General features: G+C 41.6%; 2 protein-coding genes across 2 annotated transcripts in view; both read left to right on the top strand.

Annotated features, from left to right (window-relative positions):
• cacna1g (calcium channel, voltage-dependent, T type, alpha 1G subunit) overlaps nucleotides 1-3,677 on the top strand; it is a 207,000-nt gene extending 203,323 nt beyond the window's left edge. Inside the window, 1 exon segment of the mRNA XM_070445033.1 lies at nucleotides 1-3,677. This exon segment is cut by the window's left edge and continues 1,152 nt beyond it. The gene's annotated coding sequence lies outside the window, so the exon portion shown is untranslated.
• Nucleotides 3,678-49,764: 46,087 nt separating this feature from the next.
• On the top strand, nucleotides 49,765-117,173 carry LOC111967836 (urotensin-2 receptor-like). Its single transcript, XM_023993239.1, has 4 exons — nucleotides 49,765-50,356; nucleotides 57,452-58,179; nucleotides 58,355-58,736; nucleotides 113,723-117,173. The coding sequence occupies exons 1-3, from the start codon at nucleotides 50,305-50,307 to the stop codon at nucleotides 58,733-58,735; spliced, it is 1,161 nt and encodes a 386-aa protein (XP_023849007.1). The 5' UTR covers nucleotides 49,765-50,304; the 3' UTR covers nucleotide 58,736; nucleotides 113,723-117,173.
• Nucleotides 117,174-144,179: the final 27,006 nt, after the last annotated feature.

A 144,179-nucleotide genomic window follows, 5' to 3' on the forward strand; every position in this document is an offset into this window, starting at 1 on the left:
CACACACACACACACACACACACACACACACACACACACACACAGAGACGAACCATTAAGCACATAGGCACACAGACACACACATGCAAACACACGATACACTTGGTGTATCCGTGATGGTGATAGTCGTAGTAATAATACCGTAGAGAGTAATTATGGTAAAACTACAACAAAACGGTCAAATCATCCTTGGTTTTATTGAGGATCAGTGCAGTACTGTCGTAGTGTGACCATCCCTTGTCTTTGTATTGTTGTACTGCCAAAACCACAAGAACGCGAAAAGAACACAGCATAAGCAGAGATGAAACAAGAATACAAACATGACTGTTTCCATTCTACCACACCTGCACGCCGCCATTGGCTGCAGGTCGACCCCATGACCTCTGGAGTGAAGTCAGCACCAATAACTTTGGATAGCGCCTGCCTGTGGCCACTATTGGGAATGCTCAGTGTTAGACAGTGGGACTTCACCCTCACACGGGCAACAGTGGAGGTACAAAGCAATATGAACGATTTAGAGACACTATTTTCTTAAATTATTGGGCCATAGTGTTTGTACAGGATGTAGATTTTTTTATTATTTCATTATATATTTTTTGGGGGTGATCTTTTTTGTGTTGGGTTTCAATTTTTCTCTGTTTGTTTCAATGTTCGAAAAAATGTTTAGCTAGTCGGTTTTGTTTAATTTTAGGGATATTTTCTAGCTTTCTTGATTTGCTGAGGAAAGTGATTTTTTTTCAAAGTGCTGAGAATCATGTATTTGTAGGATTAATATATATATATATATATATAAAAACAACTCATTAAACTGAGCTTGGATTTTTAAGCACAAGAAGGGGACTTTGGTGGTTTGAAGGTAGGTAACAGAATGGGATAAGTCAATGTGTTGTTATTTACTTCATAACAAACATGACAAACATTAAGACTTTAGAGCAGTGTTTGAAGATTTTTATTGACAGGATAAAATCTAACGAGATGCATTATCATATTTTCAAGGCTGTCCTGATTTCACAAAAACACACATACAGTAATATTCAATCCAACAAACTCTGATTTCTTCAACACAATCCTGGGAATTCGTTATTACGTCTTGAAAGAACTTGATGTAGTATGTCTGAATCTACAGTGCCTTCAGAAAGTATTCATACCCTTTGACCTATTCCACATTTTGTTGTGTTATAGTCTGAATTAAAAATGGATTTAAAAAATGCTCACGCATCTACACACAATACCCCATATTGACAAAGTGACAACATGTTTTTAGAAAAAGAAATATGCATAAATATCTAATTTACATACAGTACCAGTCAAAAGTTTGGACACATCTACTCGTTCAAGAGTTTTTCTTTATTTTTACTATTTTCAACATTGTAGAATAATATTGAAGACATCAAAACTATGAAATAACACATATGGAATCATGTAGTAACCAAAAAAGTGTGAAACATCAAAATATATTTTAGATTTTAGATTCTTCAAAGTAGCCACCCTTTGCCTTGAGGATAGCTTTGCACTCTCAACCAGCTTCACCTGGAATGCTTTTCCAACAGTCTTGAAGGAGTTCCCACATATCCTGAGCACTTGTTGGCTGCTTTCCCAAACCATCTCAATTGGGTTGATGTCAGGTGATTGTGGAGGCCAGGTCATCTGATGCAGCACTCCATCACTCTCCTTCTTGGTCAAATAGCCCTTACACAGCCTGTAGGTGTGTTGGGTCATTGTCCTGTTGAAAAAAGAAATGATAGTCCACTAAGAGCAAACTAGATGGGATGGCGAATCGCTGCAGAATGCTGTGGTAGCCATGCTGGTTAAGTGAGCCTTGAATTCTAAATATATCACTGACAGTGTCACCAGCAAAGTACCCCCACACCTCCTCCTCCATGCTTCATGGTGGGCCACACATGCAGAGATCATCCATTCACCTACTCTGCGTCTAACAAAGACACGGTGGTTGGAATCAAAAATCTTACAGTTGGACTCATCAGTCCAAGGGACAGATTTCCACTGGGCTAATGTCCATTGCTCATGTTTCTTGACTCAAGTAAGTCTCTTCTTCTTATTGGTGTCCTTTAGTAGTGGTTTCTTTTCAGCAATAAGACCATGAAGGCCGGATTGCTGCAATCTCCTCTGAACAGTTGAGATGTGTCTGTTACTTGAACTCTGTGATGCATTTATTTGGGCTGAAATTTCTGAGGCTGGTAACTCTAATAAACTTATCCTCTAAAGCAGAGGTCACTCTGAGTCTTCCTTTCCTGTGGCGCTCCTCATGAGAGCCAGTTTCATCATAGCGCTTGATGGTTTTTGCAACTGCACTTAAAAGAAACTTTAGTTCTTCACATTTTCTGGATTGACTGACCTTCATGTCTTAAAAGTAATGATTGACTGTCATTTCTCTATGCTTATTTGAGCTGTTCTTGCCATAATATGGAATTGGTCTTTTACCAAATAGGGTTATCTTCTGTACACCACCCCTACCTTGTCACAAAACAACTGATTGGCTCAAACGCATTAAGAAGGAAATAAATTCCACAAATTAACTTTTAACAAGGCACACCTGTTAATTGAAAAGCATTCCAGGTGACCACCTCATGAAGCTGTTTGAGAGAAATGGGTTTGATCCTCTTTTTTTAAATTTTCGCCTAAAATGACATACCCAAATCTAACTGCCTGTAGCTCAGGACCTGAAGCAAGGATATGCATATTCTTGATACCATTTGAAAGGAAACACTTTGAAGTTTGTGGAAAATGAAATTAATATAGGAGAATGTAACACATTAGATCTGGTAAAAGATAATACAAAGAAGAAAAAAAAAAGTTTTTTTTTTCATCATCTTTGTAATGCAAGAGAAAGGCCATATTGTATTTTTCCAGTTTAGGCTGAATTTAGATTTTGGCCACTAGATAGCAGCAGTGTATGTGCAGTTTTAGACTGACCCAATGAACCATTGCATTTCTGTTCAAAATGTTGTATCAAGACTGCCCAAATGTGCCTAATTGGTTTATTGATACATTTTCAAGTTCATAACTGTGCACTCTCCACAAACAATAGCATGGTATTATTTCACTGTAATAGCTACTGTAAATTGGACAGTTCAGTTAGATTAACAAGAATTTAAGCTTTCTGCCCATATCAGATATGTCTTTGTCCTGGGAAATGTTGTTGTTASTTACAACATCATGCTAATCACATTTGCGCACGTTAGCTCAACCGTCCCGAGGGGGGTCACCGATCCCGTAGTTAAAGTAATGATGGACTGTTGTTTCTCTTTGCTTATTTGAGTTGTTCTTGCCACAATATGGACTTGGTCTTTTACTAAATAGAGCTATCTTCTGTGTACCACCCCTATCTTGTCACAACACAACTGATTGGCTCAAATGCATTAAGAAGGAAAGAAATTCCATTATTTAACTTTTAACAAGGCACACCTGTTATTTTAAATGCATTCCAGATGAGTACCTCACGAAGCTGGTTGGGAGAATGCCAAGATTGTGCAAAGCTGTCATCAAGGCAAAGGGTGGCTACTTTGAAGAATCTCAAATATAAAATATATTTTGATTTGTTTAACACTTTTTTGGTTACTACATGATTCCATATGTGTTATGTCATAGTTTTGATGTCTTCACTATTATTCTACAATGTAGAAAATAGTCAAAATAAAGAACAATCCTTGAATGAGTCGGTGTGTCCAAACGTTTGACTAGTACTGTATATAAACATTATTTTAATAGCAGGACATTGTAAAGTCCATTATTCCGCTGAAGATGATGAATTAGGCTGTTTGAGAAGGTTTGAATCCTAAGCAACCTGCATACACATTGTTTGAAGTACAATATACCAACATAGTTACTGTATTAGGTCAAATCTGGAAAACCTTTATAGAGCATGGGTGGAGTAGGCGTTGTGGTGCTCATGTGAATTTGCTTTATGTTTCGGCTTCAGGCCAATGATTACTTCTCACTTAAAACATAGTTTTTTGTTTTTAATTTCCATGGTTTTTACACCGGYAGGTGATCATACAAAATTGTTTTATCTCACATAATTTATWGTCCAGGGCCAGGTTTCCCAAAAGCACCTTAAGGCTAAATTCTTCGTTAGAACCTTTGTAGGTGCATCGTTAAATCTCATAGTGGTTTCCCAAAACCATCGTTACTAATGTTGCACTGAAAAACACTAGTTATTTACCGACTGTCTCAGACCACTCGTAGAACAGCTAACTTCTATTTTGCTAATTGTAGGCTCTGTCTGTAATTGTTGCCTCAATTTCATGATGTGTAGGTCTAACAGCATGTGCACAATATTGTGTCAAATATTAGATTTAGTGCATAGCCTAAGCATTTACATTAAGCTGCCTCAATATTGCATCCATAGGTCATAATTTCATTCTAGGAGCTGAATGCAGCACGCTGATCTACAAGCAGCGCTGCCTTTCTTTCAATCCTATCAGTATCGCCACATGCTCTAACGATGCACTTCTTGAATGTTCTCCCCACGTGGTGTTTTGGGAAATGTATGTGAGTTCTTCGGCCGTTTATCTACTCCAGAGCTAGCACACCTGATTCAACTTGTCAACTAATTCTCAAACTCTTGAGGAGCTACAGCAAAATTGTAAAAAGTCTGGGGGTCCCTGAGGTCAGGTTTGAGAACCACTGTAGCAGAACACCGCAGAATGCAGTACATTACCGCACAGTAAAACAAAAGTAAAGCAAGTATTTCCAACATTCTTTCAGAATAAAAAATTAACCTGACTTCAACGTCTGGAAAAGACAACTTTTAAACGTAATTTTGCTTAATGGGTTCAGATTTCTGGGAACACACTGAAAAATAACTTGACACTGTTGAACAGTCGGCACAAATTTAGATTAGAATGGCTTAAAGAAAATTGCATTGATAAGGGAGGGTGTACTGAATTAATCCTGATGAGTCGTACGTCAATCTAAGTAACATAATAAAAAAATCACTATCAAAATCTGTCAGTTTAAACTAGAGATTGTTTTTTTGCGCCTCATTCCACCGCATCCGCCTATGTTGGCCTTTCTCATCTGCGGGGGAAGGTGGCCGAGCTACAGCGTTGTTTGTCAGACCATAAAACATCCTGAAAATCGGTCTTCTTAGAAAATGTCTGTAGCGTTCAAACGGGTTGGCCTACAAATTCCCACTCGTCTGAAGTCCGTAACGCTGATGTGCCAACTTCTGTCTGTAGCGTCCGAACCGTTTGACACCAAGTGTCACGGAGGTAGTTTGTGCCAATTAAAATACGGGGTTAAATATGTGTGAATTTTATTACAAATATTTCCTGAGCTTTCTTATATCTCTTAGATAAAGGACAGACAGTTCAAAACCGTATTCGTTATGATTTATTTTTTGACATTATTTTGACATTTATGAATGTGTTATTCAATGTGTTTCTATGGACTATAGTAGTAAAGGTATATATTTTATTAAACTTTTTTTTTTATACAGTACCAGTCAGACACACATACTCATTCAAGGGATTTTCTTTATTTTTACTATTTTCTACATTGTAGAATAATAGTGAAGACATCAAAACTATGAAATAACACATATGGAATCATGTAGTAACCAAAAAAGTGTTAAACATATCAAAATATATTTCATATTCTTCAAAGTAGCCACCCTTTGCCTTGATTTGCACACTCTTGGCATTCTCTCAACCAGCTATACCAAGGAACTGTCTGTAGATCTCCGAGATTTGTAATGAGAATTGTGATGAGGCATACACTGAGTGTACAAAACAATATGGACACCTGCTCTTTCCATTACATATACTGACCAGGTGAAAGCTATGATCCCTTATTGATGTCACTTGTTAAATCCACTTCAATCAGTGTAGATGAAGGGGAGGAGACAGGTTAATTAAGGATTTTTAAGCCTTGAGACAATTGAGACGTGTGCCCTTTAGATGGTGAATGGGCAAGGCAAAATATTTAAGTTCCTTTGAAAGGGCTATAGGTGCCAGACGCACTGGTTTGTGTCAAGAACTGTAACGCTGCTGAGTTTCCAGTGTGTATCAAGATGGTCCACCACCCAAAGAACATCCAGCTTACTTGACACAACTGTGAGACGCATTGGAGTCAACATGGGCCAGCATCCCTATGGAATGCTTTCGACACCATGTAGAGTCCATGTCCCAACGAATTGAGGATGTTCTGATGGCAAGAGGGGGGTTGGAACTCAATATTAGGAAGGTGTCCTTAATGTTTTTTACAGTGTATATCTGGGGAAGGGTATGAAACAATTTGTAGAGTGTTGAAAGTTTCTAAGAGCACAGTGGTCTCCATTATTGGGAAATGGAAAAAATATGGAACTACCCAGACTGCCTAGAACTGGCCATCCGACCAAACTCAGCAACCGGGCAAAAAGGACCTTGGTCAGGGAGGTGATCAAGAACCCAATGACCACTCTGATAAAACTACAGAGTTCCTTGGCTGAAATTCGAGAACCAGACAGAAGGACAACAGTCTTTACAGCACTTCACCAATCTGGGCTTTATAAGATAGTGGCCAGATGAATGCCAAAAAGGCACACGAAAGACTCAAGAGCATAAGGCAAACAATTCTGTGACCTGATGAGACAAATATGAAACTCTTTTGCCTGAATGCAAACTGCTATGTCTGGAGGAAACTAGGCACAGCTCATCAACAATCTCAAATCAAATATTAMTCGTCACATGAGCCAAATAGAATAGTGAAACGCTTACATACAAGCCCTTAACCAACAATGCAGTTTTAAGAAAAATATGTGTTAAGTAAAAAATAAATAAGTAAAAAAACAATAAATAAAATGAACAAATTAWTAAAGAGCAGCAGTAAAATAACAATAGCGAGTACCGGTACCCCTCTGTACCGGTACAGGGGGTACCGGTACAGAGTCTATGTGCGGGGGCACCSGTTAGTCGAGGTAATTAAGGTAATATGTACAGTCGTGGCCAAAAGTTTTGAGAATGACACAAATATTAATTCCCACAATGTTTGCTGCTTCAGTATCTTTAGATGTTTTTGTCAGATGTTACTATGGAAATGACGAGGTATAAATTACAAGCCATTTCATAAGTGTCAAAGGCTTTTATTGACAATTACATGAAGTTGATGCAAAGAGTCAATATTTGCAGTGTTGACCCTTCTTTTTCAAGACCTCTGCAATCTGCCCTGGCATGCTGTCAATTAACTTCTGGGCACATCCTGACTGATGGCAGCCCATTCTTGCATAATCAATGCTTGAAGTTTGTCAGAATTTGTGGGGTTTTGTTTGTCAACCCGCCTCTTGAGGATTGACCACAAGTTCTCAATGGATTAACCTCTAACGAGCCTCTACCCCGGGTCCGGGATCACCCCCCACCCCCCCACACACTGATTAGCATAGCTAGCATAGCTTCACAAGTAGATAGTAGCATCAAATATCATTAAATCACAAGTCCAAGACACCAGATGAAAGATACAGATCTTGTGAATAAAGCCACCATTTCAGATTTTTAAAATGTTTTACAGGGAAGACAAAATATGTAAATCTATTAGCTAAACACGTTAGCAAAATACACCACTTTTCTAACTCCATCAGTTTCTTACTACTTCAGGTGCTATCACCAATTCGGCTAAACTAAGATATTGATAGCCACTAACCAAGAAAAAACCTCTTCAGATGACAGTCTGATAACATATTCATGGTATAGGATAGTTTTTGTTAGAAAAAAGTGCATATTTCAGGTAGAAATCACAGTTCTACATTGCAGCTGCAATCTGAAATAGCGTTGGAAGCAGCCGGAATAATTACTGAGACCGACGTCAATTACCAAAAGAATCATCCTAAAACACTTCAGAAAAATAGACAGCCTACAGCAATCGAAAGACACAGATCTTGTGAATCCAGAGAATATTTCAGATTTTCTAAGTGTTTTTACAGCGAAAACACAATATAGCATTATATGAGCGTACCACAATAGCCAGAATCACAACCGCATTTACCAGCTGTAAATGTTGCGATCGAAACAACCCAACAAAAGATATATAATTTGACTAACCTTGGCTCAGTTGGTCCCGTGTGGCCTCAGTTGGTAGAGCATGGCGCTTGCAACGCCAGGGTTGTGGGTTCATTCCCCACGGGGGAACCAGGATGAATATGTATGAACTTTCCAATTTGTAAGTCGCTCTGGATAAGAGCGTCCTGCTAAATGACTTAAATGTAAATGTAAATATACTTCATCAGATGACAGACCTGTAACATCATATTACACAATGCATATAGCTTTTGTTCGAAAATGTGCATATTTAGCAGCACAAATCGTGGTTATACTATGTAATCACTAAAACATTGCATGTATTCTGGCGGCGCCATTTTGGATTAGCGCCTATTCTTATAAAAATACTATTCATAAACTTGACTAAAAAATATAAGTTGGCCAACAATCGAAAGATAAATTAGTTCTTAATGCAATCGCTATGTTAGATTTTTAAAATTAACGTTACTAGACATATAGTGTGCGTTGCAGCCAGACCAGTGCCTGCAAAAGTGGCGCGCAAACACTATGACATTTTTCCACATAAATACATAATAACATCATAAATAGTTCCTACTTTTGGACGAGCTTCCATCAGTATCTTGGGCAATGTGTCTTTTCTTCAAAAGAATAGTTGCTTTGTTGTAAAACGTCCTCTTCACCTTTGAACTAGCTGCTACCATTAGCTATGTCGCACACACATGTCCAAATCCTCAAACTAGATACAAAGGAAATTCAGAAAAATAGCACTATACTCGCATAAACTGATATAAATCGGTTTCAAATAACATCGTTATGATGTTTCTAACACCTATATTTAATTAAATTAGAGCGGATACATCTCTGGTCGATAACTGGAGCGTTCCAAAATTTCATCCTGACTTCTTGCCAGGCGCCATGACGAACGAGACAAAGAAAGGTACCCTCGTTCCATCCGGCTTTATAACCTCGGACAGCTACGCAACAGACCATTCCACTTCTCATTGGTTACTGACATCCAGGGGAAGGCGGGTGCAGTTCAATTCCAGCCATAGGATATACACAGGCTTTAAAACTGAACCCAGATCAGAGGATAATTCTCAGACCTTCGCAAGTCATGTCAGGTTTTTGCTGTAGAGGAGTTCTGGGTCACCCACAGACATAATTAAAACGGTTTTAGAAACTAGACAGTGTTTTCTATCCAATATTAGTAAGGATATGCATATTGTACGATCAAGAATTGAGGCAATAGGCCGTTTAATTTGGAGACCAAAATATGCTAATGCGGAACAGACCCGCTATAGTTGCAAGAAGTTAAGGTCTGGGGAGTTTCCAGGCCATGGACCCAAAATATCTATGTTTTGTTCCCGAGCCACTTAGTTATCACTTTTGCCTTATGGCAAGGTGCTCCATCATGCTGGAAAAGGCATTGTTCGTCACCAAACTGTTCCTGGGTGGTTGGAGAAGTTGCTCTGGAGGATGTGTTGGTACCATTCTTTATTCATGGCTGTGTTCTTAGGCACAATTGTGAGTGAGCCCACTCCTTGGCTGAGAAGCAACCCCACACATGAATGGTCTCAGGATGCTTTACTGTTGGCATGACACAGGACTGATGGTAGCGCTCACCTTGTCTTCTCCGGACAAGCTTTTTTCCAGATGCCCCAAACAATCGGAAAGGGGATTATCAGCAGTCCAATCCCTGTACCTTTTGAGAATATCAGTCTGTCCCTGATGTTTTTCATGGAGAGAAGTGGCTTCTTTGCTGCCCTTCTTGACACCAGGCCATCCTCCAAAAAGTCTTGCCTCACTGTGCATGCAGATGCACTCACACCTGCCTGCTGCCATTCCTGAGCAAGCTCTGTACTGGTGATGCCCCAATCCCGCAGCTGAATCAACTTTAGGAGACGGTCCTGGCGCTTGCTGGACTTTCTTGGCGCCCTGAAGCCTTCTTCAACAATTGAAGCGCTCTCCTTGAAGTTCTTGATGATCCGATAAATGGTTGATTTAGTGCAATCTTACAGGCAGCAATATCCTTGCCTGTGAAGCCCTTTTTGTGCAAACAATGATGAGGGCACATGTTTCCTTGCAGGTAACCATGGTTGACAGAGGAAGAACAATTATTCCAAGCACACCTCCTTTTGAAGCTTCCAGTCTGTTATTTGAACTCAATCAGCATGACAGAGTGATCTCCAGCCTTGTCCTCGTCACACTCACACCTGTGTTAACGAGAGAATCACTGACATGATGTCAGCTGGTCCTTTTGTGGCAGGGCTGAAATGCAGTGGAAATGTTTTTGGGGATTCATTCATATTGGATGGCAAAGAGGGACTTTGCAATTAATTGCAATTCATCTGATCACTCTTCATAACATTCTGGAGTATATGCAAATTGCCACCATACAAACTGAGYKAGCAGGCTTTGTGAAAATGTATATTTGTGTAATTCTCAAAACTTTTGGCCATGACTGTACATGTAGGTAGAGTTAAAGGGACTATGCATAGATAATAAACAGAGAATAGTAGCAGCGTAAAGGGGGGGGGCAATGGAAATAGTCTGGGTAGCCATTTGATTAGCTGTTCAGGAGTCTTATGGATTGGGGGTAGAAGCTGTTGAGAAGCCTTTTGGACCCAGACTTGGCGCTCCGGTACTGCTAGCCGTGCGGTAGCAGAGAGGATAGTCTATGACTAGGGTGGCTGGAGTCTTTGACAATTTTTAGGGCATTCCTCAGACATCACCTGGTATAGCGGTCCTGGATTGCAGGAAACTTGGCCCCAGTGATGTACTGGGCCGTACGTACTACCCTCTGTAGTMRCTTACAGTCGGAGGCCGAGCAGTTGCCATACCAGGCAGTAATGCAACCAGTCAGGATGCTCTCGATGGTGCAGCTGTATAACTTTTTGAGGATCTGTGTACCCATGCCAAATCTTTTCAGTCTCCTGAGGGGGAATAGGTTTTGTCATGCCCTCTTCACAACTGTCTTGGTGTTCTTGGACCATGATAGTTTGTTGGTGATGTGGACACCAAGGAACTTGAACCTCTCAACCTGCTCCACTGCAGCCCCGTCGATGAGAATGGGGGCATGCTCAGTCCTCCTTTTCCTGTAGTCCACAATTCTCCTCCTTTGTCTTGATCACGTTGAGGGAGAGGTTGTTGTCCTGGCACCACACGGCCAGGTCTCTGACCTTCTCCCTATAGGCTGTCTCATCGTTGTCGATGATCAGGCCAACCACTGTTGTGTCATCAGCAAATGTAATGATGGTGTTGGAGTTGTGCCTGGCCATGCAGTCATGAGTGAACAGGGAGTACATGAGGGGACTGAGCATGCACCCCTGAGGGGCCCCGGTGTTGAGGATCAGCGTGGCGGATGTGTTGTTACCTACCCTTACCACCTGGGGGCGGCCCGTCAGGAAATCCAGGATCCAGTTGCAAAGYGAGGTGTTTAGTCCCAGMGTCCTTAGCTTAGGGATGAGCTTTGAGGCCACTATGGTGTTGAACGCTGATCTGTAGTTAGTGAATAGCATTCTCACATACAGTGCCTTGCAAAAGTTATTTTGTTGCATTACAACCTGTAATTTAAATATATTTTATTTGGATWTCATGTAATGGACATACATAAAATATTCCAAATTGGTGAAGGGAAATTAAGATCTTGTTGAAAAAAKWAWWAKWAATTAAAAACGGAAAAGTGGTGCGTGCATATATATTCACCCCCTTGGCTATGAAGCCCCTAAATAAGATCTGATGCAGCCAATTGCCTTCAGCTGTCACATAATTAGTTAAATAAAGTCCACCTATGTGCAATCTAAGTGTCACATGATCTGTCACATGATCTCAGTATATATACACCTGAACGGCCCCAGAGTCTGAAAGGCCCCAGAGTCTGTAACACCACTAAGCAAAGGGCACCACCAAGCAAGCGGCACCATGAAGACCAAGGAGCTTTCCAAACAGGTCAGGGACAAAGTAGTGGAGGAGTACAGATCAGGGTTGGGTTATAATTTTTTTTTTTAACTTTAACATCCCACGGAGCACCATTAAATCCATTATTGAAAAATTGAAAGAATATGGCACCACAACAAACCTGCAAAGAGAGGGCTGCCCACCAAAACTCATGGACCAGGCAAAGAGGGCATTAATCAGAGAGGCAACAAAGAGACCAAAGATAAATCTGAAGGAGCTGCAAATCTCCACAGCAGAGATTGGAGTATCTGTCCATAGGACCACTTTAAGCTGTACACTCCACAGAGCTGGGCTTTACGGAAGAGTGGCCAGAAAAAAGKKATTGCCTAAATTAAAAACAAGGAAACACGTTTGGTGTTCGCCAAAAGGCGAGTGGGAGACTCCCCAAACATATGYAAGAAGGTACTCAAACCCAACACCTCMCATCACCCCGAGAACAKCATCCCCACAGTGAAGCATGGTGGTGGCAGCATCATGCTGTGGGGATGTTTTCCATCGGCAGGGACTGGGGAACTGGTCAGAATTTAAYGAATGATGGTGGTGCTAAATACAGGGAAATTCTTGAGGGAAACCTGTTTCAGTCTTCCAGAGATTTGAGACTGGGACAGAGGTTCACCTTCCAGCAGGACAATGACCCTAAGCATACTACTAAAGCAACACTCGAGTGGTTTAAGGGAAAACATTTAAATGGCTTGGAATGGCCTAGTCAAAGCCCAGACCTCAATCCAATTGAGAATCTGTGGTAMGACATCAGCAGAACCCATCCTAATTGAAGGAGCTGGAGCAGTTTTGCCTTGAAGAATGGGCAAAAKAATMMATGTGCCAAGCTTATAGAGACATACCCCAAGAGACTTGCAGCTGTAATTGTTGCAAAAGGTGGCTCTACAAAGTATTGACTTTGGGGGGGTGAATAGTTATGCACACTCAAGATTTCTGTTTTCTTGTCTTATTTCTTGTTTGTTTCACAAAAAAAAATATTTTGCATCTTCACAGTGGTAGGCATGTTGTTTAAATCAAATTATACAGCCCCCCCCACCCCCTGAAATCCATTTTAATTCCAGGTTGTAAGAAAACAAAATAGGAAAAATGCCAAGGGGCGAATACTTTCGCAAGACACTGTAGGTGTTCCTTCTGTCCAGGTGGGAAAGGGAAGTATGGAGTGCAATAGAGATTACATCATCTGTGGATCTGTTGGGGCGGTATGCAAATTGGAGTGGGTCTAGGGTTTCTGGGATAATGGTGCTGGTAAATAAAGGTGAAATAAAAATAAATAAAAAAAATGGTGGGCCATTACCAGCCTTTAGGTAGGTTACATTAGTGTTATTGGGCACGGGGGCTATGGTGTTCTGCTTGAAACATGTTGGTATTACAGACTCAGACAGGGAGAGTTTGAAAATGTCAGTGAAGACACTTGCCAGTTGGTCAGCGCATGTTTGGAGTACATGGCCTTGTGCATGTTACAGGTCTTACTCACATTGGCTACGGAGGGCGTGATCCCACAGTCTTCCGGAACAGCTGATGCTCTCATGCATGTTTCAGTGTTACTTGCCTCGAAGTGAGCATAGAAGTAATTTAGCTCGTCTGGTAGGCTCGTGTCACTGGGCAGCTCGACGACTGTGCTTCCCTTTGTAGTTTGAAATAGTTTGCAAGCCCTGGCAAGCCGACAAGCCGGTGTAGTACGATTTGATCTAAGTCCTGTATTGACGCTTTGCCGGTTTGATGGTTTGTCAGAAGGCATAGCGGGATTGAAAGTGGCAGCTCCACCCTTTAGCTCAGTGAGGATGTTGCCTGTKATCCATGGGTTCTGGTTGGGGTATGTACACACAGTCACTGTGCGGACGACGTCATTGATGCACTTATTGATGAAGCCAGTAACTGATGTGGTGTACTACTCAATGCCATCGGAAGAATCACCATCCCTACCTTTAAGCATGGTGGTGGCAGCATCATTCTATGGGGATGTTTTTCAGCGGCAGGGACTGGGAGACTGGTAAGGATAGAGGGAACAATGAATGGCAAATCCTCGATGAGAACCTGCTTCCGATTGCAAATTACATTCCAACAGGATAATGACCCCAAGCGTACATCCAAAGTGTAGATTGGTGGAAATCCCAATCAATTGAGGATGAGGGGTCAGTCACCACTATGTAGTTGGATGGAAATTATCCAACCATTATGTAGAAATTACATTGAATATAATAAATTACATTCATCAATCTGACTCCATCATTATGTGAATAAATGCAACAGGCTCTGTACGTTTCTAGAGGATCTGGTCAAAATGGCGAGCCTTGCGTCGCTACTTAGTATGACTATACTAAACGTGTCTAACTTGCACTGTTATGCAATTGTTAAGAGACTAGATAAAAAAAGCCAATGTTCTAGCATTCATTTATTGAGGCAAGCAGATCAGGGATGTCAAGGTAGTACCCAAGCATATGCTATGTGTATATAACAACTACCAATCAGCTCCGCATTCAAATGTATTAGTCACTAAATAATTAACAGTCTTGATACATTACATTACATTCAGAGTAAATGACTTTCACCAATAGGCTAAGACCTAACGTGGTAACACATGTCTTCAGTTCAGAATAATCTCTAACATGCTGAGCACAAAATAAATATACACATACATGTTATTCAATCATTGCACCCACACTGCTCGTGCACGTCAACGAGCGTCTGCGTAGCCAGGCGCTGAAATAGAACTTGGTTCTATTTGTGACGCTTGATGCGCTGCAAGTCCCTCCTCTCCCATCTCCTCATTGGTTTTTAGGAGCATATACCCATGTGGGTGATTAAAAGATGAGATCCACACTCCAATCCAGTTGTTGGTGGGAATGCACCTTAAAGTTAGTTGTCAACCGCCATTTAAAGTCTGTTTACCCTTTTATCTGTGATTTAATTGTCGGAGTAGAGGACCTTGTGCATTTCAGGTAAAATAACAACCCAATGTTTATATCCCAGGACAAATTAGCTAGCAAAAGCAAGCTAGCTAGCTAAATTGCCATAAATGGTAAATTATTTTTTGACCTGTCCCCAAATAGTTGGTTCAGAGTTCGTTTTGATATTTCAACCTGCGTGTCCTGATCACGTCTGGTGTGGATGGACAAAATCAACATGCGCGTGTGGTCTGGTCAGCGTGTAAGAGAAAAACTGTGTGTGTGAATACACACAGGAGCTTGCTAACAAGTTTTTAAACTATGAACAAATTCAGTGTCCTTTTAACCAAATTCAATCAGAAACTCACACCCAACCTGAATGAACATTTATTTGCCCTTTGCTAGTAAAAACAATAGACAGGAACAACACACCCAGATTTGAATCTAATCAAATAAATGTAAGTGATAGGAGCACACCCCTGTGTTGCTCTTCTTTGAACTATCCATCGTCAGACTAACAAAATAACCCACTTTCCCTGTAACAATAAATCCATAGCACTTAAAGTACAATACAACATATCAAAATGCGTAGCTCTTTATGAACTATTGAAACAATCCAAGCACGACAATTTAATTCACAGGAACATTAATTTCGTCATTCACGTTTTCATCTGTCTTCAGACCTCCAACAGGGTCCGTGCTCCCAGGGTTCTYTGGGAACGTCCCTTCCTGGAGAAAGCCAATCATAAGGTGTGTTTGACGCCTGTGTTGTATTTGACCCCATAGATGCTCAGCCACTCAAACAATGTCATAAATCGTGGTTTAGTCATCACGCTGGACCTCGGCTCCTGCAAGTCACCAGTCACGAGTATCACTTTCTCTCATTCTTCCACTAGAATTTCCCCCTCTGTGGATACTCTGAATTGTAGAAGACAATCAGAGGAACCAGAGAAATATGTGTATAGAGGTGATTAGACTTCAATAACTGCATTGAGTCCATGTAATAGCTACAACCCAATGGCGTGCCAGAACACAGTGGAGACACTCAACAAGAATAAAAACCGTAAACGTTCCCATCTGTAGCCTCCCTGAGAGAAAGAACCACTCATATCACTTTCTAGTTCCGTGCCACTGTAGTTGTATAGTCGTGTGGTAACCTTGGCATTATGTGATCCACCCAGGCTTGCCCATCTCTTAGTGATCCAGCCCCAGGCCTGTGGTGTCTGCCTTCAGCCCTGCTGCTGCTGCTGCTTCAAAGCCCTGGGAGAAGTCCAGGAGAGACAACTCACGTCTGATAACCCCCTCTGGCTAAGTATTGTACTTTATTCTCCTAAATCACAGGGAGAAAGGCAAATGTTCTGGTTTTTTATTGAATGGTGGAGGTAGGCGTCCCAGTTAGTGATCTCGCCTCCTCTCTCTCCCCTCTCACTCTCTCTCTTTACCGCTTTTCTTTCTTTACTCTCCTCCCTTCGCTCAGAGSAGATCCTGGAAAACCGCAGGAGGGCCCAGATAGAAAGATAAACCATTTATTTATTGATAAACAACCATGACAGTGGACTTGACATTTGTCTTTGCACTGCATGAGGAAAACAAAACACAAAAACACTGCCTCTGTCTTCCCAAAAATATAGAGCCTCCCTTGGAGGGGAGCTGGAGAGGATTAGGTGACCGAAAGTAACATTAGAAACCAACGTGTGTTAAAACATCAACATCACAGTTGAGATGTGTCTTGACAGAGTGACAATTATTTAAAAGTCTTGTTTACCAATTTGGGTCGGTATCCGAGAAGCACAGTGGCCTTCTGGGAGGTCAGCTCTGATTGGCCAGTTGCCTGCTAGATAGAGTGTGTGACCGGGGCTAGCGTAGCTCTCCGTGGGGTCGAGATTGACGCGGTGCTGGGAAGAGATCAAAAAATATATATCCTGATGTTCCCATCACTGACCAGGATAGGGATCCATGACCTGAGCGCTCACCTAACAATGGACAACCAGAATAACAACAACAACATGGGGCTGGAGGAGAAGGAAACCAACCCTCACCTCTAATCTGGATACAGGATATTTTTGGATATGTTATATGATTAGGTTTTATAACCTGTTTACAAACCATTTTATAAACAGATGTGATTAAAAAATAAATAATATCTGCTCCTAAACCTTTATTGAATAGTTTGTTCATTTGTTTATGATATTCACAATAAACTGAAGGACAGTTCAGGAGGAGATGCTGGGCACATTTCCCGTAAGACAACTTCATTGGTTTCATAAGCCACTTCTCATCATAAAAGGATGGCTTTAAAAAATATTACTCTTTCAAGTTGTTTTTGGGGTTAGCAAAGGAACTTCAATGATGCATTAACTTAATGGGTTTTCAGATTAGAAAAAAAGCAATTTCTTTCTTTGTTATGCCTGATATAATTGACCTATGGTTTTATAATTGACTTATTTACGTTGAGAGGAGAGAGAGATTGTTTCCTATTGCATTTGTGTGTCTGCAGAGAGAGGTTTGCAAACTTAATCACAATCACCCAAGTGTGTGCTTTTAGATATCCAATATTATTGAGCAAACAGTAACAAATCTGAAATGATTACGGTGTTTTGACATCCTGAATGAACAATCTTTATAAGTTGACTGAAAACAAAAGTTTCATTAAGGGAGTCAAAGGTCATGTTTCTTGCCAGGCCCAAATAAAAATTGAGAATAACTTTTTCATTATCTTAAACTAATGAAGAAAAAAAAAGATTAGGCATGATCTTGGACAAGACACTTGGACAAGTTCCAGTATGATGTCTAAAATGATTATTAGCTACGATGTTGACAGCTAGAAGCTAGCTTGAGGTTAGCAAAACACATGCATGCTTTCCGAGTGGAGTTCCTTACAGAGAGACCAAACCTGAGTTAAAGGGCTTTATTCTAATCTGTGCTGCGGAAGTTCAGCGCTACAGCGTGATTGAAATTTAAGGGCAATGTTCCCGCATTAGAGATTACATTCACGGTAAACGCCGCCTATGTCGGCTCAATTGCGAATTACTTTTACATTTCTATCACACAATCTGTAACGCTTCAGCGATACAAATTGAATAGAGGGAGCCCAAAGTTTTTCAAACCACAGGATCGCCAAACAACGCTGAGAAAACCAATCTAAGAACTTCCCAGTACAATATCTAAAACTGATCATACCAGGGTTCTTAAATAGTGGCATTTGGACAAACCAGTGCCATAAACAGTAGCATAGCTAACTAATACTTCAGGTACACCTGATTTAGCTTGCCTGGCAACAATGGTATTATCCAAATGCAGCAGAGGCATCATGCAGCAGAGGCATCATGCAGCAGAGGTGTCAAGACCATGTGCCCCCTCGAATTTGTCCTGTTTAAAAATATATATATTTTTCAATGTTAAATGAATTACTAAACTTAATTTGTAAGCCCACGTTTTATCATAATTACTTATTAAAATATCTGTCATTTATAAATGTAATCTGTCACTTTATGATAATATAATTTGTGTATTAATTATAATGCCATGATATGTGCCTGTATTGATGATGTGTGTTATGATCCCATGTAATGCATTGTAATTTGGATGTAATATCCTAGGCATAAAATTACAATTGAACAGGTAAAGAGGTATACTTAAATAACCTATGCACTAATATAGACTTTTTATTTTTACATAGACTTACAGTAGGCATAACGATTATGGCTCTAGATTGCAGGAAAAACCTGTTTTAGTTGTTTGAAAAATTATATATTCTCCAACCTATGACACAGTGTTACGTTTAGCTAAATCAAGAGCACCTAAAACATTTGAAAAGAAAACMAATCCATTTTGGATTTTTTACCTAAGTCTGATCCTTACATACTGTAACAACTATAGGCTAATTAGTGTCAGGTTAGCTAAGAGCAGACAGGCTTCCACAGAAAGGAATCCTAGAGGAAGAGAAAGAAAGCCAGCCAAAGGCAAAAAACCTTCCGGAGGCTTCTAGGCCACAGGAAGCCCACATAACAAATTAAACTGTCTGGAGTGTTTTAGAAAAATAACCTAATAATGTCTCTCTTAATGGAATTAGAGCAGTGGTTCCCAAACATTTTATAGTCCCGTACCCCTTCAAACATTCAACCTCCAGCTGCGTACCCCCTCTAGCACCAGGGTCAGCACACTCTCAAATGTTGTTTTTTGCCATCGTTGTAAGCCTGCCATACACACACAATACGACACATTRATTAAACATAAGAATGAGTGTGGATTTTTGTATATAATAATAATCAATAATTTCGCTCTTTATTTTTTGTTCATCAAAAYATGTGAATAACTCACCACAGATGAATGAGAAGGTGTTTGAAAGGATGCTCATAACTCTGCAATGTTAGGTTGTATTGGAGAGAGTCTCAGTCTTAAATCATGTTCCACACACAGTCTGTGCCTGTATTTAGTTTTCATGCTAGTGAGGGCCGAGAATCCACTCTCATATAGGTACGTGGTTGCAAAGGGCATCAGTGTCTTAACAGCGCGATTTGCCAAGGTAAGAAACTCTGAGCGGAGCCCTATCCAGAAATCAGTGGCTTCTGATTAAATTAAATTTTCACAGAACCGCTTGTTGCAATTTCGATGAGGTTCTCTTGTTCAGATATCGGTATGTGAACTGGAGGCATGGCATGAAAGGGATAATGAATCCAGCTGTTTGTGTCATCCGTTTCGGGAAAGTACCTGCGTAATTGCGCGCCCAGCTCATTCAGGTGCTTTGCTATATCACATTTGACATTGTTCGTAAGCTTGAGTTCATTTGCACACAAACAATCATACAATAAAGGAAAGACCTGTGTGTTGTCCTTGTTAATGCAGACAGAAAAGAGCTCCAACTTCTTAATCATAGCCTCAATTTTGTCCCGCACATTGAATATAGTGGTGGAGAGTCCCTGTAATCCTAGATCCAAATCATTCAGGCGAGGAAACTCGTCATCATACAAGCAGTCAGACAAGTGAAAATGATGGTCAGTAAAGAAAACTTTAAGCTCGTCTCTCAATTTAAAACAACGTGTCAATACTTTGCCCCTTGATAACCAGCGCACTTCTGTATGTTGTAAAAGTGTTACAAGGTCGCTGCCCATATCATTGCAAAGTGCAGAACATTTATGAGAGTTCAGGGGCCTTGCTTTAACAAAGTTAACAATTTTCACTGTAGTGCCCAAAACATATTACAAGCTGTCAGGCATTCCCTTGGCCACAAGAGCCTCTTGGTGGATGCTGCAYTGTACCAAAGTGGCGTGTGGTGGCATATTTCTGCTTTACCAAATGAGGAGAGTTACAAACTACACACCAGTCAGATTTACACTTAAACTACATCTTTAATAATAATAAGCTTTGCAATAGCATTCGACTTTCAACAATTCACTATTTCTAATGAACCGTTGAGAAGTACCACCAGAAAAGTACAAAGATCTTTTAAAGCCAAGATACACCCCTCTCAACTTACACTGACGAATCACAGATCTTAGGAACAGTTCACAAATAAATACTTTTTCTTGAGAAAGGAGTATCCCTTAGCCAGATAACATTCGCTATAAATTATCGTTCAGTTTGGTCCCTCAGACGAGGTTCTAATCTCGTTCCTGGTACCTCATAGTACAAAACCACCAACTCATCCAATGGCATATATCAATTATCAACTCTAGATACACCCATCTCAAGTAAACCCCCTCTTGACCCCACTCCTGGACAAGCTCACTGAGGGGAGTGAGCCTCTAGGTCTTACACTATCCCAGGATAAGTGTAAGACCAGAGAGGACATACAATGTTTCCAGACACTGTCATACACCTCCCCCCGATGGGAAAAGGAGGGAGTGACTGGCGCACGGACATTGTGGAGACAAGTAATTGGTTCCCCATTAATCACGCCATCCCGTCACATGGTTTAAGAATAGGTAAAGACACATTCACATATGAAGACAATGTTCCATTCTGTCCTCTTCCCTTTCTGATATTCTGCATAGCACCAGGGACATGTGAAAGACAAGCCTGACCTCTCCCCTCTCTGGGCCCCAAGTGACTGAGCCCCAGCTTAGGGAAAAGTGCAACTGCCAACACTATAGTCCAAAAGGATACATTCTGATGACAAGTATCTCACATAAGCATATTATGCAAATAAAACATCTTAATTATCTATGTTARCCAACTAATTCTGATTCATCCGCCACAGGCGTCGGGAGCAACTGCTTGCACGCGCGTTACCAGTCCACTATATCTCCCTGTCATGGCTTTTGTGCCATCAGTACAGATACCAACACATCTTGACCACCAAAGTCCATTTGATGTCACAAAGCTGTCCAGTACTTAAAAAAGGTCCTCTCCTGTTGTCCTGGTTTCCAGTGGTTTGCGGAAYAGGATGTCTTCCTTAATTGACCCCCCATAAACGTAACGGACATATACCACGAGCTGTGCCAAACCCGCCACGTCTGTTGACTCATCCAGCTGTAACGCATTGAATTCACTGGCTTGTATGCGAAGCAGTAATTGTTTCAAAACATCTCCTGCCATGTCACTGAAGCATTGTGAAACAGTGTTGTTTGTTGAAGTCATTGTCTGTATAGTTTTTTGGACATTCTGCCACCTGCCACCTAAATATGATTCCCAATCAGAGACAACACAAAACACCTGCATCTGATTGAGAACCATATTAGGCCAAACATAGAAACAGACAAACTAGACACACAACATAGAATGCCCACCCAGCTCACGTCCTGACCAACACTAAAACAAGTAAAACACACAAGAACTATGGTCAGAACGTGACACTAATCCAATACCAGGTGTATCAAACTCTATTCTTTGAATCACGCCGTGTCTGCATGTATTTATTACAATTATACACTTTAACCCTTCTGGGATATGTGGGACGCTAGCGTCCCTAAACTTTCATGAAATCACACATGCAATACACCAAATTAAAGCTACACTTGTTGTGAATCCAGCCAATGTGTCAGAATTCAAAAAGGCTTTACGACGAAAGCACACCAAACGATTATGTTAGGTCAGTACATAGCCACAGAAAAACACAGCCATTTTTCCAGCCAAAGCGAGGAGTCACAAAAAGCATAAATAGAGATAAAATGAATCACTAACCTTTGATGATCTTCGACACTCATAGGACTTCATGTTACACAATACATGTATGTTTTGTTCGACAAAGTTCATATTTATATCCAAAAATCTCAGTTTACATTGGCGCGTTACGTTCAGTAATGTTTTGCTTCCAAAACATCCGGTGATTTTGCAGAGAGCCACATCAATTTACAGAAATACTCATTATAAATGTTGATGATAATACTTGTCTTATGCATGGAACTTTAGATAAACTTCTCCTTAATACAACCGCTGTGTCAGATTTCAAAAAAGCAGTTCCACAATAAATGTTTGATTTGTTCGATAAAGTCCATCATTTATGTCCAAACACCTCCTTTTGTTCGCGCGTTTAGTACACAATCCWAACTGACGACGCGCTGGCAGGTCCAGGCGAAAGTTCAGACGAAAAGTAATATTACAGTCCGTAGAAACATGTCAAACTAAGTTTAGAATCAATCTTTAGGATGTTTTTATCATAAATCTTCAATAATGTTCAAACCGGAGAATTCCTTTGTCTTCAGAAATGCGATGGAACGCAAGCTACCTCTCATGTGAATGGGCGTGACCAGCTCGTGACCAGCTCGTGGAACTCTGCCAGACCTCTGACTCAATCCCCTCTCATTCCCCCCTCCTTTATAGTAGAAGCATCAAACAAGGTTCTATAGACTGTTGACATCTAGTGGAAGCCTTAGGAAGTGCAACATGACCCCATTTCCACTGTATCTTGGATAGGTAAAGAGTTGAAACACTACAAACCTCAGATTTCCCACTTCCTTGTTGGATTTTTCTCAGGTTTTTGCATGCCATATGAGTTCTGTTACTCACAGACATCATTCAAACAGTTTTAGAAACTTCAGAGTGTTTTCTATTTGAATCTACTAATTATATGCATATTCTAGCTTTTAGGACAGAGTAGCACGCAGTTTACTCTGGGRACCTTTTTATCCAAGCTACTCAATACTGCCCCCCTGTCCCAAAGAAGTTAACAGTGTTTACCACTCCTGCTCCTGGGACATCAATGATTACACATTGTAACCATGAAATAGACAAGAAACATGGTTTAAGTAAAGGCTGATTTGCAATTCATATAAACTCAACAAAAAAAGAAACTCTCACTGTCAACTGCGTTTATTTTCAGCAAACTTAACTTCTTTGCGCTACGGATCCCTTTAGCGGGATAATTTTCCTACACAACCGCTGAATTGCAGGGCGCTAAATATTACAAAAAATATTTATAATCATGCAATCACAAGTGAAATATACCAAAACACAGTTTAGCTTGTTGTTAATCCACCTATCGTGTCAGATTTTGAAAATATGCTTTACAGAGAAAGCAATCCAAGCTTTTGTGAGTGTATCAATCAATGCTAGAACAGCTAGCCCCAAATTAGCATGGTCACGGAAGTCAGAAAAGCAATAAAATTAATCGCTTACCTTTGATAATCTTCAGATGTTTGCACTCACGAGACTCCCAGTTACACAATAAATGTTATTTTTGTTCGATAAATATTACTTTTATAACAAAAAAACGCCATTTGGGTTGCGCGTTATGTTCAGAAAACCACAGCCTCGTTCCGTTCGACGTAAATTCCAAAAAGTATCCGTAATGTTCGTAGAAACATGTCAAATGTTTTTATAATCAATCCTCTGTGGATTGATTATACATAATCGATAATATTTACATAATCGATAATATTTCAACCGGACCGTAACCTATTCAATAAAAGAGAGAAAGAAAATGGAGAGCTACCCCTCTCGCGCGCAGGAACTAATCAAAGAACACCTGACTKGTTTTGAAAAATCMCGCTCATTTTTCAAAATAAAAGCCTGAAACTATGTCTAAAGCCTGGTCACAGCCTGAGGAAGCCATTGGAAAAGGAATCTGGTCGATACCCCTTTAAATGGAAGAAAGACAGGCAATGAAACACAGATTTAAAATAAAATAAAATCACTTTTGGGTTAGATTTCCTCAGGTTTTCGCCTGCAAAATCAGTTTTGTTATACTCACAGACAATATTTTGACAGTTTTGGAAACMTTGGAGTGTTTTCTATCCTAATCTGTAAATTATATGCATATTCTACGATCTGGACCCGATCTGGTCTGTTTACCTTGGGAACGTTATTTAAAAAAATAACGCACAGCATTGAGATTGCCTGCAATGACACCGCCCCAGACAATGATGGACCCTCCACCTCCAAATCGATCCTGCTCCAGAGTACAGGCCTCGATGTAACGCTCATTTCTTCGACGATAAACGCGAATCCGACCATCACCCGTGGTGAGACAAAACCGCGACTCGTCAGTGAAGAGCACTTTTTGCCAGTCCTGTCTGGTCCAGCAACGGTGGGTTTGTGCCCATAGGCGACGTTGTTGCCGGTGATGTCTGGTGAGGACCTGCCTTAAAACAGGCCTACAAGCCTTCAGTCCAGCCTCTCTCAGCCTATTGTGGACAGTCTGAGCACTGATGGAGGGATTGTGCATTCCTGGTGTAACTCAGGCAGTTGTTGTTGCCATCCTGTACCTGTCCCGCAGGTGTGATGTTCGGATGTACCGATCCTGTGCAGGTGTTGTTACACGTGGTCTGCCACTGTGAGGACGATCAGCTGTCCGTCTGTCTTCCTGTAGTGCTGTCTTAGGCGTCTCACAGTACGGACATTGCAATTTATTGCTCTGGCCACATCTGCAGTACACATGCCTCCTTGTAGAATGCCTAAGGCATTGGATGTTAATTATTTTACTAGGCTACCTGTATTTGACATTGTGTTGTTATTCTACTGAACACTAGATGGTTTAATACCATTTTGGGCAGTGAAATAAGGTTACTCAGGCGAGGAAAAAACCCTCACCCAAATGTATAGCCCCGTTGGAAAATATAAATGGACTATTTGAAAATGTGAATAATTATTTATTTATTTGACATTTTTTCAAAAATGTGAATCACATTTTTATTTGGCGTACCACCGATGGCARTGCGTGTACGCCAGTTTGGGAATACCTGAATTAGAGGACACAGCAGATCAGGAACAGACTGGACCTGGCTGAGAAGAAGTAATCACAGGCAATGAAGTGAAACTCCCAAACTCAAATTCAAACACCTCTAGTAATGGATGGGGTGGATTACATAATGCTCTACATTAGTCTTCAAAGCCTTTCTCCCCCTGTGAGGAGGGTGGTTGATGTCCTGGTGAGAAAACTAGCAAGGGCCAACCAGGTCACACCAGATCCACTTCAGTATTCAACGTTTGTCCAGGTACCCAGGACGTCGGGAGATGCCTTCAATACTGGCCACTAGGGGCAACGTGAGCACCTATTACCATCAAGTAGGCTTATGGCTTGCTACGGTGTTGTGGATGTGGATTGTGGAAGGGTTACACAGCTAGCTACAGCTCCTAGGATCACAGCGTCAATCCCAGTGCTTGGCAATCATATTTTCTTTCTTTAAGTTTTAACCCTATCTCAAACCTTAACCCTTACCTTAACCAGTCGGTATTAATTCCTAAATGTAACTGTCAAGTTTTGACGTTTATGGACAAATGTTGAATACTAAAATTGAGACTGTGAAATGTTGTTGCGAGGGCACCCTGCCTACAATTCCCTCTGTCTGTGTGCAATTCACATTTATTTATTTTTTATTTAACTAGGCAAGTCAGTTAAGAACAAATTATTATTTACAATGACAGCCTACCCCAGCCCAGACAACACTGGGCCAATTGTGTGCCACCCTATGGGACTCCCAATCACAGGCTGTTGTGATACAGCCTGGAATTGAGCCAGGTCTGCAGTGACGCCTCTAGCACTGAGCTGCAGTGCCTTAGACCGCTGCACCACTCGGGTGCCCAGGGTTACTCATCTAATGCTGGCCATTCACTACACGACTTTCAAAATCKTAACCGCTGAGCTTCTCACATTAACAACGTCTTTCCTGTATTTTTCGGTCTTGCCAACATAGTGGGTCACACACTACAAGATTCTTCACTTGGACGCTGTCTCGCAAATACAATGTGAGGATGTGATTAGATTGTTAACGTAGCTAGATAGAGCTGTTGATCAAAGCAGCCGAATAAACRTTTWCAGTCAGACATTCACGCTTGCCATAGAGAGTTGAAATATCTAGCCAATACATTTTGAATTGAATAACATTGCTTGTAAACATCAGAGCGGTAATGATTTGACACTTTGGCTTTGGTTAAAGGCAAGTAGGCCTACAAACGCGTACTAGTAGTAGTCATCGCTCTGCTTGAGAGTCTACACATTCTGGGTGACTCAATACTATGTCATCATCTCAATGGCTTCTTCTCTGGCGCGCTCTGATTGGCTATTGCTGATCACCGTTCTCAAAACATGTCATTGCACATCACACTACAAGAGCAGTGCAGATTTTGTGCTGTTAAAATCAAACATGTTTGATAATATCGGGATGTCTGCGACGGCTCAAAGACGGGATCGCTAGCCCTTAGATTGCGTATCTGACCCTCTGACATTAAATAAGCACTCTAGTTCATTGTAAATGGTARAGGTGTGACCAACTGGGTTTGAAGCCTCATCATCTGTGTACCATCACACTGTGCTAGCCCTTTGAGCTTAATCCTAGGCATTACCTCAGGCAGGGTTACTCATCTCACAAGCCAGACTCCAGACTTATATGCCTGAGGGGCTTAAGAGAAAGATCAAACTGAATAGGAGCATCACTCAAACCTTTTTGTGGATGTCTGGGCATTACAAGTCTTAGGGGAGTGAATATCTAGGAAATATCAGGTTTAAAACTTTGAATGTGTTCACTATGTCAGGAATTAGACCAGAGCCGAGACATTTTATCGGAATGAGAGAAGTCTTACTGAGCCCTTAGAGAAAGAGATGGGGTCAAATTAGAGATGTCAATCATTATTGAGTTAATAGTGTGTCTATCGATTGAGGGGTTGGGCGGTGGAGGGTGGGGGGCGGGGTTAGCAATAGAAGAGTTGCAGCAGAAACCCTGTGATACTGTGTGTGCACGCCTGTCCTGACCTCACCTGTTACAGTAGCTGTCCTTATGCTCCTTATCTAGATGCAAAACTAGACTGTCAATTAACTATGAATTAACTGTTCATTATTAACAGTTTTTAATTTATAGGAAATCAAAACAATCAGCCGTCTGGGCTAATCAGAAATAATTAAAAAATGTAATGATCAAATCCAGATGCAGCATAATAAAGTCACTGGGAAAAACATTTCATGATTATTCATATTTCAGATAATAGACAGCTGAGTCATAGATTAATTAAAGATAGGATAATGGAATAATCTGGATTGAACATCTTTATCATGTCTGAGTCAGTGTCTGTTTTGGTAGGAATCTCTTGTAGATATTTAATAAACTCCCGGGAGCGTCTGACAATGGGTTATTTGACAAGCTGTCACTCAAAATATTAAAACGCTTGCAGAGCGTTCCTGTAAATTGACATTAGCTATATTTCCATTAACTTGTCCAGTGATTTTTTTGTTGACGTTTACAAAGTTCGCATATAAAATAGATGCGGCAATTGCCTGCTAGGGTGCGTTTCCATTGACCTATCTTGTGTCGATAAAAACAGCTGGACGTAATGACGTCACACGTAAGAAAAACTGTTTTTGCAAAAACCTAGTGTCTAATAAAAATGTAGTTTCCACTACCCATTCAGGCAAATTGCACATGAATAAATAGCCTCCCAGCTATCTGTTTGATGTCTCAGGTAGCCCGTGAATGCTGGCATGGATAGAATGCAATAATTGACTAATATTTGCCACATTCTAATAATTAAACACTTGCCAGTTGAGCCAACTAGAAAAGTAAGTCAATGCAATTCAGACATTCTTATCCTTGTCCTGCAAAGAAGCATACTATTTTTTATAGTTGAAACAATTGATTTGGCAAGCAGTAGACATTTTGAATAAATGGTGGAGCTTATAGTTACGCAGCTTATAGTTACGTGATGACATCACGTGAGCTGCGTACCTTCAAAAGTATTCGTCAATCATAGTTTATTCGAAAAACACGGTTTCCACCTTTTGTCACGACAAAGAGAGTTACACAAAAGAAAAATCCACACCTGTCGAACGGATAAAAATGTTGTAGATCATTAGAGCGTTTCTCCTATATCTGCCGTTTCCATTTTGTTGTTGCTACATTGCTTTTGTCAAATAAACCTAGGTCAGTGGAAACCTGCCTACTGTGTAGGACTGTCACCTGAAAGAGTACAAAGGGAACACTCACTTGTTCCCCTTCTCTATCTATATTTTGGCAACCAGCCAAATGGATGATAGTGCATTCTGGTTCCCCACTGTGTATACTGACCAGCACATCCTCTGATCTGCCTCAACCTCAAAGACATGTCCTTATCAATGACAAAAATAAATCAAACTTTCCGTATAAGTTTTTATATAATTTCATCTGCCAGCAAAATAGACGTGACAGGACACAAACTGTCCTTGGAGAGAAACAGGGATGGGGGATTTCTGTCGTTTATTATAAGTTTTGATCAAGGAAGTTAAACACGGACGGACATGTTCCCATTATGGGTCAGAGGTCGGAAAACAATGACAGACTACCAGGCAGCAGTAAAGGCACTCTTCAAATTAGACACTCCTCTGGAGGCCGGCTGTCTGACACGGGCACACACACACACACGGCACACACACACACCTCTCTTTTTTTGTCTCTTTTTGTCGCTGTATCTCACTCTGTCACTCTTGAGTTGTTAAAGTTCATTTTTATTTATATTCAACACACATCTGTAATGCTTAGTTTCATTGAGTATTCCCAAAGTCATCTAAATGATTCATTTAGAAGTATGTACAAAAATTAGGATATTGTGCAATCTGTCCCCTCCTAACCATGAAACGTGAATGATTTAATCAAAAACTCATGGGCTGTGAAATGTAGACCTTGCTTTGCATAGCTTCCAATCAGCTCATCTGAAACCACATGGGCTCAGCAAGTTAAGTGACAATTTGAGCAGATACGTTTCTTCAAATACTGTTTGTTTATGCAGTGTGCGATTTAGTCTTGGCTCTTGGCTCTCTGTTATCTGAAATGGTATAAAAGAGCTTGGGTGCTGTGTGTTTTCTGTGTGAACTGCATCCACATGTTCGCACTTGAATGAGTGTGTGTACATGCACGTTTGTGTAAACCTCTGGATCCTTGTGGTTACTTCCCGACACGTAATCTACATCACATTCATCCCATCGTACACACCCTATGATGCCCAAGTCACCATTACAACCCCACAGGAAGTGACACATACGTACAATCACTAATAGGCTCCATCTCCTGTCTAAGTCAGACACACGTTCCACCCTGCAGTAATTACATTCCAATCTAATTTGATTAAATAATTACATGACACAGTGAACCTTCCCTCTGGCTGCGCCTCAACTCACAGACGGATGGCTTGACATTCTCCTGTAGAATTCTTTGGTTCCTTCTATAAAAGCAAGTCGTCCAGCTCCTGAGGCAGTAAAGCATCCCCAAACCATCACTACCACCACCATGCTTGACCGTTGGTATGAGGTTCTTACTGTGTTATGCAGTGGGACCCATCTCATCAAAGAAGTTGACTTAAGTTTTCCAAAAAGCACCTGTAAACACCTGGATGATCATCAAGACTCTTGGAAGAATGTTCTAATGACAGTTGAGTCAAAAGTATAACTTGTTTTGATGACATTATTTCTTGAATAAGTTTGTTTATTATTATTTATTTTTTCTAACTTATTCTGTGCCTCTATGGTACCATTTTATTCTGATCTATCTGTACTGTTAGTCCCTCTATGTTCTTTGTTGAAATGAACTCTTTTGACTTAAATTGCTTTTGTTTTAATTGCATGGCCTCAAAAAGGCACATTTAAAAGTGTCACATACAATAAGGGGATCTGCTGTACCTATGCTATGTTGGAAAAAGTCAGTTATAAATGATTCTGTTCTGGTTCAAAACAAGTTGTCAACCAATAGGCTTTGATAAAATTTCCAAAATCCTCACCCACATGGAAAGAGTAATGTATATGCCAATTATTTGATGGTCCGACCGCATTCTGTCCACTATCAACACATTTCAAACTTTTGGTGCCGGCGAGAATGACATAAGAAAGTACTCAAGATAACTAGCTTGATTTAGCCTCTGCCATGGACAGTGGGCTCCAAAATTACTGGCACCCCTGACTGGCAATGCACAAACAATGCTTAAACAAATATAAACAATATAATTATAGCGATAAACTCAAAATACCAACATGTGAGAAATACTGTACTTTATTAAAGTTTCAATGGAACCAACCAAAATAATTTATTAATTTAATTAAAAATCAATGTCCTCCAAATCAAGGTTTCACAATTAATGGCACCCTTAAAGATTGTTGTAAATAACATCAACCAAAATTAACAGTTGAAAACCTCATGGGTAGAGGACGCAAATGCATTTTTCRCCCCAGGAAAGGGAGGAGGATGGTGAGAGAAGAAACAAAATCCCCAAGAATCGCTGTGAAAGAATTGCAGGCCTCGGTGGCGTCTTGGGGTCACCAGGTTTCAAAAAGCACCACCAGACGCCACCTCCACATCCACAGGCTCTTTGGAAGGGCTGCCAGAAGAAAGCCTTTTCTGACCCCAAGACACAGACGCAACCACTTGGAGTTTGCAAACGTAAATTAATTATGACTGGAAGAAGGTGCTCTGGTCAGATGAGACCATTGAACGTTTTGGTCAGATACAGCATCGGCAGTTTGGCGTCGAAACAGAAAGCATACAAGGAGAGGCACCTCATACCCACGGTGAAATATGGAGGGGGGTCAGTGATGTTTGGGGCTGTTTAATTCCAGAGGTCCATGGGTACTGGTTAAGATTGATGGCATAATGAATTCCACCAAGTATTGGGCAATTTTGGCTGACAATCTGGTTTCCTCTGCCAGAAGGCTGGGATTGGCTATAGATGGACTTTCCAACAAGACAATTACCTGAACATACCTCAAGATCCACACAGAAATGGTTCTGTGATAACAAAATCAATGTTCTGCCATGGCCATCTCAGTCGCCGGACCTCGAAAACCTGTGGGCTGAGTGGAAGAGGCAGTTGATAAGCGCAAACCAAGAATGTGAAGGATCTTGAAAGGATCTGAATAGAGGAATGGTCCAAAATCCTCCAAATGTGTTCCTTAACTTGTCAAACATCACAGGAAAAGACTCCATGCTGTTATACTTGCAGAGGTGTTGCAACTAAGTATTAAATGAGGGGTGCCAATAATTATGAAACCTTGATTTTGGTAAAATGTATTTTGTATTAAAAATTGTTTGATTTTGGTGGGTTCCATTGAAACATTAATAAAGTACAGTATTTCTCACATGTCGGTATTTTGAGTTTACCTCTATAATGATATTGTTTATATTTTTTTAAGTATTGTTTGTGCATTGCCAGTCAGGGGTACCAGTAATTTTGGAGCCCACTGTATATCTCACTAGGTCAGGCTTCCATACTGTATATCCACTAGTTSCAATATATGTTTGTAATTTACCATTAAAAAGTACCATGATGATTGAGTGTCCATATAACTGCACCATGATATTTGCACTGCTACTGAGTAAACCTCTAATTGTTCTCCACTATTCCAACCCGCTAAAACCTCCCGTCATCCKAAGTTAGGTTGTCGTCCAAGGGACTGGCAGACCATCCCTGTCCACCTGGATCCGAGGGCCTTTGAGAGATTGTGACCCATTCTTTAAAAAGAGCACACAGTGCCACCTAAAGAACAGAAGAAGATTAACAGCCAAAAGCATMTCCAATGCCCTCACCTCGATTGTATTGTATACTGTTATTAATATATATATATATATATACTATATAAAACATCTTGCATATCTTATTTTATTTCTACAATTAACGAATAATATGCGTAATAATGTAGGCACTTCATATGATTTTTTTTTACCTATAACCATGACTGGCATTACTAAAATTATATTTTTGGTAAGCAATTATTATTTTGGTAAACAATTATTGTGATTAATGTAACGCTCGTCTTCCTCCTCGTCTGAGGAGGAGCAAGGATCGGACCAAAGCGCAGCGTAGTGTGAATACATATTGATTTATTTAAGAAAGACGAACACGAAGAACACTTGACAAAATACAAAATAACAAAACGATGTGAACAGACCTGAACTTGAGAACATAAAACATGAACGCACGAACAGGAAGGAATGCACGAACAGGAAGGAACACACGAACGAACYAAACGAAACAGTACTGTGTGGCGAACAAACACAGACACAGCAACAATCACCCASAAACAAACAGAACAGCCTACCTTAATATGGTTCTCAATCAGAGGAAACGTAAAACARCTGCCCCTGATTGAGAACCATATCAGGCTAGTTGACAATGAACCCAACATAGKAACACATAACATAGAATGCCCACCCAMCTCACGTCCTGACCAACTAAACAATACAYAACAAAGGAAATAAGGTCAGGAACYTGACAATTAATCCTATACTGTTCCTAACATCACTACCCATTAGCAACAGATGTGGGATACATACACACACRCTCCCCACCCTTCCCCCACAAACAATCACAAGCTCAGATGTTCGACAGTTGATCCATCCCCGAGCCRAACTCAAGTAAAGACTTGATTCGCAAATGCATTTACAGCTGTAGCTGTTAGCAAAGGCATGCAAAATTGAGCAAGAATGGGGAGATTTGCTTAACTAATGTCAAGTCCTAGCAGATGGAGCTCAGATACACCCCTTTCCCCTAAAACACACACACGCTGGTCCCCCGTTGTGACCATTTTCCCAAGCATCTCTGAGCATTCAGACCTTTTGATTATTTTGTGCCGCCAGGGCCACAATAATTTGCCCCCTCTCTGATTGTCCGAGTGTGACCCCCCTCCCAATGGGTTACTGCAGCTAGRGTTGCCAGCACTGTCATTACTGTACCTGGGTYGGGGCACTCCACCGGAATTCCCACCAGCTAGATACAAGGTCATCAAGGTTCTCATTAGCAGCTTTGAGAAATTCCTTGTATATAATTAATGTGTTATTTGTTCARTCCGGTTCCCTTTATCTAAWATTAGGTTTTGGTTTTAGATCTGATAACATTCAGAATCAAATACATGGAAAAGTAGAAACAATTTGAAAGGGGGTAAATACTGTTTCACAGCACTGTATTTCATGTACACTGTAATGGTATGAGTGTTAATTATTTCATGACTAATACATCCTATTAGTTGAATTGAGTAAATGCATTATTTGATTGACTGTAGGTCTATTGGTAAATATAATTTACACTACATATAGTATACAGTATGTTTGGATTCCACCTTGACATCCCTGGTCTACWTGACACAATAACATTGGTCGCCTGGATTAGCTATTTGTATTTAGCCTCTTAATTGGCTTGCTGACTAAATCCTCCAGAGATGTACAGGGCCTGTTGCATTTATTCACATAATAATGAAGTCAGATTGAGGAATGTAGTTTATTATATTCAACATAATTATCATTCAACTACACTAGTGATGTCATACATTCTACAGAAGGTCTTCCTGCATTGGAATGGGAATATACTATAAATATACACTCAGTGGTCCGTTTATTAGGTACACCACCGTTCAGAAAAATGGTTCGCTCCTATAGACAGTGTGTCACTTGGCCGTGTGTGCTATATAAAGCAGGCAGACGGGCATRGAGGCATTCAGTTACTATTCAATTGAAGGTAAGTATGGGCAAAACGAGTGACCTAAGCGACTTTGAGTGTGGTATGATCGTTGCTGCCAGGCGCGACGGTTCCAGTATCTCAGAAARGGCCGGCCTCCTGGGCTTTTCACGCACGACAGTGTTTAGAGTTTACGGAGAATGGTGAAATAAACAAAAACCGTCCAGTCAGCGCGGGCCTGTGAGTGAAAACAGCTTGTTGATGAGAGACGTCGAAGGAGAATGACAAGAATTGGGCAAGCTAACTGGCAGCCCACAAACAGGCAATTCATTGCGCAGTACAACAGTGGTGTTGGCAGCATGAGTCCATGGCCCCATCCTGCCTGATGTCAACGGTACAGGCTGAAGGCGGTGGTGTAATGGTATGGGGAATGTTTTCCTGGCACACGTTAGGTCTCTTGATACCAATTGGGCAATGTTTGAACACCACAGTGTATCTGAACATTGTTGCTGACCAGGTGCATCCCTTCATGGATACGGTTCACCCTTCGTCACATGGATACTTCCAGCAGGATAATGTGTCATGTCACAAAGCACGTATTCTCTCAGAATGGTTCTTTATAATAAAGTTCAGTTTACTTGAGTGGCCTGCGCAGTCCACGGACCTCAACCCAATAGAACGTCTTTGGGATGAGATGGAACGGGCTGTTCGCAGCATGAATATACCGCCATTATAATATGCAGCAACTGCGTGATGCCATCCCGTCAGCACGTGCATCATGTTATGGGTATGCTTGTAATCATTAAGGACTGGGATGTTTTTCAGGATCAAAAAAGAAAGAAAATAGAGCTAAGCAAAATCCTAGAGGTGAACCTTATTCAGTCTGCCTTCCTCCAGACACTGGGAGATTAATTAATCTTTCAGCAGGACAAAAACCTAAAACACAAACACACACAAACACACAACTGTAGAACTTCTTTAGGATCCGAGGGCCCATGCCAAATCCAGTCTAGGCCAAATCTAGACTGGAGCTGCTTACCAAGAAGACACAATGTTCCTGAGTGTCCAAGTTACAGTTTTGACTTAAATCTACGGCAATAACTGAAAATGGTTGTCTAGCAATGATCAACAACCAATTTTATAGAGCTTGAAGAATTTTGAAAATAATAATGAGCAAATGTTGCACAGTCCAGGTGTGGAAAGCTCTTAGAGACTTACCCAGAAAGACTCAGCTGTAATTGCTGCCAAAGGTGCTTCTGCAAAGTATTGACTGTGAATATTTATGTAAATTAGATAATTCTGTATTCCATTTTCCATAAATGGACATACATTTTGAAAAACATGTTTTCACTTTGTCATTACGGGGCATTGTGTTGAGATGTGTGAGAAGAACAAAAAATATTTGATCCATTTAGAATTCAGGCTGTAACACAACAAAATATGGAATAAGTCAAGGGGTATGAATGCTTTCTGAAGACACTAAAGTGGGTAGCGGAATCAATAGTATACACACACAGTGAGTTCTGAGCGTGTGTGTGTTTGTGTGTGTTTATGGGTGTTTGTTTTGTGTATGTATGTTTGTGTGTAAGGGTTGGATATGTGGGTAGTCAGTGCAAATCCTTTCTAAGGTGCATATAGTTGTTGTGATGAAGAGCTTCCTTTTTCCCTTTCACGTTTGCTGTGCCAACCTATTCACGAGTGCTGTCTGTTCAGTAATTGAAGTGTGAAATCTCACGTGTGCTACCAATAGTGCCTGTCTTAAATTCTCATGAGTGCTACCAATAGTGCCTGTCCTAAATTCTCATGAGTGCTATCCATATGCATGTCCTAAATTCTCACGCGTGCTCTCTATTAAGCTTGTACGCCAATGTTATTCTCTAACCCAAATTGAGAGGCGACATCCCTGCGTGCCTCTCTTTCCACTCTTGATTGTGCACAGGTGAAGGAAATGAACGGGACCCCGCATCCCGACAGTGCAGACACACAGCTCTCTGATGGCCGCCTACTCCTGGGACGCACAGAGCTCGTATCCACGCCTGTCTCTGAACATTCGCCGCTCCCAACACAAACAGAGAACTAAAGTTAAGTACTTTTCACTCTCGCCCTTGAGGTTATCATCTGCGMCTCAAAGTCACTTCTGTAATGTGTGCACTTTAACTAAGTTATGCTTATGCAGGATATGAGCGAACATTGTGCTGAAGATATAGAAGTAAAAGGGAATTAATCCTGGGAATCTGTGATACCTACCTGACTCGGATACTTTTTCTTCGCGAGGACGGACCTGAACCCCCCCCCCCCTTCGTGGAGAACCTGTGGAGAGAAAGAGATTCAATGGCGCGCTAAGGAGAAAAGGCCTGACTAAAAGTGGAGGAACTGGCACAACGGGCGGACTAGACTACAGAGGCTACATGTGGATGAGTATTGACTGTTGGAAATGAAGATACATGTTGATTGATGGATTTTAAGAAAGAGGCCTTTTTTTAAGAGTTGCTGGTATTTTTGAGGAGAGACTTTTAAACAGACGTTGCAAAAACGACCATTTGTAAGAGACATTTCCTACCTTTTCAAATAAAGTATTGTTCATTGTGAAACTTGCCTGGTTGTTGTTCATCCATTCTGAAATTGCACTGTGGAACAAAATAACCTGAGTTTTCCAAAATTTGACATAATCTTTCCGGTGCAAATAGTCTTTAATGTGCAGGTCTGTGCAGGGAGAAAGCTATGTTTAGTTTTCGAGCAGTGTTATGGCCTGGTGGTAGAAGCCGTCTCAGAGCCTGTTGGCCCGAGACCTGATACTCCGATATCGCTTATCAGACGGTAACAGAGTGAACAGTCCGTGGCTCGGGTGACTGGAGTTCTAGACGACCATTCGGGCCTTCTTCAGACATCGCCTGGTGTAGATGTCCTGGAGGGTAGGGAGCTTGCCCCCAGTGATATATTGGACTGTCCGCACCACTCTCTATAGGGCCTTCCAGTTGAGGGCAGTGCAGTTGCTGTACCAGGCAGTGATGCAGCTGGTTAAGATGCTCTGATTGTACAACTGTAGAACTTCTTTAGGATCCGAGGGCCCATGCCAAATTTCTTCAGCTCCTTGTTTCTGCTGACGTTGAGGCAGAGGCTGTTTCCCTGGCAACACTGTACAAGGGCTCTATCTCCTTCCTGTAGGCTGTCTCGTTGTTGTCGATGATCAGGCCCACCTCCATTGTGTCATCTGCAAACGTAATGATGGTGTTGGAGTCATTCATGGCCACACAGGTGTACAGGGAGCCCCATGTTGAGGGCCAGCGTGGCGGAGGTGTTTTTGCCTACCCTCACCACCTGAGGTCTGCCTGTCAGGAAGTCCAGGATCCAGTTGCAGAGGGAGGTGCTCATATCCAGTGCCTTGAATGTCAAGTTTGGAGTTGAGCTGTAGTCGAAGAACAGCATTCTCACATAGGTGCTCCTCTTGTCCAGGTGGGATAGGACAGTGTGCAGAGCAATGGCGTTTGCATCATCTGTGGATCTGTTGAGGCGGTATGCAAATTGGAGTGGGTCCAAGGTGTCAGGTAAGGTGGAGCTGATGTGGTCCTTGACCACATCTCGAAGCACTTCATGATTTCAGAATTGAGTGCTACAGGGCAATAGACATTTAGGCAGGTTACGTTAGTTTGCTTGCGTACAGGGACAATGGTGGGCATCTTGAAGCATATGGGGACCACAGACTAGGACAGGGAGAGGTTAAGTATGTTTGTCAACACGCCGACCAGCTGGTCTATGCATGCGTTGAGGACGCGGCCGGGGATGCCATCTGCGAGTATTCGAACACTTGAAGGTCCTACTCACGTTGACCAAAGAGATTGAGAGCTCACAGTCCTCTACAGCAGCGGGGGCCCTCGAAGGAGGATCAGTGTTGATTGCCCCGAAAAACACCTTTATCTGACCATTTTAAGATAGTCTATGGAAGCCAGGTAAAAAAAGAAAAAACAAACACAAAGATTCACTTCTGTGGTCCATAGAGGCAGATTACAGTGCTGATGCAGCATACTCCTGTTAAAATCAAAATGAACCTGGTTATTGGAAAATGTGACACACGAATACACACGTGCACACACACCTCCACTTTAAAATAACTTAATCATTAATCAAAATTGTTTTGACTTCACTGGCGTTGCCATCGATCGCAATGTTCACAATGACAGACCTGGCTAAGTGAAGGATAAACTAAATAATGATCTAGTTACACCAGAGATGAACAGAGTTTAACATTAAGTTATGTCTCATCCACACACGCCGCACAGCACAGCACACACACACACACACACACACACCAGGCCAAACCAGAGTCAGCTCTCTCCAGAGACAGCCCTAGTCAATCTGCTCTCTTGGCTTTATTGAACCTGACTGGGTTTCAACTGTCTAACCAACTGGGAGATGTCCTGTCACTCTTACTCAATGTATACTCTCTCTCTCTCCTGGCTGCTCTTTCGTTCCTGGCACTCTGTCTCTAGAATGTACAGTTTGTCTTTGCAGCCGAACTCTGACAGACATGCCATGCGCACGCGTGCACACACACAGATATTGGCAACGAGGGCACCTCTTATTCGAAGTTGACACCTCCCAAATGATTACATCAAACGTCTCTACGTGAGATAATGCTGACAAGTAGACATTTTTCCACACACTTGGAGAACTGTCAGAGAACGGCTGAGAGATGCAAGAGTGTCATTAATACGGCAGTAATGGAAGCTGTGGGTTTTATGATACTGCAGGAAGGTGACAAAACTCAGTTACAGTGGTAAATGTGTTTAACCTCAAATCCTGCCACTGAGGAGGTTAAATTAATGAGACCTAGGAAACCAAAAGCATACAGTACACATAGATTTTAGAGTGATAGGGAGGTGAAAGAGGGACAACGTGGAGAGAGAGAAGAGGGAAGAGGGTGCAAAGAGAGAAAGAGACAGAGAGAAGGAGAGAGAAAGAAAGACACAAGGATAAATAGAGAAAGAGACTAGGGAGAGAGGCAGAGAAACTTGTTGGCCAGAAGAGCAACCAGAGTTGTTGATGTTGGATCAGAATGCCAACAGAAGCCTGTCAGAGGAACACTGGTCCCCCAAGGCAGCTTGTTATGATACAATGAGAGGATGCTCACTGCTAGGGAAGAGATCAGAGTTTAGTTTGGACACCACACACACACACACACACACACACACCCACACACTGTGTACACAGAGACATTGTTTTGTAACAATGGCCCTTGTAGTCAACTTAACCACAGGGTAAGCAGAGAGAAAGGGAGCGAGCTAGACAGAGGAAGAGAATTCAAAACACTTAACTGGGTAATTATTTTTTATTTTATTTGACCAGGAGAGTCAGTTAAGGACAAATTCTTATTTAGAAAGACGGCCTACCGGGGAACAGTGGGTTAACTGCCTTTTTCAGGGGCAGGATGACAGATTTTTACCTTGTCAGCTCTGGGATTCGATCCAGCAACCTTTCGGTTACTAGCCCAGCGCTCTAACCTGCCACCCCTAAATATACAATAAATCAGCACATTACAATACCTCACCACATTACAACATTACAGCACATTACAACATTACAGCACATTTCAATACCTCAGCACATTACAACATTACAGCACATTACAACATTACAGTACATTACAATACATCAGCACATTACAACATTACAGCACATTACAATACATCAGCACATTACAATACCTCAGTACATTACAATTACATCAGGCACATTACAACATTACAGTACATTACAAGTACATCAGTACATTACAACATTACAGTACATTACAATACATCAGCACATTACAACAGTACAGTACATTACAATACCTCAGTTACATTACAGCATTACGGTACATTCATACCTCAGTACATTACAACATTACAGTACATTACAATAGATCAGTACATTACAATACATCAGCACATTACAACATTACAGCACATTACAAGAACACATATTGCCTCACATCCCTTCCAAGATATACAAACAGGAACACAACGATAAATTTAATTAGGAAAGGGAGGAAGGGAGGGAATTATGAAAGAGAGAGGGAGAGACATGGAGAGGAATGAAAAACAAGGGACAGTAGGGAGAAAAAATGTGGGTTGACTCATACTGGGATAATTGAAATGTTGCAGAGGGAGAAAATATATTGTGATAGATTGTTGTGTGTGTTTCTTTGTGGATATGTTATTGTTTGTGGACTCTGGAAAAAGAGGCCAGCCAAACATTTAGTGAGATGTATCCACTTATCTATGTTGCCATATATTTATTTGGTCGTTTCTATGGTGTCAGTTGTTGATGTGATAAATGTTGTGATATATGTATCATATTAGCGTATCATGTGCAGTGCAATTTAGGTCAGTCTCTTCCCAAACAGTGGTTGAATTAAACTGTTTTGTTGTCTAGCAACTTCATGCCCCACCAGACCAGATCACAAAACGTTTCTACAGTATGGCATGACGAATCGCTACTGTATACGTTTACATGAATGTGTAGAGACCCATAGACCTGTATAGAATAAAGAAAGCGGCGTACTCTATATACACTCTCTACAAACTTGTTGGGCTCATACGAGACCCATAGACCTTCCAATGTCAACGTCTTGGGTCATACCAGGTTACATCCCTGTATACTTCCTGCCTCCTGGTGTGCATATTTATATTCCATGCATTTTAAGTCTCTGTTGTCTTGGATCTAATTGTGAGATGCATCCTCAATCCTGTCTATATATCTATTCCCTTTTCTTTATGCTCAGTTCACCAGGCAGACATACAGGTGCATTATCTTGATTTGATTACTCTGCTGCTGCCCGAGAATATTTTCCTGCGTGGCAGGAAATGCAAACTTGTAGTGTGTTTGAGTTTTCTAAAGTTTGTAATTTCCACTTTAAAATTCAGACTTGATTTGCCCAAAAGAAAAAATCAACTCCTGCTAAAATGTCAATTTATTAAAATACACATAATAATTAAATTGTTTTGTTGCTGCAGGGTCTTTTTCCTGCTGTGACAAACTGTTAAAATTTAGATAGAACAATTCTAAATAATCAGGCAGCAGAATTGGGGATCTGTGTGTGTGTGTGTGTGTGTGTGTGTGTGTGCACACGTCTATATTAATGGGATGGAGACTGAGATGTTCCCAAACAGGATTAGTGATAATAAGGAACATACCACCGGGAATGATAGGAACGTTGTTCATCTCCTAGGACGACCAGACACACACACACACACACACACACACACACACACTGCTATGTCTAACTATACTTGTGAGGACCTTTTGGGGACCAACAATTGATTACCATTCAAAATCCTACTTTCCCTAACCCTAAACCTAACCCCTAACCCTAATTCTAACCTTAAACCTAACCCCTAAGCCTAAAATGGCTTTATTTACAAGTGAGGACCGACAAAATCCTCACTTCTCTGCATTTTACTTGGTTTCTGTGAGGACTTATGGTACTCACAAGTGTAGTAAAAATGTGTACACACACACACACTCCTTCCCCCAAGATAAAGTTACATAGGTGCTCAAATCCCACTGTGTGAAAGTTTGAGTGTAAACGACTTTCTGACCTTATGCCAAACTAACATGATGTCTCTTCTGCTCTGTCTTTCTCTCTCTCTCTTTCTCATAAACACACACAAACACCCACACAGGGCAGTGATCTGGCAGAGAGAGAAACTGGGTTAAAGATTATTACCATCTCTATAAACGTTATAGTATCAGCATTCTTGAATTTTGGCTGTTGCTCTTCTGAGTCAGAACATAAAAATGGAAACACACACAAACAGACGGTGTGAGGAAGCAGGTGATACGGAAACAGGGTGGGGCCGGTACTTCCAGGAGCCAACAGCAAATGTAATCCCTTGGCACTGTTGCTCTTGTGACAGAGTGTTGACAACATCAGATGGGAGAATAGAAACCTCTGCAGCAGAGAGTCTGGGTGAGACTTTGACAACGCAACACTATAGAGACCAGAAACTATATTACTCATAATATCTATCAGCAGAATGTATAATTCGGTTTGAATCATACTGACTATCTGAAACAGGTCAGCTTTTCTTGGCAGCATCTTATTGACGCTAGAGAGGTCAAGTACTCTCTGTCACTTTCACTCTCCTGTCATCACTATGACACACCTGGGCTAGGAATTCATAGTATACATGAGAATATACTGTTAAAGTGTTACCTGGAAGACAGAGAAATAGAGGGAAGGGATGGAGGAAGGATGGAAGGAAGGGATAGAGGGACTCACACATAGAGTACATCAAAGTGTGTGCATGAGATGAAAAATGTTGTCCCAGTCAACTCTAAACACACAGAAAGGGCAACACTTCCCCAAGCTGAGTAAACTACATGATGGCAGTGACCTGTGCGCTACGGAGGGAAAAATAGCATCCTAGTAGGAGTGTGCTGTAGCCGGTGCTAGAGGGCAGTATGGGGTTAGGTTGTGAGTGGTGGCTTATCTGAGCTGTAGCGGGAGAAACTGTAGCGGAGAGTAACTATGTGTCTGTAAATCACCTAAACAAACACACCATGCACACACACAAACACACTAGTGATGCGCGGGTTGACTCATAACCCGCAGTCCCTGTGGTTATATCCGCGAGGCGGGTGGGTTTAGGGTCATGAAATATTGTGTGAATGAAGGGCAGGTGAGTGGCGGGTGGGTTGAATAAAGAGAAAACAATGAATTAAACAATCCATAAATGTATAATTATTGTGCAATTCATATCTACAGCCTATGTTGAGGTTTTTCTTTCATAATTTTTTTATCTGGCATTAGTGCGTAAGCATATGCTTTGTGCCAAGTATACTCCAATCGCCAAATGTTACCGTCGATCCACTGAGGCCAAAAGGACAATGTTTTAATTTAATAAGGGAAATGTGAAATGGAGAGTTGAAAATAAAGGGAGAGCCTGAACAGCAATGTTTGGGCAATACTTGGTTAAAAGAGGATGATAACAGTGTGATGATTATGTGTGATGATTGTGAAGTGCTATACAAATTGGACAGTCACAAGACAGAGACTTAAAATATGGCACGTCAAGGGAACTAACTGTAGGCACAGATGGGTTAAATGGAAAAGTAACTGAAATCTGGACACAGACTGTAGTTCTATAACCTCTCACATAGTTTAATATAATATTAACTACTGCAGAATTAAGCATTTATTGCAGGAAAATAATACACCAAATGTACATTTTGACTCGGGAACAGGAGTTGAGAAATAGGCTATGATTTCTTTCTTTCAGCATCTTGAGCAGGCGGTGTAGTGCTGCCGGTGAGACACTCTGTCACTTCTAAGAAGGAGGTTAGTTTAATAAGGTTTAGATTGAAGTTGAATGAATATGTCTCGCAAGATCACTTAATGATTCATTAGTATTTTACATAACAAACCGAATAGCATAGATCATGTTAGGTTACTGTAAGACCTAAAAACACCACGTCATTTCTTATGACAATTTAGGATGATTGTGTTGAATTGTAAGTCAATGTTTTATCATGTGGCCAAACCCACCAGGCTAAATATGCTTTGATCGAAACAAAATATAGGTGTCTTTTTAACTCAATCTGCTCTAAATGGAACAGTATTAGGGCTACTTAACATCATTCAAGAAGATCAAAATGCACATTCCCATGAAACTGATTGGGATCACATGGTTGTCATGCAGATGCAGCATGGACGTTTCACCTGTAAAACGTGAAGAATTATCATTCACGATTGACAGTGATGGCGGTCTAATTTAATAATAATGTAGGCCTAATTTGGCGTTTTAGTGTTTTAAAAATATATGTGTATTCTTTGTGCCACTAGCCTATGTGCATAGGCGTAGACAATTGTTCAATTTGGATGAGGCATTGTATGTACTGTAGGTCTATATCCCAAAATTATATTATACAATATTTAGAAATTATTACCTCATAAAAAATATTTTTAAAACGTGGTTGCGGTAGCTACAGATTGCAACACCAGATAATATGATTTAACAAAAAAAATGTGGTATCGTTATACTGGTAGTTACAAAACGTCGCCGGAGATTTTTCAACTAACCTGGTATTGGCCATACTATCTTCGTCCTCGATTCACGAGAAACAGTAGTCACATAACATATCCAATTGCAGGGGTTCCGTTTGAATTTAGAATATGTTTTTGCTCCATGAAGTAATCCAACAATGTGTACACCGCCACCTTGACTTTTTCTAATCTTTTCTCGTTGATTGAGATAAGTGGGTCCACCCCAAAGTGCCGCATGACGGCAGACACCTGTCTCGATCAATGAGAGAAGACTGGAAATAGACAAGATGGCGGAAACACAATGTTGGATTACTTCATGGAGCAAAACATTTTCTTATTTTAATAATGGAGCATTTTCTAAATTCAGATGAAACCCCTGGACATTTTATGAGACTCCTGTTTCCACGAATCGAGGACAAAGTATCGCCAATACCAGGTTAGTTGAAAAATCTCTGGTGACGTTTTGTAGACATGTTGGTTAAATCACATTATCTGTGTATCTGTACCTGTCCTTCTCAGTCTTGAATGAGCGTGGTGTGTGTGTGCGCATCTCCAGGGTTATCTGGGACCATCCGTAGTCAGGAGAGAGACAGTTAAATGGCTTGCAAATATTTTTCGGCTTAAACATAGTTTCCCCTTCTCTCTCCCCCTTTCTCGCTCTCTCTCATTACATATCTCTCATTCTCTCTCTCTTGCTCCCCTCAGGCTTTCCATGCCCACACACACACACACACACACACACACACACACACACACACACACACACACACACACACACACACACACACACACACACACACACACACACACACACACACACACACACACACACACACACACACACACACACACACACACACACACGAGACCCCACATTCTCACACACATAGCGGCTTAGATTACACCACCGTTTACATATAGTGTAGTCCTAACTGTCTGCCGTCATAACCACAACCCCTGGCCTATGTCCTAGTGGAACCCACAAAGCCTGTCAGTTAGATGTGCAGTTAGAAGTGCCAAGCCAGGCTTACCCTGCCATGTAACAGTCTCTGTCTGCTGTGCCCCTCTGCTGCTCTGTCCTCTCCCCCTATAACGTCATCACATCCTCCAGACCTCTCTCTCGCCTCACAGTGGGGCTTAACACGGCATAGTACAGGACAGAGATTAGCAGCATCGGCTGGAGAGCAATGTGCTACCAGCCTGCCAAGGGCCAAAAACTCCCGGGCGCTCAGCTGCAGATACAGGCACTTGCATGCTTAGACATACTCTGTCTATATCCTCTCTTTCTTTCTCTCTTTTTCCTTCTCCGCCCTCCTCCCCTATCTCCGCCTCTGTCTCTGTCTCCATCTTTGTCTCTCTCGCTCTTTCTATTTTTCTCTCTCTTTTTATTTTTCTCTCTCTCGCTCACTCACTCTCTCTCTCTCTCACCATCTCAGATCCTAGGCAGAGGTAATGAATGACAGTCTGATGGGGTCCAGATGTGCCTTTCAAAGCAACAGGAGAACAAAACAATTTGCTGTATTTGACTCCAATCTCCCTCCAGCACACACACACACACACGTCGGAATCTTTCACGCACCCTGCTGATTATATGACAGCAAAACAAATGGACTGCCAGGGGATCAGGGGTATTCTTACAAGTAATCACACACTCACATGCATATGTTCTCAGGTTCTTTTCATGTGATTAGCCTACTTTATTTGGATCCAAAAATAAAATATGAAAATAATTTCTTATGGCAAACTAAATAGTGTGCCACAAAATTCACCARTAGTGGTGAATCTGAGGCAAAACTTTGGCAATAATAATATTTATTGTCACTGGTTCCAAACAGTTTACCGGAAGCCGTTTCTGACCATTCCAAGACCAGTAACCTTTGATGAGCATTCAGGGTGAGAAGAAAAATGTATTGGAAAATGGAAACCAAGCTATCTAGCTAACTATCAAAGTAGTCCAGTGAGTGTTTAATTCATTTAATTAAACTTCCTAATAAACAAAAAAAATTGTGTTAGCTAATTGATGCCTGGTTGGCAATGTCATGCTTTATGGGAGAGAATGAAACACATTTTGTTGCTGTATCAGGTTCAGTCTGTCAACACCACTGACTAGCTGGCTAGCTAGGGGCTAGCACTTAGCTACTTCGCTAGCTAACGTTAGCTATCATATTTTGCTAATTGATATGACAGCTAGCTAGCTAGCTAATGATTTGCCTAAACACTTATATTTTTTGGGTCAATATGTTGCTATCTTTTAGCTAATACCAATACTATGGATGTCAATATCCTAGTGTCCCTGTTCAGGGACTACGGATGGTCCGCATGTTAGCTAGCAGAAGAGCCAAGATAACAACAATATGAGATGACTTGATGTTGGAAGAGGCTGCATTCAGAATGCATCAACACCCTGGAAAGATGTTTGTGGTGCACTCATRCATAACACTTGTTTCAGTGATAAATGCGTGTATTGTCTTCAAGCTTGATAAGGTAAGCAAATTCATGCTTTATTCTCATAAATTTAGCCCATACCTTCTTTCTTTGTAACAATTAGATATGTCATTGCTTTAAACTAGTAGCTAGCTCATCTTGATCTTCCTTCTCTCTTTCTAGAGTCAATCAGTTACAAGGCACAAAGACAGATTGAGGACTTCAATCAAACTGAGGACAGATAAATATGTCTGCACCACACCAGGTCACGGCTTCTTGCATGCATGTATTTGAGTCAACAATAATTCATTTTGGAAAAATAATATAAATTGCCATATTAGGTATAACTCAAGTTGATTTTGCTTTTCTTCCACCCAAGCCGTATTACAACAGAGTCWTGAAGAAGAGACAACTAGTAAACAACTGTCTCTTTTAATGATGAAGTCTCCAGTCTAAATTGAAATGAGTAATTAGTTGATTTGTTTGAATCAATTGTGTCGAGGCTTGGCTGAAGAAAAATCTTGTTTACTGTAGCTCTCTAAGAATAGTTGGCAACACATTTAAAGGTAGATTTAGTAGGCCTAGTCCCAGTTTATGTTGCTACATAATTTCCGTGCTGAAAAATATATAGAATGGCAGTTTCAGTAAGAAGCATATCAACATCAAGGCAACATTGTAATGGCTGGCCCCATTTTTCCAAAGCCAGACCTGCACATTAGCCACTGAGTCTACCTTTTTAAAATGCCAAAATAGAAAATCATTTTCAGTATCCTAATGTTTTTGTTTTGTGTTTTCTGATTGTTACAGTGCATGCATTCAACAAGCTTGGGACAAAGGACTTCCACTGGGCCGCCATCTCCAAAGTTCAGTCAAACACGCAATAGTTCTGAACTGGGCTTGATTTTGTTTCTGTTGTTTTAATTATTTCTATTGTGTTCATTCTCTTCTAAACATCCATTGGTTGAAAGCTCATTGTAATGTAGTTCCCCCTTTAAACATCCTAAGGTCAACATCCCCATAGTGTTTGCATTTCTCTCTTGTAAATGTTGTAGCTACATTAAATGAACAATTTATTTGGGAAATGTTCAGTCTTTAAATAAAGTTAAATAAAGGTTAAATAAAAAAATAAAAACGTCTTTGCTCTTTTCTTCATTAGCATGCTGATGATTTGAAATTGTACTGGATATATTTTTATCTGTTAAGATATTGAATACATGTTTAGTATTGTTGAGTTGAGTTTTCTCTGTGAGAAGCAAGTTCATTTAAAGTTATATGTGATTTGGTTTATGCAGATACAACATTTCAATGTTGTTAATTCCCAAAGTAACCAAAAACCTGATCTAATTAGCATATTCATAATGAGTTTGCAGCAAATTTGCACCAAACAGTAGAATGTTTGCCACAAGTTTCCCAGAATGTTTGCCAGAGGTTCACAAGTCGCTGCTAAATTGCCACAATGGTTTGCCACAAAACTAATTTGCATGTGAAAATGACATTACAGCACATTTGCAGCAAATTGACCAAAGATTTGCCAGAAGCCTGTTTTTTTCGGTAGGGGAAAAAACCCATGTACTCTAGAGATTGTGAGTTAAGGATACATCTCTGAGATACATCAAAATATATACACATTCACACAAAAGTAAAAAATAGACTCTGCTCGTCACTCATCCTGTGCTACGTGACTAACATCTAAAACATAGTAGCCTTCTGCATTCCACACCCATGCCTCATTCCTTCCTCTGATGCTCTCTGCATAGCATTCCATCTTCTGATCTCTTTTTCCAGCCCTTTTCAACCTGTTTACAGTACATTCAGGGGTAATATGGTAAACTGTGTAATTCTTTTTTAAGCGTGCTTGATACAATATCCTTGAGCTGTAGTCCCACAGCAGTAGACTATGGGCAGTCCAGGCTAATGCAGATAATGAGTCTGATCTCTGAGGGTGGGTTGTCATGGGTGTGTGTATGGACGGGGGTCAGGAATGGGACGTTAGTTCTCTCTAATCAACACAAATTGTCTCCTGTGATTTCAGGAGGACCTTGGATGGACCTCTGTATGTGGGAGAGATATGAGAGTCTTGTCCCCTCTGTCTCTGGTTAGAGAGAGTTTATTGATTAAAACTGTGCAGGGCCAAGTACTGAATCACTCTTTCTCGAAAACACGCATACAAAACATCTCCGGTTTTATCTGATGTTTACAAGAAAAAGTTTAAAGCAGCATAGTCATGTATACATAGTGCCATAAAATATACTGTACACACAAACACCTTGGAAGATTACAGAATTAGAATCGCCTTTATTCACCAAGTACGTTTACACATACCCAGAATTTGACTTAGTGAGATGCTGCCAGCAAAAGACAATATACAAACAAAATACAAACACAAGTCCACATATACATCATACAGAATACAATACAAAATCTGAACAGTAAACATAAAACAAGTATAGGCTGATTACAGGGGGAATATATCATTTACAGAGGAGATATCTATATAAGCAGAGGGAGGGATGCTGCCGTGATGAATATATCCAGTTGTGTAGAGGTGTACATAGTGAAAATGCAGTATAGTGCAGATTTGTACAACAGGTTGTTGATGACAAGGTGCAGTAGTCGGCTAAATGCAAAGTCACTTAATCGCTATGAGCCTGATGGCCGGTTGATGAGGGCCACAGCATGGGGGAAGAAAATGTTCAGGTGGTGGTCGGCTTTGGCCTAAACTGTCTGCTAGAGGGGAGTCTTTGAAAGATGGGGTGTCTGGGGTGGGCAGGGTCGGTGATAATCTTTCCTGCACGCTTCCTTGTCCTGGAAGGCAGGTGACAGCCGATAACCTTCTCTGCAGACTGGACAATGCGCTGCAGTTTGCCCTTGCGGCGGGCAGACCCAAACCAGACACTGATAGAAGAGGTGAGGATGGACTCAATGATGTCCGTATAGAACCGAATCAGAATTGTCAGAGAGAGTTTGAGTTTCTTCAGCTAGCGCAGATAAAACATCCTATGTCGTGCCTTCTTGGTCACCCCTGTGATGTTGTCCTCCCACTTGAGGTTGTGGGAGATGATGGTTCCCAGGTATTTGAATGACTTGGCCTTGCTGATGCCTGAAGCATCAATATCGAGGGGGAGAGATGGTGGGAGACATTTTCTGAAGTCAACCACCAACTCTACAGTTTTGACTGTGTTGACTTCCAGGTTGTTGCGACTGCACCAGGCCACCAGGCGGTCAATCTCTCCATGTTACTTGGACTCGTCACCGTCTGAGTTGATACCGACCAGGGTGTTGTCATCAGCAAAGTTGAGTAGTTTGACAGATGTGTCATTGGAGGTGCAGTCATTGGTGTAGAGGAAGGGGGAGAGCATGCAACCCTGCGGCGCCCCTGTGTTGAGAGATAGGGAGTCTGAAATATGTTTTCCCAGCTTAACACACACATGCACTACTGTTGCACAAAAATAGCAGGTTAAAGGGTAGAGGAGAGTGAGCAGGACATATTTCCTGCATATTTCCGTATAATCCATGTCACTTCCCTGCCAGTCTCTTTATCTTTCTCCCCCCTCCCTCTCTCTCAATCCATTTCTCTCTCTCTCCCCATTCTGTCCCTTTTTCAGTCGTCTCCCCTCCCACTTCTCGCGAGAGTGCTTCTCTATGAGTCTCTCTCTCCCTCCCTCTTCTCCCTCCCTCCCTCCTCTCTCCCCTCTTTCTCTCCGTCTCTCAGGCACACCGTGTCTCAGTGAAGGGGATTCACCGTAACCAGCTGTGGCTTATTGTGATTCTCACCTCCGTCACTCTCTGCTCCCCGCAAGGAAACGTTCCTTTTTCTCCTCATCATTTCATTTATGTTTTTTTTCTCTGCCTCTAAATTAAATTTCTCCGGTGACATTTTAAAGCTGTCAACCAGACCTGTGGAAGGTACTCTCAAGAGGCACTGAGAGACAGAGAGCGTAGGATAAGTTTTACTCCAGATCAAAAGACACCTTTCTTTTTTTTCAGATCTCGTTCACCTTTTGATTGACAGACTTTTTACTATGGTAAACTAAAGACAGTGGCATTATAGCACAGGATTTTTCTAACCCAAACTCAAGATACAGGATTTGTTTAATTATCTCAATTCAAACGCAAAGAATCACCAGATTCCCTGAAGATTCTCTGTGGACTTTAATGGCTCTAGACATACCTGCAGTATGTGTGAAATTTGGGGGACCAGAGTGAGCTAGGTGATGGTTCAACGGGCAAACGGACCTAGATGCTACATTTTTCTGTTCAGGCTGCCAGTCTGTTTGCGGCTTACAATCAAGGTAAGGCACGCACGCACACACCACACACACACACCTGGCACRCCAACAGGCTGCCGGGCTCTGTCAGAGCAGATAAAGAGTAGTTAATTAAATAGGCATCAGAGTGTAACTCCCAGACATTAAGTCTGATGTGTCTGGCTGGTGTCGCACAGGGAGACTTAGAGCGGATTACATTTGTATTGATTTATGTCAGAGTTTTGAGAGAGAGAGACACAGGGAGAGAGAAAGAGAGAGGGAGAGGGAGAGAGAGAAAGAGAGAGAGAGAGAGAATCTGACTGAGGCAAAGTACAATTATAATTACATCCAGTCTGAAAAACAGTCTGCTGTTGTTTTGTTTTTATAGTCAATTCATATTTGATCTACTAGCTAATTAGAATACATTTTGTGGAAAATGTTTGTGTCATCCTCTGGGTATGTCATCAGAGATGGAGTATGTGGCCTGATTTGACTATCAGAAGATATCAGATGATATGTAAATTACCTCTGTATGAACAGCTGGATTTAGGATCCTAAGGGAACAACCTTTCCCTGAGGATCCTGACATTGATAGTGGGTTTAAAGGGCTATAAGAGCATGGATCTAAGACCAAACTCTTCCATCTAACTTTCATCAGAGTCTGAAGTGAGACAGCAGATTATGAAAAAAAAGCTGATTAATWAAAAAAATATATAATAATAATTGTGTAGGGTTTGTTCATGTATTATATGTTATTAATATTATTGGTTCCAGGTAGAACCCTTTTGGGTTCAAATAACAACCCTTTCCACAGAGGGTTCTACCTGGAACCAAAAAGGATTTTCCAATGGGGAAAGCCGAGGAACCTTTTTGGAACCCAGTATTGAACCACAGTACTGCCAAAGGGCAGCTAAGGTCACTGACATTTGTATTCTAGTCAGTCAATGCAGTTAAGTATATCGACCCACCTTACCATATTTATTGGAACATGATTGCATTTCCCAATTGCTGAATAGAATTTCAGTGAATTTGACCTTAAGTCCGTAGAAAGAAGTTTCATGCTCCCTAAGATACGCTTCCTTTGAAAAAGTTTTACTTTGTTTCTCTTTCTCTTTTCTGGGGATTTGCTGTCCGGTTCATCCCTGTTCTGCTCATTCTGCTATTACAGAAGCATAATCAGCATTGGATTTCATGGAGATTGTTTGTGGAGATTGACTTAGATTTATTAAGGGCCAGTTCAACCAGTATATGTCTACTCCTGGACTAAAACGGCAATGGAGAATCTCCATTGAAAGTACKTTTTAGTTGAGGAATTGGCTACATCTGTGTCTGGGCAACCTGCCAATAAGGTTTGGGACACAAATGTTGTCACCCAGAAGTATCTAATTATACTCACATTTCCAGATCTTGATTAGCGAGACCAGCAGAAGGTCTAATTCAAGATGAGACTTCACTGATAATCAAATTGGTTCCATCTAGCAACACTTTCACCAGTACTACTCCGTATGTTCTCTCTCTCTCTCTCTCCCCCTTTCTATCTCTGTCATTCTCTCTCGCTCTAATCTTTCTCTCTTCCTCTCTTTCTCTCTTCCTCTCTTCTCAAGCTCTCCATTTTGTTCCCTGTCTTCCACTCCTCTTTCCAGCGATGGCCACTGCATCCATGGAACCAATGGTGATCTTGGTGGAGTGATCGTTAAAGAAAATATCTATTTATTTACAGTGCCTTCAGAAATTATTCACACCCCCTTTTTCCACATTTTGTTGTGTTACAGCCTAAATTTTAAATGGATTAAATTGAGATTTTGTGTCACTGGCCTACACACAATACCACATAATGTCATTGATAGAAATGTTGTTMTTCTAAGTTTTTACAAATTAATTAAAAATGAAAAGCTGTTATGTCTTGAGGCAATAAGTATTCAACCCCTTTATGGCAAGCCTAAATAAGTTCAGGGGTAAAACTGCACTTAACAAGTCAGACAATAGGTTGCATGGAAACACTCTATCTGCAATAATAGTATTTAACATGATTTTGAATGACTATCTCTATACCCCACACATACAATTATCTGTAAGGTCCCTCAGTCGCGCAGTGAATTTCAAACACAGAGTCAACCACAAAGACCAGGTAGGTTTTCCAATGCCMCCCAAAGAAGGGCAACTATTAGTAGATACTYTAGGTAAAAATAAATATAAGCAGATTATTACACTTTGGATGGTGTATCAATACATCCAGTCACTACAAAGATACAGGCGTCCTTCTTAATTCAGTTGCCAGACAGGAAGGAAACCGCTCAGGGATTTCACCATGAGGACAATGGGGACTTTAAAACAGTTACAGAGTTTAATGGCTGCGATAGGAGAAAACTGAGGATGGATCAACAACATTGTAGTTCCTCCAAAATACTAACCTACATGACAAAGTGAACTGAAGGAAGCCTGTACAGAATAAAATATATTCCAAAGCCCGCATCCTGTTTGAAATAAGGCACTAAAGTAAAATTGCAAAACATGTGGCAAAGAAATGTACTTTGTCCTGAATACAAAGTGTTATGTTTACGGAAAATCCAACACAACACATCACTGAGTACCACTCTTCATATTTTCTAGCATGGTGGTAGCTGCATCATGTTATMMGTATGCTTGTCATCGGCAAGAACTAGGGAGCATTGTAGGATAAAAGGAAATGGAATAAAGCTAAGCACAGGCAAAATCSTAGAGGAAAACCTGATTCAGTCTGCTGTCCAACACACTGGGAGACAAGTTCACCTTACAACAGGACAACAACCTAAAACACAAGGCCAAATATTTATTTGTATTTTTTTCACTTTTATTTAACCAGGTAGGCTAGTTGAGAACAAGTTCTCATTTGCAACTGCGACCTGGCCAAGATAAAGCAAAGCAGTTCGACACATACAACAACACAGAGTTACACATGGAATAAACAAACATACAATCAAAAATCTATAAACAGCATGTGCAAATGAGGTAGGATAAGAGGGGTAAGGCAATAAATAGGCCATGGTGGCGAACTAATTACAATATAGCAATTTAACACTGGAATGATAGGGTGTGCAGAAGATGAATGTGCAAGTAAAGATACTGGGGTGCAAAGGAGCAAGATAAATAAATAAATACATTATGGGGATGAGGTAGATTGGAAAGGCTATTTACAGATGAGCTATGTACAGGTGCAGTGATCTCTGAGCTTCTCTGACAGTTGGTGCTTAAAACTAGTGAGGGAGGTAAGAGTCTCCAGCTTCAGAGATTTTTGCAGTTCGTTCCAGTCATTGGCAGCAGAAAACTGGAAGGAGAGGCAGCCAAAGGAAGAGTTGGCTTTGGGGGTGACCAGTGAGATATACCTGCTGGAGCTCGTGCTACGGGTGGGTGCTGCTATGGTGACCAGTGAGCTGAGATAAGGCAAGGCCTTATCCATAGCAGAGACTTGCAGATGACCTGGAGCCAGGGGGTTTGGCAACGAGCATGAAGCGAGGGTCAGCCAACGAGAGCATACAGGTTGCAGTGGTGGGTAGTATATGGGACTTTGGTGACAAAACGGACGGCACTGTGATAGACTGCATCCAATTTATTGAGTAGAGTGTTGGAGGCTATTTTGTAAATGACATCGCCGAAGTCGAGGATCGGTAGGATGGTCAGTTTTACGCGGGTATGTTTGGCAGCATGKGTGAAGGATGCTTTGTTGCGAAATAGGAAGCCAATTCTAGATTACATTTTGGATTGGAGATGTTTAATGTGAGTCTTGAAGGAGAGTTTACAGTCTAACCAGACACCTAGGTATTTGTAGTTGTCCACATATTCTAAGTCAGAACCGTCTAGAGTATTGATGCTGGACGGGTGGGCAGGTGCGGGTAGCGAACGGTTGAAGAGCATGCATTTAGTTTTACTTGCATTTAATAGCAGTTAGAGGCCACGGAAGGAGAGTTGTATGGCATTGAAGCTCATCTGGAGGTTAGTTAACACAGTGACCAAAGAAGGGCCAGAGGTATACAGAATGGTGTCATCTGCGTAGAGATGGATCAGAGAATCACCAGCAGCGAGAGCGACATCATTGATGTATACAGAGCAGAGAGTCGGCCCGAGAATTGAACCCTGTGGCACCCCCATAGAGACTGCCAGAGGTCTGGACAACAGGCCCTCCGATTTGACATAGTGAACTCTATCGGAGAAGTAGTTGGTGAACCAAGCGAGGTAATCATTTGAGAAACCAAGGCTGTTGAGTCTGCCAATAAGAATGTTGTGATTGACAGAGTCGAAAGTCTTAGCCAGGTCGATGAATACGGCTGCACAGTAATGCCTCTTATCGATGGCGGTTATGATATCGTTTAGGACCTTGAGCGTGGCTAAGGTGACCAGCTCTGAAACCAGATTCCATAGCGGAGAAGGCAAAGTGAGATTCGAAATGGTCGGTAATCTGTTTGTTAACTTGGCTTTCAAAGACCTTAGAAAGACAGGGTAGAATAGATATAGGTCTGTAGCAGTTTAGGTCTAGAGTGTCTCCCCCTTAGAAGAGGGGGATGACCGCGGCAGCTTTCCAATCTATAGGAATCTCAGACGATACAAAAGAGAGGTTGAACAGGCTAGTAATAGGGGTTGCAACAATTTCGGCAGATCATTTTAGAAAGAGAGGGTCCAGATTGTCTAGCCCGGCTGATTTGTAGGGGTCCAGATTTTGCAGCTCTTTCAGAACATCAGCTATCTGGATTTGGGTGAAGGAGAAGTGGGGGAGGTTAGGGCGAGTTGCTGTGGGGAGCGCAGGGCTGTTGACCGGGGTAGGGGTAGCCAGGTGGAAAGCATGGCCAGCCGTAGYTAAATGCTTATTGAAATTCTCAATTATAGTGACAGTGTTTCCTAGCCTGAGTGCAGTGGGCAGCTGGGAGGAGGTGCTCTTATTGTCCATGGACTTTACAGTGTCCCAGAACATTTTTGAGTTTGTACTACAGGATGCAAATTTCTGTTTGAAAAAGCTAGCCTTAGCTTTCCTAACTGCCTGTGTATATTGGTTCCTAACTACCCTGAAAAGTTGCATATCCCGGGGGCTATTCGATGCTAATGCAGAATGCCACAGTATGTTTTTGTGCTGGTCAAGGGCAGACAGGTCTGGAGTGAACCAAGGGCTATATCTATTCCTGGTTCAAWTTTTTTTGAATGGAGCATGCTTATTTAAGATGGTGAGGGATGCACTTTTAAAGAATAACCAGGCATTCTCTACTGATGGGATGAGGTCAAACCTGGATATTAAGACAGAACTCTGCAGGCTATCTCTGCAGTAGATTGCAATGCCGCCCCCTTTGGCAGTTCTATCTTGGCAGAAAATGTTATAGTTAGGGATGGACATTTCAGGGTTTGTGGTGGTTTTCCTAAGCCAGGATTCAGACACGGCTAAGACATCCGGGTTGGCAGAATGTGCTAAAGCAGTGAATAAAGCAAACTTAGGGAGTAGGCTTCTAATGTTAACATGCATGAAATCATGGCTTACGGTTACAGAAGTCAACAAATGAGAGCACCTGGGGAGTYGGAGTGGAGCTAGGCACTGCAGGTCCTGGATTAATCTCTACATCACCAGAGGAACAGAGGAGAAGTAGGATAAGGGTATGGCTAAAGGCTATAAGAACTGGCCGTCTAGCACGTTCGGAACAGAGAGTAAAAGGAGCCGGTTTCTGGGCACGATAGCATAGATTCAAGGCATAATGTACAGACAAAGGTATGATAGGAAGAGAGTACATTGGAGGTAAACCTAGGCATTGAGTAATGATGAGAGAGATATTGTCTTTCGAGACATTTAAACCAGGTGATGTCACCGCATATGTGGGAGGTGGAACTAAATGGTAGGTTAAGGCATATTGAGCAGGGCTAGAGGCTCTACAGTCAAATAAGACAATAATCACTAACCAGGACAGTAATGGACAAGGKATATTGATATTAGGGAGCGGCATGCGCAGCCAAGTGAATCGTATGGGTCCAGTGAGTGGTTGGGCTGCCTGGGGACACGGCAATTCAGACAGTTAGCAGGCCGGGGACAGCAAGCTAGCAGTTAGCAGGCCGMGGCTAGCAAGTTAGCAGAAGGGCCTTAGAGGGYCGTAGCGATGGGGGAATGTCTGTTTTTGCCTCCTCGTGAGGTGACGTCGATAGACCAGTCGTGGAATTAGTAGGGTTCCAAGTAGCAGAYGGGTCTGAGTCCAATTGGCAAAATGGGTATAGTGGTCCAAGAAACTGGTCAATGGATCAGCTAACAGTCCAATATGCTATAGATAGCTAGCAGGCCGCAGTTAGCAGAATGGGCCTTCAGGGGACGTTGCGCCTGAGGAGCCTGTTGGACTCCTCGGGCAGATTATGTCGGTATTCCAGTCGTGAAGGATCGGCGGGGTTCCATGACCCGTAACGGCAGCAGAAGGGGTCCGGATATTGTAGCCGAGGAGTGGGCTTCAGGAGTAGCCCAGGAGCCCTCGCCGGGAGATGGGGATAGCCCATGCTATACACTGGAGTTGCTTACCAAGAAAACGTTGATTGTTTCTGAATGGCCTGGTTAAAGTTTTGACTTAAAGTCTTGCCAAAGATTTTCAAGCCGATTTAAAGTGGCTGTCTAGCCATGAACAACAACCAATTTGATAGAGCTTGAAGAATAAAACATTAAATAATGTGCAGATATTGTACAATCCAGGTGTGCAAAGCTCTTAGAGACTTACCCAGAAATATTCACAGCTGTAATTGCTGCCAAAGGTYATTCTAACATGTATTGTGAATAYATGTGAATACTTATGTAAATTCAATATTTCTGTATTTCATGTTCAATAAATGTGCAAACATTTCTAAAAACATGTTTTCACTTTGTTATTATGGCGTATTGTGTGTAGATGAGTGAGATAATTATTTATTTAATCCATTTTGAATTTAGGCTGTTAAACAACAAAATGTTGAATAAATCAAGGGTTATGAATACTTTCTGAAGGCACTGTATTTCCAATTCCTTTCTTCCCATAACCTAAAATCACCATAATATACATGGAACATCTGTTGTTGCTTCAGAAATGCAAATAATAGATATAATTGAATAATAATGKTTGATAACATTTCCCTTGCTTATCTCTCTCTGTTTTCCCATGCCCCGGTCCCCCTCCATAGCGATGACCACTGTATCCATGAAACCCCTGCTGGTCCTGGTGGATCGGATCCCCAACGCCACTGACCCGCCTTTTGACTCTGCCCCTTCCTCTCCCGAAAACACAGCCGCCACCTTCACCATAGGCTGTATACTCTCCCTCATGTGTCTGGTCGGCGTTTCCGGAAACATCTACACCCTCGTGGTCATGTGTCACTCCATGCGTTCCGCAGCGTCCATGTATATTTACATCATCAACCTAGCCTTGGCGGATCTGCTCTATCTGTTGACCATCCCGTTCGTTGTCTGCACGTACTTCCTGAAAGGTTGGTATTTCGGCGATGCGGGGTGCAGGATTCTGATCAGTATGGATTTCCTGACGATGCACGCCAGCATTTTTACGCTGACCATCATGAGCACGGAGAGGTACTTTGCCGTGCTGAAACCGCTGGACACAGTCAAACGGTCCAAGAGCTACCGCAAAGCCATTGCGGTGCTTGTATGGGTGGCTTCCCTGGTCCTTACTTTACCCATGATCCTCAGGATTCAGATGATGATGGTAGGTAGCAAGGCCATGTGCCAGCCGACCATCTCTCCGCTGTCCTATAAGGTGTACATCACTTTCCTGTTCTGTACCAGCATCGTGGCTCCGGGGATGATCATTGGCTTTCTCTACATCGGGCTGGCTCGCACCTACTGGATCTCTCAGACAGAAACCTTCAAACAAACCAAGAAACTACCAAATCAGAAGGTCAGTCAATCAAACTAACTATCTCCCTGCCTATCCATCATTTAGATATGCCAAAGGAATATCCTTTGGTAAAACAAGTGAATGTGATTGATTGCTGTAATCTTGTAAATCCCTGTCCAACAGGTCCTCTATCTGAGCTAGTTCTAACTCCATCTTGTATTTCTCTATTCTCCAGGTCCTCTACCTGATCTTTACCATCGTCCTGCTGTTCTGGGCCTGTTTCCTGCCCTTCTGGATCTGGCAGCTCCTGGGTCAGTTCCACCCCTCCATCGACCTCTCCACCAAGGCCAAGCGCAACATCAACTACTTGACCACCTGCCTCACCTACTCCAACAGCTGCATCAACCCTTTCCTCTACACGCTGCTCACCAAGAACTACAAGGAGTACCTGCGGAAGCGCCAACGTACCTGCACGGCGGGCAGCTACTTCAACCGGAGGAACCGGTTCCAGCGCTCGCCCAGGAGGTCGCTGTCCTCTAGCAGCCAGCAGTGCACGGAGAGTTTCGTGCTCACACACACGCCGTCACAGCGCACCATGCACAACAACAGCCTGTGAGGTAGGAGAAGAGGTTCTGGTCTTGGTCTTATTGGGGCATTATCTCCACATATCTGGTCATTTATAGAAATGAAAAACAGTGAACCCATTTATAGTGATGTAATGTATGTCTGATGGAGTGAAAGAGGTGTGTTGTTGTGTGTAACTATGGCGAGGTCAGCCTGTGAGATAGGTCTAGTAAACAGACTATGACATAGGAGGTCCATGCGTAGTTTGGGCAATTCCCCTGATGTTATCGCACATCTCTCCAAACATATTTGTTCCCATGGGAACTTCTTGTGCTTTACTGTAATGTAGACTACATTACGTCCGGTTGGAGGGAAGGCTGGTGTTTTTTGATTGGTTTGGCATMTGAATTCATAGTTTGTTTTAGTCTGTTTTTAGTCTAATCTATGTCTTCGTATTGTTTGAGTTAGCGTTTGGATTCAAGTTTTTATCCACATCACGGTTAGCCCTTGTGGCTGGGACTGCTCGAACCTGACCCGAGTTTGGATCCTATTGGCTAGCAGACTATCAGTGCTAGCCTACCTGGGTTTTTATATATGGCTGGGCCCAAATGTGACAGGTGCGAGATGATTTCCATGCAAGAGGAGGGAAAAGGGGGGAACTGATCGATGGACAGGGGTTCGTCTGAGAAATTGAGAAATTGTTCATACACTTTGACTTATTCCAGATTTTGTTGTGTTACAGCCTGAATTCAAAATGAATTAATAAACAATAACAAAAACTCACCCATATACACACAATATCCTTAAATGACAAAGTGAAAACATGTTTTTAGAAATGTTTACACACTTATTGAAAATGAAATATAGAAATATACAATTTACATAAGTATTCACACACTTGATTCAATACATGTTAGAATCGCCTTTTGCAYGGATTACAGCTGGGAGTGTTTCTGGTCTCTAAGAGCTTTGCACACCTGGATTGTATAATATTTGCCCAATATTAATTTAAAAATTGTTCAAACTCTGTCAAATTGGTTGTCGATCATCGCTAGACAACCGTTTTCCAGTCTTGCAATATATTTTCAAGCAGATTTAAGTCAAAACTGTAACTCTGCCAKTCAGGAACATTTAGTCTTCTTGATAAGCAACTCCAGGGTAGATGTTGCCCTTTTTGGGTTATTGTCCTGCTGAAAGGTGAATTAATCTCCCAGTGACTGAACCAGGCTTTCCTCTAGGAGTTTGCCTGTGCTTAGCTCCAGGTTTCTTTTTTATCCTGAAAAACTTCTGATTCCTTAATGATTACAAGCATACACATACATACTATGCTTGAAAATATGGAGAGTGGCACTCAGTAATGTGTTATATTGGATTGGCCCCAAACATAACACTTTGTGTTCAGGAGTGCCTTGTAGAAGAGAGACCTAAGACAACAACACAGCATGACAGCGACACATGACAACACAGCATGGTAGCAACACAACATGGTAGCAGCACAACATTTTTACAAACATTGTTAAGCACAGACAACAGCACGAAAGGCAAAAAGGTAGAGACAACAATACAGTGGCAAGAACAAGTATGTTGTAACGGCTGTCTAATTCCTCCTCCTCGGATGAGGAGAAGGAGTAGGGATCAGACCAAAACGCAGCGGTAGATGAATACATGAATGAATTTAATTAAAGACAAGACGAACACGAAAAAAACACTTGGAAAATTACAAAACAACGTAGACAGACCTGAACTTGAGAATTTACAATATAACACAAAGAACAGGAACAGACTAACCAAACGAACACGAAACAGTCCCGTGTGGTGCGACAGACACAGTAACAATCACCCACAAACAAACAGTGAGAACAGCCTACCTTAATATGGTTCTCAATCAGAGGAAACGTCAAACACCTGCCTCTAATTGAGAACCATATCAGGCAACACATTTAACCCAACATAGAAACACATAACATAGAATGCCCACCCCAACTCACACCCTGACCAACTAAACACATACAAAAACAAGGAAAACAGGTCAGGACCGTGACATATGTGAACCCTTTGGAATTCAATTTGATCTGATCTTCATCTAAGTCACAACAATAGACAAACACAGTCTGTTTAAACTAATAACACACAAACAATTATACGTTTTAATTTCTTTATTGAACACACGGTATAAACATTCACAGTGCAGGGTGGGAAAAGTATGTGAACCCTTGGATTTAATAACTGGTTGACCCTACTATGGCAGCAATAACCTCAACCAAATGTTTTCTGTAGTTGCGGATCAGACCTGCACAACTGTTAAGAAGAATTTTGGACCATTCCACTTTACAAAACTGTTTCAGTTCAGCAATATTCTTGGGATGTCTGGTGTGAACCGCTCTCTTGAGGTCCTGCCACAGCAACTCAATTGGGTTGAGGTCAGGACTCTGATTGGGTCACTCCAGAAGGCATATTTTTTTCTGTTGTAGCCATTCTGTTGTTGATTTACTTCTGTGTTTTGGGTCGTTGTCCTGTTGCATCACTCAACTTATGTTGTGCTTCAATTGGCAGACATGTTGCATTCTCCTGCAAAATGTCTTGATAAACTTGGGAATTCGTTTTTCCATTGATGATAGAAAGCTGTCCAGGTCCTGAGGCAGCAAAGCATCCCCAAACCATGATGTTCCCTCCACCATACATTACAGTTGGGATAGGTTTTTGATGTAGGTGTGCTGTGCCTTTTTTTCTCCACACATAGTGTTGTGTGTTCCTTGCAAACAACTCAACTGTAGTTTCATCTGTCCACAGAATATTTTGCCAGTAGCGCTGTGGAAAATCCAGGTGCACTTTCAGATGTTTTTGGACAGCAGTGGCTTCTTCCGTGGTGTACTCCCATGAACACCATTCTTCTTTAGTGTTTTACGTATCATAGACTCATCAACAGAGATGTTAGCATGTTCCAGAGATTTCTATAAGTCTTTAGCTGACACTCTAGGATTCTTCTTAACCTCATTGAGCATTCTGCGCTTTGCTCTTACAGTCATCTTTCCCTTATGGCCACTCCTAGGGAGAGTAGAAACAGTGCTGAACTTTCTCCATTTATAGACAATTTGTCTTACCGTGGACTGATGAAAATCAAGACTTTTAGAGATACTTTTGTAACCCTTTCCAGCTTTATGAAAGTCAACAATTCTTAATCTTAGGTCTCTGAGATCTCTTTTGTTCGAGGCATGGTTCAGATCAGGCAATGCTTCTTGTGAATAGTCAACTTACATTTTGTGAGTGTTTTTTATAGGGCTAGGCATCTCTAACCAACATTTCCGATCTCGTCTCATTGATTGGACTCCAGGTTATTTTAATATAGTTTGAGTGTTTTTTTAGTATAAGACTATCATCTGCATATAAATGGATGAGAGCGCTTCCTACTGCCTGCGCTATGTTGCTGATGTAAATTGAGAAGAGTGTAGGGCCTAGAATTGAGCCTTGGGGTACTCCCTTGGTTGACAGGAAGTGGCTGAGACATCAGATGTTCTGGCTTTACACACTGCACTCTATGAGAGAGGATGTTAGCAAACCAGGCCAAACACCCCTCAGAGACACCAATACTCCTAAGCCCACCCACAACAATGAAATGGTCTACCATATCAAAAGCTTTGGCCAAGTCAATAAAAATAAAAATAACATCACAACATTGCTTAGAATAAAGGGCAGTGGTGATGTCATTTAGGATCTTTAAGGTTGCAGTGACACATCCATAACCTGAGCGGAAACCAGATTGCATATCAGAGAGATTACTATAGACATCAATAAAGCCAGTCAGTTGCTTATTGACAAGTTTTTCCAACACTTTTGATACACAGAGAAAGATATATATTGGACTATAACAGTTAGGATCCGCTTGATCTCCCCTTTTAAATAGAGGATGCACCGTGGATGCCTTCCAAGCACTGGAAACCTCCCCATAGAGGAAATATGGGTTAAAAGGGTGAGAGATAGCCAAGGCAATGATACAGTGGATCAGTGGATCCCCGATTCAGGAAACTAGGCGTATGTCGCAAGTCATGACTTCACAGGAGAGCCATTTGAACATAACATTTTTTAATGATCAAAATGCCTTTTTTTGGCAGAAATGCCTTATAAACACGTGAAGTTTCATGTGCCTTAATAACAAACTTGTATGCCATCTGCAAATACGAATAAACCTGTTAAATTACGAGCCCTGTTGGTTAAGCCACAGAAAAAGTCAGCAACCTTCCCACTAGCCATGATTGGCTGAGATAATGAGTGGGCTGGACATGCTGAGAGAGGAGTTCGGATTGGTCTGCCATATAGAAGGCTGCTGTCTATTTGAGCTGGTCAGTCTGTGTTGGTAATCCTGTCGAACGCAGCTTTTTTTAAATGCATTGTGTAGTGGAGCTGCATAAATGTTGCTCTCCACTTTCTGGAGGATCAAGTTTTGAAATCAACGGAATTAGAGTACGATAGCTAAAGAGAAGGAGAAAACACATGTCTCCTGATTAAATCTTCTAAGTAAGGGCATCCGTGGCATGGCATTCGTGACAGGGAGATGCATCCATCATGCATATTGATGTATATAGGAAAGATAATCTAGAGTTAGCTAGCTACATTTTCAGATATTACACGTTTCAAATTTTTACAGAAAGTTGTTTCATTTCAAGCTCAAGTGTACTGTTAGCTAGCTAGCCGTTTGCTCTGGGAACGACATGAATTGGCACTGTGTTCATTGTTGTTTAACTAGCTAATGTTAGCTGGCTGGCTCGTTAGCTAACGTTACGTGACGTGTGTGATCTTAAACGTTGTTTACCTAGCTAGATAGCTACATGTATTAAGCTAAAGTGTACTGTTAACTAGCTAGCTAACATTAGCTGGCTGGCTCCATAGCTGACGTTATTATTCGTATCCCAGAGCCATTTGCTTTTCTAGTTAGAGCCTAATGTTAGCTATCTAACATTGAACCTGGTTGGTTAGCTCCCAGCATATTCATGCAGGGTAGTAACAACATGATTTGGCACTGTGTTCATTGTTGTTTAACTACCTAAAGTTAGCTGGCTGGCTCGTTAGCTAACATTACGTGATGTGTGTTATCGTACACTTTGTTTAACTAGCTAGGTTCATTGTTTACCTAGCTAGCTAGCTACATGTCTTAAGCTAAAGTGTACAACACCCATTGAATATGGCCGGTGTCAGTAAACGTCTGCAAAAAAAGAGTAATGAAATTGTTGCCAGCAGAGCTGGTTAGGCTGTTTTCATGCTATCCATACGTAAACAAATCATTGGCCAGAGTGTCAAGTGTGCGTTCTGAACGCTCAGAGAGCGAAACGAGATGGGTGAGGCTTAAGCTTAAGAGGGTGTGAACGGTGCTGAATGGGTGTAGACAAAGCAGAGCTCTTCACTAAATACCAAACCATTCAAAAGCGATTTTCTCAAAAGTGAGTTTACAAGTTGATCAACTTTCAATTACTTTCCCATTGTTCCTCAAATGCAGTGTATGATATACCATTTTGTAGCTCTGAGTCTCTACTTTTATCCAATGTAAAAAACACAATTTCAAATTTTGCTACCTAAGCCCGAATCCAGGTGGTGAGTCACATTTTACTGTCATTGTAAATAAGAATGTGTTCTTAACTGACTTGCCTAGTTAAATAAAGGTTAAATCAAATGAAAATCCAGATGTACTTAGAAAACAGTGTATGTGGTGGGGTTATGCAAAGTGATGGGTGAAGTGACATGCCTCACAAACACCCATTAGTAAATGTAAAGTCCCTGAACTCTGCAAGTGTCTATTGTACTGCTGATAGCCCATCAAGGCTGGATGGCTTCTTTTGTATTCCAGTTTATTGCTAAAACATTTACACCTGGCCCACAGCATTGTTGCATACTTACAGAAAGAAGAGTGCATATTCACTCCATTCTCAGCCTGACTCTCTGCCACCAGATGCTTCTTTCTATTGTTGTTTTCTACTCGGTAACATTCCACAAGTAAATTTAATAAATAAAACACATACATTAAATAGCTTAGGTCTGGAAAATATGTTACTTGTTTAAAAAAAWATATATTTCACCTATATTTAACCAGGTAGGCCAGTTGAGAACAAGTTCTCATTTACAACTGCGACCTGGCCAAGATAAAGCAACACAGAGTTACACATGGAATAAACAAACGTACAGTCAATAACACAATAGAAAAATATTGTACAATACAATAGAAAAAATATATATACAGTGTGTGCAAATGAGGTAAGATTAGGGAGGTAAGGCAATAAATAGGCCGTAGTGGTGAAGTAATTACAATTTAGCAATTAACACTGGAGTGATAGGTGTGCAGAAGATGAATGTGCAAGTCGAGATACTGGGGTGCAAAGAAGCAAAAAAATWAAATAGCAATATGGGGATGAGGTAGTTGCATGGGCTATTTGCAGATGGGCTATGTACAGGTGCAATGATCTGTGAGCTGCTCTGACAGCTGATGCTTAAAGTTTGTGAGGGAGATATGAATCTCCAGCTTCAGTGATTTTTTTCAATTCGTTCCAGTCATTGGCAACAGAAAACTGGAAGGAAAAGCGACCAAAGGAGGAATTAGCTTTGGGGGTGACCAGTGAAATATACCTGCTGGAGCGCGTGCTACAGGTGGGTGCTGCTATGGTGACCAGTGAGCTGAGATAAGGCGGGGCTTTACCTAGCAAAGACTTATAGATAACCTGGAGCCAGTGGGTTTGGCAACGAATATGTAGCGAGGGCCAGCCAACGAGAGCATACAGGTCGCAGTGGTGGGTACTATATGGGGCTTTGGTGACAAAACGGATGGCACTGTGATAGACTGCATCCAATTCGCTGAGTAGAGTGTTGGAGACTATTTTGTAAATGACATCGCCGAAGTCAAGAATTGGTAGGATAGTCAGTTTTACAAGGGTATGTTTGTTTGGCAGCATGAGTGAAGAATGCTTTGTTGCGAAATAGGAAGCCGATTCTAGATTGCATTTTGGATTGGAGATGCTTAATGTGAGTCTGGAAGGACAGTTTACAGTCTAACCAGACACCTAGGTATTTGTAGCTGTCCACATATTCTAAGTCAGACCCGTCCAGAGTATTGATGCTGGACGGGTGGGCAGGTGCAGGCAGCGATCGGTTGAAGATAATGCATTTAGTTTTACTTGCATTTAAGAGCAGTTGGAGGCCACGGAAGGAGAGTTGTATGGCATTGAAGCTCGTCTGGAGGTTAGTTAACACAGTGTCCAAAGAAGGGCAAGAAGTATACAGAATGGTGTCATCTGCGTAGAGGTGGATCAGAGAATCACCAGCAGCAAGAGCGACATTGATGTGAAACAAAAAATATCTACTTTTTATTTGTGTGCATGCGGGACAGACGAAGAGCAATTCTTACTCTATTGTTCTAAATTCAATCACCTTTTTCTTCTTCATCCTCCTCATTCCGTTCATTCAAATTAAATTGTAATACATTTTGTCTCCAGCTCAACAACTCCAAATCGCTTTTGCATGTGCTCCAAAGGGATAACTTGAAATAACATGATATAGGTTAATTAAATAATCGAAAGGAAAAATTTGACTATTTAGCCTAGTGGATATAAGTATTTTTGGCATATCATGTGAAATAGGTGAAATGTTMCATGACAAACAGGTGCTGTTAGATTACAATATAGTTGTTCTGCRCGTTTGGAACAGTGTAAACAACACTAAATAAATTAGAAGTAATACCAGAGAGTCTTTTCTAATGAAACAATATTGTAAATTCTTTAATACAGTATAACAAATTTCTTTATCCAACATTTCCCGGCTTGGTGATCACAGAATCAGTAGGATATTAAACAAACACTCAAATAGGCTGCAGAAGCAGGACCCCAGGCATAGGGCTGAGTGACTCACTAATTCCTGGCTTTCGTTCAAAATAAGTTATATTATAATGCAGGGTTACAGACACATTCTTTCTGATTGTCTTCACCATATACCGTTTCTTTCCTCTTGCTACAATATATATTTGTAAGGGTTGATGCATTTTTTGTTAGGGCAAATCAGGTCTGTGATATTGATTTACAAATGTACAACTTTAGAGGACTTAAGCCTCGAATTCATTGCAAGTTTGCCACGTTACAATAGGACTCAACTCTGACCGCAGCATCTATCGGTCGTCTAAGCTGTGGGGGATTTTTATCACACCTAGCCAAGCTGTTGGGTAATGGGTCTCGGAGCTCTCGCAACTAAACCATTTATTAAGAGGTGGCTTCTATCTTCAATATAATCATTCATTCAGAAGGTTAAACCCATAGGTTTTAGGCCTGCAGCAAATTAAATTTGATTACCAGGTTCAGGTTATAATAATCCATGCCTTCTGGGAATTTTATAAGGTCCAAAAGTTATGGACGGTGTTAGAAAGTTGGCTGTCAGAAGTATTACAATGGAAATGAACTTTTAATCCGTCTGTCTGCATATTTCAAGACATGACACATAAGGATGCAATGAGATACCCAATGGGTTGGATGATACTTTTCTCATCAATCATCTCAAAAAAGGATATACTTAAAAACTGAAAATCAATCCAATGTCAGCTTTTAAATGCTTTATCATCCAAATGTTGAAAGTGCCTGGGTGATGGAGAGAAACAAAATMATGCAGTTTGAGGCCATGTGCCCTGTGTAGCTCAGTATGTAGAGCATGGTGCTTACAAGGCCAGGGTTGTGGGTTCAATTCCCACATGGTAGCAGTATGAAAAGAGTATGAAAATGTATGCACTCACTACTGTAAGTTGCTCTGGATAAGAGCATCTGCTAAATGACTCAAATGTATATGTAATGTGGCAGAGATTGAGGTGTGGGTCTGGGAAGGTGTGATGTAGTTGTCATTTGTATGTGCATGTTTTGTATTGTCTAAAAAAAAATCATACAATAATACAAAAAAATGACAAATGACAAGCTTGCAACACACATCTGATTATTCATTATGAATAAGATATATTTGATTTATTTCGTTTCCATTCTTCATTGTAACCACAAMGTCACAGATAATTGAACATATACACACACACACAACATGAGCAGATTAACTTGGTCAAAACATTTCTTTAATGTAATGATTTATTTTGATCCAAAGCCACGAATGACTGAGTCACTCAGCTTTATGCTGACAAATATAGCTTTATGCTGCAAAATAACCTACTAAATAGGCCAAGTCAAAACTAATATATTAAATTGCCTAAATGAACTAATACATTTCATAAATAAAATAATTAAGTAACTCAGGTCTTTAAAATATGGGCAACTTTTCCCCCTCCCTATCCTCGCTGGACTCTCTTTCATTCAGTTTCTTCTTCACAACAGCAAAGAAGGACTCCATGTTTCAGAAACCCACTTTATTTAAAGGGGGTATTACTCTTTCACACTGTGGTAAATAAAGCCAGTTTGTTATTTATAATTATTTATGTTTTTAGAGGGAGAGAAACCAAAAGCCCACCGTGCCTATTTTTCGAAAATGTCAGTCCACATGTTATGTATAATTCCGTCATTGTATTTACCCAAGTTCTATCTCAACACCCACCAGCTATTTTTGTTGTTGTTGCCTGATGCAGGACACTAGTGCCAGAGAAGAGAGACTCTCAGACAGAAACATGCACACCTCCATTCATTTACCAAAGGATAGTCTAATAGCTCGTCTAGATGTGAAAAATCCCCAAATTTGACCACCGTTTAYACTACTGATAGATCAGTGTTCTATCTCCCCCTTGTGATAGTGTAGCGCGAGGACAGAATTACGCAGTTTACCACCATATGCCACAAACTGTTGCGGTATAAGCTCTACATTTGATGAAGGGGCAGCAACCTTAAAGAAGAAAGGATCTAAACCATCTGACCCAGATGTTTTTGGGGGTCAAGTTTAAGGAGCTCCTCTAGTACCTTAGACTCAGTGACAGCCTGCAGGGAGAAGCTGTGTAACGGGGCAGGGGGAAAAGAGGGAAGTGCATCAGGGCTAATCGCATTAGAAGGGCTGGGAGATGAGGAAGTGTTGAACGGGCAAGAATGCATGACTAAGTCAAATAGGAATCCTGACTTAATGAAGTGGTGATTAAAGACCTCAGCCATGTGCTTCTTGTCAGCAACAACCACATCATCAACATTAATGGACATGGGCAGCTGTGAGGAGGAGGGTTTATTCTCCAGGACTTTCACCGTTTTCCAGAACTTCTTGGGGTTAGATCCACAGAGATAGAACTGCTCCTTAAATTAACTAACTTTGGCCTTCCGAATACCCTGAGGGCACTTTTTTTCATTTGCCTGAACTTCAGCCAGTCAGCCTGAGTATTTGTGTGGCAAGCCTTTCGCCAAATGGTGTTATTGAGGTGGATTAACTGCCAGATCACGGTCAAACCAGGCACTGAACCTGTTTTAAATTCTCATTTTCTTTATGGAGGTGTGCTTGTTAAAAATACCACTGAAAATATAAAAAAGAGTGTCCTAGCGTCTTCAACAGAATGTATCAAGCTGATTCTATACCAAATCACAGAGGCCAGGTCATGAATGAAAGCTTGCTCATTAAAGTTGTTAGCAATTGATGTTATCCTTCAATAACACAAACTCCAAAGCAAATCAGGGGGAGAAAAATAGGTTTATTTGAGAAGGACAAATCAAGATGTTATGCTGGGAGGTAGATGTTCAGTCTCCCCTGTCCTCAGCTTTTCTCCACCGAAAAAAGGAACAGGATGTCATTTATAACCCCCCCAATCTAGCCTGATGTTGACCAAACAGAAGTCCTTGCAGTACAACTTGGCTAATGGCCAAATAACAAGTATCCTGCTCCCTACTAAATGTACAGAACGTAGCTCTGAGTTCAGGAGTGACATTCCACAGATTCTAAACAGCTGTTGAACTGAGACCCAACTCCTATTTACAATTCCCTATTGACCATTAGTACTCTAGTTTTTAGTCTTCTCATCCTCTGCGTTGTGTATTTATCTTCAAAATATTCTTATAAAGTTTAAGGAAGCGTCTATGACAAATCAGGACAGGTCGTTTAACTGAGCAGCCATTACGAACACAGGCCGTAAAACAGTGATCACTAAGGTCATTACAGAAAACATCAGACTGATACCTGTCAGGATTATTTGTGAGGATAACATCAAAGAGTTGCCTTTTCTAGGTGTTTGCTGTCATACCTTGTGGGATTGGTAATAATCTGAGAGAGATTTAGGAAGTCTCATTGTTTTAAGAATTGGTCAGGTGGTTTAACACTAGATCCGCCTGGCCTTTCAGCATATAAGTGCACGCTAGTAAARATTCCGGGCATCTCCTTCAGCATATGCATCAGATGCATATCAACCTGCAAGGAGCGCAAACATGCTTAATAAATAAATGCTTGAAAAATAGTGCATTAACTATTGTAAATTATTAATTGCATGAAGAAATATGAATGGAAAATATATCAATAAAAGAAAAGAGTCAAGGATATGTTTTGTCTAATTTTAGGCCTATAGTCTATTTTTATTTCCCATACAATTTAAACATTATATGTCACGCCCTGATCTGTTTCACCTGTCCCTGTGATTGTCTCCACTCCCCCCAGGTGTCGCTTATTTTCCCCAGTGTATTTATCCCTGTGTTTCCTGTGTCTCTGTGCCAGTTCATCTTATGTTTTTCAAGTCAACCAGCGTTTTTTCCGTTCTCCTGCTTTTTGCTATTCTCCTTTTTCTAGCCCTCCCGGTTTTGACCCTTGCCTGTTTCTGGACTCTGCACCCGTCTGCCTGACCTTTCTGCCTGCCTTGACCACGAGCATGTCTGTAATGAGTGTGTACTGGCGGCAGAGAAGTCAGGTGCAGGAGAGCAAAGACTGTGTTACCACGGCGCAGTTTAATATTAAAAATCACCGTGAACAAAAAACAATAAATGTATACAATGGGACAAAAACCCTTCGCACGCCAGACATGACGTGCACAAACACTTACAATAAACAATTCCGGACAAGGACATGGGGGGAACAGAGGGTTAAATACACTTCATGTAATTATGGAATTGGAACCAGGTGTGTGGGAAGACAAGACAAAACAAATGGAAAATGAAAGGTGGATCGGCGATGTTTTTTGTTTTTTGGCTCCCCCTAAGGATGATCAGTCTCTAAGACGACGTCTAAAACTCAAACTATTTTACCAAACCTCTATCAATGAGGTAACCTTAAGGATTCCTCCTAGAATTGTAATAGTTTCCCCCCCCTTTTTTCGTGATATCCAATTGGCAGTTACAGTCTTGTCCCATAGCTGCAACTCCCAAATGGACTCGGGAGAGGCAAAGGTCAAGAGCCATGCGACCTCCAAAACACTACCCTGCCAAGCCACACTGCTTCTTGACACACTGCTCGCCTAACCCAGAAGTCAGCTGCACCAATGTGTCGGAGGAAACACCAGCCGGCCAAACTCTCCTCTAACCCGGATGARACTGGGCCAATTGTGCGCCGCATCATGGGTCTCCCGGTCGCAGCCGGCTGCAACACAGCCTGGGATCAAACCTGGGTCTGTAGTCACACCTCTAGCACTGCGGATGCAGTGTCTTAGACCACTGCACCACTCGGGAGACCTCGAGTTTTACTTTAACTGAGTATAAAAATCTAAATCTAAGTATAATAAAAGTCCCAAAATATATTTTAGGCTAAAAAGATACAGCAAAAATCTTCTTTCAGCAGTCGACAGGTTTTTCTAGCAAGCTCAAAGAGAGTGCCCATCTCCCAAAAATCATAGCTCTTTTATACCCTCCATTCTTCTTTCTGCTAACTCATCATGACTGACACCTGCTCCGATGACGCATACAGTGGTTAACACCTAATGCGGACAACGCTCCTTTCCTCCCAGGAAGCCCACCTTGACAGGATGTCTCCTCCTAGCCGCTCTGACCAGGCAACTTCCAATGCAGGCTAGCATTCTTAATGTACTTTATTAACCTTATCTTTTGAAACATACATGTTTTAATATTACGATTCACCACTGAGCGCCATTACAATCCCACTCTAACCTAACTTATTACTCCCCAACATGTTAAACATCCCATCATTACAACATTTCAGCATTATAACCTTTCATTATCAACCTCCTACAGACCCTACGGCCTTGTTCCTATAGGCTTAAAACACATTGTCTATTTTCATCATACTTTAATGCAAACAACATTATAACATTGTCATCCCTTTACTGCATTACTCTAATCCCCCTTTAATAATATTTTCCACTGTACATTTCCCCATGCTTTCAAACTTTAACATTTAACATATTTAACCTTTAAACATTATTTTGGTAAATTCCAGTCCCAATTGATTTATTTAACTTATTTTCCTTCTTCAATGTCAATTCTCTCTTAATGTTCATTCTTCTTTGTGCTCCGTTTGTGTGTGAAAGTAAAACTTCTTCATGAGTGAGTGCGTGGGTGTATGCAAATGTGTCTCTAAAATGTCAGAGAACTGGGCCTTAGCCTACTACTCTTGACAGTGCGTATGAGTATTGCAGACAGTACCCTCGTAGCATTAAAGGAACATAGATTAGGTTACTTACATTTCCTGCACTTCTATTTCTCTGCGATATAACACGATTTCCATGTCCTCTGTTGCTTCCCTGTAAAAACAAGGGTGTTCGAGAGAATGTTGTAGTCCTTCTTCAGTTACTCAGATTGCCAAAAGCGAATGTCAATAAATCTGAAGTGAGTGACAATGGTGCCAATATTAGAGTAGTTGGCTAGATCTGTGGGGTGAAGGGAGTTGATGTCTTGGACACTGGCGCCTGGGTGACAAAATCTCTCACCATCAAGCTGCCCACGGCGATGGTGGTTGCGATGGAATCCGATGGGGAAGGAAGAGGGGGAACAGAAGAGGCCTGCTTTGGGCAGGGGGGAGGGGGTGTGCTTTGACTCATGCCAGCCTGACTCACCGCACATGTACCAGTAGCAGCGGATGGCGTCGGAAACCTCAGAGAAATGGAGGAGGCCCCAAGACCTTGTTTCCTTTGGTCAGCGATCGGTTGAGCTGTGGCGGGTGCCCCTGGATGGCTACTGGCTGTTGGTGTACTCCCAGGATGAGAGCTGACTCCCGGGGCAGGTATGTCCACCTCCAGCGGGGTAAAGCTGTTAAATAGCTGGATCTGATCTTCTATGATATATGGAGGCTGACCAGACTGCCTCCCACCCGACCTCCTTCGCCTTGCCAGTGTCCAGTCTCCCACTGGCCGCGGAGTTGAACTTACCATCTGTCCAGTGGACTTATCAACCCCTTGGCTGTATGAGGCATTCAGAACTGAAATTCTGTGTGTCTGGGCTGCATCAAAGTACTTCAAAGCACATCTTGTTTATCCTACAGCTGAGCTAGCAGCCAGATAATCTCTTCCCTATGCTGATTGATGATGATACATTTAGAACAGACAAAGAATTTATGTTCAGTCATCAGTTCCACCTTATTTTCCTCCTCTTGCGTAGATATAATCTCGCACCTAGCGCAGACGTAGACTCAAATACCACTGGTGTTTTGACTCTAGCACTGCTAGCGTTATCTTGCTCTGTTAGCGTGATGGCTAACCGCTACAATTCTTTTTTTTCCTCTTCAGGAATCCAAGACACAAACTTGCGTTACCAGCCGAAAAAACTAACCTCGTTGCGGAATCATTAGCTATCAGAACTTCCAATGGTTAAAGATGATTAAAAATGATTTAATTAAAACTTTCATAAAAACGACAGACCAAGCCTTTGCACAAGCCTTGGCTTGTGAGAGCTGGGACGGCTCATACTAGCTGGAGGTTTTCTCTTGTTTCTGTAGTGTGAGGCAGCTTGATGTACAAATACACCACCTGGACAGAACGCTAGTCTATCACAGGTCCTTAAAACTTCTTGTCAATATGGGGGCGCTGTTTCCACTTTGGAAAAAATCGTGCCCAAATTAAACTGCCTCGTACTCTATTCTAGATCGTACAATATGCATATTATTATTACTATTGGATAGAAAACACTCAAGTTTCTAAAACTGTTTGAATTATATCTGTGAGTAAAACAGAACTCATTTTGCAGCAAACTTCCAGACAGGAAGTGAAAAATCTGAAAACGATGCTCTGTTCCAAGGCCTGCCTATTGAATTGCCTTATATTTTTGGATATGCATGTACTGCATACGCCTTCCACTAGATGTCAACAGGCAGTGGAAGGTGGAATGGGGTGTCTAGCTTGATCTGAGGTCGAACAAGAGCTCTTGGAATGACGTGTCCAGAATTTCCTTTGTCTACCAGTGTGCGGGAAGTACCTCCATATTGTCTTATGATAAGCGTTCGGTATACACGGCTAATATCTCCGGCTTTGTTTTTATTTGATACATATTAGAAAAACATCATAAAGTAGGTTTTTTCAACCGAGTTTCATCAGTTTATTCAATGTTTAATGGGACTTTTGGAGTTTTCCGTTCTCTGCGTCGAGAGAAATTGGGAACGTCATCAACATTGGCTAGCCTTGTGGAGCGAATTCGACAGGAGAGAAGGACATTCTAAAACCAAACAACGATTTATTCTGGACCTAGGACTCCTTGTACAAGATTCTGATGGAAGCTTAGCAAAAGTAAGAACATATATGATGTTATTTCGTATTTCTGTGGAAAATGTTTAGTCCTATTATCCGCCCTTTTTTCGGGCGCTGTCTCACTATAACGTAAGCTGTTTGTTATGGTAAAGTTATTTTTTTAAATCTAACACGGCGGTTGCATTAAGAGCTAGTGTATCTTTCATTTGCTGTCCAACATGTATTTTTTTGTAAAGTTTATGATGAGTTCTTTGGTCAGATTAGATGAGTGTCCAAAATAGCTCCGGACAATTTGGTGATTCGATGCTACATATTCACAATGTATAACCACGGTTTGCAGCTCTAAATATGCAAATTGTCAAACAAAACATAAGTGTATAACATCAGGTTATACAATACATTTACATTTAAGTCTGCTAAATGACTTAAATGTATTGTATAACCTGATGTTATAAGACTGTCATCTGATGAAGTTGGTCAAGGTTAGTGATTAATTTTATATCTTTTGCTGGTTTTTGCGATCGCTACCTTTTGCTGCTAATAAATGCATTTGTGTGTTTGGCTATTGTGGTAAGCTAATATAATGCGTTTTCGCTGTAAAACACTTAAAAAAATCGGAAATATTGGCTGGATTCACAAGATGTTTATCTTTCATTTGCTGTACACCATGTATTTTTCATAAATGTTTTATGATGAGTATTTAGGTATTTCACGTTGCTTTCTGTAATTATTCTGGCTGCTTTGGTGATATTTTTGATAGCTGCAATGTAAAACTATGATTTATACCTCAAATATGCACATTTTCGAACAAAACATACATTTATTGTATAACATGTTATAAGACTGTCATCTGATGAAGTTGTTTCTTGGTTAGTGACTAATTATATCTCTATTTGGTCGGTTTTGTGATAGCTACCTATGCGGTCTTTTGAGTCTTTTGCTATTGTGGTTAGCTAATAGAAATACATAGTGTTTTCGCTGTAAAACATTTAAAAAATCGTAAATGATGCCTGGATTCACAAGATGTTTATCTTTCATTTGCTGTATTGGACTTGTGATTTCATGAAAATTATATTATATGATATCCCTGTCGCGTTAGGCTAGGCTATGCTAGTCAGCTTTTTTGATGAGGATGCTCCCGGATCCGGGATGGGTAGCAATGAAAGGTTAACCCAATATACTGTATCTCCTTAACTCTGAATGCCTAGCAGAGATGCATTGGGTCCATACTTTACAGTCACAGGGATCGAACTATGGGTCTGCACGGGACTGATTTCTTCATCCCGCCCACACTAGCATCTTTTCATACTGCACCAGCCCTCTAGCTTTCTGTCAGACTCCCACCCGCTCCCGCAAGACCTGGTCCGGAACACACCTACAGTCCCCTAATGTTACTTTAGGCGTATATGACCCGCCTCGCTTGCCAGCCACTGTGCCAGCTATTTTGTGCTCTATAGGTAATATCAAAATGTACAAATATAACCTAAGAAATGGGTTAAATTACCAGAGATTCTCACATGGTCCATTATATTTTTCTAMCATATTACAGGGCTATATCAGCCAAAAGGCTAGATGTAGTTTGAAGAGAGCAGAGTTGGAAAGAGAGAAAATACTTGCACTTTATTTTGAGCTACGTTTTGCCTATAGCTTACCTTTTAGGAGCAGGACGGTTTTCAGACAGAGACAAATGTAGGTGACCAATATTTCTTTCTAGGCAATGTAGTAAACTATAACCTAATCATATTTAGGAAGTTCATTTCCTTGGAAAGATAACGGTCCTGTGCTTCTCCGCCCATTGCATAGGCTATAGRCTAGGCTACTCTATTTAGGCCTAATTGAGACACAACGTTCACCTGATCTTGCATGCCCAACTCCGCCTATGCAGCCTGCTCTATTTCATTGAGACCACACATACTGTAAGCACACTTGATCTCTCACGCCCAACTTGGAGAGGAGAGGTAGGCTACTGAACTTGAAGCAGTGAATCTGAGAGTGTGTGTATAATTCGACAGAGGTGTATATATAATGCGACAGAGGTGTTTTTWATACAATAGGTAGGCTAATGCTACTACCCGCATTATGAAAAATGCTGACCGCACCACAATGATCTCTGTCGGACTGAGATGCAGCCCTCTAGATCAAACTCCCAACTTTCCACTCTCAAGGCGGACACTGTAACCACAAGGCCACACTTCAGTGCAAAGCTCTCCCAACTCTTAACTCCCGCCATATTTACCTATTCATCCCTTTTCCTAGACTTTAAATGCACACATGTCCATCCTGGGGGAATATTCCACTCTCCTCCCATCTTAACAGGGTTCTGTTTATAGTTTAGGTTTTCTTGCTTCAACTTCTGCTTTTGTGTTTCTTCATCTCTGTTTTCCCTTTCTGMGTGCTTTTTCTGGGAAGAATCTATGGAGTGGAAGTTGGAAGCTGGTTCAGCTTTGTGGTGAGGAAATGTTGTCGTTGAAGGTGTGAGCTTCGTTTAAGATACGAGAGCTTCTTAAGCAGCTCCCAGCTGAACAAATGTGTACCTGGAGTGTGTGGAGAGATGCTCTGTGTGGTGTGTGTGTTTGTGTGTGGGCGTAAGTGTGTGTCTCTGCATATCTGTGTGTGTGTGTGTGTGGCTGTATGTGTGGCAACCCTGTGACTTATATGTGCCTTGGCAAGGAAGCAGGGGGATTCAGAGGAGCTGATTGCAGTGAAGAGGAATGCAGGGGGAGAGGAACAGGGGAGGAAGGATAGGGGAAGAGGAATGGGGGAGGGAGTGAAGTGAAAGATAGGAGACACGGTGGACACAACGACACCACGGAGAGCTGTGTGCTACTATCGTGTTCCCCACACACACACACACACATGCATGCTCTTCCTCTCCCTCTGCCTCCTGCCTCTCTCGCTCTTTATCTCTCGCTTCCTCTCTGTCCTCTCCACCATTGCAATACACTTAGTGGAAAATATAGGTGTTAACAAGCTGTGGAAAATATAGGTGCTAGGTGAAAACTGTGGGTGCTAACAAAGACAATCACTACAAGGCAGAATGGAGGGGAAATCTAATATGCTCTCCTATTACATGTTTTATATAAAGCAATCAGTAACATTTATGTCTTGCATACATATGGAGACATACTGAAAGGATATGCATTTTCAATCTTTGTTATCATAACAAATGTGGTCATAACTAGACCAGACTGTGTGTGTGCGTGTGTGTGTGTGTGTGTGTGTGTGTGTGTGTGTCAGTCAGTGTTGAGCTATAGCTCCTTGCCCTAGAATACTCCCTGCTGTGTATAACACACAAACACACACACACACAATACAGTCCCACAAGCCTGGGCACCCTACTGCTGGGGAGAGACCTAGCTATCTATCTGACACACTCCACTTTCAAAAATGTATATTAGTCATATATACACCTAACTGCACCGTGAGGGGTCCGTGCCTGTCCCATGAAAAGACCAACACACACATAGCTATTTTTAGAGCGAGAGTCCCTCTGAAGGACATAGCATTGTACTGTGATCTGAACTCACTGTAGAGTAGCCAGTTGAGTTGTGTTTGCATAGAGGGACAAGTAAAAACTGTGATCTAAGAAGTAAAAATGATATTGATGATGTTCATTTATCAACAATAATAATTTACAAGCTAATTAACACTGTTCTTTCAGACCAAAAAAATAAACTGTCTTCCCAAATTATACAGTGCCTTCGGAAATGATACAGACCTCTTGATTTTTTAGGTTACAGCCTTTTTCTAAAATGGATAAAATAAAATACATAATCCTCAGCAATCTACTCACAATACCCCATAATGACAAAGCGAAAACAGGTTCTTCAAAATGTTTGCTAGTTTAAAAAATAATAATACAGAAATACCTTATTTACATAAGTTTCAGACCCTTTGCTATGAGACTCAAAATTGAGCTCAGGTGCATCCTGTTTCCATTCATCATCCTTGAGATGTTTCCACAACTTGATTGGAGTCCATTTGTGGTAAATTCAATTGATTGGACATGATTTGGAATGGCACACACCTGTCTATATAAGGTCCCACAGTTGACAGTGCATGTCAGAACAAAAACCAAGCAATGAGGTTGAAGGAATTGTCCGAAGATTGTGTCGAGGCACAGATCTGGGGAAGGGTCCCAAAAAATTTCTGCAAAGTGTGCAAAGTTGTCATCAAGGCAAAGGGTGGCTACTTTGAAGAAACTAAAATATAAAATATATTTAGATTTGTTTAACACTTTTTTGGTTACTACATGATTCCATATGTGTTATTTCATAGTTTTGATGTCTTCACTATTATTCTACAATGTAGAAAATAGTACAAATAAAGAAAAACCCTTGAATGAATAGGTGTGTCCAAACTTTTGACTGGTACTGTATATATTGAACATCAAAGAATAGCCTCTGAACCCAGTGACATCTGTTGATAGATTATCAMCTGCCTCATCGTCCTGGCAGAAGATTCCATACTTAATGCACACAGATACCATCACATGTAGACACAACACTTCCTAGTGCAGGAAGAAGCCATAGGACAATCTCCTGAGCAGGAAATAGGAACACAGTTTGTTTGGAAACTAGCACACATACAATATGGCCTACTAGGCAACTGTATACTCTGCACTCAAACTGCTGTAGTATTATTTGATAATGAATTCAACCAACTATCACACTCAAATGGGACACTAATTGTGGATTCAGCATTTATCTCAAGTACACTTCTAAAAACATCTAAAAGCATTAAGGTTTGGTAATAGAAGTGGAGATTGCTCTGCGGTCMGCAATGGAATGAAATCAGATAAGTTATCGATGGGAAGGAGTTATGTCTTCGTCTTTTCATTTACTTTTAATATCATCCATTCCTGTGTGTCGGGGGAAACAGGTACACACACTGTAGTGGTTAGGACTGTCTAGAGGCACACAAAACAGAAACAGATATCCATGGGACATTCCTGTGACTTCTAATAAAGTGCAGCTGCCTATTGCATAGAAACACAGTTTCCACAAAGAGCACTACTAACAAATAAGCAAACAAACAAACAGATTACGAATAGCAGGCACAATATTTAGAATATTCCCAAGAATCCAACTTTGCCCTGGTTTCAATTTCACCTAACCCTATACAGTAGATTGACCCGCTCTCAGAAAGGCCAAAAACAGTGCAGTATATCTTTGTTCCATATCTAAACTCTTCTGTACAACTATACCCAAGCTGTATCAAGTAGAATTGTCTAATACCATACCTTACCATAGCTCTCACGGATAAGATTAGATGTAGACAGAGGTGACAAACTGTAGATAGTAGACATGGTGTCGTGATGGAATGCCCTCTTACCTAGAGGTGTGTTACCGTACGTCCCTTAACTACCTCGTTATTTGATGTTATTACAGTCCGGTACAATGCATTGTTGATTCTGTGCACCCTGCTCCCTCAGGTACTTCACTGTTGTTGGGGCAAGGACGGCGCCGAAGAGGCTGGCTGACATTTTACATGCTCCTAACCAATTGTGCTATTTTGTTAGTTTTTTTGCGTTGTTTGTAACTTATTTTGTACACAATGTTGATGCTACCATCTCTTATGACCGAAAATAACTTCTGGACATCAGAACAACGATTAAGATGAAGATTTTTACTCTAACGAGTCCGACGAGAAGGATATACTGCTCTCCAAGGAACAGGCCCAAATCCTTGTCATTTGCATGAAGAAAAGACGTAGGAAAAGAGGACACAGATTGGACTGCCTTCTGGGAATCAGCAGGCGAGCGAGTAAACTCCCACTGCCATCCATTCTACCTGCTAACATGCAATCATTCGAAAATAACATTGATTACCTACGATTACGATTATCCTACAAACGGAACATTAAGAACAGAGTCGTGGATGAATGACGACACGGATAATATAGAGCTGGTGGGATTTTCCATGCACCGGCAGAACAGAGAAACTACGTCTGGTAAAACGAGGGGTGGGGGTGTGTGTCTTTTTGTCAATAACAGCTGGGGCGTGATGTCTAATATTAAAGAAGTCTTGAGGTATTGCTCGCCTGAGGTAGAGTACCTTATGATAAGCTGTAGACCACACTATCAACCAAGAGAGTTCTCATCTATATTATTCGTAGCAGTCTATTTACCACCACAGACCGATGCTGGCACTAAGATCGCACTCAACCAACTCTATAAGGCCATAAGCAAACAAGTAAATGCTCAACCAGAAGCGGCACTCCTAGTGGCCGGGGACTTTAATGCAGGCACACTTAAATCAGTTAACACATTTTTACCAGCCTGTCACATGTGCAACCAGAGGAAAAAAAACTCTAGACCACCTTTACTCCACATACAGAGATGCATACAAAGCTCTCCCTCGCCCTCCATTTGGCAAATTCTATCCTCCTGATTCCTGCTTACAAGCCAAAACTAAAGCAGGAAGTACCAGTGACTCGCTCAATATGGAAGTGGTCAGATCCCGCGGATGCTACACTACCAGACTGTTTTGCTAGCACAGACTGGAATATGTTCCGGGATTCATCCAATGGCATTGAGGAGGGTACCACCTCAGACATCGGCTTCATCAGTAAGCTCACCGATGATGTCGTTCCCAGAAGCCATGGATTCCAGGCAACATCTGCATCAAGCTAAAGGCTAGGGCTGCTGCTTTCAAGGAGCAGGACACTAATTCAGATGATTCTAAGAAATCCCGCTATGCCCTCAGATGAACCATCAAACAAGGAAAGTGTCAATATAGGATTAAGATTGAAACCTACTATACCGGCTCTGACGCTCATGAGATGTGGCAGGGCTTGAAAACTATTACGGACTGCAAAGGTAACCCAGACGCGAGCTTCCAAGTGACGTGAGCCTTCCAGACGAGCTAAATGCCTTTTATGCTTGCCTCGAGGCAAGTAACACTGAAGCATGCACGAGAYCACCAGCACCAGCTGTTCTGGATGACTGTGTGATAACGCTCTCGGTAGCCGATGTGAGCAAGACCTTTAAACAGGTCAACATTCACAAAGCCGCGGGGCCAGATGTCTTTACTGACATTTTCAACCTCTCCCTGACTGAGTCTGTAATACCTACATGTTTCAAGCACCATAGTCCCTGTGCCCATGGAAGCGAAGGTAACCTGCCTAAATGATTACCGCCCCGTAGAACTCACGTTGGTAGCCATGAAGTGCTTTGAAAGGCTAGTCATGGCTCACATCAACAGCATCCTCCTGGATACACTAGACCCACTCCAATTCGCATACCGCCCCAACAGATCCACAGATGATGCAATCTCAATCGCACTCCACATTGCCATTTCCCACCTGGACAAAAGGAACACCTATGTGAGAATGCTGTTCATTGACTACAGCTCAGCATCCAACACCATAGCGCTCACAAAGCTCATCACTAAGCTAAGGACCCTGGGACTAAACACCTCCCTCTGCAACTGGATCCTGGACTTCCTGACGGGCTGCCCCAGGTGGTAAGTGTAAGCAACAACACATCTGCCATGCTGATCCTCAACACTYGGGGCCCCTCAGAGGTGTGTACTTAGTCCCCTCCTGTACTCCCTGTTCACCCATGACCAAACATGACTCCATGGTGTCCACATCACCAACGAACTATCATGGTCCAAATACAACAAGACAGTTGTTTAGGGGGCACAACAAAACATTTTCCCCTTCAGGAGACTGAAAAGATTTGGCATGGGTCCCCAGATCCTCAAAAAGTTCTACAGCTGCACCATCCAGAGCATGCTGACCGGTTGCATCACCACCTGGTATGGCAACTACTCAACATCTGACCGTAAGGCGCTACAGAGGGTAGTGCGTACGGCCCAGTTCATCACTGGGGCCAAACTTCCTGCAATCCAGGACCTATATAATAGGCGGTGTCAGAGGAAAGCCCATAAAATTGTCAGAGACTCCAGTGACCCAAGTCATAGACTGTTTTCTCTGCTACTGCACGGCAAGTGGTACCGGAGCGCCAAGTCTAGGATCAAAAGGCTCCTTAACAGCTTCTACCTCTAAGCCATAAGACTGCTGAACAATTCATCAAATGGCCCCCTCCATTTATTTTGTAAACTGCTGCTACTCGCTGTTTATTATTTATGCATAGTCACTTCACCCCTACCTACATGTACAAATTACCTCAACTAACCTGTAACCCCGCACACTGACTCGGTACCAGTGCCCCCTGTATATAGCCTCGTTATTGTTATGTTACTTTTTATTATTTTTTACTTMAGTTGGTAAATATTTTCTTAACTCTTCTTGAACTAAACTGTTGGTTAAGGGCTTGTAAGTAAGCATTTCATGATAAGGTCTACACTTGCTGTATTCGGCGCATTTGACAAATAACGTTTTTTTCTATTTGATTTGATTGTGCTTGGTGACTTTTCACCCCCAAAGACAATAGTTCAGTGCAGAGCTGTAAACGGCATGTATTGATGTGTGTGTGTGTGTGAGTGCGTGTGCCTGCGTGTGTCTGGTTATAGGCTTCAGGTCCTCAGCCCGCCCGCACGCACGCTTGTAAATAGCTTTCCTCTGATCCTGGGCTTGAGTGTCTGGCATTTGTAGCTTCTTCAGTTGTTTCCTACACACACACACAGACACGCACACACACACACACACACGTTTAAGTAATTGCCTATGACAAACCTTACACACTACTTTTCCCACCTATTAATAAATCATAGCCTCCAATTGGCTAGGCTAATGCCTAGGCTTTAGCTCAGAGGGTCTTCTTGTGCCAGAGGTCACACTTAAGCCTATCCATTCCTCTCCCATCTGCCAAGAAAAGCAATAAGGATCAAGTGGAAGGGAGTGATGTTTTGGAATGGAATACAGCTGTGATTTCCCTCGAGAGGAATCCAATTCTATCCCTGTCACCTTAGGCTTGTTCTTATGCTACGGCCAGGCCTGTGTTTCTGTGTTTAGCATTCTGTGTCTGTCTGAATTACCTTTTTACTAAGCAATACACCTTTCAACAATTGAATTAGATTGATTGAGTTACTTCAATCTCATGCCTCAATCACACAACCCATTCTTGTCCTTGAAAGTCGTTAGATAATTCATCTATTGGTTGTAATGAGAAATGAATAGGGRTGGCTCAATTTAACATCAATCTAATTATAATGGCTACATTCATTATAATGAGACAGAATTGAAGTGAAATGTGTGTTTTCTGCCGTAATGGCCACTTCAAGGCCACACTGGAGCGGAAATTACACTTTCATTTTCCAAACCTCATCTTTTCTTGAATACAGCCTTGTGATGTTAAACACTCAGTGAGGCTTGAATGTTTGGCTATCAGATAGTGTCAGACWGTGTGTGTGTGTGTGWGTGTCAGGGTACAAAGAGATCTCGGTAAACATTTTTCCTAAATCTAATGGAATGATCAATGGCGGTGAGTGTGTGTTTTGTTAGTGATGCAAGGGTTGACTCATAACCCGCAGACCCTGCGGTTATATCATCGCGGCGGGCGAGTTAAGGGTCAAGAAATATTGTGTGGATGAAGGGCGTGTGGGTGGCAGGCAGGTTGAATAAAGAGAAACCAATGTATAAAAAAATCCATGAATGTATAATTATTGTGCAACTTATATTAATAGGCTACATTGAGGTTTTTTCTTTCATTATTTGTATCTGCCGTCGCCGAAGCCTAAGCTTTATGGCGTAATTGTAGTACGTCAAATACACGCCAATTGCCAAAGGCTTTTACAAACATGGGCAGAAAAGTTAACATTGATCCACTGAGGCAAAAAGGACAATGTTTAATTCAATCAGAGAAAATCTGCGAAATGGAGAGTTTAAAATAAACAGAAGGGAGGGCCAGAACAGTAGTCTAATGTTTGGGAAAGATTTAGTGAAGTGGTAAAAGAACATGATAGCAGCACCGGCTATGTTATGTGTGATGTTTGTGAGGCGCTATACAAATTTGACKGTCACAAGACGGGGACTTCAAAATGGCATGTCAAGGGAACTGTACTGTTCAGATGGGTTAAATGGAATAGTAGCCTAACTGAAATCTGGACACTGACTGTAGTAACAGCCTGTTACATTTTGAAATGGTTGCRGTAGATTTAAATCWGATTTAWTTWTTTTTGTTAATTGCTTGACTGTACTGAGACCTACGGGYTCCAGGCACTTAGAAGGAACTCTCCAGAGAATTATTGACATTTTCAGTTGCAATTTGCTTTTACCTCATATAATACTTCCATGATATTGATAAAATAAAGCCAGGCTTGTTCTAACTTTAGGGTAGCTAGTGTACACCTAAGTTCCTATCTAGATATGGTTCAGCTAAATGTCAGCATTAAGCTACAGCACGTTTATGTGAGYATGCAGAAACAAAATGTGTTTAGCTAGCTTGCTAGCTAACATTACCTAGCTGTGTAGCGTACATTGCCTAAAGAAAGAATTCACACCCCTTGACTTTTCAACGTTTTGTTGTGTTACAGCCTGAATTTATGGATTCAATTATGTGAAAGTGGTATTGTGTTTTTACAAATAAATTTAAATGAAAAGCTGAAATGTCTTGAGTCAATAAGTATTCAACCCCTTTGTTATGGAAAGCCTAAATAAGTTTAGGAGTAAAAATGTGCTTAACAAGTCACATAATAAGTTGCATGGACTCTGTGTGCAATAATAGTGTTTAACATGATTTTTGAGTCAATAGCTTATCTCTATCACCCACACATAAAATTATCTGTAAGGTCCCTCAGTCGAGTAGGGAATTTCAAACACAGATTTAAACTCAAAGACCAGGGAGGTTTTCCAATGCCTCAAAGGGCATCTATTGTTAGATGGGTAAAAATAAAAAAGCAGACATTAAATATCCCTTTGAGCATGGTGAATAACCTAAAACACTTGACCAAATATACATTGGAGTTGCTTACCAAGACGACATTCCTGAGTGGCCTAGTTACAGTTTTGACTTAAATCGTCTCAAAAATATGGCAAGACTTGAAAATGGCTGTCTAGCAATAACCATCAACCAACTTGACAGAGCGTGAATAATCTTTAAAAGAATAATGTGCAAATATTGTACAATCCAGGTGTGCAAATTTCTTAGACTTACCCAGAAAGACACACAGCTGTAATCGCTGCTAAAGGTGATTCTAACATATGTTGACTCAGGGGTGTGAGATTTCTGTATTTGATTTTCATTAAAAAAATTTAAACATGTTTTCACTTTTTAATATAGGTTATTGTGTGTAGATGGGTGAAGAGAACCCCCCCCAATTTAATTAATTTTGAATTCAGGCTGTAACACCACAAAATATGAAATTAGTCAAGGGCCATGAATACTTTCTGAAGGCACTGTATATTATAATATGAATGACACTGTGCTTTTATATTTGTATTAGAGAGGTAAACATTAYGTATTGATTTGCTGTCTTTACTTGAACATAAAGCATGTTGTTAGTTTGCTAGATAGCTAGCTAGAAGGAGTTAGCTGTGAATRTTCAGCTAATTTAATGTGTGCGGKKYAGAAAATCAACCTTTTAGTTGTCTGCACGTGCTTGTYGATTGTTGRATTATTCAAGAGTGGAATAAGGTTAAGTTGCATTAATAAATATTGCAATATGTTTCAGAAGAAAATTTGCTCGGATTCATAAATAGTTTGAGTTTCCTGGCTAGTGGCTACTGTGACACTAACGGTCAATTTGTGATGCGGACCAAGAATGTTGCGTTGCCAGCCACATTGAAAGCTAAAGCAAGGATGTTATGTGAATTTAAAAGTAGAAATCTCTTTCTCCACGCCGCTCCTCAGTCTCTCCTTCATCTCTCGTAGTGGGAATAGGGCCATCGGGGAGGTGTGGATTGGTGTGGGTGAACAAACAGCTGACCTGCGCATCACTAGTGATCAATAGGATGTCTGGACGTCTGTGTCCTCAGAGTCCAGTTTTTTGTTCATACAAGAAATCTAACTCTGTTATATTTATTCCACTGATACTGTTTCACTCACTTACTATCGGCAGAATTTGCCCATGAGAGTTGCAAAATTGTGCGGKAACTCTCCCCACTCTCTAGTTCTATCTCTGTTACACAGGGTGTATAAACAGGTATATGCACAATCTGCATCTTTGAGTTACGTTCAGCTTGTTTTACATCCGCAAGGTGTTCCTTCATTTGGATGCGCACAAGGCACTGTGGCCCCTGAGTTATGTTCAGCTTGACTGCACTGTTTCCACCTGTTGTCAAGTATTGATTAAAGCACAAAAACAGATTGGCAAACCATTCTTCTGTGAGAAGAGACAGCTTTAAACACCCCCTAGAGCAGTATACAGAGAGACGAAGATGTGAGACAGCTGGCAAGTGTAACTGTACCCAAAATCTTTTTTGGAACAACTCTGAGCTGTCCATAGACCCTAGCTGTTCCAGTAGGCTATGTTATAGGCTGTGTTACAGAAGTTGACATTTTTCAAGCTGTAATATTTAAGCTGAAAGCTAGATCTTGTGAAATGTAACTTATTTAAAAAATTGTATTGGTAAGATTGCTGTTTGTACAGTATAGTTGTGTAAGAGCACTTGCATGAAGCAATTAGGAAACACAGAACAGCAGGGATTTTCTCAAGTTTGGTCTGAATATGAAATTATGCATCCACTCACCCCAAGACCAATGGTCTCAGACGCAAAGAGGGGTGAGAGACGTTGACCCTGATGGTAATGGGTGGTTCAARACATTCTGTTGATTGTAATATTCTTCACCTCCTCTCTCCTCTTTTATATTCCAAATTCCTTTCTGCTGAAATATGCAACATTGTTATACAATGGTGCTATCTGCTCTTTCTAATCTATCCTACTTCCCCACAGTGTCACAAAACGTGTCTATTTCAACCCTGACTATTGTGACATGTTTGTTTCACAGAGAGGGAATACAAATATAGTGTTGCACTTGTCGGCGACCTCCAGTCCACATAAATAAATGTATCTCAACATAAAAAATATATCTCGTCATTGCTTGAGTGTGTGTGTGTGTGTGCGCTTGTTTGTGTTTTGTCTCGGCTGCAACTTGAGAAATGTCCCTTTGGCAGCCTTTATAGAGACTCTCAGAACTTCCTATTAGTGGTTCATAACAAGAGACCAGTAAGCTGCACACATCCTTTCTGCTTGACGCTCGACCTCATGGACAAAAAAAAAAAAATTATGGTCCAGAAATTCATATGGTGAGAGACTGAGTCAGGGGGATAATGGTGCCCACCCCTTACAGAAAAAACACATGATTTCTCGTGGATAATCATATGAATTCACATTAAATTTCGTATGTGAAATCATGTGAAAATGTGTTTATGGAACACCACATGTGATCACGTTTTCACATCTGTAGTTTTATTTTTTCACAAGTTGCTTTACATATTGTAACATTTTATCACAGTAACTTCACATAAGATCAAGTAATCTCATGAAAATGTGTTTTTGGAACAATTCACACGTGATCACGTGAAATTAAAGTGGTTTTCCTGTAAGGGATGCCATTCACATCATCAGATAATGGCGCTAACAGAAGATAATGGAGCTGACAGAGAGGGATGTCTCGCTTCTCACTCTTAGGAAACTTTGCAGTATTTTGTTTATTTATGTATTATTTATTACATTGATAGCCCAGAAAATGATTTATGTTATTTCATACAGCCGAGAAGAACTACTGGATATCAGAGTGGTGGTAACTCACCAGCACTACCAGCATTACGACCAGGAATACGACTTTCCCGAAGCAGATCCTTAGTACGCACCCCCCAGGGCGATTGAACTGATTCCAGAAYCCAAAACAACGCCGGCGAAGGAGAGGTCTTCTAGTCCAACTTAGGAGGCCCTCACACCACCCATCGCMTCGGAGTATATTACTCGTAAATGTTCAGTCTCTGGATAATAAAGTTGACAAGATCAGGGCGATGGCTTCTTTCCAGCGAGACATCAGGGATTGTAACATACTTAGTTTCACGGAAACATGGCTCTCTCGGGATATACTGTCTGAGTCGGTCCAGCCAATTGGGTTGTCAGTTCATAGCGCAGACAGGAATAAATGTCTCTCTGGGAAGAAGAAGGGCGGGGGTGTATGTTTCATGATTAATGACTCATGGTGTAATTGTGATAACATACAGGAACTCAAGTCCTTTAGTTCACATGACCTAGAATACCTCATAATCAAATGCCGACCGTGTAATCTCCCAATATAATTTTATTTGGTTAAAGTCACGGCCGTGTATATCCCCCCTCAAGCCGATACAACGACAGCCCTCAAAGAACTTCACTGGACTTTATACAAACTGGAAACCACATATCCTGAGGCTGCAATAATTGAAGCTGGGGATTTTAACAAAGCTAATTTGAGGAAAAGGCTGCCAAAGTTCGATCAACATATCGGCTGTAGTACTCGCGCTGCAAAAACACTCGACCACTGTTACTCCAACTTCCGGAATGCATACAAGGCCCTCCCCCGCACTCKTTTTGGCAAATCTGACCACAACTCCATTTTGCTCCAAATCCACGCTTCAAGATTGTTTAATCACGCGGACTGGGATATGGTCCCGGTAGCTTCAGAGAATAACATTGATTATATACTGACATGGTGACTGAGTTCATCAGGAAGTGTATAGGAGATGCTGTACCCACTGTGACTATTATAACCTACTCTAACCAGAAACTGTTGATAGATGGCAGCATTCGCCCAAAACTGAAAGGGCGAACCACCACATTTGACCATGGCAAGGTGACTGGAAATATGGCAGAATACAAACAATGTAGTTATTCCCTCCGCAAGGCAATCAAACAGGCAAAACATCAGTATAGAGACAAAGTGGAGTCGCAATTCAACAGCTCAGACACGAGAAATAAGTGGCAGGCTCTACAGACAGACAATCACAAACTACAAAGGGAAAACCAGCCACCTTGTGGACACTGACGTCTTGCTTCTGGATAAGCTAAACACCTTCTTCGCCCGCTTTGAGGATAACAGTGCCACCGACGCAGCCCGCTACCATGGACTATGGGCTCACCTTTTCCGTGGCCGACGTGAGTAAGACATTTAAGCYTGTTAACCCTCGCAAGGCTGCCGGCCCAGACGTTATCCCTAGCCGCGTCCTCKGAGCATGCGCAGACCAGTTCGCTGGTGTGTTTACGAATATATTCAATCTCTCCTTATTCTAGTCTGTTGTCCKCACATGCTTAAAGATGGCCACCATTGTTCCTGTARCCAAGAAAGCAAAGGTAACTGAACTAAATGACTATCGCCCCATAGCACTCACTTCTGTCATCATGAAGAGCTTTGAGAGACTAGTCAAGGATCATATCCCCMCTACCTTACCTGTCACCCTAGACCCACATCAATTTGCTTACCGCCCCAATAGATCCACAGACGATGCAATTGCCATCACACTGCACACTGCCATATCCCATCTGGATAAGAGTAATACCTATGTAAGAATGCTGTTCATTGATTATAGCTCAGTATTCAACACCATAGTACCCTCCATGCTTATCATCAAGCTCGAGTTCCTGGGTCTGAACCCCGCCCCGTGCAACTGGGTCCTGGATTCCTGATGGGCAGCCCCCAGGTGTTGAAGGTAGGAAACAACTCCTCCACTTCGCTGATCCTCAACACTGGGGCCCCACAAGGGTGTGTGCTCAGCCTTGTCCTGTACTCCCTGTGCACCCATGACTGCGTGGCCAACTCAATCATCAAGTATGCAGACGACACAACAGTAGTAGGCTTGATTACCAACAATGATGAGGAGGTGAGGAGGTGAGGCCTCTGGGAGTGTGGTGCCAGGAAAATAACCTCTCACTCAACATCAACAAAACAAAGGAGATGATTGTGGACTTCAGGAAACAGCAGAGGGAGCACCTAAAACCTGCCTTGGCACCTAAAACCCTCACAAACATTCACAGATGCACAATTGAGAACATCCTATCAGGCTGTGTCACCACTTGATACGGCAACTGCACCACCCGCAACCGCAGGGCTCTCCAGAGGGTGGTGTGGTCTGCCCAACGCATCACCGGGGGCAAACTACCTGCCKTCCAGGACACCTACAGCTCCCGATGTCCAAGGACGGCCAAACAGATCATCACAGCTGGGACCGAGAGACTGAAAACCAGCTTCTATCTCAAGGCCATCAGACCGTTAAACAGCCATCACCAGCACAGTGAGGCTGCTGCCTACATACAGTTGAAGTTACATACACCTTCGCCAAACACATTTGAACTCAGTCTTTCATAATTCCTGACATTTAATCCTAGTAAAAATTCCCTGTTTTAGGTCAGTTAGGATCACAACTTTATTTTAAGAATGTGAAATGTCAGAACAATAGTAGAGAGAATGATTTATTTCAGCTTTTATTTCTTTCATCACATTCCCAGTGGGTCAGAAGTTTACATACWKWRWYWMWGTATTTGGTCGCATTGTCTTTAAATTGTTTAACTTTGGTCAAATGTTTCAGGTAGCCTTCCACAAGCTTCCACAAGCGTCCCACAAGAAGTTGGGTGAATTTTGTCCCATTCTTCCTGACAGAGCTGGTGTAACTGAGTCAGGTTTGTAGGCCTCCTTGCTCGCACACGCATTTTCAGTTCTGCCAACACATTTGCTATAAGATTGAGGTCAAGGGCTTTGTGATGGCCACTCCAATACCTTGACTTTGTTGTACATAAGCCATTTTGCCACAACTTTGGAAGTATGCTTGGGGTCATTGTCCATTTGGAAGTCCCATTTGCAACCAAGCTTTAACTTCCTGACTGATGTCTTGCATTGTTGCTTCAATATATTCACATAATTTTCCTGCCTCATGATGCCCTCTATTTTGTGAAGTGCACATGCAGAGCACACCCACAACATGATGCTGCCACCCCCGTGCTTCACGGTTGGGATGGTGTTCTCGGTTTGCAATCCTCCCCCTTTTTCCTCCAAACATAACGATGGGTCATTATGGCCAAAAAGTTATATTTTTTCATCAGACCAGAGGACATTTTTCCAAAAAGTACAATCTTTGTCCCCATGTGCAGTTGCAAACCGTAGTCTGGCTTTTTTATGGTGTGTTGGAGCAGTTGCTTCTTCCTTGCTGAGCGGCCTTTCAGGTTATGGTCGTACTGTGGATATAGATACTTTTGTACCTGAATCCTCCAGCATCTTCACAAGATCCTTTGCTGTTGTTCTGGGATTGATTTGCACTTTTCGCACCAAAGTACGTTCATCTCTAGGAGACAGAACGCYTCTCCTTCCTTCCTRCTTCCAAAACAGTTAATCTTTCAATCACCCACGTGGGTATAACCAATGAGGAGATGGCACGTGGGTACCTTCTTCTATAAACCAATGAGAAGATGGGAGAGGCAGGACTTGCAGCGCGCTCTGCGCCGCAACTGATATAACTGATTTCTATTTCAGCRCTTGGCAACGCAGACGCTCATTGGCGCGTGCGAGCAGTGTGCGTGCAATAATTGAATAACATTGATTCCTACATTTATTTTGCGACGRGAGCGGTGTACTCAGGGTATAACCTTCAGGCGTTTGGAAATTGCTCCCAAGGATGAACCAGACTAATTTTGTGACTGTTGTAGAARACGATGTGTTTGCAGTTTTTCTGAGTTCCATTTTGGAGTTCCATTCCAGAACCCCATTGTCTCTCGACAGAGCTGCTGAGCTAAAGTTTCAGTAAACACGTTTCTCTTCAATCCAGGTTCCTTGCTGGACCTGCCACACTGCAGTATATCAACACACACACATTGCAGTAACTCATTGCCCCCCACAGCTTAAAAAACACCATTGGGCCATTCTGTATTTACAAAGCTTTTACAAACKAACCTCCCTAAGACTCAATACATCACAAGCGCACACACACGCACACACGTTCACATATAAACACGCACATGCCCATACACACGCACACACACACACACACCAAAACCACCTATTGAAGTAGTCACGAAGCAGTCTCACTAGTGATGGTGGCTTGTTTGTCTAAGGTAACTTTAACTCTTTCCCTATTTTCATACCAGCCATAGGGCTTTCACATGCAGTACCTTCAAACATAAATATCTGGCTAGTCTGAGAGCTCCTGAGGCTTAGCGTGATAATGGCTTTGTGTGTGTGGTTAAGCAACATCTGCTTACAGTGTCCCTGCATTAGGTGTAATGCTTGTTTGTGTTCTGTGGCAGTGTGCGAGCCATAATCAATTCTACATTTAAACATTCATGTCACCAAAGGGAGTGACATGTATAGGGCAGGTAATCAAGGTGAGTGTCATAYTGCATTGATGCGCTTAACGATGGTGACAGGTGTGCGCCATAACGAGCAGCCTGGTGACCTAGAAGCCGGAGAGGGAGCACACGTGACATATATATATATATATATATATATATATATATAGAGAGAGAGAGGTAACGCTAGAGAGCTGTGGGGTTCATTAGATGTCTGCTCTCTCAGGGTGAAGGTGGAGAGGACACATACAGTGCATCTGCTTAATCACATATGTTCTTCTAAGTCCTGAGGAGATAACTTCAACATGATGCCAGACCAGATGCAATGACACGCACACACAATAACCTAATAGTAGCTTAGAACTTCTGGAGACCTAAAATAATCTAAACTTTCTAACCTTTACAAACTGTGGCTTTCAAAACTGTGAGCAAAACAGATTTTTTTTCAACATCACACTGAACATTACATCCCATCTGCCATGTCTTTCTTCAGACTTGTAATCACGTTGCATCCTTACCTGTTGGTGTCCAGCTGTCCCCTTGATTACCTCGGACTACTTCAACTAACACACTTCAAATACCCTTGAAAGCTCAGATAACCGACTACTGAGAACTGGTGAAACATTCATGCTCTGGATTTTTTTAAACATTTACTTCAACTCAGCAGCAGGCAGTTACATTTTTTCCGCTCTGTCGATCAAAAGATCTTCAGAAGAGAAGAGCGGAGTGATATGAAAAGATGGCCTTGTCGACGCTTTGATTTGTTTACAACCGTGAGGTGAGACGGATTTGACTTCAAACAACTTGAATCTGTGTCTGTTGTGATTGCTAATGCCTCATATACAGCAATGATGGCCATGAACATACTAACCACTTATGGTCCCATTGAAAGATGGTGCCGATGGAGAAAGCCGTCAATTTATGAGTTCCAACCCGACTTTGCTATTTACTAACTTTTTTCGTGTTTATCTTTTTCATACTATTATCACATATGACCGCCGAGCACTTTTAGACATCAGATCAACAGTTACTTACCTCGATTTCGACTTCAAATCCAACTTCAAGTCCGACTGAGCTGTTCCCTTGTTCACACCGGATGCTATTCCTTTGTTTCATGGGCTACCACAATGCTGCAGGTGTAGACGGGCTGGCGTRCTGGTGAGACTGAGATGTAGAGAACATTTATTAAAACATTTTTGGGACAGGCACTCCCCTGAATTGTATTGGCAAATGTCCAGTGACTCGAGAAAAGGATGTATAATATTTGTTTGAGAGTCTCCTACGCTCTTTAAAATGTGGGGATAAAAACAACCCACTTTGGGTAATCATTGGACAAAACACAACTGAAATGTGTCTTCTGCATTTAACCCAACCCCTCTGAATCAGAGAGGTGCAGGGGGCTGCCTTAATCGARYTCCATGTCTTTGGCGCCCGGGGAACAATGGGTTAACTGCCTTTCTCAGGGGCAGAACTACAGATTTGTACCTTGTCAGGTCGGGGTGTCAATCCAGCAACCTTTCGGTTACTGGCCCAACGCTCTAACCACTAGGCTTCCTGATACCACTAGGCTACCTGCCACCACCATGTTGAGGGTCAGCATGGCAGAGGTGTTATTGCCTACCCCTCATCACCTGGGGCCAGCACGTCAAGAAGTCCAGGATCCAGTTGCAGAGGGAAGTGTTTATTCCCAATTCCCAGGGTCCTGAGCTTGGAGGAGACTATGGTATTTATTGAATGCTGAGCTGTAGTCTATGAACAACATTCTCACATAGTTATTTCCCCTCTTGTCTAGGATGGGAGAGGGCAGTGTGAAGTACAGTTGAGATTGAATCATCTGTGGATCTGTTTATGTGAATTGGAGTCCAGGGTGTCTGGGATGATGGTGTCATGATCAWAGCACTTCATAATTATAGATGTGAGTGCTACAGTGCGGAAGTCATTTAGGAAGTTTACCTTGGATTTCTTGGGAACAAGGACAATGGTGGTCAGCTTCAAACATGTTGGGATTTCCGACTGTGACAAGGAGAGATTGAAAATGTCTGTGAAGACATTTGCCATCTGGTCAGTGCATGCTCTGAGAACGCGCCCTGGTATTCCGTCTGGCGAGTGTTAACCTGCTTAAAAGTTTTTCTAACATCGGCCACAGAGAGCGAGATCACACAGTCATCAGAAATAACAAGGGCTTTTTTGCAGGATCATTGATGGACTGGTGAGATAACATCTCAAAGTCTTAGGTGTATGCTGCCTGCCAATGCTTTCATAATAATATGCTTGTAGTATTCAAAGACTTCACCTTTAATGACACTACGTTCATGTTGCATTGGTGAGGCTATATGTGACCGACCCTCAAATCGGTCATAGGTAGCAAAATTTGAAATTGTGTTTTTTACATTGGATAAAAGTAGAGTCTCAGATCTACACAATGGTATATCATACACTACAATTGAGGAACAATGGGAAAGAAATTTTGCTTTGAAAGTTGATACTCACTTTTGAGAAAATGGCCTTTGAATGTTTTCGTACTACTATTGGAGAGCCCTTCTTTGTCTACACCCATTCAGCATTGTTCACATCCTCTTATGCTTTAGCCCCATCTCTTTAAGGGTTAATCCGAATGTACTAACAACAGCAGTCAAGCACCCAAGCTAACTTGCTAGCTACTTCCAGACATCTAAGTGAGAGATAACAGCTCACTGAACATTACTCGCCATTATCCAGAGCGTTGGTGACTGCAGCTGTGCTGTCAGATTGTCCATTAGTAAATTCAGAGTGTTTCACATTAAGAGCGCACACAGGACACTCTGGACGATTAGTTTACTGACGTTTACTGACAAGCCATATTCTACGGGTGTTGAGCATTCGTAAATTAATCAGTTAGATGAGTGTGCTCTGAAATCGGCGTAGATGGCCAGACTGAATTTACGAAAGCACCCGAAATGGTTACACGCATAGTGGAGTCTTTTGTTAAGACATGTAGCTAGCAATTAATCATAATCACAACTCATGACATTATTACCCTGCATTAATCTGCAGGTAGCTAACCAACCAGGTTCAATGTTAGCTAGCTAACATTAGGCTATAGCCATTTAAGCAAATGGCTCTGAGATATGAATAATAAGGTCAAACCTGTAACTTTAGCTAGCGAGCCAGCCAGCTAACGTTAGCTAGCTAAGTAAACAATGAACCATAATCACAACTTATGACGTTACTACCCTGCATGAATCTGCAGGTAGCTAACCAACCAGATTCAATGTTAGCTAGCTAACATTAGGCTATAGCTAGCCACGCAAATTGCTCTTTCTGTCAAAATTATAAACTTGCAATATCTGAAAATGTAGCTAGCTAGACTATCTTACCCATATACATCATTCATGGTTGGACACATCTCCTGTCGGATGCCATGGTTGCCCTTAGAATGAAGATGTAATTTAAAGACAGGTGTTTTCTTAGTCTCCTTAGCTGTCATTCTCAAATTCCACTGATTTCAAAACACAGTCCTACAAAAAGTGGAGAGCAACACCAGTGCAGTTTTAATACATAACAAAAATGTGCGTTACACAGGACTACCTAGACATACTGACCAGCTCAWATAGACAGAAGCGTGCTATATGGCAGACCAATTCAAACTCATCTCTTGGCATGTCCAGCCCACTCATTATCTCAGCCAATCATGGCTAGCGGAAAMGTTGCTGACTTTTTCTTTGGCTAACCAGGGTTGGGCTATTCCAGTCCTCGAGGGCCTGATTGGTGTCACAGTTTTGTCCCAGCTCCAGCTAACACACCTGACTCCAATAATCACCTAATCATGATCTTCAGTTTAGAAWGCAATTTGATTAATCAGCTGTGTTTGCTAGGGATGGAGAAAAAGTGTGACACCAATCAGGCCCTGGGCTAAACCAACTAGGCTTGAATTTTTTTTTTTTGTATTCACAGTTGGTATACAAGTTTGTTATTAAGGCACATGAAAGTTCACATGTTCGAGATGCATTTCTGCCAAAAATGCATTTTGATTTAAAAAAGTTAACTGTGAAGTATTGACCCTCGACATACGCCTAGTTCCCTGAAACAGGTCAGATATTGGCTCCAGTTCTTTGCGGGCGATGGTACATTCATCATTAAAAGAGAGAGTTGATTTAACTATGATATCGTGGGGATGGATCCAAGAGCTATATTTTAAAATGTCAACATTCTTTGATCTTTCAAAATCGTTTCATATGTTATAGATAACCTTTTATTCCAAGTCCAATATTACTCACTACAGGCATATAATACCCTACAGTGCCTATAGGCCTAGTCTAATTCCCTGTATCAATTTCAGTTCTGCTGCTCAAGTCGTATTCATTTCCTGTATTTCAGTGTTATTATAATAAGTTCTGAATAGGAAAGGAATTACATAATATACGAACCATACAGTAGAACCCAATTAGCTGGGTACTCATGGTAATGTGACATTCATCAGCCGAGCTCTTCATTAGATAGGCTTAAATTGTGAAGATAAAGTTATTTAACACACATGCAGCCACGTAAACACACATACATACACATTAGCAAAGGTAATAAGTTCATTAACCCTTTGACACACACAAACGCACAGGTGTGATCATTCTACAGTGGTCCCTGCAGTGTAAGCTCAAACCGGTGTGATTAGAATACATATTTAGAAATGTCCAGTTACGATTGACGCAACAGTCAGCATTTGAGCTAGCCACKCTGTTTTTTCACAGAAACATTTTGCACGAACACAGTCTTTACAATGTTATGTCCTCAATGTGAGCAGTTTATTTTTGGATGCAATGTTCAGACATTTACAGAAGTAGCTACAGCATAACACAATTCTCATCCAAACCAGAAAATGTAAGCTACATTAGTTATAGCGCTAACTGAGGAAAGAGTGACTTAACACAAGGGATCATATTTCGCTAACTCTCGATTGACAGAAACCATCGTATGAATTAGCTAATAGCAATTGTGATTCATAATTCATCACATCATGGATGACCTCACTAGTGACCGAGTAAAACACTTTCGAAAATATAAAGTAATCCGACAATGGGTAGCTTGTGAGCACCGACATGTTTGTTTTTTCCCGGCAACCAAAAATAGGTTACAAGATGAGTTGGGTCTGTTTGCAGTATGCATGTTGAAGGGGGTGTGTCATCTACCATCATTCACTTCCAGAAGTTTACTCGAAAGACGAGTGAGCCATCCCTTTACCTCGTTTTGTTATAACATCTTTGGTCTGACAGACGTTTATGTGACAACCGGAATGCATTGTATGATGTCAACAAACATGACGCCACGCATAGCTGGTAATTAGCTCAGCATTAGCTCATCATAACCAATACAACTTTCAAAAAGTATTTTACACACATCATATATGTCCATTACAATGCAAGAACCGGAATACATGATTTGTCACCAGTGCTTGTAAACGTGAATATAACAGTTAAACTGTATGTATGGAGCATAATGTACTAAGTCGGAAGTTTACATACACCTTAGCCAAATACATTTAAACTCAGTTTTTCAAAACTCCTGACATTTATCTTTGTAAAAATTCCCTGTCATAGGTCAGTTAGGATCACCACTTTATTTTAAGAATGTGAAATATCAGAATAATAGTAGGCCTTGAAATACATCCACAGGTAGACATCCAATTGACTCAAATGACCCACTGGAATTGTCATACAGTGAATTTTAAGAGAAATAATCTGTCTGTAAACAATTGTTGGAAAAATGATTTGTGTCATGCATAAAGTAGATGTCCTAACCGACTTGCCAAAACTATAGTTTGTTAACAAGAAATGTGTGGAGACGTTGAAAAATGAGTTTTAATGACTTCAACATAAGTGTATGTAAACTTCTGACATCAACTGTACAGTACATACATACATACATACATATATACGGTGTGCTACAGTAGAAATGACAACACAATATACAGAAACTATAATGATAATGATAAGGCACTTACTTTGATAGAAATGCACACATGTCCAAAGTTACTATTAGTATTGAAGGCGAAGTGAGGGCGCCAGCTGGAAAATGTGCCAGGGAGGGAAAAGTTTGTGCTTGGGCTCTGGTTGAAGAGAGAAGTTTGTCCTGCTCAGTAATACCTCCTACGTAAATTGTCCGCAACACTGAAATGGGCTAATTCTATGTGAATTAATGAGGCGGAACACACCTCAATAACACATCACACAAATGCACACATGGTTGTCACCCGCATATTGCAGCGCAGTTATTGAAAAATTACACTGAATGCTTTGAAGGCCAAGCATAACCTTCATGACATGAGAGTGGTGGTATTTCAGACAATTACTTGTAGCTTTCATTTGCGAGGACAGATAAGCAATACATTTGGGGAAATAGCTAATAGAACAGAAGTCCAGAAAACAGAGATGATACGTGGTTTGGAAATGCCTGAGCTGTACAGGGTCAATCTCATCCTACCCCCCTTCACTCAGCAGTGTTGTATCTATGAACATGATCTCACCAAGCTCTTGGCCAGCGGGCAGCGGTGGAAAGAGTACTGAAGAAACTACTCAAGTAAAAGTAGCTCATTTAAAAAGTACTTAATTACTTTTACTCTGAGTTGCTTTTAAAATTAAAATATTGCATTAAATTGCATTAAATTGAAAAAGGAAGAGAGGAAATGAATGTACAGTAGGAACTAAGTTCCTTTATTGCATAACAATAAAGTCTGTTACTTGTTACTTGTCCATGGGACTGGCTGACATTCACCCATGTATACTCCCTCTGTCACGCCTGCTCCCACTCATCCCCCCTGGCGCGAGAGGGCGCCAGGCTGCCCTGCGTTACGCCCTCCTGCCACCATCATTACGCACACCTGCCTTCCCTCGTCACGCACATCAGCGATTCACTGGACTCACCTGGACTCTATCACCTGTTTTATTACTTCACCTATATCTGTCTGTTCCCCAACTCCATTCCCCGCTTCAGCATTGATTGTCGTCTGTCTTTGTGTTACCATTTCTGACCCTGTTCCTGTCCTGTTGCACGTCCGTTCCTAATTAAATGTCAACTCCCTGTACCTGCTTCTCTTCTCCAGCGTCCGTCCTTGCACCCTCCTTTCACTCACTCACCAGTGGTGGAAAGAGTACTGGAATATCCTACTCAAGTAGAAGTACTGTTACGTTAATTACATTTTATCAAGTAGAAGTAAAATTACTGACTTTGAAAAATACAAAAAAAAGTACAAGTACTTGGAAAAGCTACTCAATTACAGTAACGAGAGTAATTGTAATTAATGACTTTAAACCTCTGCCAGCGGGTGATGTCATATTACTGTTTTGTGATCCAGTGACTGGTCATTAGATCATTACATTAGGACAGATAAGAGGGCCTATTCTCTACAACTACAAAACACATTTAAGTTTCGATTCAATCCGATGCGCTTAGCCAACATCCGCATAGCGGTTGTTTTGACTGTGTCTGAGGTTGAACTGTGTTAGAGGTGCCAAATCCACAAGTGGCTCCTGGCATTATACCTAAAGTGGACATTTCCATTGGCTGCACGGAGTAAATCCCATGCGGCCTTGTCTACACCTCCATTAGGATGATAGAAATCCTCATTATTAAGTTGAACAATTTTTCAATTTGAGAGTAATTATTCCTAAATAGCCTACACTTTCTCATTCTGATCTTCTAACGGGAGTGGGGCGGATGTGGCTTTGTGACAATGATCACAAGAACAGCTGCTCACCGATTTGATGGCTTCAATGCCGTTCCACCCCCGGCACCCCCGGCACCCCCAATGCGGGTGTCTGCTGATTGAATCTCGGCCTTAAGCTGGAAACGACTACATGGACATCTGTTGAGTTGCCGCTAGCCGCACTTCCTCCTAACTTACTACTTCCAATTGTGTTCTGCTTCCTTCTCTTGCCTTGGACGACAGTCAAACAGTGTTTAATGATATGACACTGTCTTTTCGCAGCATCTCCTAATACAGTCTTGCCGGACCGTCTCTGGTATTTGCCTCGGATGGTCTGGAAACCAAACCTGACTGTTGCTGGCTCCCCATTTTACGAGCATTTCGCAAACTTTTCCACCGCTAAAGTTTTACTGTTGCATCCATCTGTTGGTGTTGTTTTAGGCAAGGTAATTAGTTTATTTGGGAACTTAAGTTGAGTGGAGCGAAGGCTAGTTCTGGGGATACACAAATGAAATTACTCAATAAATAAACTAATCTCAATAAATAATAACTCTCTCCAGCTGGGGTTGATTTTGATCGAGTGCTTTGATGAGGCACAATTGTTCAGGCTAGACCCCTTAATGAAAACCCAGAGGAATTATTGGATCTCATAATTCAACTCCAAAACCATCTCCCTCTCCGTCCATTTCCTGTCGAAAAGTCTGGCCCAAACTTTTGATGTCCTACCTGAAGTTTGACACTAAGGAGTCACAGCCAAGCCATTCCTGTGAAAGTCACTTTAGTCGTCGGCACATATAAATAAGCCAAGCATCAGACTGACCTCGCAGTCTGAAACAGGCCCAGACTCACAGTCCCACCTCAGTAGTTAAGCCAGTTAGACTCACGGTCCCACCTTGGTAGTTAAGCCAGTTAGACTAAGCCACTTTCTTGTTTTTCCCATAACTTCAGAAATAAATGAATAACATTTTTGACCTAAAATAATGAAAATAATGAAAACAATAACAGTGTCATAAAAAAAATGTTTAAAAAATGTAAACCCCTAGTAAGTCTGTATTCTTTTCAGCCAAAGGGCAAAAAACTTGTTAGAGTAGAGCCATTGAAACCCCAGTGAGAGGGATATCTGATGTAGAGAAGAGTGTGTGTGTGTTCAAGGGCTTGTCTGGCAGCTTTGGCCCATTAGGAAAAGCCACTTCTCAAGCAACGCCACTAAAAGAGAGAGAGACAGAGATGAAGGGGATGTCGATGATTGTATTGTATGTAGTGAAAGCACTTTGCTGTTCTTTCTCTCTCTCCCTCTCACACACACACACACACACATACACACACACACGTATGTACTTACAGAGGGATGAGAGGCATAGAGCTGAAAACAACAATCTGTAGTGTGAGACCCAAGCATTTTTGCAAATGCGTTTTTGCCTTCACTGACAAAAATGCCTCTAGTTCTGGCTCAGAATGTTTGTTTCTCGGTTAATTTTTTCTTCATGTCACTGGATTATAGAGAAGACAGGACACACAACAAATGCTACTAATAAATACATCTGGGTCTAAGGAGATGAACTGTGTAGTGTTGGACATGAGTTTAGGACCTGTTGCATTTTTGCTCACAGGGTTAAAGCCGTTCACTCAGAGTGTCATTACAGTGTGGACAGAGTGACACAATAGATCAGAGAGAGCGATGACACTACACCAGCGATGTGTGGTGAGGTCGGTGGCTGGGTAAATACTGGCTATTGTCAAAGCCAGATTTACTCACAAATAAACCTTGATGAAGCCCAAGTTCACCATACAGTAGATAGCTCCAACAACCAAAGTGACATAGGCTATAAACCGAAATTGACCAACACATTTTTCACCAAATGTAAATACCAATGTAGCCAAGATAGACAAGCAATAGCCTCGGATGCCGGCATATTTCAAATAATTCTACAAATTGACACACTGATCAACTCAGCTCAGCCATAGACCTATTTTGCATTTACAGTTATAACTGAAAGGTGGCACTAAAATTCCAAAATATGGACACATTTCATCTGAATAATTCACAATAAACTCTATAGCCATTCACAATGGATTTATAATTCTTCCAATGCGCGGTGCATGTAAACACCATGGAACATAAGGCTTGGGCCCACATTGAGTGGCAGGAGAAGCCCCATTCCAACTGCGCCCACAAAGCAAAATGAAATGCCCAAGATGTGAAAAGTCTGGGTAAAAAGTATTAATTGGTAATGACTTTGCAGACAAGTGGACAGTCCATCACTCACCGTTCGCCTGCCCGACAACTAGCAGTGAGAGAGATGGTGGTTGACTTGCCTGTCATGAATAAAATCCCGTCTTGTATGCTGTATCCTGCCTCTGTCTGGTCTTAACTGTCGTTATAGTTCAAGTTCCAGAGGTGGAATAGTTGTATGTACATGGGAGGGTGGGATGGAGAAAGTTAAGAGGTGTACATGGGAAGAATTTAAAAAAATAAAGTTCACGTTTCACTCTTCGAATCCCCCAAACAGCTTATTACATGATTATTCTAACTTGGAAAATTGTTTGAGGTGCAGTACAGTGGTGTTCATTTATCAGCGTTGTTTAGTTCAAGGGATGCTAGCGCCAAATTATGCTTACACGCCCAAATGTGCACAGCTTATCCCAGGCAATTACCCACAGAAAATGTTTAGGCAATACGGATGTGTAAAACATGAAATCGGCTCAAGCTACTTCAAGTTACTGTAGGCAAAACCGTATTTTTGCTATGCTGACCATGCCTGTCAGGAAAGGCTGTGCACGTTAAAGAGTTTAATGGATTCGTATGGATGGAAAGAAAGGCATGAATGCCCTGGCGCCTTTTTGTGTGTGCAGCTTTAGTTAAATGTTTGATTTTGAGCATAAAATCCACCTGAATCTTTCAGAAAAAACAGATCATGGGAAAAAAATGGGAAAATGTGTCACATAATTATTTTTTTATTTGGCTTTTCATAATACATTTTTTTATTAGAATATCACAAAGTATTCACTGCCTACACGTCACTGTGCTGCACAATTCCACTGGTACACAATGCAGCCATTGATTCCAAAAAAGTTATTTCACCTTTATTTAACCAGGTAGGCTAGTTGAGAACAAGTTCTCATTTACAACTGCGACCTGGCCAAGATAAAGCAAAGCAGTTCGACACATACAACAACACAGAGTTACACATGGAATAAACAAACGTACAGTCAATGACACAATAGAAAAAATATATATACAGGATGTGCAAATGAAGTAAGATAAGGGAGGTAAGGCAATAAATAGGCCATGGTGGCGAAGTAATTACAATTGCAATTAAACACTGGAGTGATAGATGTGCAAAAGATGAATGTGCAAGTAGAGATACTGGGCTGCAAATGAGCAAGATAAATAAATAAATACAGTATGGGGATGAGGTAGTTGGATGGGCTATTTACAGATGGGCTACGTACAGGTGCAGTGATCTGTGAGCTGCTCTGACAGCTGGTGCTTAAAGTTTGTGAGGGAGATATGAGTCTACAGCTTCAGTGATTTTTGCAGTTTGTTCCAGTCATTGGCAGCAGATAACTGGAAGGAAAGGTGGCCAAAAGAGGAATTGGCTTTGGGGGTAACCAGTGAAATATACCTGCTGGAGCGCGTGCTACGGGTGGGTGCTGCTATGGTGACCAGTGAGCTGAGATAAGGTATGGCTTTACCTAGCAAAGACTTGTAGATGACCTGGACCCAGTGGGTTTGGCGACGAGTATGAAGCGAGGGCCAGCCAACGAGAGCGTACAGGTTGCAGTGGTGGGTGGTATATGGGGCTTTGGTGACAAAACAGATGGCACTGTGATAGACCGCATCCAGTTTGTTGAGTAGAGTGTTGGAGGCTATTTTGTAAATGACATCGCCGAAATCGAGGATCGGTAGGATAGTTAGTTTTACGAGGGTATGTTTGGCAGCATGAGTGAAGGATGCTTTGTTGCGAAATAGGAAGCCGATTCTAGATTACATTTTGGATTGGAGATGCTTAATGTGAGTCTGGAAGGAGAGTTTACAGTCTAACCAGACACCTAGGTATCTAGGTCAGAACCGTCCAGAGTAGTGATGCTGGACGGGCGGGCAGGTGCGGCAGCGATCGGTTGAAGAGCATGCATTTAGTTTTACTTGCATTTAAGAGCAGTTGGAGGCCACGGAAGGAGAGTTGTATGGCATTGAAGCTCGTCTGGAGGTTTGTTAACACAGTGTCCAAAGAAGGGCCAGAAGTATACAGAATGGTGTCATCTGCGTAGAGGTGGATCAGAGAATCACCCGCAGCAAGAGTGACATCATTGATGTATACAGAGAAGAGAGTCGGCCCGAGAATTGAACCCTGTGGCACCCCTATAGAGACTGCCAGAGGTCCGGACAACAGGCCCTCCGATTTGACACACTGAACTCTGTCAGAGAAGTAGTTGGTGAACCAGGCGAGGCAGTCATTTGAGAAACTAAGGCTGTTGAGTCTGCCGATAAGAATGTGGTGATTGACAGAGTCGAAAGCCTTGGCCAGGTCGATGAATACGGCTGCACAGTATTGTCTCTTATCGATGGCGGTTATGATATTGTTTAGGACCTTGAGGGTGGCTGAGGTGCACCCATGACCAGCTCGGAAACCAGATTGAAGCCCTACTGAAATGAATTGAGTCAAATAGACTTTAATTCAGTCAAGCAGAAATGTGTTAAGTCAAATTGATTTTGAATTTAATGAATGGGGAAGGAAGTGTTTGACAGATCTCTGTGTGGAAGCATGGACTGCTGCTCAGAGGAATTTATGTTGTATGGATGGCACTCACAAAAGCCAGAGCTAACAGCCTGTAAGTTGTTATTGCTGGAGGTTGTTGTAAATTGAATGAACAACTTAGCAGTAATTGTATTTCGACAGCCGATAGATCCAATAGCTCTTGATCACTGTTGCCTGCATGTTGCTTCATGTTTATCACACAAACCCAGACCCATATTTCCATTTCCCATTGCCAGTTGTTATGTTGCGATTCTGTTGTGACTTGCACACTATGGAGAGTTAGAGACTACGCTAAAACCCACAGCTCGCGTGCTGGGCGCGAAAGGAATAATATTCGGGGAAAAGGCATATAGGGGGATCATTAAAATAGACATAGTCTGAGGACAAATCCTGGACGACATAATCTTCTTGGGATGAAGAACTCTTCCACATGTCAGCAGAGCTACAATAGGGCTAGCACTCATCACTGACTGGAGTCCAGATAGACGTAGGGAAAGATGTATTAGCACCACTTTTGGCTGTAAATGATGATCAATGGCAGATATAATCACTATACAGTACGTTGTTTTTATAGTCTGCTCAATACATAGTCTGCTGATGTCTTAGTTAGGAATCCAAAGCGTGTTGCACTGTTTTAGTCTGGATGTGATTAATCAGGGTCATAAAATCACACTGTTCAGGGGTTTAGTCTTTGTAATGAACTGAACTGAAAAATGTTTCCACCTTAGAGAAAGGAGGCCACAGGGAGAGAAGAGTGATACATCTGCGGTCTGCAGGTGTGTGGAGTGTGATTATGCACATACACGCACAGACACGCACATATATACATGCATACTTACAGGCTCAGCAGGATAACGGAGAGCAGGCTTATAAAATGAGAACAGATAACCTGACCTAACCAGACAGGAATCAGAGAGAAAGAGCGAGAGGCTGTTAAATGGATGTAGAGAAGAGAGGAGAGAGAACAACCATTAAACTGAAGAAGAGGAGGGAGAATGGATGTTAAATAGATGTAAAAAAATAAATTAAAAAAAAAGACAATCGGAGTGAAAACAGCTTCAGTGAATCTCATGCCAGCACATGCTACAGCCCACTGACCACATGTGACTAAGTAGTAGTAGGATAAGGGCACTGCTAAGACAGACGGACAGTGAGCTCTCCAGACTATCCTGCCAAAGAAGCCGTGAGGCACAGAAGGCCTTATTTCCTCTGTGAGTGTCTGTGAGTGCGCGCAGTAGAATGTGTGAGTGTGTGTATTCGTAAAGCCTTATTTCCTGCACTCGGGGAGCCCTTTACAACCTGTGTGTTCTGCAGTTATGGACTCTATTGGACCTGCTAAAACAGACATGCACAAATGCACACACACAGAGCAGTTTGTGATGGATTGCTATGTCATGCTGCTATGTGTTTAGCACCAACCAGGGAAACGTGGCGCTAGTGAATTTTTCCTGGGGTAGTTAGCACAGGCCTCAGCTGGTCATAGACTGCTGTCCGTGCTATATTCCTACGTGTCTGTGTGTGTGTGTGTCTCTCCACATCTGCCTGTGCTGGGATGTGAATCGTACCATCTGTGTTCAGAGCTACAGAGTGTCTCTAAAATACTACACTGTAAAACCATGAAACATGAAACCATGTGATACATTTACAACCTAAACGTCAGTGTTTAAAACTTTTGTTTTAATTGTTGCATGTTGCATTTATATTTTTGTTCAGCATACGTTTCTCTGTACCAACAACAAAGACTTGCCCTTACGGTGCCCGTGCCACTTCTGGAGGCCGATACAAGAGCCACCCACACAGGAACGCTAGCACACACACCTTAGTTCTTCCTCTCTATCCGTCCTTCTATGATCCTGCTCACGTCGTTCACCAGACTGTGACCTAGCTCTGAACAAGATGAAACACAGAGTAATCCCTAAAGAGGAGAGAGACAAAAATACATAAACACTGCTTCCCTCCCTTTCATGATCTGCCACTTTCTCTCAGCAGGCCTAGGACACACACACACACACACACACACACACACACACACACACACACACACACACACACACACACACACACCACACACACACACACACACAAACAAACTGAGTGAGGGTTCCTCTTCCAGCAAACAGAGCTATTTGTTCGCATCATCACAAGTTCTTTTTTAAGGGGTTAGATCAGCTTTAATATTGCAAATAGATTGCAGCTTCCATCAATGTAATTGTCTGCATCACTTCCAATCCCCCACTTCCAATCACTTCCAATCCCCCATATATACCAGTCAAAAGTTTGGACACACCTACTCATTCAAGGGTATTTCTTTATTTTTACTATTTTCTACATTATAGAATAATAGTTTAGACATCAAAACTAAGAAATAACACATATGGAATCATGTAGTAACCAAAAAAGTGTTAAACAAATCAAAATATATTTTATATTTGAGATTCTTCAATGTAGCCACCCTTTGCCTTGCACACGCTTGGCATTCTCTCAGCCAGCTTCATGAGGTAGTCACCTGGAATGCGTTTCAATTAACAGGTGTGCCTTGTTAAAAGCACATTTGTGGAATTTCTTTCCTTCTTAATTGAAGCAGAAAAGTGAAAGTGATCAGGTGAATTTATGAAGTGAGTGGACAGAGAAATACAGCTTCACTCTACCCAATTAGAGCAGCCAGATCAACGTACAGCCCACCCTTTTCTTTAAAGACAAGCAAACTAGCCAGTTGAGTTACTTAGACCATGTAGCACCTTACTTGACTGACTGACATGAGAAAGATGTGTTTGTGCTGGCACCCGAAAATGTTTATTTTTCACATCACGGATGATTACAAAAAATACTCAGATCATAATTGTATCCAGAAAATTGCCCATATTTGTTATTATACTCATTTGGTCCGACTACTCGGCACACCTCTAGTTGAATTTTGTATTTTTATTTAACCTTTATTTATCTAGGCAAATCAGTTAAGAACAAATTCTTATTTACAATGACGGCCTACCCCGGCCAAACCTGGACGACGCTGGGACAATTGTGCGCCATCCTATAGGACTCCCAATCATGGCCGGATGTGATACAAACCATTGAAGAGCAGTTATGCAGACAGACAAACGGATGGATGATACAGACGGACAGGAGGGTAGACAGACAGACAGGTGTGTTTCAGGGTGCTGCAGGTTAGAGATGAGAGAAGAAGATAAGTAAATCCACCCCAGTGGGATTAGCGCTGTCTGCACTGGAGCACATGGGAAAAGTCTGGAACAAGTTCAGCGAGCATGTGTACAGTATGAGCCAGCAGGGAGTGGACCCGGACACAAACATTCACTCCAGACCCAGGCACACACACAGTCGGGAACACCAGGCAGGACGTGATCTCTCTGCGAGCACACCACTTTATTCCTGACTGCAGAATGGCTGTTGGCCGCTTAGACGTGAGTCTTTCTGTGTGAGATACAGAACAATAAGAAGAGTAACAAACATTGTAATTCCTCCAGTAAATGTAAACCTCAATATCATAATCCATCTGATTTGTACAGCTCTGCTAATGTGCTCTGTCTAATACTCAGGTGTATGACTACTTATACTGGAGACAATCAGAAGAACTTCAGATGAATTATGTATAAAAGGAGACATCTAAGTAGTCTAAAGTGCATTCCTTCCCTCGTCTCATCTCCATCTTCACTGATCTGTTCAATGTCAGTGTGGTGGACACCTACTAGGTGGGTGAGACTATTGAGATATAGTGGGTTATGATATTATTGACACCCTTAATGAAAATCAGCAAAAATGTTTAAAAAAAAAATACAAAGCTATATTGTATGCTAAAAAAAATAGGGACATTATATTATTTTATGCTAATGCATTGCATTCTGCGTTCTCATTTCGACGCCAAACCCACCATTGGTGTGCGTGGCCAAAGAACTGTATTTCCATGTCATCCAAGAACGCCTGGAGTTTGCTAAACAGCATTGGTACTTGGATTGGAACCGGTGCTTAGGCCAGATGACAAGAAAAATAAACCTCTTTGGCCATGCACACCAGTGGTGGGTTTGGAGTCAAATTGAGAATGCATGAGCAGAAAATAACCCCATATCTACTGTAAAATATGGTGGTGGGTCTTTGATGTTATGGGGATATATTGCTTCCACTGGTCCTGGGGTCCTTCAGGTCAATGGCATCATGAACTTTACCCAGTACCAGGATAGTTTGCCAAAAACCTTGTTGCCTCTGCCAGAAGGCTGAAACTTGTCCGCAAGTGAGTCTTCCAGCAAGACAATAACCCCAAGCATACATCAAAATCCACAAATAAGATGTTATTTGGCCACCAAATCAACATCTTGCAATGGCCATTCAGTCTCTGGACTTGAAACCCATTGAAAACATGTGGTTTGTCCATAAGCACAGAAGAAGGATCTTAAGGATTCTGCATGGAGGAATGATTTAAGATCCCTCCCAATGTGTTCTCAAACTCATAAACCATTTTAGAAAAAGGTAAAGTCCCGTTATCCTCGCAAGGTGAGGTATTGAAATGTATTGAAAACAGGGTATCAAAATATTTTAGCCCTACGTTTTTTGGAAAACAAATGTTTACTTGTTATGCAAAAGGTCTTTCTCTGAGCAATTGTATAAGTATTAAATCATTTAATTTCCCCGTTTTTTGAGCCTACAAAAAAGCTCAGTCTTTTTTTGCTCATCTTTATCAACGGTGTCAATTATTTCAGACCCCACTGTACACCCAGAGTCTCAAGCCTCCCTGATGGAAATTGTCTGGAGGCAGTGAGTCATTAGGATATCCAACATACATTTTAGACCCCACTGTACACCCAGAGTCTCAGCCTCCCTGATGGAAATTGTCTGGAGGCAGTGAGTCATTAGGATATCAACAATAATTTCAGACCCCACTGTACATCCAGTCTCAGCCTCCCTGATGGAAATTGTCTGGAGGCAGTGAGTCATTAGGATATCCAACAGTCATTTCAGACCCCACTGTACATCCATAGTCTCAGCCTCCCTGATGGAAATTGTCTGGAGGCAGTGAGTCATTAGGATATCCAACAATCATTTCAGACCCCACTGTACATCCAGTCTCAGCCTCCCTGATGGAAATTGTCTGGAGGCAGTGAGTCATTAGGATATCCAACATACATTTCAGACCCCACTGTACATCCAGTCTCAGCCTCCCTGATGGAAATTGTCTGGAGGCAGTGAGTCATTAGGATATCCAACATACATTTCAGACCCCACTGTACATCCAGTCTCAGCCTCCCTGATGGAAATTGTCTGGAGGCAGTGAGTCATTAGGATATCCAACATACATTTCAGACCCACCTGTACATCCAGTCTCAGCCTCCCTGATGGAAATTGTCTGGAGGCAGTGAGTCATTGGATATCCAACAATTGAAATTTCTATTCACCCGCAACCTGCATTTATAATGATTGCCAGGGTTAAGACCATCGGGAGGAGACTACCTAATCCATTTCAACTGGAATAAGCATTTCAGTAATGGGTGCAAATATTCTAAGTGATTGGATTAGTTCAGAAAAGTGTGTTATTTATCTTTGTGTAGCATAAAATAATCACGCAATGTACTATACATGCAAAAAAACAGATATTAAAAACAATTTAAAAAATTTGACCTGCAGCAGAGGATTTTTTTTCATTTGTTGTCATATCTTTAAAAAACTTTGGTGTGACTTCTCATTTAGTTTTGAGTCAGTACCACAAACATTTCAAGTAATAATAACTTTTTATTGACTTACTATTAGTATTTGAGAAAAAATGCCTTTACAGTGCACACACACACACACACACCACCACACACACACACACACACGTCCCTCTGCGAAACCCTGAAGCGTGTATAAATATTTTCCCCTAGAGAGGCTTTTTATTTTCCCCCTAGAGAGGGTTTTTAATTTCCCCCTAGAGAGGGTTTTTAATTTCCCCCTAGAGAGGGTTTTTAATTTCCCCCTAGAGAGGGTTTTTAATTTCTCCCCTTGAGAGGGTTTTAATTTCCTAGAGAGGATATTTAGTTCTAAGCAGGGATAAGCAGAGAAGAACTCCGAAATCACACCTCCCCAGAGCTGCTGAGAGAGAGGGACTGAACACCATGGATGACCATGTCTCAACACTCTATATTTCCTCATTTGTCTCCAACCATACAGTCCTTGTGTCTAACCATAGAATTAGATTGGAATGAATCACAAATGAGACATCAGACATTCTAATTTCAAGTCAGTGTTCCACCATTACGTCATGTCGGAATGTCTGTGTGTGACCAAGCACTTCTCAGTGCTGAGGCCTAACTCAGAAGCATCAGACATTGGATACACTGGCTGGGTGCTTCTGCCTGGTGGCTGGAACAAATTTGTTAGACTCTCTCTCTCTGTGCTATATTTTGTCTTTGTTTACTTCTGTGCATGAGCCTAATGGTTAAAGGTCTTTCTCCAACTCAGGAAATTAATACAGCTTGGCAATTATAACCACATCCATAACCTTTAAAGGACAACAGGAGTATGTATAATGACAATGCAAAGACCAACATTTCCTGGATGTATAACCTTTAATTCCAGATGAATATACTTATAGGACACAGAATTTCTCATTTCCATTGGTGCTTATGCCCAGCTGTGGCGATCTAGAGAAAGACTAGCCCTTACAACTGATATGAAGCTACTGTGTGTGAGATTGGGACTCCCTGGTACAGTGTGAGTTGAGTTTGGCGTGCGGTGTGGGGGGTCCGTGGGTGTCTTTTAACAATTTCTTTGGATTCCTCATGTCTTACTCATTGTTAGAAAAAAGTTTGGTCCAAATCGGATGTTAGGTACTATATTTATTGAATACTATATGAATGCCATAAATTGAAATGGCCAATTTGGATGCAATCAATTAGCTTAATTTCTCAGAGATAAAATGATATTTAAACAAAATAATGTGCTAATCTTATATGTTTATAACTACCAAAATTATTTCAGAACAATCTGAGATGGTGGGTGCCATGGCTTGCAGAAATGACATTTAGCGACCCCTTGGTGCTTATGCCCAGCTGTTGAGGTCTAGTGAAAGACTAGCCCTTCTTACAGCTGATATCAAGCTACTGTGTGTGGAATGATCGGGACTCCCTGGTACAGTGTGAGTTGTGAGGGATTCTTTCTGGGTCATGGAAAGAAATTATAACGACAAACACTGCTTATGTTTTTTCAGGTCAAAGGGAAACTCTGAAAGCTCTTGGTGGATCGCAACGCAAAAACTGCTCTAGACTCTAGCGGAATGTGTAGCTCGGATTAGAATAAACAGAGAATGCTGTCATAGGAGAGAGACAGCATTGTAACAGAATAGAGAGACGACATTGTATCAGAATAGAGACAGTGATTATTAGAATGACAATACGACAGTGCAGGTAATCTGTGAGCAGCAGGGATGGGTAGTGCCACCGTATGGCAGGGGAAGTTGGCGGTGTGAATGCCACCTCTCTGATCCTCATTCTCTCTGATTATACATGGTAGCGAGAGAGACAGACGGGAAAAGAAAGTGGAACTCTCCCCCAATAATATAGCAATTGACAGCTCAATCTATTCTAGCTTCCATTTCCAATCTTTCTCTGAAGAGTCAAAAGTGACGTCCTATCTTTGTCTCACGGGTGTGTAGAATGAGTTCCATCCCAGCACAATCACACCTGATTCAACTAATCAACTGATCATCAAGCCATTGATTAGTTAAGTAAGGTGTGTCAGAGGCTGCGTTTATACAGGCAGCCTAATTCTGATCATTTTCCACAAATGTGTCTTTTGACCATCAGCCATAAATTTGGCAAAGGATCAGATCTGGAATGCCTGTGTAAACGCAGCCTGCTGGGCTGATGTGTATTAGTGAGATACAGCCACAGTGAGAGCATACATTTTATAGAGAGCTCCTCTCAGCACTTCTCATGCCAACAGCGACGGCACAAACCGTGTGGAAAATAAGACTCTTTACAAGGCCCTCTGTAAAACCCATGCTAAGCTCTCGCTCTCTCTGTGTGTTTGTGTGTTTCTTCTTTAACGATAGGGGAAAGTCTCTCATTCAGGGGACTGGGTGGTGTTAGTTGTTCCAGTTAGGAACTCCTGTAAACTCATGTGCATGTGGAAACAGTTTTGTCCGGACACTTGTTAAACAGCAGTACTGCGCACATGTACACAAACATGCACAGAGACACACACACACAGTGTAAACTTGTATATTTCTCTTGCCATAATGACCTCGTCTTCTCCTCTATGCAGCAGTGCTCATGATATTCCATTGACTCAGAAGTAAAAAAATAAGCTGTAAATAGTGACTGTTTGAAGAACAATCTGTAAGTTCTTCATGGTAATGGGAAACTTTTAAAGTATTTAAAAGTCAAGTGCACTACGGTACTAAAACTCTGCAAGGGCATAGTAACTATAATCAATCACCATCCATCTACCCTTAGGTAATCTGGGCATTGTTAGTGTGTCAGATTTGCCCTCCAGCCCATGTTAACATTATTACACTGATATTAAACCCTATGTGGGTGTGTGTGTGTGCACTTCCATCTGGGCAGGCTAACAGAAGGTCTGATCCTCCACACATAGGCTGTGTCCATCACCTCCAAACACACACTGTGCCAGATAACCACTATCCAGTTCTGTGTGTTAACAAAGCTGTTAGGAACAACTAGAGAATACATATGGCAGACGTGTGTGTGCAAACAATAGCAGAGATAGAGGCGTTGATATACAGAGGAAGGCGATGCTATTTGCTTGAGTTTGTGTACAGGGAGATGAACAGGGTTTGCTGTGCCACCTCTACGCTTTGGCATTTCTCTAGAAGCTCTGGAGAGACCTGTCTTGCCACTCAGATTTACAGCCACTGTATTAATGGTCCTTTGTCCTCTGTTTCACTCCCAGGTTCAGAGGGGACAGGAGGAAAAGGAGAAAGGAGTGGACATAGCAGATCCTACTGCTTAAACTCGTCATCGTGGAACTAGAAAGAGGAAGACGATGCGGTGAAGGAGGGGGATAAGAAGGAAGAAAGTGCAGTGCACTCAGCAGACCTCACTCGTTCTTTAGAGGAAGAGGCAAGATGAATCTGGATGCTTCTTGGACTAATGTAAAGAGATAACAATCATAATTTACCCTCCAAACCAGCCTCCACTGAGCGACGGCAGTGACTTCAACACACACAGGAACCATAGAGCTGGCAGCTCTTGGCCAAGATTCAACTCAGAACAAAAAAGTGTAGGCCATATAGAAATAATGACACTAATTGAAAATCATTAAACAAAATAATACGTTTTAATATTAGCCTAATCAAGGTGTAGAATACATCACACATTCCAGTGTTTGAACTTGTAAAACAGCTGCACAGGATTTCTACTCCCTGTGATAATTATATCGCTGGGAGCCGCTTGTGAATTTGACAGCTCCAAACCAGTTACACCGCCTAAACAAAAGCAATGATAAGTTATGTGTTTGTAGTTCACCACGAGTTACTGTTGATCTGATTGAATATTGTCCCTTGTTTCTTTACGCTTGTTTATAAAACACACACTATGTTCTCAGCATCCTGTTTAGGTTGTGTGTGTCACGCACCGACTTCCTGTGGATGACTGTTTCAGACAGACATTTTGGGGAGTGTCAGACATTCTCACTTTCCATTGATCCCTTGCGGCGGTCCATCAGAAACCCTGTTCAATCTGTCACATAATTTGAAAACTTTGGGCCACAAGTGTTTAAGTCCATCTCTATGTAGTGTCGGGATTTTCTGCTCTTTTGAGTTCACATTATTTTTGTGAATTCCAAATTCAGTTATTCATAGAGCAAAACGAGGACAATGTTCTATATCGAAGTTGATTCAGTTTCATTGACATTATGTTTTTCTTCTGTGCAAGGTTGTACATGTTTCATGTTGAGGGAGACAATGAAATATATATTTTCTGCTTTTGTTCTGTTCAATCAGAAAAGTTTTAGCAATGTTGCGTGTGTGCGCATCCTTGCGCGTGGTTGTACGGGTGTGTGTACAACTGTGGTTGGGCTCATGTATGCAGGTTTTCATCAATCAACGATGTTGTCAATTACTAAGTACAGAGGGAGCAAAAAAGTTATTAATGAACAAACAAAGATAAGAGACTCTTTACTATAAGCCTTCAACCGTTTGGTTAACACAATACTCTCTTCTTCAAAGACCCACACCAATCACACCAGGAAGACTGAAACTGACAGTTCTAATATAATGTCAGTGAATGAACAATTCAACAAGATGAGTCCGAGCCAAAGGACTATGAAAGGGCTTCAACTGTGGCAGATCGAGGTGTGACATACGCTTTCTGAATATACCGTATCTGATTACATCTATCAGGCCAAGTGTTACAGAAGTCATTTGTTTAAAATCAAGACAATGGTAGAATTCTGCTTTTAAAGACATTTACCGAACGCGATACATTTGTTGGCAAATGAAATATATGGACGCTGTACATTTTTCAGTTGTTGATGTTGTAATTGTAATGTCTTTGCAAAAATGCTATTGTTTACGCAACTATCCAAATTCCTTTGCATGTCAGGCTGTCTAATACGCAGACAAAATCATATTTACCCATGGCACATGCTCACACACTAGAGCCCTGCACAGGCCCAAACGCTTCTGCCAAATGTAAGGCAGAAATAACTTCCTCCATTATTACGTAAATCCATTAGCTACTCTTCTCTATGTGTCACTGCACGCGCAGCTCACTCTGCATGCACTCTGGTTCTGTCGGCTCTGTGTGTGTGTATTTCCATAGCAACGTCTCCGCAGCTACAAAGTTATAAACCAGCCTATTTTTTACCATTTATTTTCTTACATCTTATTTTAAACCTAACCCTAACCGTAAACTTAACTCTAACGTTAACCACACTACTAACCTTATGCCCAACCCTAACCTTAAATTAAGACCAATAAACACATTTTTGTTTTCATGAATTCTTACGATATAGACAATTTTTCTTTTTTGGCTGTATTATCAAAGAGAAACCTTTTGCTTGGCCTACTCTGCTCAATTACCAGACATTAGAGAGCAGTTAGCTAGCTACTTTTTGTCAATCTAAACAACGAACAGAACTCAAGAAACATTATTATTTTCTGTGAAAGCACTTCTGACACCATGGTATGATCTTAGTAAGATATGACCACACCGCGCAGCAGAGCAGGTGATCAATTTAGTGATACCCGTGCCCCACCTGTACCTTAGTTATTGGCGACAAAACAGGCCCTACCCGTCCCTAACATGATGTGGAATGTCAGGACCCGTCGGGCTCAGGTCGGGTGGCAGAGCTCTAACACACCTCCAGGACTTGGCTTTTCACAGGGCAGACATCTGTGCCTGGAGACTGATAACGACTCTAGCAGACCCTGCTCCAGTCTACTGCTTAACATGTTAAAAGAGAAGTTTCCTTTTTTTTTTTACAACCAAATCTCTATTTCTGATGGAAATGGCATGTTATAGACTGTTCCAGACACCTTTTTTAAAGATTTCACTTGTTTTTAATGTTGTACACATGAAATTGTGTCATTCCGAACTTTTGCGGATACATTTCGGAATGACACACTTTTATGTATACCACATTTAAGGACCTGCATCACTATACTGAGAGTTTTGCTGTTTCTAAAAGGACGTTTAAATTTTTTTTTATTGCCTTTGTTAATGTTTTTTGATTCGCGGTTTGGGGTAAGTTTCTCAAAAACTGAAAGTGAAATCACAAAAAGGTTTGTGCGACTCGAGCCATTTCCAGTACGCAGGTGTGCAGGCCGGGTGTGTCCATGTACTATTTTATTTTCTTTGATAAAAAAACCCAAGTGAAATCACAAAAAAAGTTGACTGCAGCCTTCTACAACATGCCATTCACATCAAAAAATGTTGATTTGGTTGTAAAAAAGAAAGCTTTCCTTTGAATGTTTTTGTCATATCGGGAACCAAGATGTTTCTATATTTCCCTCTGGCTAACACAAATAACGTAGCTATATTGCGCTCTTTGGCTCCGATTTGCTCCCTTGATCACACACACACACACATACATACACCTCTTTTGTGGTGGCAAATACTCGAAGATGGGATATTCACTTTTGAGTTGCTCCCCATTGGGAAGAGTGTAAATGTAAACAGCTTAGTTTTGGGTCAGGGTCAGGACCAGGGCCACAAACACACACACACACACACTGATCAAATGCTGATTGTTTTCTTGTTCCTATTGTTGGGTTTAGTCAGTTTGCTTGCTGGTGTAAACGTGTTGCTTCAGTTCCTGCCATACTTTATTTAAGACAACCGCCAGCGCTGAGCTGTGTCCATCTACAATATGAGCACTTATTAAAAAGAACTCTGTTTAACTCTTCCGGGTTTTCATCCTTTTTGTATTTCGGGTTCAAATGGACCAAGCAGAGATTTAAAGGGTCGTTAGTCGGAGTAATTAACCTGGAGTTATATAATCATAATTATTTAAGAAATATACTTTTTCAAAGTAAAGTTGAAAGATTTTCAAAGTTGAAAGATTTTGATGAGTAAACAGAAAAGTTGTTAAATGAGAGGACAGCTCACTGATGTCACGTTCCTGACCTGTTTTCTCTTGTTTTGTATGTCTTTATTGGTCAGGGCGTGAGTGTTGGGTGGGCAGTCTATGTTTTTGTATTTCTATGTTGGGTTTTGTGTTCGGCCTGGTATGATTCTCAATTAGAGACAGGTGTGTATCGTTTGTCTCTGATTGAGAGTCATACTAAGGTAGCCAGGGTTTCACTGGTGTTTMGTGGGTGTTTGTTTCCTGTGTTAGCGTTTGGGCCACACAGGACTGTTGCAGGTTAGTCACGTTTGTTGTTTTGTTTATTTGTAGTGTTTGTTGGTTTGCCATTAAAATCATGAATACCTCCTACTCCGCATCTTGGTCCGATCCATGCTCCTCCTCGTCTGAGGAGGAGAACGACATTGACAGCCGTTACAACTGACCATTTTATTCGCCCTAGCAGAGCTGGTTAGGCTGTTTTTATGTTATCCAAAGCATTGGTGACTGCAACTGTGCTGGTGGCAACAATTTACACTTTTTTGCCAACGTTTACTGACACCGACAATATTCAACGGGTGTTGAGCATTCGTAAATGGCACACTCAGACGAGGGTGGTCTAAAATTGGAGTAGATAGCCAGAGCGAATATACCAGCAACGTCTATCAACAGTTGTCGCAGTGACATTCTATTGAAATGGTTACTTGCATTGTGGAGTATTTTGTTAAAACATGAAGCTAGCTAGCTAGGTAAAAAATGAACCATAATCCCAACTCATGATGTTTCTACCCTGCACAAACCTGCAGGTAGCTAACCAACCAGGTTCAATGTTAGCCAGCTATCATTAGGGTATAACTAGCAAAGCAAATGGCTCTGAGATAAGAGTAATAAGATAATACATGTAATGTTAGCTAGCGAGCCAGCTAGCTAGCTAGCTAACAGTACACTTTAACTTGAAATGAAAAGGATTTTCTGTCAAAATTAGAAACGTGTAATTTCTGAAAATTTAGCTAGCTAGACTATCTTTCCCATATAAATCATTCATGGATGGATGCGTCTCCTGTTGGATGCCATGGCTGCCCTTAGTTTGAAGATGTAATCCGGAGACAGGTGTCCTTAGCTTTCATACTCTAATTCCACTGATTTCAAAACTCGGTCCTCCAGAAAGTGGAGAACAACACTTATGCAGTTGTACTACGCGATATATTCCAGAAAAAGCCACGTTAGACAGGATTACCTAGACATACTGACCAGCTCAAATAGACAGAAGCGTGCTATATGGCAGACCGATCTGAACTCATCTCTCGGCATGTCCAGCCCACTCATGGCTCGAGCAACTATAACAGCCAATCATGGCTAGACCAACTAGGCTCATAATTTAACAATTTTATTCGTATTTACAGATGGCATACACGTTTGTTATTAAAGTTACATGAAAGTTAATATGTTCCAGAAGGCATTTATGTCAAAAAGCGCATTTTGTTAAAAAAACAAGTTTATGTTCAAATGGCGCTCCTGTGAAGTAGTGACCCGCGGCATACACTTAGTTTCCTGAAATGAGTCACAATGTATGCACTTACGTAAGTCGCTCTGGATAAGAGCTGTACATTTCAAGCTTTTGTCAGTAGCACTAGTGACAGCTCTTAAACCTAAGCAGTAGCGCCAGTCTTCCCATCAGAGATAATGGTTCCTCTTCAGTAGCAGTACTCACACTCTCACTGGCTGTCTATCTCTGTCTCCACAGGACATTAGTAACTTCAGCACTTTAAGACCAGATAAGAGACCAATAGAAGCCCAGTGCTTTGCTGGGGGTCTGAAACTATTTCAGAGTCTTTCTTTACATTGTTTTATTTATCCAGGTAGGCCAGTTGAGAACAAGTTCTCATTTACAACTGCGACCTGGCCAAGATAAAGCAAAGCAGTGTGACACAAACAACAACACAGAGTTACACATGGAATAAACAAACATACAGTCAATAACACAATAAAAAAAAGTCTATATACAGTGTGAGCAAATGGCGTGAGGAGGTAAGGCAATAAATAGGCCATAGTAGCAAAGAAATTACAATTTAGCAAATTAACACAAGTGATAGATGTGCAGATGATGATGTGCAAGTAGAAATACTGGTGTGCAAAAGAGCAAAAAGTTAATAATATGGGGATAAGGTAGGTAGATTGGATGGGCTATTTACAGACGAGCTGTGTACAGCTGCAGCGATCGATAAGCTGCTCAGATAGCTGATGTTTAAAGTTAGTGAGGGAGATATAAGTCTCCAACTTCAGCGATTTTTGCAATTCGTTCCAAGCATTGGCAGCAGAGAACTGGAAGGAAAGGCGGCCAAAGGAGTTGTTGGCCTTGGGGATGACCAGTGAGATATACCTGCTGGAGTGCGTGCTACGGGTGGGTGTTATTATCATGACCAGTGAGCTGAGATAAGGCGGAGCTTTACAAAGCAAAGATTTATAGATGACCTGGAGCCAGTGGGTCTGGCGACGAATATGTAGTGAGGGCCAGCCGACGAGAGCATACAGTTCGCAGTGGTGGGTGGTATATGGGGCTTTGGTGACAAAACGGATGGCACTGTGATAGACTGCATACAATTTGCTGAGTAGAGTGTTGGAGGCTATTTTGTAAATGACATGGCCGAAGTCGAGGATCGGTAGGATAGTCAGTTTTACGAGGGTATGTTTGGCGGCGTGAGTGAAGGATGCTTTGTTGCGAAATAGGAAGCTGATTCTAGATTTAATTTTGGATTGGACATGTTTAATATGAGAGTTTACAGTCTAGCCAGACACCTAGGTATTTGTAGTTGTCCACATATTCTAAGTCAGACCCGTCCAGAGTAGAGATGCTAGTCGGGTGGGCGGGTGCAGGTAGCGATTGGTTGAAGAGCATGCATTTGGTTTTACTAGCGTTTAAGAGCACTTGGACGCCACGGAAGGAGTGTTGTATGGCATTGAAGCTCGTTTGGAGGTTTGTTAGCACAGTGTCCAAAGAACGGCCAGATGTATACAGAATGGTGTCGTCTGCGTAGAGGTGGATCAGTGAATCACCCGCAGCAAGAGCGACATAGTTGATGTATACAGTGACAGGAGTCGGCCCGAGAATTGAACCATGTGGCACCCCGATAGCAACTGCCAGAGGTCCGGACAACAGGCCCTCCGATTTAACACACTAAACTCTATCTGAAAAGTAGTTGGTGAACCAGGCTAGGCAGTCATTTGAGAAACCAAGGCTGTTGAGTCTGCCGATAAGAATGTGATGATTGACAGAGTCAAAAGCCTTGGCCAGGTCGATGAAGAAGGCTGTACAGTACTGTCTTTTATCGATGGCGGTTATGATATCGTTTAGTACCTTGAGCGTGGCTGAGGTGCATCCATGACCAGCTCGGAAACCGGATTGCACAGCGGAGAAGTTACGGTGGGATTCGAAATGGTCAGTGATCTGTTTATTAACTTTGCTTTCGGAGACTTTAGAAAGGCAGGGCAGGATGGATATAGCTCTGTAACAGTTTGGGTCTAGAGTGTCACCCCCTTTGAAGAGGGGGATGACCGCGGCAGCTTTCCAATCATTAGGGATCTCGGACAATACGAAAGAGAGGATGAACAGACTGGTAATAGGGATTGCAACAATGGCGGCGGATACTTTTAGAAAGAGAGGGTCCAGATTGTTGAGCCCAGCTGATTTGTACGAGTCCAGGTTTTGCAGCTCTTTCAGATCATCAGCTATCTGGATTTGGGTGAAGGAGAAGTTGGGGTGGCTTGGGCAAGTAGCTGCGGGGGGTGCGGAGCTGTTGGCCGGGGTTGGGGTAGCCAGGAGGAATCAAGGGGACTGACTCTTTTTAAGGGGACTGAAGAGCAACATCCACACAGCGGCCAAATTGAATTTTACTGTTATGTTTTATCTTAGATCCTTGCTCCAATATTTAACTTGACAGAGGATAACTTTGTTTTCCAGAATAATTCTTTAGAGGCTGATGATTGTTTAATTATTTATTTGTTTATTTATCTCGCTGACAGACAAAACAGACTAACTGCCGAGTAAAACATGAGCACATATGTCATATGGCAATAAACGGAAGCATATCAACTTTCCCACAGTAAATTTTATGAAATGCTGTGCAAATATGCAGCATTTCAATTATATGGCATTTTAACTTGCAGGGATTGGCACTCTCAGATGTCTTAATTACAGGCTTCCACAACTTTCTCTGTTTCCTATTTCTCTCATATTAAATATTAGCCACTATCAGTATCGATCAACAGTAGGTCTAAAAAACATACATATTCAATTACCAATTTACTGTTAGTTCCCTTCAGTTGGTATAGCCTACATTATCATTCCATTTAATTACATTGTTTAGTTTGCTTCCTCTGTAAATCCTGTCACAGCCGTGTGGTTGTTACTGAGGATTATTAGTAACTGTTGATAATATTTAAAAAATAAGACATGTAAGCTGATTAAAACATTATGGAGCGGAGCGCAGACCAAGTCTTAACAGTTTGAGTGCATGGCGCAATACTTGGCCTTGTCATTTTACAGTTCCATTGTTATTGCAGGCAAAAGATGAGGGTATGGCCTACTATTGTACACTATTCTCCCTATTATAATTCTATGCACAATAATCTTCCAACATTACCAATTGTCGAAGAACTGAATTTGGCAATTTTCAGAATTAATCAAACCGCAGTTTTCTTCCTTTCGTACGTAAAGACTCTCCAAACCTGTATTTTATGATTCAAAAATACTTTCTTAAACCTAAATAATCTATAAGATCTGAGTATTTTTAAATCTACCAATTGATGCTGAAACGGAGACGAATATGCATATATTTAGACCGCTTTCTTTCTTTGATCCCTAACATTCTGAACCCGTTCTGTCGATATATTCTACTGAGTGTCGACAAAATTCTAACTAAAATGTACACCCTATTTAAAGGGATGGCTTAAGATAAATGTACTGAAAACCCTATTGAATGAAAAATCCACGGTTTTCAGTCGTTGAATGACATTAATTCAGAGCGTGCAATGTAGCTACACCTGCAGAGTGCGTTAGACAACTGAATAAGGTAAGTCTGAATACCAAATACTGAGAAGTGCGTAGGAAAAGGCGTAAATGTCCTAAGTCTGAATCGGCCCCTAAATTATTATTGTTTTGTCTGTTGGAGAGGATATGTGTCCATTTGGCTGAATAGTAGTCTGAATACACAAAACAACATGCAGCTCACACAGCCTGATCATTTTGCCTAGAGCCGGGACAGAGATTACTTAACCAGAAGAGAAGATAGACACACACAGACACATGTACACAAACTCACACGAAAGACTGCCCAAACATAATATAGTCTGGATAACTGTCCTTATTCATAATGTCTGTACTTCTCCGGGCACTGAGCGTAGACCGTTCAGTCATTCTAGAAGGTTCTATGAATGAACCCTCTAATTCTCATTCCAGGGGTTCCGAGGGGTATTCTGTTACCTTGGCTACGGATGTGTGCAACAACGAAAACAGAGGGAATCGTAGTTCCCCTCTTCATGGCCTTTTTAACACAAGTAGTCCAACGACAACAAATAAAACAACGTCGGACAGACTCACAAGATGGATGAGAGGTGTATCAGAATAAATTTGCGGCGAGGTTCAAAGACAAACAGTGAATGTTTGTCTGTCGGCTTTAAATCAGCAGACTCATGCTCCAACAGTCTTAAATTGGTCAGGAAAAAAGCTGAAGAAATTGTTATTCTCTTTTGGCAGAGGTTTAGGGACATTTAACACCATAAGTAGGGCCCCTTGGCAGTGGCCTCGTTCTGAAGTACTTACTGTGGCATTTAGAAGAGCTGGTATGGTGCTATCTGTGACTGTCGAGTGACTCGACAGGTCCAATGTAGTACGAGGAGTCCAATGCTAATAGCCCTTATAGACTTCTCTAACCTCATTCATAAACTGGAATCAAAATCATAAAGTGAAATTAAAGTTTAAAGTTTCCTTATTTTGCCAAAACTTTTAGAAGAGACATATGACCACCCTGGCATACACTTAACATCTGCCACTAAATCAGAAATGATGCCACTGTGTACTCCTCTCCATCCTGACTAAACTCTTTTATATGATCGCCGTTCATAAACTGGACATCATCTTGCCGTAATAAAGTCATAAAAGACCAGCAGCCAGTGTATCTTGTCCTGCGCTGTGCTCCAGTCCTGTAGGTGTGCTTCCACACACACACACACACACACACACACACACACACACACACACACACACACACACACACACACACACACACACACACACACACACCACACACACACACACACACACAGGCTCAAGTGTAGGTATGTCCTGCACTGCTTCCTGGCTCTGTGTCAGAAGACATGACAGACGCTGAGTGATTCTCCAGGTGTGTGTCGACTCACAGCCAGTCCACACGCACGCACTCACACAGCCCCGTTCCAAAAAGGCCAGACCGACCATTCCTAAACAACTATTCCCCTATCCTAATGTGTCAGGGACGTCTGCTGAATGTGTCCCCCAATTATGAACTCACCATCTCCTGCCTGGTCTGTTCTGTTGGGATTCAGGATGGGTGTGAGGGAGGGCTTGAGGTTTTGCTACTTTACTGAACTGTACTTTCTGACTCTTCCTTCTCTATTTACCTTTCCATACCCAATGCCAGCTTTAAATTTAAAAAGGTCCTGGTTTTTCAATCCCGCCGGTCGCGGTAGAGCAGCCATCAGAGGTAATTTGCTGCGGCAGAAGAGTGCCAATTCCCCTGCCACTCTAAAATATTGTCAGCGCGTGGCGTTGGGGTTTTAAAAAATATAGCAAAAATCGGGAGAGTTTATAGGAGGAAATACAGTCAAGGTCATTGTCTGTAGCTTACTGGTTTCCTGGTATATTTACCTCGTTATCATACAGCATCGAGGGAGATTTATCAGCCAAAGTTCTAAGAAAGTGATGGTGGCCGTATTGTTTAATTAGTTGATTATGCTGTTATCGCCGTTCGAACTGTACCTGACTAAATTATAGAGGCGTTAGATAACTCCTGCTGGAGCAATTTGTGTCCTTTTCATAGACAGATAACACACTGTGAAATAAAGAATGTGGAGAAGTAACAGCTCTTAACTGGAATAGGATTTCAAGGTAAGGCACAATTACTCTAACCTTTCTAACTTTCTTTACCTCCATTTTCCTCTCTCTCTCTCTCTTTCCCTCTCACTTGCTCTCTCTGTCTTTTAACCTTTCAGTGATACCCATCCCGGATCCGGGATCCTCCTCATCAAAAAAGCTGACTAGCATAGCCTAGCCTAACGGGACAGGGATATCATATAATATAATTTTCATGAAATCACAAGTCCAATACAGCAAATGAAAGATAAACATCTTGTGAATCCAGCCATCATTTCCGATTTTTAAAATGTTTTACAGCGAAAACACAATATGTATTTCTATTAGCTAACCACAATAGCCAAAGACTCAACCGCATATTTTCACCATGTTTCTACCGCATATGTAGCTATCACAAAACCCTCCCACCCTCTCTTGGCGCAAAGAACGGAAAACTCCAAAAGTCCCAATAAACGTTGAATAAACTGATGAAACTCGGTTGAAAAAACCTACTTTCTGATGTTTTTCTAATATGTATCAAATAAAATCAGAGCCGGAGATATTCGCCGTGTAAACCGAACGCTTTTCAGAAGGCAATGTCGAGGTCCTTCTCGCACCTTGGAAAACTGACAAAATGGCTGACCTGCCACTCCAAAAGCTCTTGTTTGACCTCAGATCAAGCTAGACACCCCATTCCACCTTCCACTYCCTGTTGACATCTAGTGGAAGGCGTATGAAGTGCATGTATATCGATAAATATAAGCCAGTTGAATAGGCAGGCCCTGACACAGAGCCCCATTTTCAGAATTTTCACTTCCTGTCTGGAAGTTTGCTGCCAAATGAGTTCTGTTTTACTCACAGATATAATTCAAACAGTTTTAGAAACTTGAGAGTGTTTTCTATCCAATAGTAATAATAATATGCATATTGTATGATCTAGAATAGAGTACGAGGCCGTTTAAATTGGGCACGATTTTTTCCAAAGTGAAAACAGCGCCCCCCCTATTGACAAGAAGTTTTAATGTTTAATGTTTTTAATTTAAACAGTAACGGGCAGCGTTTTAGCAACATGAAAACCTGTTCATATACACTCCCAGGAAGAATATGACAAAAACTTTTCTTTTGACAAGCGACTACTTAGATATGATCATTTTCACGTTTTCAAAGAATGTTTGAAAATGACGTATACTAAGGCATTTGTGAAAATTCTAAAGAAATATAGAGTGGGGAAAGGGCATTTTGACAATTAATAGACACCGCAGAAAATAAAACCTCTTAAAAATATCTGTCTTGTCCTGGACCGAAGTCTGCACAGATCTTGTGCAGAATTTTTTTTCACACAGACTTGCAGTAGCAACATTCGATCATCATTCGATCATTTTAACACATTCGCCAAAAGCCACAAAATACATCTTGAATGGATTTCTACAAGTATCTACAGTTGAAGTTAGAAGTTTACATACACTTAGGTTGGAGTCATTAAAAGTCATTTTTCAACCACTCCACAAATGTATTGTTAACAAACCATAGTTTTGGCAAGTCGGTTAGGACATCTACTTTGTGCATGACACAAGTAGTTTTTCCAACAATTGTTAACAGACAGATTATTTCACTTATAATTCACTCTATGACAATTCCAATGGGTCAGAAGTTAACATACACTAAGTTGACTGTGCCTTTAAACAGCTTGGAAAATCCTGACAGGCTAATTGACACCATTTGAGTCAATTGGAGGTGTACCTGTGGATGAATTTCAAGGCCTACCTTCAAACTCAGTGCCTCTTTGCTTGACATCATGGGAAAATCAAAAGAAATCAGCCAAGACCCCAGCAAAAACATTGTAGACCTCCACAAGTCTAGTTCATCCTTGGGAGCAATTTCCAAACGCCTGAATGTACCACATTCATCTGTAGTACGCAAGTATAAACACCATGGACCATGCAGCCGTCATACAGCTCAGGAAGGAGACGCGTTCTGTCTCCTAGAGATGAACGTACTTTGGTGTGAAAAGTGCAAATCAATCCCAGAACAACAGCAAAGGACGTTGTGTAGATGCTGGAGGAAACAGGTACAAAAGTATCTATATCCACTGTAAAACGAGTCCTATATCGACATAACCCGAAAGGCCGCTCAGCAAGGAAGAAGCCACTGCTCCAAAACCGCCATAAATAAGCCAGACTACGGTTTGCAACTGCACATGGGGACAAAGACTGTACTTTTTGAAGAAATGTCCTCTGGTCTGATGAAACAAAAATAGAACTGTTTGGCCATCGTTATGTTTGGAGGAAAAGGGGGTAGGCTAGCAAGCCGAAAAACACCATCCCAACTGTGAAGCACGGGGTGGCAGCATCATGTTGTGGGGGTGCTTTGCTGCAGGAGGGACTTGTGCACTTCACAAAATAGATGGCATCATGAGGGATGAAAATGTGGATATATTGAAGCAACATCTCAAGACATCATTCAGGAAGTTAAAGCTTGGTCACAAATGGGTCTTCCAACTGGACAACTACCCCAAGCATACTTCCAAAGTTGTGGCAAAATGGCTTAAGGACAACAAAGTCAAGGTATTGGAGTGGCCATCACAAAGCCTTGACCTCAATCCTATAGAACATTGTGGGCAGAACTGAAAAAGCATGTGCGAGTAAGGAGGCCTACAAACCTGACTCAGTTACACCAGCTCTGTCAGCAGGAATGGGCCAAAATATTGTGGGAAGCTTGTGGAAGGCTACCCAAAACGTTTGACCCAAGTTAAACAATTTAAAGGCAGTGCTACCAAATAACTGTAAATACCACGGGAGTCTTCTTACATTTGGGAACTTCACAGTCCTATTGATCAAACAACCATGAAAAGGTAGTCTCTCTCAGTTGCCTATGCAAATCAATAACAACAAGACCAACACCTAATGCTAGCCGGCGTGAGATAAGCTAAAATCTAACGAGGGAATATAAGATAAACCCTCTTAACATGTCAAGCTAATTGTGTCCCGATTCAGGAAACTAGGTGTATGTCGCAATTTCACAGGAGAGCCATTTGAATGTAAACATTTTTTTAAATCAAAATGCGTTTTTGGCAGAAATGCCTTCTCGAACATGTGAACTTTCATGTGCCTTAATATCAAACGTGTATGTAATCTGTAAATATGAATAAAATGGTTAAATTATGAGCCGAGTTGGTTTAGCCACAGAAAAAGTTAGAAACCTTACCGCTATGATTGTCTGACATTGGCTGAGTGGGCTTGACATGCCGAGAGATTGGATTGGTCAGTGTTGCATCTTGTGTCTATAAAATGACCTGCTCGTACTGCAGTTTTTAAAAAATATATTAGCCATGGTTGTTAGCCATTGTTAGCCAACAGCAAATATGTTGCTACTGCTCTCAATAACATTGCTGCACTGAGTTTATCAGGCGCTATCGACAAAGGTCAGTTGGAAAAAGTATTGATGGACTACTTTCTGGACGACGATCGTGCCATTCAATGCTGACTCTCATTTCTTAACATGTTTTGAAATCAGTGGAACACAACGGACCAAACAAGCTGTGCAAATTAAACAGAAACAACACAGGATGTCTAAAAAAAGGGGTTGCCGTCTGCCGTGAAGCTTCATCCATTTATACATGTCACGTTCCTGACCTGTTTTCTGTTGTTTTGTATGTGTTTAGTCGGTCAGGGCGTGAGTTAGGGTGGGCATTCTATGTTATGTGTATCTATGTTGGTTAATGGGTTACCTGATATGGTTCTCAATTAGAGGCAGGTGGTTTACGTTTCCTCTGATTGAGAACCATATTAAGGTAGGTTGTTTCACATTGTTGGTTGTGGGTGGTTGTCTCCTGTGTCTGTGTTTGTCGCGCCACACGGGACTGTTTCGGTTTGTTTGTAGTCTGTACCTGTTTGTGCGTTCTTCGTTGTATGTAAGTTCTCATGTCCAGGTCTGTCTACGTCATTTTGTTATTTTGTTAATTATCAAGTGTAGTTCGTTTTTCGTCTTGTTTAATAAATTCATTATGTCAAACTACCACGCTGCATATTGGTCCTCTGATCCTTCTCGCCTCTCCTCGTCTGAGGAGGAGGACGAAGTAGACGATCGTTACAATACAGCTAAGAATCTAGCTACAGTTTCAGATATTATCCGTTTCTAATTTTGTCAGAAAGTTGTTTTCATTACAAGTGAAAGCTTGCTGTTAGCTAGCCAGCTGGAGTATGATGGCTGGCTTGCTAACTAACAATGAAATGAATGAAACAATAAAATCATCTGGTGTCGCTCATTCAGCCGACAGAAACTTTCAACCAGTTTTCCCCATTAAGTAGCGAGTCGGAGTCTGAGGCCGAGTCTTCTCTTGTCTCTACTCCTCCCGTTACGGGATCTGAGACGCCGAAGCTTCCCACCATTAGCTCTGACAAATTGAAAACCCTAGTCATTGGTGACTCCATTACCCGCAGTATTAGACTTAAAACGAATCACCCAGCGATCATACACTGTTTACCAGGGTGCAGGGCTACCGACGTTAAGGCTAATCTGAAGATGGTGCTGGCTAAAGCTAAAACTGGCGAGTGTAGAGATATTGTTATCCACGTCGGCACCAACGATGTTAGGATGAAACAGTCAGAGGTCACCAAGCGCAACATAGCTTCAGCGTGTAAATCAGCTAGAAAGATGTGTCGGCATCGAGTAATTGTCTCTGCCCCCTCCCAGTTAGGGGTAGTGATGAGCTCTACAGCAGAGTCTCACAACTCAATCCCTGGTTGAAAACGGTTTTCTGCCCCTCCCAAAAGATAGAATTTGTAGATAATTGGCCCTCTTTCTGGGACTCACCCACAAACAGGACCAAGCCTGACCTGCTGAGGAATGACGGACTCCATCCTAGCTGGAGGGGTGCTGTCATCTTATCTACCAACATAGACAGGGCTCTAACTCCTCTAGCTCCACAATGAAATAGGGTGCAGGCCAGGCAGCAGGCTGTTAGCCAGCCTGCCAGCTTAGTGGAGTCTGCCACTAGCATAGTCAGTGTAGTCAGCTCAGCTATCCCCATTGAGACTGTGTCTGTGCCTCGACCTAGGTTGGGCAAAACTAAACATGGCGGTGTTCGCCTTAGCAGTCTCACTAGGATAAAGACCTCCATTCCTGCCATTATTATTGAAAGAGATCGTGATACCTTACATCTCAAAATAGGGCTACTTAATGTTAGATCCCTCACTTAATGTTAGATCCCTCTCTTGAAAAAGCCAAACCTTGACCCAGAAAATATAAAAAACTATCGGCCTATATCGAATCTTCCATTCCTCTCAAAAAAAATCGAAAAAGCTGTTGCGCAGCAACTCACTGCCTTCCTGAAGACAAACAATGTATACGAAATGCTTCAGTCTGGTTTTAGACCCCATCATAGCACTAAGACTGCACTTGTGAAGGTGGTAAATTACCTTTTAATGGCGTCAGACCGAGGCTCTGCATCTGTCCTCGTGCTACTAGACCTTAGTGCTGCCTTTGATACCATCGATCACCACATTCTTTTGGAGAGATTGGAAACCCAAATTCTACACGGATAAGTTCTACACGGACAAGTTCCGGCCTGGTTTAGATCTTATCTGTCGGAAAGATATCAGTTTGTCTCTGTGAATGGTTTGTCCTCTGACAAATCAACTGTACATTTCTGTGTTCCTCAAGGTTCCGTTTTAGGACCACTATTGTTTTCACTATATATTTTACCTCTTGGGGATGTCATTCGAAAACATAATGTTAACTTTCACTGCTATGCGGATGACACACAGCTGTACATTTCAATGAAACATGGTGAAGCCCAAAAATTGCCCTCGCTAGAAGCCTGTGTTTCAGACATAAGGAAGTGGATGGCTGCAAACTTTCTACTTTTAAACTTGGACAAAACAGAGATGCTTGTTCTAGGTCCCAAGAAACAAAGAGATCTTCTGTTGAATCTGACAATTAATCTTGATGGTTGTAAAGTCGTCTCAAATAAAACTGTGAAGGACCTCGGCGTTACTCTGGACCCTGATCTCTCTTTTGTCGAACATATCAAGACTGTTTCAAGGACAGTTTTTATTTTTTATTTTTTTTATCTACGTAACATTGCAAAAATCAGAAATGTTCTGTCCAAAAATGATGCAGAAAAATGTATCCATGCTTTTGTTACTTCTAGGTTAGACTACTGCAATGCTCTACCTTTCCGGCTACCCCGGATAAAGCACTAAATAAACTTCAGTTAGTGTTAAATACGGCTGCTAGAATCCTGACCTAGAACCCAAAAAATTGATCATATTACTCCAGTGCTAGCTTCCCTACACTGGCTTCCTGTTTAAGGCAAGGGGCTGATTTCAAGGTTTTACTGTTAACCTACAAAGCGTTACATGGGCTTGCTCCTACCTATCTTTCCGAGTTCGTCCTGCCGTACATACCTACACGTACGCTACGGTCACAAGACGCAGGCCTCCTAATTGTCCCTAGAATTTCTAAGCAAACAGCTGGAGGCAGGGCTTTCTCCTATAGATCTCCATTTTTATGGAATGGTCTGCCTACCCATGTGAGAGACGCAGACTCGGTCTTCAACCTTTAAGTCTTTACTGAAGACTTATCTCTTCAGTAAAGATATGATTGAGTGTAGTCTGGCCCAGGAGTGTGAAGATGAACAGAAAGGCTCTGGGAGCAACGAACCGCCTTGCTGTCTCTGCCTGGCCGGATCCCCTCTCTCCACTGGGATTCCTCTGCCCCTAACCCTATTCAGGGGCTGAGTCACTGGCTTACTGGTGCTCTTTCATGCCGTCCCTAGGGAGGGTGCATCACTTGAGTGGGTTGAGTCACTGACGTGATCTTCCTGTCTGGGTTGGGCGCCCCCCCTTGGTTTGTGCCGTGGGCGGAGATCTTTGTGGGCTAATTCGGCCTTGTCTCAGGATTGTAAGTTGGTGGTTGAAGATATCCCTCTAGTGGTGCGGGGGCTGTGCTTTGGCAAAGTGGGTGGGGTTATATCCTTCCTGTTTGGCCCTGTCCGGGGGTATCATCGGATGGGGCCACAGTGTCTCCTGACCCCTCCTGTCTCAGCCTCCAGTATTTATGCTGCGGGAGTTTATGTGTCGGGGGGCTAGGGTCAGTTTGTTATATCTGGAGTACTTCTCCTGTCTTATCCGGTGTCCTGTGTGAATTTAAGTATGCTCTCTTTCTTTCTCTCTCTCGGAGGACCTGAGCCCTAGGACCATGTGTCAGGACTACCAGGCATGATGACTCCTTGCTGTTCCCAGTCCACCTGGCCTTGCTGCTGTTCCAGTTTCAACTGTTCTGCCTGCGGCTATGGAACCCTGACCTGTCCACCGGACGTGCTACCTGTCCCAGACCTGCTGTTTTCAACTCTCTAGAGACCGCAGGAGCAGTAGAGATACTCTTAATGATCGGCTATGAAAAGCCAACTGACATTTACTCCTGAGGTGCTACACCCTCGATAACTACTGTGATTATTATTATTTGACCATGCTGGTCATTTATGAACATTTGAACATCTTGGCCATGTTCTGTTATAATCTCTACCCGGCACAGCCAGAATAGGACTGGCCACCCCTCATAGCCTGGTTCCTCTCTAGGTTTCTTCCTAGGTTTTGGCCTTTCTAGGGAGTTTTTCCTAGCCACCGTGCTTCTACACCTGCATTGCTTGCTGTTTGGGGTTTTAGGCTGGGTTTCTGTACAGCACTTTGAGATATTAGCTGATGTACGAAGGGCTATATAAATAAATTTGATTTGATTTGAAATAACAAACAATGAACATAATGTGAAGCCATGTATACAAGTAAGAATCTAGCTACAGATTCAGATATTATACTTTTCTAATATTGTCAGAAAGTTGTTTTCATTGCAAGCTAAAGCTTGCTGTTAGCTAGCCAGCTGGAGTTAAATGGCTGGCTTGCTAACTAACAATGACAATCGGTTTGTATTGCTAGTAACGTTACTCTATGGATTGGGATTATAGTTAATTTAGCTATCTTGCTAATGATAACGTGACATGTCTAAACAAGATCCCAAGTTAAAACTGTCTGCTAGCTAGCTAATGTTAGCTGAGGTTAGGTAGCTGGCTTGCTAGCTAACAGTAACTTATGTGTATGAAGTGTGTGTAACGTTAGTGGTTTCTCAGAATGTTAGTGGTTTCTCATTCGTTTTCTCAGAATGCCCTTTCGCATTGCTAGTTATAGCCTAATGTTAGCTAGCTAACATTCAATTTATTGGTTAACTTTAGCTAGCTATGACAATCGGGTTGTATTGGTAGTTAAAGCTTGCTGTTAGCTAGCCAGCTGGAGTTAAATGGCTGGCTTGCTAACTAACAATGACAATCGGTTTGTATTGCTAGTAACGTTACTCTATGGATTGGGATTATAGTTAATTTAGCTATCTTGCTAATGATAACGTGACATGTCTAAACAAGATCCCAAGTTAAAACTGTCTGCTAGCTAGCTAATGTTAGCTGAGGTTAGGTAGCTGGCTTGCTAGCTAACAGTAACTTATGTGTATGAAGTGTGTGTAACGTTAGTGGTTTCTCAGAATGTTAGTGGTTTCTCATTCGTTTTCTCAGAATGCCCTTTCGCATTGCTAGTTATAGCCTAATGTTAGCTAGCTAACATTCAATTTATTGGTTAACTTTAGCTAGCTATGACAATCGGGTTGTATTGGTAGTTAAAGCTTGCTGTTAGCTAGCCAGCTGGAGTTAAATGGCTGGCTTGCTAACTAACAATGACAATCGGTTTGTATTGCTAGTAACGTTACTCTATGGATTGGGATTATAGTTAATTTAGCTATCTTGCTAATGATAACGTGACATGTCTAAACAAGATCCCAAGTTAAAACTGTCTGCTAGCTAGCTAATGTTAGCTGAGGTTAGGTAGCTGGCTTGCTAGCTAACAGTAACTTATGTGTATGAAGTGTGTGTAACGTTAGTGGTTTCTCAGAATGTTAGTGGTTTCTCATTCGTTTTCTCAGAATGCCCTTTCGCATTGCTAGTTATAGCCTAATGTTAGCTAGCTAACATTCAATTTATTGGTTAACTTTAGCTAGCTATGACAATCGGGTTGTATTGGTAGTTAAAGCTTGCTGTTAGCTAGCCAGCTGGAGTTAAATGGCTGGCTTGCTAACTAACAATGACAATCGGTTTGTATTGCTAGTAACGTTACTCTATGGATTGGGATTATAGTTAATTTAGCTATCTTGCTAATGATAACGTGACATGTCTAAACAAGATCCCAAGTTAAAACTGTCTGCTAGCTAGCTAATGTTAGCTGAGGTTAGGTAGCTGGCTTGCTAGCTAACAGTAACTTATGTGTATGAAGTGTGTGTAACGTTAGTGGTTTCTCAGAATGTTAGTGGTTTCTCATTCGTTTTCTCAGAATGCCCTTTCGCATTGCTAGTTATAGCCTAATGTTAGCTAGCTAACATTCAATTTATTGGTTAACTTTAGCTAGCTATGACAATCGGGTTGTATTGGTAGTTAAAGCTTGCTGTTAGCTAGCCAGCTGGAGTTAAATGGCTGGCTTGCTAACTAACAATGACAATCGGTTTGTATTGCTAGTAACGTTACTCTATGGATTGGGATTATAGTTAATTTAGCTATCTTGCTAATGATAACGTGACATGTCTAAACAAGATCCCAAGTTAAAACTGTCTGCTAGCTAGCTAATGTTAGCTGAGGTTAGGTAGCTGGCTTGCTAGCTAACAGTAACTTATGTGTATGAAGTGTGTGTAACGTTAGTGGTTTCTCAGAATGTTAGTGGTTTCTCATTCGTTTTCTCAGAATGCCCTTTCGCATTGCTAGTTATAGCCTAATGTTAGCTAGCTAACATTCAATTTATTGGTTAACTTTAGCTAGCTATGACAATCGGGTTGTATTGGTAGTTAAAGCTTGCTGTTAGCTAGCCAGCTGACGTTAGATGGCTGGCTAGCTACAGTAGCTAACATAACATAACTACACAGTTCATATAGGTAATCTCAGAATGCCATTTCGCATCGATTGTATAATGCTAAAATATTTGTATCTGGAATTTGTCTTTCAGCATTAATTAGTAGAACTAGCCTGACTCTAATCCACCAGTCATACAGTCATCAAAAAGAGAGCTAGCAAAGGCAGCAGCGCAGTCATTAACTACATGCACCATTTCTTCAACTATAGAGTTGGGAAAACACGTGCGGACCTGAATTGTGATAACTGCAATGACCAAAACAAGGACAAGTTTGTGCTCTGGTATGGTGGACCATGGTGGACCTGGTGGACCATGCACAAGCTCCACCACAATCTGGCCCTTCACTTCCTGATCACAGGCCACACCAAGTTTGCCCCCGACTTGTGCTTTGGCCTCATCAAGCAGTGCTTCAGAAAGACCAGAGTGAACATTTTGTCTGAGATTGCTGGTGTTGTGAAGGGTCAACATCCAACAGCTGGTTGGACTGGAGGATGCTACGGTGCTGGTGGAAAGCTATGGCTGGCAACAACACCTGACTCCGTAATTCAGGCCGCTGCCACAGATCAAGCAGTACCAGCACTTCAGGTAAACATTTTTTTATTCTTATCTAAACTTGGGAGGTGAATTGATGTTGTGCATGGTTGTAATGTCTTCCGATTTTTTGTTATTCCCTGTGTTACAGCTTCGATGCTCTGGAGCCTGGTGTTGTCGCCAAGGAGCGTTCGGACTGTCAGGACCAGGTTTCAGCTGCCGCGCAACGCTGACATCCTTCCTCCCATAGATGGTCTGCCTGTAAAAGCACCACCTGGACTGGACACAGCTAGACAAACTATCTTTTTGACAAGATCAGGGAGTTTTGCGACAAAGAGGCTATCGACATCACATGCCCTGCACCAAAGTGCACAGCAAGACGGAAACAGGCCCTCCGAATATAAATTCCCTTGTTCATGCGTGGTTTGGACAGACCAGTCATCAGCACTATGAGCGGTGCCTCTATTCACATGACTCTCTCCTAACACACCATACATTGCTGCTATTTTTTTATCCTGCTGCTCAGCCACTTTACCTCTGATTGTATATAACTACCTCGTCTATCACTGATATCGTTAGTGTTCTTGTACATACTGTATTTCTGATTTTGCTACTATGTATGTAACCATTTGGCTGTACCGTTTACACCTTCTGTTGAGACCATCCACTTAGCAAGACTTAGCAAAATATTGATATATAAAATTAATATTGATATGTGCGGTCGTAACATGATTTTGTGACATACCACTACAATATAATGTGACCGTATCAAGTGTCCACCACTTAAATATATGGAGCTTGCATCTGTTTATGTACTGTACATGTGCACCTCACTCAGGTTTCAACTCAGGTTGCATGGCCTTAACTTATGTATGGAAGAAGCGCATGTGTAACAGTATATAAAGTATGCTAAATGTACTGGTGTGAATGCATTTGAGCAGTGATGTAAAGTACTTTAAAGTACTACTTAAGAAGTTTTTTATGGTATCTGTAGATTACTATTTATATTTTTGGCAACTTTTACTTCACTACATTCATAAAGAAAATAATATACTTTTTACTCCATACATTTACCTTGACACCCAAAAGTACTTCTTACATTTTGACAGGAAAATTGTCCAATTCAAACACTTATCAAGAGAAAATCCCTGGTCATCCATACTGCCTCTGATCTGGCAGACTCARTAAAGACAAATGCTTCATTTGTAAATGATGTWGGAGTGTGTCCCTGGCTATCCATCAATAAAACAGAATACAATTGTGCCGTCTGGTCTGCTTAATATAAGGTTAAGTTGTATATATAAGTTGAAACGGTTTATATTTTTACTTTTACTTTTGTTACGTAAGTTCATTGCACCCCTGGCTATTTTTTTTTTTTAACAATTGTGCCATCTGGTTTAAATAAGGAATTTGGGTGGGGCTGGCTTAAGAGGGTGTGAACAATGCTGAATGGGCGTAGACAAAGGAGAGCTCTCTAGTAGGTACCAAAATATTCAAAGGTCCTTTTCTCAAAAGTGATTTTACAAGTGTATCAACTTTCAAAGTAGAATTACTTTCCCATTGTTCCTCAAAAATGCTGTGTATGATATTCAATTTTGTAGCTCTGAGTCTCTACTTTTATACAATGTAAAAAACTGAAATTCAAATTTTGCTTCATAAGACCAAATCCAGGTGGRGAGTCACAATTGACCGTCAAAATTGCATTGAAACGATGGGGAATAGTAGCCTGCTCGACCTTCTGCAGCTTGCCTGCCAATGTATGCTTGACCCATCCCACGTTTTGAAAACTGAATGGGAACTTGCCGGCCTGCCAGCCCATTTGATCGATGCCAAATACATTTTATTGACAAATAGATATGCTAACTGTGGATAATAGTCGTTCAAGATCAGCATAGCTAGCTAGCTAACAAAGTGATTCACATTTCTTGCTAGCTAACCAAATGACACCTGGATCTCTATCTGTAGCCACTGCAAAAACAATATGAGGGGAAAAAGTTGGTCACTCATCCACTCCTCCAATTACATGACATCATCCCAGCAGCTAATATTAAGTTCCYTGTTTTAAGCTTGCTAAATAAATAGCTAGCTACATAAATATATATGCTAGACCAGATGTGTCAAACTCAATCAGTGCATGGGGCATATTGATGAAACACAACAAATTTGCGGCCGAGACATAGTCTATTTGTAATTACAAAAWAAATTGCATCTGCAACCCAAACTGGTCATTGTTTTATTAGAAAACATATGGCCCTTTATAATGTCCACATATGTACTGTTGAAGTCAGAAGTTTACATACACCTTAGCCAAATACATTTAAACTCAGTTTTTCACAATTCCTGACGTTTAATACTAGTAAAATTCCCTGTCTTAGGTCAGTTAGGATCACCACTTTATTTTAAGAATGTGGAATCTCAGAATAATAGTAGAGAGAATMATTTATTTCAGCTTTTATGTCTTTCATCACATTCTCAYTGGGTCAGAAGTTTACATACACTCAATTAGTATTRGGTAGCATTGCCTTTAAATTGTTTAACTTGGGCAAAAAGTTTTGGGTAGCCTTCCACAAGCTTCCCACAGTAAGTTGAGTGATTTCTGGCCCACTCCTCCTGACAGAGCTTGTGTAACTGAGTCAGGTTTGTAGGCCTCCTTGCTCGAACACGCTTTTTCAGTTCTGCCCGTAGAGCATTTTGTCTATGGGGAATGTGATGGTCAGGGCTTTGTGATGGCCACTCCAGTACCTTGACTTTGTTGTCCTTAAGCCATTTTGCCACACTTTGGAAGTTGCTTGGATCATTGTTCATTTGGAAGCACCATTTGCGACAAAGTTTAACTTTTTGACTGATGTCTTGAGATGTTGCTCAATATATCCCATAATTCTCTCCCTCAAGATGCATCTATTTTGTGAAGTGCACCAGTCCTCCTGCAGCAAAGCACCCCACAACATGATGCTGACACCCGCTGCTTCATGGTTGGGAGGTATTTTGTTCGGCTTGCTGCCTCCCCCTTTTTCCTCCAAACATAACGATGGTCATTATGGCCAAACAGTTTTATTTTTGTTTCATCATCCCAAAAGTACGATCTTGGTCCCCATGTGCAGTTGCAAACGTAGTCCTGGCTTATTTATGGCGGTTGGAGCAGTGGCTTCTTCCTTGCTGAGCGGCCTTTCAGGTTATGTCGATATAGGACTCATTTTACAGTGGATATAGATACTTTGTACTTGTTTCTCCAGCATTATACACAAGGTATTTTGCTGTTGTTCTGGGATTGATTGCACTTTTCGCACCAAAGTACATTTATCTCTAGGAGACAGAACGCGTCTCCTTCCTGAGCTGTATGACGGCTGCGTGGTCCCATGGTGTTTATAGGAACAGCCCCACGCGCATCTGGACTCACACCCTTGGAGTGGTTATATCGCACCGGCAGGGTTGATACATAGAGCCAAACTGTCACCTCCTCGTCCCCGGTTTGTCTGTCCCCTCTCGTGTGAGCCACTGCGGTTGGGCCAGGGTCACTATGCTGCCGGGAGACCAGTAGAGGCGGCTGGTTGACGCCATTGTATTCGTACAGAACCCGCTGGAGGGGCCTTCTCGGTGTGCGCCCAACAGGAGGTGACATAACACCCATCCTGGTTACCCCGGAGCTGGGGATGCGGAGGGCATGGACTCCTCCGGCTCGCCGCACTCATAGCAATGCTTTGATCTAGGTCAGCAGCGGACGTCGTTGTTCGGTTCGGGTCGCCCTCCCGTCTCACGGCTCGGCTGTTTCGTCCAGGCCCCTTCAGCCCTCACCTCTCTCTGTGCTTTTCTTCCTCCCCGCATCCACTCTCTCTGCCAGGCCCCTTTCAGCAGGTCCTGGGTGTTCTGTTGGATTTCCACTGCGTCAGCAATTCCTCCAGGCTCTGGGGGTTCTGCATGCTCGCCGCCTTCTTCATCTCTTATCGGAGGGCCCGAAGGTATCGATCCATGACGACCTTATCGATTATCGGGAGGGACGGTCGTCGGTCAGTAACCAGCCTGTTAATTGAAATGCATTCCAGGTGACTACATTTTACATTTAAGTCATTTAGCAGACGCTCTTATCCAGAGCGACTTACAAATTGGAAAGTTCATACATATTCATCTGGTCCCCGTGGGGAATGAACCACAACCTGGCGTTGCAAGCGCCATGCTCTACCAACTGAGCCACACGGGACCAACCAGCTACTCATGAAGCTGGTTGAGAGAATGCCAACAGTGTGCAAAGCTGTCATCAAGGCAAAGGGTGGCTACTTTGAAGAGTATAAAATATATTTTATGTTTGTTTAACACTTACTACATGATTCCATGTGTGTTATTTCATAGTTTTGATGTCTTGACTATTATTCTTCAATGTAGAAAATAATAAAAATAAAGATAAACCCTTGAATGAGTAGGTGTGTCCAAACTTTTGACTGGTACTCTAGCAATACATACAACATATATATACAGTTATACCTTATTTACACAAGTATTCAGACCCTTTGCTATGAGACTCGAAATGGAGCTCAGGTGATCCTGTTTGCATTGATCATCCTTGAGATGTTTCTACAATTTGATTGGAGTCCACCTGTGATAAATTAAATTAATTGGACATGATTTGGAAAGACACACAACTGTCGTATAAGGTTCCACGGTTGACAGTGCATGTCAGAGCAAAATCCAAGCTATGAGATCGGAGGAATTAGCAGTAGAGCTCCGAGCAGGATTGTGTCGAGGCACAGATCTGGGGAAGGAACCAAAAATTTCTGAAGCATTGATATCCCCAAGACAACAGTGGCCTCATCATTCTTAATGGAAAGTTTGGAACCACGAGACTCTTGCTAGAGCTGGCTGCTGGCCAAACTGAGCATTCAGGGAGAAGGGCCTTGGTCAGGGAGGTGACCAAGAACCGATGTCACTCTGACAGACCTCCAGAGTTCCTCTGTGGAGATGGGATAACTTTCCAGAAGGAAACCATCTCTGCAGCACCACCACAGCATTTATGGTAGAGTGTCCAGACGGAAGCACTCCTCAGTAAAAGGCAAGGAAAGCCGCTTGGAGTTTGCCAAAAGGCACTAAAGAAATTCTGACATGAGAAACAAGATTGCTATGGTTTGATGAAACCAAGATTGAACTCGTTGGCCTGAGTGCCAAGGTCACGTTTGGAGGAAACCTGGCACATCCTACAGTGAAGCATGGTGGTGCAGCATCATGCTGTGGGGATGTTTTTCAGCTGCAGGGACTGGAGACTAGTTAGGATTTAGGGAAAGCTGAACGTAGCAAGTACAGAGAGATGCTTCATAAAACTGTTCCAGAGTGCTCAGGACTTAGACTGGGGCGATGGTTCACCTTCCAACAGGACAATGACCCTAAGCACACAGCCAAGACAACGCAGGACTGGCTTCGAGACAAGTCTCTGAATGTCTTGAGAGACTCAGCCAGAGCCAAGTTTTGAACCTAATAGCTGTGCAGTTTTTGCTTCGTCATTATGGTGTAGATTGATGAGGGGGAAAAATGATTCAATTACAGAAAATAGCTTATGGTTGTGAGTGTGACGAAATAAAGCAGGGCATTCTACCGGATATTTTTTTTTTACTTGGACACTGTCTATTGGCTAACGTTATATCCTAATTTTGACTCTGATACAGGACATGTTGTTCTTCAACTTACCGTCTCTAGTAAACACACACTATATCAAATAAATCAAAGTGTATTTGTCGCATGCAGAAGCTACAGAGCGTGTGAACGGTACAGTGAAATTGTTACTTGCATAGTGGAGACTTTTGTTTAGACATGTAGCTAGCTATTAGCTTAACAATGAACCACAATCCCAACTCATAACGTTACTTCTCTGCATGAATCTACAGGTAGTTAATGCTAACCAACTAGGTTCAATTGTTAGCTATAGCCAGCTAACATGAGGCTATAACTTGCAATGAGATATGAATAATATTACTACACAGATCATACATGTAATGTTAGCTAGCTAACAGTACGCATTAACTTGCAATGAAAACAACTTTCTGACAAAATATTTGAAAATTTAGCTAGCTAGACTCTATTACCAGTATACATGGATGAACACTTCTCCCTCTCTGTCACGGATGCCATGGTTGCCCTTAGTTTGAAGATGTAATCCAGAGATAGGTATTTTATACAACAGCCTTCTTTGTGTACTCTTTTCGATTACCTCCGGATATTTGCAATCAAACACCCAAATCTCCTTAGCTATCATACCCTACTTCCACTGGACAGTCCACTGATTTCAAAACTCAGMTGTCCAGAAAGTGGAGAGCATTAGCATATATCTTCGTGATATATTTTTAAAAAGKTGCATTAGAAAGGATTACCTACACATACTGAGCAGCTCATGTTATAGACAGAAGCAGGCTACATTTACATTACATTTAAGTCATTTAGCAGACGCTCTTATCCAGAGCGACTTACAAATTGGTGCATTCACCTTATGAAATCCAGTGGAACAACCACTTTACTACATGGCAGACCAATCTGTACTGATCTTTTGGCATGTCCAGCCCATCCATTATCTCAGCCAATCATGGCTAGCGGGAAGATCTCTGTCTTTTTCCATGGCTCAACCAACTAGGCTCGTAATTTAACAATTTGATTTGTATTTACAGATGGCATACACACTTTTTATTACGGCACATGAAATGTCACGTTTCAGAAGGCATTTCTGCCCAAAAACACTTTTTGATTGTTTTTTTTTTTTTTACATTCAAATGCTTCTTCTGTGAAGTAATGACGCGCGACATCGACCCTTGCGTCACAAATCAACCCTTGCGGGACACCCTTTATAATATCTTTGGAAACCAGACTTAACACCATAAGAAAATACACACTGTGTCCTGTCTGTCAGGTAATCTTTAAAAGAGTCACATGATGCCTGATCCATGCCTATTTTTGACAAACTTAGTAACGAGTGGTCAACAGTGACAAAAGCATTTGATAGGTCAGTAAAGATTGCGGACCGTGCTTCCTTCTATCCAAACTCTTTACAACATCATTTGAAAACCAACGTTGCACATTCTTATTCTGTGTTAGAACACAAGCTAGGTAGCAGGTGTGTTTGAAAAGTTATGGTTGATTTCTTTGCTTAATTCCCTTGTTTTACAAAGCTTGGCAACCGGTACACTCTGAATTGCTTWTTCTGAATTGCTTACTCTAATGGACGAGCTCAAGCCCTGAACCAACTATCCTCTTGTCTTATAATATGACATGTCCAAACTGCAGAATGAGAGTAGCCATCCGACAGAGAGCAGCAATGGTAAAAGCCAATTGGCTCAGCTACATTCATTTGCTTCAACTCTCATCTGTGTTAGATTCCTATTGAAGATGACATGGTATACCGCCCTGTGAGTGAGTAGGTGCTTGTGAGGAAAAGCAGGTTGGGTCTAAGCACCGATTTCCATTATCCATGAGCACACTCTAAATGTTGAATCTATTATCACAATGTTGTCTGGAAAACACACACACACTATTGTGACTTTTGATTCTAACCTGCTAATCAAATGCTTAGAGGTCCGGATCATATGCTGAATACCATTACACTTATGACATCATGCCAACAAATGGTTTTGGACGGAAACATAGACCAACAAGCTAGATTGTTGTTTCATGTAGTTTACTGGCAAAATGTAACTGACYGTGTACTGTCGTGTCTTTGCTATCATTAAATTGAAGACTTATAGTTTTTATCAAAGATTCCTGTAATTAGGGATTACGCGATCAAKTGAGTTGTAACGTAACTAATTAACTATGAATTTGGGAGCACCAGGGAAAGTAGTCAGATTACAAAGTTATAATTTCCCAYTATAACCTTTCAGATATTTTCATATCTGATCAATAGTCTTCTGATTAATGATTTATTTATTTTACCTCACGTTAGTCTCATTCCAAACGTCGTAAATTGTTGTTTATCTGCACGAACCCAGTCTTCACTATGAGTCATCCATACATCAATTGTCTTAAATCATTTATTTATTACTAACTAATTAATTCACAGAAATGCATAAACAAACAAACAAACTTAAAAATGGTTACATGAAATGGGAGAAATATGCCCTAGTGGGCTGAACCGGCATGGCGGCTTGTTAGACAAAGGGAAAATTGTTGTTGATCAAGAAGTCACTACAGAGTTCATAATTATAACAATTGACATGCTAATCCTTTACACATGAACGCTCACTCATTCGGGAACAATTGCAATCAATATATATATATTTACGCTCATTGTGTGTCATCTTGATCGTTGGAGAGAAGTTAGTTTTGGTTGGAGTTCCTTCTGTCTCGGTTATTGTGGATAGTTCAGAGTGACATTCGTTATAGAATGGATGTTTCGGCGGTTGTCTTTCTTCGCGTTCAATGATCCGAATTCCTAGCTGCAGACTAGTAGTCAATTCAAAGACTTGTTCTTATTCGTCTAAGAGTTTAACCACGTGGTATGGTTAAAGATTCAGCAATGGTACTTAACCTTCGTTCTCCTCCTATGGAGAAAACATGGTCTAATGATAATTTCTCAGAGTTGGCTTTTATTCGGATAGCAGGAAGGGGCTGTCCTTGGATGTCTGACCCTAACTGGGCTCAGGGGCGGTCCTTGGATTTAGTTCAAATACAAAAGGGATTTGTATTTTTCTTCATTAAACAGTCCAAAATCATATTACACAATTATACAAACAGTATCATACTCACTAATTCATTTTATAACAACAAACAGATGTAACCTCATATCTGAGGTTATTATATAACAGCGGTAATGGTAATGTAGCCACACAGTCTCACATGAGTTTCCCACGTGGAGACAAACGGCATGTTAATAGCTGGGATCTTCACCGATCTTTATAACTTTTTCCAGAACATGAAATCTGTTCGTACCTCAAGTTCTGTGAGGTGGAAGAAAATTCCTTTGTCCTGAAAGTTTACCCTCTCTCTAATGCCGTTTGGCCATGAGGAGAATTATCTGTTGCCGTGAGGTCTTTTGTACCAGTAGTGGTATATCCCGTAGTTTGTCATCCTGGTTTTTGTGTTCTTTGTTTCCGTGTGTGCGTCAGTGCCGTCGATCTCTGTGTACATCGCTTCTGTTTCATTGTTGTCAAATTACACATTTAATAAATGATGACACCAGTGCAACAATGACAGATTACCTGACTTATTTTTCCATTAGGGTTGAAATGGAAGACACCTTACCCTGTCACGGATGACAGCCGCGTAAACGGTATCCCTTTAGCTTTTAATTGGACCGATGTAT

The sequence above is a fragment of the Salvelinus sp. IW2-2015 genome, linkage group LG8, assembly GCF_002910315.2.
Source record: "Salvelinus sp. IW2-2015 linkage group LG8, ASM291031v2, whole genome shotgun sequence".
Lineage (NCBI taxonomy): Eukaryota > Metazoa > Chordata > Actinopteri > Salmoniformes > Salmonidae > Salvelinus > Salvelinus sp. IW2-2015.

Coding starts and splice junctions, on each gene's coding strand:
- LOC111967836 (XM_023993239.1), top strand. CDS start 50,305: ATGCTACATTTTTCTGTTCAGGCTGCCAGTCTGTTTGCGGCTTACAAT. Junction 50,357..57,451: donor GTTTGCGGCTTACAATCAAG/GTAAGGCACGCA, acceptor CCCCCTCCATAG/CGATGACCACTGTATCCATG. Junction 58,180..58,354: donor AGAAACTACCAAATCAGAAG/GTCAGTCAATCA, acceptor TCTATTCTCCAG/GTCCTCTACCTGATCTTTAC.